The sequence below is a fragment of the Bradysia coprophila genome (assembly GCF_014529535.1).
Source record: "Bradysia coprophila strain Holo2 chromosome IV unlocalized genomic scaffold, BU_Bcop_v1 contig_5, whole genome shotgun sequence".
NCBI lineage: Eukaryota > Metazoa > Arthropoda > Insecta > Diptera > Sciaridae > Bradysia > Bradysia coprophila.
The window spans coordinates 6,742,574-6,886,752 of NW_023503374.1; the positions used below are offsets into that span (position 1 = coordinate 6,742,574).

The window sequence follows — 144,179 nt, forward strand, 5'->3', positions numbered from 1 at the left end:
CGAGGGTCGTAATTCACACGAGTTCTCGCACGAGTTTCATGTACTTAAGAGGTAGGCAAGAAATGCCAAAATACGCGGTTTTTAGTAGACAATATAAGAAACTCATATTCAGAGGCGCCGACTTGTGTTTTCACCATGGGGGGCAAAATTATTATTTATTATTTAACTTAGACCAAGTCAATTAGGACCTTGTTTTGCTAAATTTGAACGACCTGAAGTCAAGTCCAACTACTCGGTAAGAAATCATCGACTCTAGACATCAAACTAATATGGGTAGTTGCAAGATCTAATAAGAAACAAAAAAAATTTCAGAAAAAGTTTTTAATTTAGAAAACTTAAAAAAAAAACGTTTACAAGTTAAGTTCTGCCTTCATGGCAAAAACATTGCTTCTAGTAGTTCCTTCACAACTAATAAACTTATCGATTATCAGGTCCATATCAATTTTTGCTGCTATGTCTCGATGAATATGTAAAATTGCCAAATCATCTAACTTCTTCTGTCCTAAATTTGCACGCAAAAAGTTTTTTAAACGTTTTAATGTTGAAAACGATCTTTCCGCAATACAAACGGTTTGTGGATAAGTTAAAAGTAAACGGATAAATTTCGTGTACTCTGAACAAAATTCGCGGATAGCCACATGATTTTGTAAGAAAATGTGGATATCAGACAAGTTTTTAAACTCTTTCTTTTTAACTAAATCGATATCAAAAAACATTCGGCGGTGTAAACAAAGACGGTCTATATCAAAATCACATTCTGCATTATGAAACAAATAGTTTCGGATGTCGTCGAGCTCACAATCATTTTTAGCAAAATCTTCCATCTTTGACAATTTTTCATACGTTTCGGAGTCGAAACGTGTAGCAAGACTGGTTAAGATTTGGTCTATGACAGCATAGTATATCCTCCTGTATTTGTCATTCGGTGTATCGGGAAAGTAGGCAGTTGATGTATTTGAGTCGAGTCGTTTTGGTGGAACGCGTCTTCGTGGAAGAACTGGAGGATCCATGCCACATGTTTGCGCGAGAATTTCCGATTCGTTGTAGATTTCACCAAATTTCTCAACTGAATTCAAGCTGGACCTTAGAATTTCCACACGTCGTAAGATGCTTTTGAAATTGATAGATGTTGCTTGTATAGTTTCATTCAAGGCTTCTACTCGCTCCAATGCCGTTATTGAAATATTCAAGAGAATCAGACATTCAAATTGACTGAGATATTTCGAAAAGCCCCTTGCTTTGATACCACTATCACCAGATTCCAGTCCTACGCGTTCACAAAACTCCAAGATAACCTGGTAGTTTTGCTTGATTGATCTGAGCGAGTTAACTCGCGCACACCATCTCGTAGGGCAAAACGACTTTAATGAGGTCTTCGTTTGTGTAACCTTAACGGTTTCAACAGAATCATCATCCTCGTCCTCGTCATCTTCATTGCCGAAATTGACCTGGATATCTTTGAAAATGTTTAATCTCTTAGCCGATGCTCTAATGAACGTTACTAATTCTCTCATAACTGATAGAAAGTCTGCTATTTCTGGGATTAGGCTCATTGCATCCTGTGACACCAGACTGAAATTGTGGCCAGCACAATGTGTATACCATGCTCTTGGTTCGAGCTCCCTGAAACGAGTCTGTAATCCTGTTATTGATCCACTGACAACTGACACTACTTGCTCCATCATAGCATTGTCCTCGGCACTTATTTACTGGCAACTCAAATCGCAATAATACGTCCTTCATAACAGTAAACAACGTCTCAGAATCCGTTGAAGGAGTGTCGTAAAAGCCAAGGAATGTTTCGTGAATTCTTAAAGATTCATCTACGTGACGAAAATTCACCGACATCTGTTCCTTTCGGGAAATATCGGTTGTTTCATCCGACATAATTGCGTAAAAAGGTTGTTTCGATATTTCTGACAATATCTGTCGCTGAACATGCTGTGACATTAATGCCAACATTTCATTTATGATGTCGTGGCTAGTCCATTTGTATTTCTTTGAACTATCCAACCAGAATTTCAACTTTGGACAATCAGTTGCACGTAGATGTAGTAGCTGAATGAAATTCGAATAAATTTCTGAGTGTCCTCTTAATGGAAGACCTTGCATAGCTAAAAATTTGATTGTGTCGAAAATTTTATCCAGACAAAATCTAGCATCGATCCTGGCCTGTGTCATCTGCTTAGACATCATAACGGAAACGTTTTTCGTTTGATGGAACTCGACTGAAGAGCAAGCGTGTCGATGTACACTTGATTGTTCATGAGATTTAAAGCGCTCAGTCGCTTTTTTCCAATTTGAAAATCCTTCTGTAACGAAGGCAGTGTAGGCATTTTGATCTGTTACGCCTGCAGTTGGGAGTTTCACTTTCAAATCTTTGTAGCATTTTGAACATATCGAACAAAAAGCCTTTTCCAAGCGCTCACTATATTGTAGCCACGGAAATGTAGTGGTCCATCGAGAGAGAAATTTTCTCCCAGAAGATGAAGACGCAGAAACTGAAAAAAAACGATTAATTAGAAGTTTTTTCCTCGTCACTTCGACGATTGATTGTAGGGTAATTTTGACTACAATCAATTTTTCAAAAACACGGCCGTAGTTTCGGTTATTTATTTAACAAAACGGCACACACACACCATACACACCTTCAGTACGTGAAGTTTTCTCGTTCGAATGCATCTCCAAAACGTCATTATTTTGAATCATGGCAACGCTATCGATGGAAGCGCTTGGTGAAATTTTCGACGGAGGATTGTTGGTTTCGGCGATGACTAATGAAATCGTATATTCCTCATCCAAAACTGCATATTGTAGTAAAAGAATTACAAAATACCTTCCGAAGACGTATGTGGATCTGTAGCTGTTTCAGTTGCCTTGCGCCACTGTTTCACAAACTTATCCATTTCGGCAAAAGCTTATTATCGAGCCCAATAAACTTTACTATTATGACCTCTGGTCACCCAAAATAACAAACTTTTGATCGTATATTATTTTATACAGACAATTACACGGTTACGATAAATATATACGAACTGTTACTAAGTAAACAGCCTCGCTTCATCGAGGCTGTTTATTACTAAGTGATTCGATCACAACACAAATTACTTTGATTGATGTTGCTTACACTCTTTCGTATTGTTTTACTGGTCTATTGTGGTGCGGGTCACATTGTAACAGTCAACACAAGCGCTATCTGTTTTCAATTTTCTGTTAAACAATATTCTTGAAGCGCGGTTTAAATTTTAAATTTATCAAACAGAAACTACGCGAATTCAGTAAAATGAGATATTTTATCTACAGTTCTTTAATATCAACATATATCTATGCTCCAGAAATTAATGTTTTAAAATAATCTTCAAATATTCCATCGGGGGCGGTGCCCCCCACAAACCTTCCCATGAGGGACAAGCGCCCCCCTCGCCCCCGTATACTCGGCGCCACTGCTCATATTAAGCTTCCTAAATTTTAGGAGTAAAACATCGCTCGCTGAACATTCAACTCTTTGTTTGTTAAGAAAATTAAATTGAATTTTAGTAAAATAAAGCATTGAACGGCTGGGGTGTTTTATAAACACCGCTTCCCAGTAAAATCTTGTACATAATAGAGCGTACCGTGCTGTCCATTGGATCATATATGAACAACGGTTATTATATCGGAGTCTTTGTTAACAAAATTCGTAGAAAGTTCTGTTTATCAAAATTCTCTTTTCTTTTCTTGCATTTATAAAGATAACACTGCTTATATTGCACTTTTGTACGAAGGGCACATTTGTTGCTATGTGAAGATTACCGATGGAAGTAAAAGAAATGCATAATTAATGATTAGATGAAATTAATAGATATCGGTTTTTTGTCTGACTATAATATGGTGATCTTAAACTCACCAGCTCATTTAAAACTAGTGAGAAAACGAAGACTGGAATTATTGAAAAATTAGGTCATTCAAGAGACCTGACCCACCCACGTGGGGCCTAGTTTTCCTAACGCATGTTAAAATGCTTTTTTAGTGAAAAAGAGGTTTCCAGTTCGAGGCGGAGGCGGAGGTTGTTTTCTTAATACCGTCAGAACACACGACGAAGTCGCGGTATTTCAACACTAGTTAGGAAAAGTAATGGCACCACTATAGAATTATGTAAAAGATTGCGCATCAATTTGCTGAAAATGCGTTAATTTTGGTCAAAAGAAATAACGGATTTGGTAACTATACTTGCTTTCTTTGATAGTTTAACGAAGTGATTGAACATTTTTGACCACTTTGACCCATTGATGCTCCATTATATATCCATCATTCCCAATGTCCGTCATTTCATTATTACATGTCGCTATCCATTTTTATCTGAATTTCCTTCAATCCCATTACCCTACGAGAAAAATATCTCAAATCGTTGCACACCTTTAAAACGAACCGCTTAAATCGAGAAATTGACCATGAATTTCTCGTTCAAGTCAATTGAATAAAGGCAAACAACGACCACTTACCGAAATACTTCAATCAAAAGTAGAGAGAGAGGAGAAGTGTTGAAAAAATCACTTGAAAACGGAAAATAACATACATTTGCACTTAGACCGAACCAGATCCCGAACATGTGTATCCAACCAGCAATGTCAAGTGTTTTCTTTACCTAATTATATCGATAATAGAAAGAAATGAGTATCTAAAGCGATATCCATCGTATCAGGAAAATGGATTTCTTTTTCGTTTCATTTTTATTCGATAGCGGTTGTGTATCGAACATTCACTTCAGTCGATTATTGCCTAATTGAATCGAAATTTTTTTCCGACAAATTACATTTCGCCAATTTAAGTGTCGGTAGGTGTAAGTGTATGAAATCGAATTGATCGAGGGTTTCTTCAATATCATATGTTAGCGCGATGAGGTTAGAGAGCATCGGAAAAATCGGTTTTCTCTCAATTTTCTCGCATTTCTTTTTTTTAAACAAAAAACCACTGAATTGCGCCTATAATCGAAATATATAAGAAAGAAAAGAAAAATTTGTTCTATTCCAATTTTGAGATGATGAACATTCACATCGAGTTTATATGCTCACTGATGGTTTGCGTGGATTCGCAATTATGATTTTCGGATGTGTGGTCTTGACACTTTGAATACAACTTCAATTTCGTTCAATTAAATTGATGTTATTCGTTGACGTTGTTGTTGATGATTCCGTATACACATTCAGTCGTATGTAAATTTAGCACAATCATGGTGAAAATGTTATTGGATGATGAATTTTTATGAAGTGTCTTGTTGTGTAATAATCGTATGTCAATTTTTTCGTGTCCTGATTATTATTAGAGACAAATTTTCAGAAAATTGAATAGAAATTATGATTCGGGGAGAATGAAAATTTTCGGCTTATAACTGAGATAAATTCATTTAACATAGAAATTTCGGATAATGATTCTTTGCAGCTTCCACAGTTGATAATTTGAGCCATTTAATTTTTCAATAGATATCTCGCTTGTATCCATACTTCGACAAATGAGTACTTCTAACCGAGCTCGACGTTTGGATTTCTGTAAATTTTTCTGAACGAACACACCAATTTCTCTACCTTGGTAGATAAATAACTATTCTGCAACTGCGCTGCGAAAAGTGAACTTTTTCATGCCTACTTTGAATAGCATAATGGGGTGTCTTTTTTTCAATTTGCACACAAAATATCCGACTTCTTTGAAACATGTCCAATGTTTTTACGTTTCAAAAATTTATGTAGAGTCGCGTACTTGCTGATATCTACATTCCGATATAAGAATATCGTCGCCTTCAGTTTCAAATACAAGCTCCACAATGTTGAGGGCTTCATGGCTTTACTTTTCTCGTTAAATAGTACATTGAATGACAAGGGGCGAAAGTAAAAAAATTCAACCGTGTGCGAGAGTTGGAGCGCGCGCCGAAGGCAAGGGCTCTAATCGCACAGGTTGAATTTTTTTACTTTTGCCCCGAGTCGTTCATACTATTTTTTTTGATACCAACATTGAAAATTGATACGTATCGCAAACATCGCAACAAAATGTTGAAATAAAAAGGCATTTAGCCAGAAAATGCGGTGGTCCGGTGGGCGGCAGCCCCCTGGTATATGAAAAATTTAATAATTTAGCCATCACAACAATAACACACACAAAAATTAAGATATAACTAACAAATCATTCAGTAACAAAAAGTATCAACTTTGTATGCTAATTTCAATAAGAACACTGGCGCACAGTGTTTTACAATTTTGATCAAAGAATTCTGCATAATATGAGCGGATTTTGTTGACAACTCGACTCATTTCTCTCATTTTCTGTGACGTCAGTCACTTTCGCTGTTCGTTCAGTTGCGTTCGCTCTTCGTTAAGTACTTTCTCCCCGTGGGATGCATTTTTTTACTTTCGCCCCTCATATGCGGGGCGAAAGTATCATTTTTCAATGTTGGTATCAAAAAAATAACATTGGAAAACCTTCTCGCACACTGAGTCTGTTTTCTAACTCTCGCACCATTCAAAAAAAAAATTGTACGCGGTCCGCAGCACCGTTTTCAATATCGGAACAAAATTCGTCACTGGAAACACTCATTTTTCTTTTACCAACACGACGCGTACAACTTGACTTCTAAGACTTATTTAAACGAAATGTCTTGAAGTAGTTTTATTATCATAGCCCTCTTTGATTGAATGATTGAAAAAGTTGCAAGTGTTTTTTGTTGCAGAAATATTTTCTTGTGGAGTTGTTGCTGTGTTTTCATTGCAGAGACGCGCATTAAGTGCAAATTTAGCTTATATTATCTAAAATTAGTATACGCGAATATATCTTAAGATCATTTGGAGACTCAAGCGGTTTATATGGATAGGAACAATTTGTCTGTAGAATTTGCATTTCAGAAGTTCACTTTTCGCGCTTGTTGCAGAAAACGTTGTATGCAACACGTTGCGAAAACTGGTTGTTTTCGTCACACAATGTGATTGTCAGACTCACATCTAGTGACGAAAACAACCACTTTTCGCAACTTGTTGCATAAATAACTATTTTCGGAAATAGCTTGCCAGTATATCAATTTTTTTGTAACATTAAATTCTATTTCAGGATTTGAGGACTGTTTGATGGTGGCAGCAGTTTGCCGTCTTTGAAAGGTTAACTTTAACGAATTTTCGGAAAGAAGTTTTTTTTTTTGAATAATTCATACATTTTATCCACGTAACTTACAACTCTCAACTAAATGAAATAAGTGAACCAAAGTATTTCTACATCGTTTACTCCGGACGGTACTGTAAAATCTAATCATTTTTCTCGAATGCTATAGTAATTCGAACCAGAACAAAAATTTTAGATTCGGTCAAGACGATTTGAATTATAATATTTCACCCGAAGTTATCTGAAGTTATTGTGGCAACATTATTGTTACTCCATTCTCACATATATGATATACTCTACACATAATGGTCTCTAGCTATTTTTGATAGCATAATAACCACACAGTTCTTCGACATGTATTGCAGTCCCTTTTAAGACTTTTAAGACTTTCCAAAAAAATAAAAATAAAAATATAAACCAAAATGAAATATTTTCGCACCATTAACTTTCTACTGTTATACAATATCACATACGCAGCATATAAATGAAGTGATAAGACGTGATACGACGTCGATCTGAAAAGTAGAAGAAAATATTAAGAAGTGACATGAGAACACATATACGACCCTCGCAATGTAAATTAATAGAAACATGTAACATTAAGCGTAACAATCATTGATGTAATTATCAAATCAGTGACTTGAGTTCTTGTATGCCTGTGCCATTCAAATATTTGGATTGGAACCCGGACACCAAATCCGCAAAATTCTCAACTCCTAACTTTTGTTTTGAAGAAATCACTCGAAATTGCAAGAAGATTGGCAAAATCGATGGCTTCAGAAATATTGCCAAGAAAGTTCTGTTTTTGAGGGTTCTTTCGCACATGTCTTAGGAGTAGTATCACCTATAGGGATACATTTCGCACTGGTAAGAGTTTAATGCTTGGAATGCGGTTGGCACTGGGTATTCGCATTACGATAACGCACGTACTCGGTATACGGTCTTATTAATCGTGATAACCCGATGTTCAGGGATGTTATTCAATTTTCTGGTCACAAGTAAAAAACACGTTTGTTTAAATTGTCGACGTTTCGCCAAAATTTATTGGCATCTTCAGGACTAACGATACCGCAAAAAACAAAATTTGCAGTTCGTAACTTAAATCAAGACAATTCAATCTTTCTATCGTTATTAAACTTACACAAAATTGTAATAAAAGCAAGCGATGAAAATTATATCGCGTATCTATTAATCTTATTTTAATAGTCTTATTAATTATTAAAACCCCCACCAAGTTTTTGGGTTCAAGTCAGTGTGATTAGTGCAGTAATGCTTCAGTCACTAACTTTTTTTAATCAGGCTTATAAAACAACCATACGATGATTCTGTTGTACGACATTTTTACTGATATACTGTGTATCCATGTTATCTATAGCACAACTCACAAAAACTTATATATAACCCAGTGAAAGGATAATAATATAAAGCTACCGCGTGCCAAGAATTTCAAGAATGTTTCCTTCAACAAGTTGTCGGTCGACGTATTAAGTTCTCTTTCTCTTGCTGAACATTTTATTGGGATTGGTACAATGGGTAAGATGAATAGGTGGTTAGATGATTCATCATGATTACTTTCCTATACCCTTCAACATACCGAGCAATTCACCGCTGTATACACATGTACACAAGACATTCGTCTTGGGGAAAGAATAGAGGTCGATTATTAATGATTATCGCTGGAGTTTATGACAAATATCATTTAATCATTCTGTCCATCATTCGGCCGATTTGATGGTGAAAATTAATTTACCATTACGGATTTTAAGGTCAATTAAATATTCCGATGAAATTCTTCAGCACAAAAAAAAGAAAACCATTTACGTTTTTAACATAACTTAAGTGTGTAAAACTTGGGAGATAATAAAAGGCATTTCCTTTGTCGAGTTTAAACACATCATTTCATTTCATTTCGTTTTCTTTTCCCTATGCTCTTCTCGTCTTGGATGAATTGAAAGTACATATATATACACACGGTCATTCGAATGAATATATAAGAATAAAAAGATGTTTTATGGCAATAAAGAATTTCTAAAAGCACTTTGTGTTGAAAGCTTAATCGATCATAAAATAGGGTGCAAATGTGACATTTTTTTCCATTTTTTTTTCATGCTTATTCGTATTCTTTCTGAATTCTTATGTTATTAAGTATGGTGGTTGATGTAATGTATGTGGAAAGATCTTTGCAGAGAGAAGGAATTTCTTTCTTTTTTTTTGGTAAAATTTTATTGTAACATTAGCATTAAGTGTTCGAAATTTTCCTCTTTTTTCATTTCTTATGGAATTTTCCCTAATCATCAAACTTGGAGTTTGAGAATCGAGTTACATGTCGCTTTGGGTTTTAGGTAGATTTTGAAGCTCAAAGATGTTCGAAGATAATTCGCTAAATAAAGCACTTTTTACATCGAAAATGAACCTTAACCGACAAGCTAGTGAAAATTATGAGTAGTAGTAAAGAGTAGTTCGTTTGTATTTAAATTCCAGATTTATCAGTCTCATTGAGTTAAAATTAATTTCGTTATTCGATGACTCGAATAAGAGGATTTTTTTAGTCATTCAAACAGCCCTTTCTGGCTTGCCTAGCCGCTGATGTTTCCTAAAATAAATGACTAGGTATCATGCTCCTCGGATGTTCTTCGATCATAGTACTTTCTAAGGCTCGGAATCGGTCCACCGAGGTTAAAAAATGACTCTGAAACTTTAGGTCAGGTCAGGTCAGGTTTTCATTTTCAAAGAAACCTGACCTGAGCTTGAGTTTCTGAAACCTGTCAGGTCAGGTTTCAGGTTGACCCTCAATTTTTATACAAATTTTTAGACATAATTGTCAGGTTTCAGGTCAGGTCAAAACAGGTTGGGGTATTCTCAGGCTTCAGTTAAACCTGGTTCAATCGTACCTTCATGTGATATATTTTACAAAAATCGACAAAGATACCAACTTTTAGAAACCACAATGAGTAGCAATAAGTATCTTGCCCACCCAGTTACCAAAAGATTTTTTAGAGATGGTAAATGTTTCGATTTTGAAACGGCCAAAATATTCTAAGGGTTTATTACGGACATTCGCAATTCAATAAATGAGCTGTTATAGCTGTTTTTAGGTCGCAAAAAACATTCCTACCTAAAGACAACTAAACCTGAAAGAAAGAACCCTACCTAGAGACAAGCTAAGCTGAAAGAGAGAGAGAAAGCATATCATTTCATACCTGAAAGAGAAAGCATACATGTCATATCATACCTGAAAGAGAGAGCATATCATATTATATCTGAAAGAGAAAGCATACATGTCATATCATAGCTGAAAGCAGGGGCTATTTAGTTGAATTATTAGCGAATTTTGGCGAATTTGACGAATTTCGGCGAATTTTGACGAATTTTGGCGAACTTTGACGAATTTTTGCGAATTTTTGTGAATTTATACATGATTTTAAGAAATTTCAAAGAATCGTAGAACTTAGTTACATATTTTTGGCCAAGACATTCTAAAAATCTATTTTTAACCGGGAAGCAATGAAGGTTTTTTTTTGGCCAAACGATGAAAAATGTCCTAATTTTGTGAATTTTACATATATTTGTGAATTTGGTAGATTCTTGCATATTTTTGTTATGCTATATCACAAAACTAGCAAAATATTCCAAAAAACATAAATTTGGAAGAAAATTGTCAAAATTTGAATTTTTTAATTTGGGAGAATTTTGGCGAATTTCGACGAATTTCGGCGAATTTTGGCGAATTTCGGCAAATTAATTCGACTAAATAGCCCCTGGCTGAAAGAGATAATGATCAGTAAATTGGAACTTCTATTTAAACAAATCTCGGGTAAAATTGGTCCTAGCGAATTATATAAAAATGTAACAAAGCGACATCAGTGAGGTAAAGAGAAAACAATTTTCTGTGTCGAATGTGTCACAGGTGCCTAACACAACAGGTGCCCAAGATAAACGAAATCGTCGGTGCCCGAGATAATTTTGACCGGCTTGTTTTCATTTCAAATACATGAAAGTTCACTAAAATGTTGAAATTCTTTATTCATTCTTTTAGAGAAACCGTACTTTTGCAATTTTGAAGTCCTAATAAAGCATTGAACGACATTATTTACTTCTCTACAAAGCAAAGGGGATGGATTGTCTCAATTATTGACTCACGATCACAGATGTTACCACAGCACTGCTACTAGCACGAACATAGAAAATATTCGAAGGCTGATGAAATCACAGTAGGCACTGCGTTTCTGTTATACAGATAGATGACTTGTTTTCGTTGTATGAGTTAAAACATACAATACAAACAATCCTAAGCGGTAGCTCGTATCACTAAAGCCTCCAAATTTGACACTTGTCAATTCAGTGTTCATGCTAGTAGCAGTACTGTGATGTTACAGATTTTAAAAGTCCTATACGACGTATTAGGATATTTTATGAGATTTTAATTTATTGCGAAGTTTTTCTCTTAGGATTAAAAGAAGTGGGTGAGACTTAAATCTCAGCACCTCGGCCTGTTATGCAACTCACGACGTTTTAGTACCTTTTTGTGCTGTTTATGTATTTGAGGACATACTTCGGGTGGATGCTCCATATTCAATTGTAAAATTACACAAGAATCTATTACGACTGGGCACTGACAGAGATAGTGGCCTGTTAAGATATTTGTTAATATTTTTTGTTCTTCCTACTAAGAAAATCTCTGTAGAATCTTGGACATATGGTAATGCAATTTCTTGCTTGCCTCGTTTAAGGCTCGGAACAGGTCAGGTTTACCTGAAACTGAACTGAAATTACCTGAAACCTGTTTGGACCTGTTCCTGATTCTAAAAAGTTTGACCTGACCTGCATTGACCTGAAACTGAAAGTGCTAGTCAGGTCAGGTAAATCAGGTCAGGTTTCAGGTCGACCAGTGCAAGTTATCAGGGATAACTGAAACCTGACCTGACAGGTTTCAGAAATTCAGGTTCAGGTCAGGTCAGGTAATCTTGAAAAAAATTACCTGACCTGACCTGACCTGAATTTTCAGATGGCTACAATTTTTTACTGCGGTCGACCTCGGTCAACCTATTCCGAACCTTAATTTCGTTCCAGCCATTCTGGAAAACCCTAGCCTTCCACTGATTTACGAAGGAGTAGAGAGTTGAAAGCGACACAGGAATACCTGGTTCGTGTCCATACAGCGGAGTGCTCGATGCTGTTCTCGCAAACTCATCTGCTTCTTCGTTATCTTCGAGCTCACTGTGGCCGGGAACCGGGAACTCAAGTAAGGCAAACTTGACATGTTTTTACCACGGACTCACGTGTGGAACGTCTCTACATTCCAAAGCCAACCAGAAAGTTTTTCTCTTACTGTACACTCAATGTTCTTCAAATAAAAAAAAAACGAATCTAGCTGTTGCGGGATTTGAACTCTGTACCTAATGTTCACCAGCCGAAAATTACGGAACTAAACAAAATTGTTTGCAACAATACGTCACTACATGAATTCTTTTGCAAAGTTTTAAATTACCTTCAAAAGAAAGGAGATTGAAACTTGAAAACTTTGTTTGAATTTATTGTGATGTTTTCGTCTTACTTCACTTTCAATTAAAAAAAAACGAAACTGACTCTAGCTGGATTCGAACTCGGGACCTCCTGTTCTCCAGCCAAAGAAATGCACAATTAAACACGAATGTTGCGAACATGCCAGTTGTTCGTGTTACACCGTTTATTCTACACCACTAGACTAGTATTGTTAATCAAAGAAAATTGTTGAATGATCTCTAAAAGGTTACATACAAAGTCCTAAACGTGATTTTTGAACAAGAGAAGGGAAATTTAAATGGAAAGAGAGTGTTTGAATTTAATGTTTTCGTTATACTACACTTTCAATTTGAAAAATAAAAAAAGTGAATCTGGCCGGCACGGGATTTGAACTCGGGACCTCCTGTTCTCCGAGCGACGATTACATAATACCATCAAATTTGCGCGCCATCTTTAGTAAATGTAAAAAAGGACTACATGAGGTAATTGGATCTGATAACATCTGTGCTTGTGTTTCGATTAGGACAAATGTCATTTTGAGACAATGATTTTTATCATATCCTCAATCATAATCTGCATAGCCTTCCATACCAAATAAACGATTGCATTGTTGTAAAAAAATCATCAACACCCTTTCATTCGATCTAATCCAGTGCCTATATTAGCGAAAATATTTTCAGATTTTCGTGAATTTTCGCAAAAAGTTTTTTTTGTGAAAATTTGAGAAATTTACGAAAATTTGAGAAAATTCGTGAAAATATTTTCGCGAATGTATCTAATCTGTTGAAGATTCTCAACTTTATCTTGTATTATCTTGAAGGTTATGATGGTGTGTATTGTGTAATGCTGAGAAAGTGTTCATATTCTGTGGAACATAAGACATTTTTCAACATTAAAGGCCATCAGAACTACGTGAATAAGTCAGAGAGAAACCAGTGAATTCTGAAATGTGACTTTGTGTCTTTATCCGAAAATATCAGTGCATGCCATTATTCTGTCTAAATAACAAAAGCTCATCGTTCTATTTTTATCACTTCTGTCTATTTCTGCAGTCAAGTTCACTAAATTTATAAACGTTCCTAAATCATTAACATGAATACTTACTAACAAAGCCATTTTCAAAGAATTGCATAGAAGACATTTAGTACAGAAACCTACGAAATGATTCTCATTAAGTAGGAAGAGTGCTAGTGGACCCCCTAAACTGTATAGAAGAAAGTGTCGAAAAATGTTAGGTATCACTCAAGGACGTACAAAATTGTATGGAATTGAAAATGATATTGTAGGCCCCATTCCCATAGACACTTTTTATCAGGAAGCTACGTACACTAGTTTTCCGCATTTTTACACATTTTGTGGACCCTCATGATGATTACTATGAACGATGGATAGGTACTAGCTTGAACGAATACCAATAGAACGAATGCCAGCATGATCGAATACCAGAGTGAGCGAATACCAGAAGGAGCGAATACCAACTTGAGCGAATACCAGCATGAGTGAATACAATAAGCGAATACCAGCATCAGGGGTCGTACTACTCCTTATTTTCCTGATTTTCCTTATTTTTGAAAAAACCACCTTATTCCTCCTTATTTTTGAAAAAGTTCCTTTTTTTTCCTTATTTTTCAATAATTTTGACGAGAAAACTACATTTTTGGATAACAGATAATAAAAAAAAATCGCTGCGCGGCAGAATACTGAGCAATAGGGTCATCGTAAATCTTCACCCGATCTCCTACTGCTAGTAAACAAACCATAGAAATGTAGTTCCTTGTTGTCGATTTTACCGAAGAAAAATATCCACGTGGATTACAGTAATTTTGCTACCTTCCCACTCAATGGGAAGAGCGGTGTTGAAGAAGGGGAGGGAGGGTAGAATTGAAGGTAACGGACGAATGTTTGGAAAGAATTGCATCTGTCTCACGCTAAAAAGGGCGGTCATACTAAGTCAGTTAAAACATCGACTTTACAAAAAGTCAGTCTAAGAAACAATCTAACGACAATAGAGCACAGTGGGGGAGGGGGTCCCAAAGTTTCAAAGTGTGCGACCTGTTGGAGGCTTGAAAAGGTCAATGGAATCTACCTGTTCCAAGTCATCTATGGGAAGAATCATTATTTTATTATTTCACTGATGTACTAAGAGGGAAACTTTCCCAACAAACTATTTGGTTGTAGATCACACTAAAAAACAAGACCTACATAAACTTAAATTCATTTGATCAAATTATTGTGTTGTTTACAAATTTGATATAATTCTGACCTCAAATCTCTACTTCACCTAAAAGAAAATTAAGGAATGTAGCATATTGAGAAATGTACAGTTTTATCCTGAGGTTCAAAACACGACCTACAACCAATGGAATGTTGTAAAGAGCCATAGTCTTATTTTGTGGGTTGTGTGGATTATTTGTATTAATATTTACACGTAAATATTCACAGTCCACAAAAAAAAAACAATTGACATGGTATAAGAAAGTAGCTGTAAGCTAAGGTTAATAATTTCAAATTAACTTTTACTATTAAACCATGGTAATTCATAGGCCGCGTTCAGGAACGAAAAATTCTTCACTGAGTGAACATTCGTTTCGTTGAGTTAACGCTGTCAAGTTTAACTTTGAGGTTAGATTTCTCACGATGTACTTTGGTCGTGAAAGTTTACCCAGATGTCATGAACGTTTCGTTTCTGAACGTGGCCCATTGCGTTTAAGTGGATTTAAGTGGATTAAATTAGTGTAAAATCGTTGAATATGGGTATGGGAATTTTTTAAAAACTTCGTAATTTTTGATTATGAGCCTAAAAAAGCGTGCAAGGGGTTGTGCGTATAAAAAATCATCAAGATTTTTACCCAAAAATTTACTTCCAAGCTCCTTATTTTCTCCTTAATTTCAACCGAAAAATTCCTTATTTTCTCCTTATTTTTTTAAAAAACCTCCTTATTTCCTTAATAAGACACGTCATTTTTGAGTGCGAGGTCTGCAGCATGAGTGAATACCAGCATGAATGAATACCAGCATGAGTGAATACCAAAATGAACGAATACCAGCATGAGCTAATAGTAGCATGAGCTTAATACCAGCATGAGCTAATACCAGCACGAGCTATGAACGAATAACAGCACCAAAGAAGACAGAAGAGATTGAGTTAAAAGAAAATCCGATTAGGCTCTTGGAAAAGTGCAATTTTATTTTGAAATAATCGTTTCCGTTTATTTTCCATATTTTTGTTTTTTGTTTACTTTTTATAATAATTAGCAATTGTTTTTGTTTAAATGAATTGAATTTATTTTTTCACAAAAAAGATGGCAGTTTGTCTCTTGTTTTCCATTTATACTTTAAATATAACTTTGTTGTTTCTTTTATTTATTTAATTTAACGTGATTTTCTAGAGAATATTTTTTTTTTGTTTAGCTCATTTATTAGAAATAGAGGACACTATTTTTTAGATATAAATTTTTCAATCGGATTGTATGGGTTCTTCTTTTTATAATTTTTTTTGTTTTGTTTTTTAAATGTATAATAAGTCTAACCAACAGATAATTTTATTCTTAAAAATTACATTTATAAATAATTTTTTTTTTGTTTTTGTTCGATGAAAATAAATGTGTACACCGAGCGTTAATTTTAATTTTTTAATTAAAAAAAAAAATGAAGGAAAAATTGCAACAATTATATTGGTTTCGTTTTGTTTGTGTATTTTCTTTTAGTTGTATTCGTCATAAATACGCAATAGAATAATTTAAAAACTAAAAAGGAAGTAAAACAATAAAACAAATAAAATTTTAAAATATTTTTTCTTTTCTTTTCTTCTTCTTTTTTTAAAAAAAATGTGTTGTGTTGTACGTACAAAAAGCGATTTTTTTTCATTTTTTTTCTTCTTTTTTTTATTTTTAATAAAAAAGCAAACATTCATTCTTATAGCTTTGGAGAGAGATAGAGAGAGAGGATTGCATATCGTTCTAGGTGTAATATAATAAGGATGTTGATTTTTGTAATGTGAAAAAAATTATTCACAGAGTTTTTCCACTCGAGAGGTGAATAGATGTCACTATTCTCTATGGTGAATCTACAATATTGAATTTTATCTCAAATTCAAACTGATCAAACTGGTTGGAATAAAGGTAGAGGTAGAGGCCAGATCAGGTTCTTTTTCCAAAATTACCTGACCCGAACTTTCTAGTCGACCTAGCTTTGCTATGAACAAACAAGAAAAGATTTTCAAAAGACATCAGTGCCATCTGTTCACGTCTCGAATGTATCTCTCCAGATTTAATCGTTTTTTTTTGTGTTAAAAAAATAGTTTGGGTTTGTCATCAAAAATATTTGATTTATGGGCGGTAAAAAACTGAATTTTCTTCACTTTTGCTACACATCAAACCTTTAGTGTGCTTATTATTTTAGACAAAATAGACAAGGATTCCCTCAAAATTTCTTAACGAAAAAGAATTGTAGCTGCATAACGTTCTAATTTTATCCGAAAATTAAATTAAATCAAAAATTCGTGACGTTTTAAAGAACCGGGATCGTTTTTGTGGTTGTCCATCATTTTATCACTGACTTTAAAAGAAACAAATTCTACAAAATATTCGACTCTGCAATTATATCTACAAAATATTTTTTTTTCTTTTAGTCCTAAGCAATGGGTCAAGGCTATTACCGAATACGAATAGTTATAGAATTCAAATTTAGTTTTCTTCTTAAAAAAATACGAATCCAAATACAAAATGTGTGAGAAGATTTTCTTGTTTTCTTTTAATTTTAATAAATGCAAATAATGTATGCAAAGTAAACGCGATAGCAGAGCCAGAAACAAACTTAGTGTTCGACATTTTTTTAAATGTTATTCTTTAAACAAACTTGAGAATTTTCTTTTTACCTTCATTTAACCTTTACACAATGCACCTTGCCTTTGTTTCTCTAACATTTCTTTCTTTAATTTACTTTATAAGAGTTTATATATTGTATCATTTAGATAATTATATTTTGAATTTTTTTTTTTTACTTTAGTTACAAAAAATACAATAAAAGAAAACGGAGAATTACGAAAACAAACTATTAAATTCTTTCGATTTTACAAAAGACAAAAAATATCCCCAGTGAGTTGCATCTTACATATCCCAAAAATAAACATTTCTCTTTCATTTTTTAATAAAAATATTTCACCCGCCAATAAGCATTAAAAAAAACACATTCGCATGACTTGCAAGTTCTAACTTTTCACTTTTCACTTTTTTTACGGCAAAATATTTAAATTTGTTTCGATTTTAGTTAATTTTTATTTTTAAAATTTCTTCCTTTTTTGTATCTTAGATGAAAATCAAACTTTTTTTCTTCATTAAATTCACATTCTCTACTGCTCATGAGCTGTGAAATTAAGCTTCGACCTTCTTCTTTTCCTTCTTTTTCTTTAAGAATGACGGCGTTCGGAGACCCTTCTTCTTTTTCTTATCCTTTTTGGGCGATCCTTCGGTCGAAACATCCTGAAAAAATTGTACAAATTTGATTAAAGACTTATTGCAACTAAACAAATAAAAGTGGGGGAGGGGTAAGCTATTGGATGAGGAACTTTATTCTGAAATCATCTAGCTAAAGACTAATGGCAAAACATTCAGACGAAGGAATTTTATCTGTGGACACGAAATCACCAATAAACTAAAACCACAGTTACTAAGGAATGACAAAGCAAGGGGGCATCTAGAAGTCTTAGAGGTTCGCATTTAAGATTCGAGACATTGCACAATTAGCGGGAAATGCATTGAGTCTCAAAACCGTGTAGTTTTATAAACTAAAAATTTCATTGGATCTTATATGACTCTTGATTTGTAACCTTTTTGAGATCATCAGAGGGTATATCAGAAAAGTATATCAGACTCAGAAAGATCTAGTGGCAAACATTCTGCGAACGAGGCTGCGGTAAAATCTGTTACTTCATCTGTTTAAAGCATCGTCTAGTGTTTACCACAATACTAGATTACGTCCTTGTTTGCAATGTTTCATTTTGCCAATTAAAACAACATTTACAACAATTACGTAAGTTATTTTACTCACAAAGCCCCCATTCAATGAAGTAACGACTCAATGAAGTAACGTGGGTGCAGTGAGCAAAATGTTTTACTTCATTTGCAATATGAAATTTCTCTTACCTCTTTACTGCTATGAGAAAATGTGCTCACATGTGCATCTGAATGATCACCATTTTGTACATGTTCACCTGTAAATACATTGATAAAACGATTTAGTAATTTATAGTTGTGTAACCTTTGAAATAAATAAAACAAGTGGAGGCTTTCGGCCTATATGGACATTCAAATATGTACAAATTTTAGTATGGAACTTTCGACGATACAAAATTGTTACCGAAAATCTACGCAACATGATTAACTGGACGGATGAGACGGACGAAAGAGTTAGAGTGAAGATTGTGTTATATTGATGAATTGAATGGAAAAGTGGAATATGCACCCCATGTCGAACGACTTTATAACTAATGGGGAAAAAAAATCGAAAAAACTTTTTCCTGTTTGAACAAAAAAGAATGTTTGAAGAACATAAAAATAAAACGAAACAATGTAAATAAAAAATATCGAGGGCAACATCACTAAAGGGCATATCCCCGACATCTCAAGAATTACTGAACCGATTTTGATAAACCTGAAAAGTAGTAAAAAGTTATGAATTTTGAGGGGAAAAAAGGTTATCAAAATCGACCCTTTAGGGATGTTGCTCTCGGCATAATAAACGCAGTGTGGTCTTATCTTACATTTAGCACTTCGTTAGGGATTCCAATTCTTACGCCAATCACCTGAAAAATTCCAACTGAACCATTCACGGAGTGCTAAATGGAGTGACACAATCAACTGCCATTCATGCTTTACGTTTATTTAATTTTAGTATTTATACCCGTTTCGTCAACATAATGACCATACACTTCAAGTCTGAAGATAGGTGTGCAAAAATGAGTACATTACAGTGACTATTCATTACAACTATTAATGAAGCACCTTACACATTTGCTACAAACATTACAAACACAAAACAAAAACTATTTAATGTGCAAGCTATAAGTTAAAATCATATTTACCTCGGTGTTAAGTTATCGTCTAGACAATTGCTTGTGCTTACGCTTCTCAACGTTCACGCTTTCATTCTTAACATTCATTCATACACCTACTCTAACTAGGATAAAGGTTTCATGGAACAAGGAGTTGTAAAATTGGAATATCTAAATGAGCGACAACTACTGAAGACTAGGAAACGTTACAACGAGATATTCGAAATATTGAAGTTGCAGTACTACCAGGTGAAATGGTTGAAATGAGCTATTAAGTAGGAAATCTATCTAATTTTCAAAGTTGAAACATTGTCTTTCTGTGGAACTGTGTGCAAAGAAAAGAACACCTTTGCTAGCCTCACTACCGCTGTACACTGATAAAAAAAATTTCGTCAACATACGTCCAGTATGTATGAAATGGCTGGCAGACAGCTTAATTTCTGCCTTACTTCGGATATATATATTCCAACGTCTGACATGTATATCGTACATGTTCGACGCATAAACATACGAGTGACACGAATAGTCACGAGCAGTATGTATGATTCTACGTCGGGCATGTACGATAATATCGTACTACGATATACATGTCAGACGTTGGAATATACGTATCCGAAGTAAGACAAAAATGAAGCTGTCTGCCAACCATTTCATACATACTGGACGTATGTTGACGAAATTGGTTTCATCATGTAGATTTTCATGGCATGTAATGGCCCTGGAAGGCCGTATGAGTAATTTAACGCCGGGTGGATAATGGATTTAACAATCTCGTCACTAAGAAGCTCGGATCAGGTCTTGTCAAATTAGCGTAGTATAGAAATTTAGGTAATAGATTGAAGTTGGTCATTGATTTTGGTCGCAGTCAGCGGTTTCCCATTGGCATCCGTAAAACCAGTAGTGAAAGTATTCAAGGTATTTAGATTGGACACGAAGTTGACCTATTTAGAGATTTAGGCTTAAATACGTTCCTTACTGTTTTACCGCTATGTGCAACGGAAAGCCACTAAAGTCGGCTACAAATGATACCAATTTTGATCTATTTCCTACAGGGACTATTTTGAGAAATCGAATTTCTCAAAATTTCTCAATTATTTCTCAATTATTTCTCAAAGAATTTCTCAAAAATTTCTCAAATTTCTCAAATTTCTCAAAATTCTCAATTTCTCAAAAATATAAAAAATTTCTCAAAAATTTCTCAAAGATTTCTCAAAGAATTTCTCAAGAATTTCTCAAATTTCTCAAAATTTCTCAAAGAAATTCTCAAAAATAGTCCCTGATTTCCTAGGTTTCTGTAAGATAACTGAGGTAATTTTGCAAGACCTGATCCGCGCCTTGTATCAGACTGTAGAGTTTACTCTTGAGTGACAGCAATCCGCATAAACTTACCTCTCTTTTTAAGAAATATTTGATGACTAAAATGACTTACTAAAATACATACCAAAACCAATAGAAAATGGTCGTTGTAAATAATGAATTGATGTGTAGGCAATAGAATAATGAGCGTTAAGGCAGGGGATTGCGTATGAATATGAGTTAATGTTTTATTTACTTGTTCCGTTTTTTTAAATACATTTTTAGTCAATAAAAATGCCAATTTGGACTAAATTTAGAAAATGGTGAAGTGAATACAATTCTACCACAAAATGTTCTTCGTGAATCCGAAAAACAAATTATTATTTTTTTGACAAGGAACAATAGAGATTAAATTACAACGAAAAATATATATAAATGGAGCCCTCCATTATGGAGGTGTGTAAAAACAAAAATATTTTGTTCTTCGAGAGGAATATTAAAATGCCAAAAAAAAATCTTTTTTTTCCTTTTGCAACAAATTAAAAGCGACATTAGTCAAGGTAAACGAAATGGAATGCGGACGGCTGATCGATCATTCAGTGCCACTCAGATCAAGATCCAATTGCTTCAATCGTTCCGTATCTTCAACGATTTTCTTTTCAAATTTTTCTTTATGCTCAGCATTGTCGTTGTACATATCGTTGTGCAAGTTGAAAATCTCATCTATTTCCTTTTCCATTTTCTCCAAAAACATACAATCCATTTCACCACCGCATCGATCGACGACATTCTTCAGTTCTGTCACACTTTCGCTCAGTTCGACCATTTTCTCGCTTTCCTTCACATTCGATGCCGAATCGACAATATTTTGCAGGACTTTTTCCAAATCAACAGCAACCGATTCACCGTCGCTAGATTCGTTTGATGTGGACGAAGTAGCGACTCCAAGTTCAATTTCGCTGGCAAATGGACGCGCATCGAAAATGGCATGGTGGCGTTGCGAACGCAAATCATCGATATGAAGTCTCGGTGCAGACTGTGACCGGTTGGCGGTTGTAGTCCATTTTCTGTTAATTCTGGGCGTTCCTTTCCGTAGTGACGCGTTTCGAATATTTTCTGCGATGAAATTCCGTTTCCCTTTGCGACCAAGATTCGGTACCGATTGGCTAGGATTGGCTCGGTTTACACGAATCGTTATCGCAGAAACCAGTTTTGCTTTTGATGGATGTTGTGGCGACTTAATTTCAGTGTGTTCAAGAGATGCACCTTCCGTTAAAAATGTATTGTTTGAGGGTAGAGAATTTGAGGTATCGGTAGAACTAGGACGTGACATATCTCCGAATTGAAGGCTTCTACAAGATTTGGGCGTCGAAGTCAAATAGCTGGACGACTTATCGAGATTGTTCAATTCGTCATTCGAATTAATTTTCTTTTTGTTGATGCTGCGTTCGATGATTACGGTTTTGATTTTCGTAAAAATTGACTCATCGTCTTTGTCCAACTGATAATCATCAATTTTCGATATAATTTCCTCTTCCATCGGGTCGAATTCCATGTCCGCGTATGGCGATGCTCGATCATTACTTAGATCGTCATTTTCAGTTTGTGCTTTGCGCGCGCTTAAATGACTCATCCACAGCTCGGTGAATTCTTTCTTCCGTTCATTTCGGACGCTTCTTGACAGTAGTTTCTTTTCTCGTTCCAAGGGTAGACTCGTCGATAGTCTGGGTTTATTGGTTACATCTTCCAGGACGTTGTTACATACATCTTGCGAGGGTAAATCGTTAACTTGATTGTCACGTTGATACTGAGTATTTGGCTTGCTCTTATTAATATTGAGCGTAATATTGCAATGACTGACTTTCCGTTCAGAGTGGCAGCGCTTCAATGTGTGCAATCGCTGATCGAGCAAAGTTGAAACATGACGCTGGGCGTCTCTTTGAAATAGTCGCTCGTTTTCACTCTGGGTTCCGTAGTCGGAATATTCTGAATGAGTCGGTGGTGGGAACATTTCTTTGGCACAGCCATCAGTATCAGTGTTCTCATTGTCGACTATGTACTCAGCGTTACCCAACATACGAGCTGGTAAATCAGGACAGCTACGATAACCAGCTGGATAATCTAGTGGAACGGCGTAGCCGATATCATTACATCCTTCAGCAAAGAACTTTTTGAATGGATTTTCTGCATTCATTTCTTGACCTTCGACTAACGTCGAAAATTTCATTTTCTTCTGCATGGATTGCTTGAAGTCTTTGAACGATGCGATCTTTTTCTTGAAAATTATTCGAATGCCATCTTCGGACAGGGCAACGTATTTGTTACTGGAGAATAATTCCTCAATCGACATCTCACGCGACAACGGTTGGTAATAACTTTTGTACGACGGCAGATGATAGTCGACCGGTTTTCTGATGTCTTTCGGACTCAAGAAACCGAAATGGGATGAGGTGCGGAATACTTCGTGTGTTGGCAATTGAATGGTGTGCGACCAACTTTTCGATTTCGATTGTTGTAAATCGTCCAGCACATAATTACTCTCACTGGTGGTTTGTCTTCTTGCGTAATTATAAATTTGATCGCGAATGAATTTCGAGTCAATTTCTTGATACAAATCTTCGGAATCATTGCTGGACGACTGCAGTAGCTCGTAGAAGTAGTCTGCAGTGTTTGCTGTTTCATTCAGGTTCGTATAAGTGTCTTCGTTGTGACAGAAACGTTGAAGTGAATTCTTCGTAGTATTTAGATAGGCTTTGCATAACAAACGGAAATAGTCGATCTTATTGACTTGAATGTATTCTTGATCATCAGTTCGATTGTGCAATGGATGGGAGTATTGGGATGAATTGCTTTCAATTTCTTGATCGGACACCGATCGGGTTAATAAAGCTATAATGTGAAATGGAATATACGGGGAAGGTGTTAGGAAAAAGCGTTTTTTTTCTAATGCAAAATGAGGTTAATGCAAAACAAGCGTAGATTCTCTACTTCGAGTAATTAGTAAAAGAGCAACAAACAAAAATTAAATTTACCTCTACCAGTTGGTGGCTTGCCTGAATGCACTCTTTCCATGCTGATAAAATCGGTATTGGCTAAAAGTAAACAAAACAAAACGAAACGAAAATAACAAAATGGAAAACAAAAATAATCAAAATTGGTCGCATGCAACGGGCAAATGATTTTTCGAAAGAAGAAACGAAAGAAGGAGGAGGAACAATACCAGTTGGAGAAAAACGTTTTACTAGGACTGCAGGGAGATTTCTTTTCAACGTAGAAAAGCGTATCTATGCGGAACCCACAATCATTATGGTGTCAAGGTGCGAATTTCAATGACACGAAATCGATAGAGAGAAAGAAAGGAGTTTCAGGTCGGCTGTCAGGGCGAATAGTCAGTGTATTGTTGAGGATGCTATTGACATCATCCCTCGGACAGCAGAGTGGTACTCAGCGAGTGCTATGAGTATTACTCATTGAGTTATTTGCAGGAAACAACAGTTTCATAGTTTGTGCCATAGTCGACCTCAAGAGGTAGTCGAAAATATTATTAGGAATTTGGTTAACGAATGCAGCTGTTCAGCTTAAGTCCGGGAAAAACTTTTCTTGTAACAATTTTGAGGCAATTAGACATGAACCGGTTCATAAAGGCATGAAGTCGGTTTTGCTTTTGGAATACTAAGCTCAATCGCTACGTTGAAAGCTCTACAATAAATCGTAGGTTCGATGGTAGCCATCTTGGTTCAAGAAAAGTGAACGTCTTGAAGGTTAGATATCCAATCAGTGCCTGAAGTTGATCTGTTTGGTCATTTAAGTTCGTATTACATTCCCTACTGTGGACATTATGCAGAAAGCCAGTGATAAATCATCTTCGATTTATTGCCGAACTTTCAATGAGGTGATTGAGTTTGCATGATTTGAGTTCAATCTGTTCTCTCCCCCGTTCCTTGCATTTGGTTTCACATGAAGTAACAGCACCGAGAACGGCTCCCATTAATTTGACTATTCCCAGGTCGGAAATCATCTACAATACTCTGGAAAACCCAGAGATGAACGGGATATCGACCATTTCATCTGTTGCAAAGGTCATAGCGATGGTGGAAAATTCTCGCGGGAAATTTGGGTTCACCTATGACGTTCAACATTCTTTTTATCAAGTGGGAAATCTCTATGATTTTCCCACCAGCGGGTCGTAGCATTAAACTAAAGGAAGACCGTTTTGAGTCTAAGCTATCAAAAACGTAAATCTGTAAGAACATTGCAAGCTATTCATAATCAAGATCTAGCAAAATAGAGCTAAAAACTAACGTCAAAATATCAATCAATCGGAAGCTTTACTTCAAATTGTAGCTACGAATGAGCCTCACGATGCCAAAAACTAAGACAAGAAGATTTTGTGTTAAAAATTTGTAAGACGTTAAATCGGCGGAGACTAAGATTCTACTAATAACGCGAAGTGCTGTACAGAATGTCTTATCGTTGTAATGGCAAATTCTTTTTGTTTAAGCTGCAGCAAACAAATTTGTTCATCCAGCGATAAAATCTAACGATCAAGACATTCTGTGCAAACCACTTCTTCATCAAATATTCTTCTTCTCCTTTTCACAAATCTCTAGCACGAAATAGTCTAGCCTCTAGCGTAATTCAAAACATGCACAAAAAAATATGGTTCAATCAAATTCAAAGGAAGAAAGGGAAGAAAAAACAAAAGAAATTGTAACTTAAATTCTGTTCGATTGGTGGGTGATTGAATGGCGATTTCATCCTTAAAAATAATCAAAAAAAAAATTGTTGACGCCGCACTTTGTGGTCGAAAGTTATGTGGCGGATGTGTCGATGACAAAATGGAACTAGTCTAAGTTCGCTATAAAGTCTCTAATCTAAAACGTTCTCCAACACACTCACCATTTGCAAAGTTAGTTTTGTTTGAACAATAGAAAAGTTTAAAGTTTTTTTTTTTAATTACACTGTGTGGAAGACAGAATTAGTTTCACTTTCGTTTGGATTTAAACGAGCCATCTGGTGTGGCGAATCGATACATAATATAGATGAGACGTAAATGAAGAAGAAAACATATTTATTATCATCAACGATCGCTTCAAATGGTGAAAAGTTTTAACGATGCATTTAGTGACAATGTAACAATTAAAGCCGATAAATACGAAAACAAAATCATTTTTAGCCAAAAAATTTTGAAGAAAAAATAAAAATAAGAAAAAATGAAAAAATGACACAACTCACCATCACTAAGAACAACTTCGGGTTGGCTGGGCTTAGGCGCTTGTTTGGTTTCTATTCGGTGAACTTGGTGTTCTAAAAATGTTTACAATCAATTTAGCACAATGAAAGCTCGTTTTTTTGTACGGATAAGGATTGCATACTAACCAGATTGTTCTGTCTGTCTAATTCCTAGCTTAGCTGGTGCTGAAATTTGCAGCGAACTCAATCCTTCGGATTCTGAAAAATCTGTGTCGGTATCTGCAACGGGAAAAATGATTTTAATTACAAAATCGCCCTAGCCACCGATCCCCATCACTTACAGTCTCCATGTCGTTTTCTTTCGATCGTCTTTTTGTAGTCGTTTAATTCATCATCAGTCACCGAATCAAATGGATTCTTTGCATATGGTGCTTTGTAGACGGTTGCGTTGTGTTGATAGCCACGTTGAATGATACCTTTCGATGCAGCCCCCATCAGGACAACATGATCACTGGCACCGGATACATTGGCATCTTTGATGCGACTTGCCTCGTCCCATGTAACACCTTCGAGAATGTGTGATTGTGGCCCAGCTGATATTTTATCAGCACGTCGGTTGTCTTTGATCTGAATTGATGGAAAAAATAAGGTAAATTCCGCACCAATCCACCAAAATTGACACAGACAGAAATCAGAAAATCGATCTCTGACGAACATGCACACTTACAAGTTGTTGCAATTTTTTAAACTCCTTGGGATTGGTTCCGGCAGGCACAAATTGTAGTGGATTTTCGATACGCACAGCGGTTGAATGTGTCGGTGAACCATCGGCGACCCACTGCCAACATAAAATAAAATAAGAACAACCATTAGCGACAAAGGAGGTAACAAAGCGATTTTGATTTGGCTGATTTTTTACTTAAAAAAATTCGAAATGACAGCCACTGCTGCTCAATGACTTTAGCAATTAATTATTTTTTTTTGTTGTTTAGTTGGATAAGCAAATTACAAAACAAATTTTACGGTTGTGCCCAAGATAATTCTTTTGTTTTAAATCAATTCAAGTATTATAATGTCGCTAATGCTTCTTTTTATTTTAGTTATTTGGCCTACGACACAAATAATCACATCCGAGACATTTCACAGAATTTGGTTAATATTTCCCAGGCACAAACCAATCTACTTTTACTTTATCAAGAAGTTGTGGTTATGGTTAGTTCGTTTTTGACTACGGCTCGGAAATGGTTAAGGTCCCGGTCATACAAACTAGCTAAATCGCTTCATGGAGATTCATGCAATAGATCAAAGTTACAGTCAAAGGCAGCGAAATTTCAACATGAATTTGCTCCAGCGGTTTTTCAGCTGATCCACACAAACTATCAAAATTATTTGTACTCGCTTATACGGTTGAAGCTGCTATACGCACGTGCGCAGTAGTGGTAAAACCGTATATATAAATACGTATACGCAGTTCTGATTGTTTGTGTGGATCAGCTGAAAAAACAGCTCAAGCAAATTCATGCTGAAATTTCACTGCCTCTAACTGTAGTATGCTTTGTAGTCGACATCAGTGACTCTCTTAACACTGATTATGTGCAATACTGCCGTAATTCGCATGTCGGACTTAGTGCAAAATTTAAACAAAAGAATTCTTTGTTTAAATTTTGCACTATTTATTTATTTATCGTATGGACTTAGATAACAAGAAAGAATGATTTTAAACAATTTAGCAGACACTGTAGAATTTAGTATTTTAGCTTAACATTGACCACTTAGAAGACAGTTAATGAATTCCCTCATTCGCAGTCCGGGATGCCCTTTCGGGGTTCAGCAACTGGTCACAGGTAAACATTAGCCATCACAGGTCCGGTCAAAATTCGCTTTAGTCTTCACATCAACTTCGACCCATTGAAATTTCAATCTGCGTCTCACAATCCGGGATGTCCTTTCGGAGTTCGGGCGCAAGTGATTTTCCGTTCCTTATCAATCGAAGTTCAGTGCAGATATTTTGTGTGTCCGGTTCGACATTGCCAATGATATTGATGTTGTCATACAGCACCACAATGACGTTGCGTGTTGGTAAGATTTCCTGTTAAATCTACCGGGATGTCTTTACGTTTCGGGGTCCGGTAACCAAGTGATGTCTATTGACTGAACATTTATTTCATGTTCAACGGTGGGCTCATTGAGCTGACATCAACCATCCGTGTTTGCAGTATCTTATCAGTTCATTCGTTTGTTGATCACTTTTGAGGTTATGTTGAACCTCACAGCTCTTCCGTATTAATTTAATCGATGTAACTGGTCGTAATCCCAAAACCTCCATGTAATTCCAGCAGTAACAACGTTAATGCACGTTTTGACGACACAGTTTACAAATCAAACATTTAATTTACTAAGTTATTCACATTTTTCTACGGAGACAAACTATTTTCCTGACAACCAAACAGTGTTGCCAGTGTGGCCGGACTAAGTCCGACATGTGAATTACGGCAGAATAGAAAACCACTAGAACCAGCTTTGAATTGTACTACTTTCGTATTATTGTCGAGTTCCCTACAAAATAATTGAGCTAGTTTTTCATGACGTGAATTTAACCTGTTCCGAGCCTTAGTTTTGATCCCGAGGTTAACAAAAAATTCATCATGCTTGGGAGTGAGATATTCTCTTCTAATCGATGGTGAAAGATTTCGTTACGAGAGTAAAAATCCAGTTTTCTCACCCCAAACATGAGCAAATTATTTGTCTTATAACCCGTTCGATTGGAACAAAATGAAAAACAACAAAATCTGAATAAAAATCCTCGTGTTTGATTAATTGTAAGAGTATATTTGCAGCAAAACTACTACAAGCTAAGAATTTTTAAATATTATTTTTTGTTTCAATTATCTAGTAACGTTAGTAGCTACATCCGAGTTACAATATTTTTTTCTTCTGCAATTTACTTAGTTATGATAACGAGAGGCTCAGGTAGAAATGTTACACAATTTTTGGAGACTAGCAGCCACTACTCCATTCACAATTAATTCAACTAAGTTCTAGGTATTTGAACTTTGAACGCGAAAATGATTTCGTAAATTATTCAGAGACGGCCAGACATCTGTTATCGATACGAAGACGAGAACAATCTCTGATTAGTGTATAGATCCAGGGTTATCAGGAGAAAAACAACAATCAACATATTTCGTTCACGATCAAGAAAACTACCAAAAGCATTGCTGCTGGTTAACACCAATTATCAGGAGACTATGAATATAAAGACAGACACAGTACGTATGGTGAAAAAAGAAAAAGACAAGGGAAACAAGGGATGTCTGTCGGTGGAAATAATTGAAAAAGTAAAGGAAACGCCGATACATGGAAATAGAAATGTGGCTGCAGCTCCAAAGATTGCTAATTTTGTACGTCTAACTTGTTACTGTAATTGCACAGATTATTTTGGAATGTATCCGGTAACGTAATTTCTGCCATTCTGTTTCTTTACTTTCTTAAATTATTTCCTTCGTTATGCGCAACAATGTACATGGATTAGTCTAACGATAACATGCAGATTATAAATTTATTTAAAAAAAGATTTTTTGTTTAGTAGAACTGAGGTAAATTTAATTAAAATAACAAAATCAAGCAATCGCAATTATCAAAATTGATTGACTGACTTTGAAGCATTGAGTCTTCGATAAGGGCGATCTCCTTAATTTAAAAAAATGTTGAATGGCACTCACAAACTCATCAAAATTAAACGTTCTATGTAGTTGCATTAGTGGTTCGCAGTTCGCACTTAGATTTGAGTAAAATTTTGCTATTGGATGACCCTTCTAGACAGAAGGCATTTGGTTAAAATGTCAAAGAAGCCCTTTTTCGCGCAAGAGAATATTATTTTAGGAAAAGTTCTGATGGAGATTTTCTAGCAGCATCATAAGGTGAACAAAGATCTAAATTGACCAGTTCTCCACGACATTTTGTTTGAACATTTGTTCTATGACTTTTCGCTTTAAGCGCTAAGAGGGCTAACGAGGCCAGTGTATATCTTAGCCGTCCCACAAATCGGGTTACAAAAGGAGTGAAATGGGGACTTCAACTTGAGGAATTATTTTTTGTTAAGAGTTTTGCACCCTGGCGCCTAAACCTCCAGTGATCCTATTGTGCGTGCTGAGCAAGTGAATAGATCAAAAGTACTATTGTCTTGAAAGCTAGTATATGCATAGATCAGAGATGGAGCTGCTAGTCATGATTTGCGACGTAATGATGTAATCGTGTGTTGTGTGCGTTGTATAGTTAATTAGTTTTTTTTTGTAATATGAAGAGTATTTCGAACTTATTTTGATGATGTTTCAACTATTAAACGTCTTAGAAGGGATGCTTAATCACGTAGTGATTAGAAAAAGCCAGGTAGTAGTGCTCTCACGCTCACCGGAGAGCAAACTCGGGATCACTGAGCATATGTATCCAACGCGTATCGTTGACAATGCTCTGCCGGTTGAGATACCTGACTCATATGTACATCGTGCGACATTGAATGTGGAATGAATTGAATTGAAATTGTCTTTTCCTCATAAGCACTTCAGCTAAAATATTCTCCAGCAAGCGAAATATCAAATGCCCCCTTTTTATGTAGGGCGAGACTTTGCACTACGCTTTCATACATTAGATTAGAGCTGAACGAATAGAAACTTGGAATTTAAAATATTAAAATCTTTAAAAGCTGCATTTTGAAGCTGGAAAGCATATAATTATACGGTTTGTTTGACGCGACAACACTTTAAAACAGAAACATTTATCTGACTAGGTATATTCATCAATGAGTGAAACACGACCATTTTAAAAAGAATCGAACGTTTCCCCAGTTCAAATAAAATATTTTTCTTTTACCAACACCTTAACTAAAATTTACTCTGTGTTACGGAGACACCAGCGTCAAATAAAACTATAAATCCACCACAATTTAATCAAATTTTATAATCTCTACCTTTGTGATCTTCTTTGGATCTTGGGTGCCAGTTTCGAGTACTTCGACTTTCTGGTAGACGTTCGGTGAGTTTAACCATCTGGAACGATCGCCACCTTTACCCAATAATGATTTCTTCCATATGCTGAAATGAATGAGACGAGAGAATTATTTTCAAGTGTCGATTGAACGGGATTCACTTCAAAATAGAACTGTGAATGGTGCTCGGGATACTCTAATCAGATGTGGTGGAAATGTTTTGAGGGAACGATTGGAAAATGTTTTCAAAATTTACATCGTTCACTGTGTTGGCCCGACCTTGGTAATTTCAAAAGTAACAAAAGTTCAATGTGAATACGGTCCAGGGCATTCGACTGATTCAGTACAGAAGCCCGACTCTAGTACCCCAACTACAGCTTGAACAATCACAAATCCTTCCCATTTGTAACTTTCAAACTTGATTCAGATTCCAATATTAAACGGCAAGACAAATTGTCAGCACTCACCCCTGTCGATACAATTCTTCCTCTTCTAACAAGTAGCCCAGTGACGATACAGCTGGTGGCACTTCCACATCGTTACGCGGTTTCGGTAATTCAGATTTAACAAGAGGATTACGATAGATGTAACCAGTTCGGAAGCCAGCATTGTCCAACATACGCATGAGCGCTTCGAATTCAGCGCCACCGACACGCCATTTGTTTGACTAAAAACGGTAAATGGAGAGAAAATGAAAATCATGATTTTTAGGTTGATAAGTCCGAAAGGATCTGTACCTGCGTGCGCACACTATTATCCTTGTTATTGTCAGTAATTTGATTGGCTTTCGTTTCATAGCCTTCTGGTGCTTTTCGTGATGCGTCGTAGATGATTTTTCGTGCTTCTTCCGGAATTAAATTGAGGTTGTCCAAACCAACTGGGAGCATTTTTAGTTGAGTTTCACAGGCCTGGCGTGACAGAATTTTTCGTTAAAATCGTTTCATCTCGTCGACAACTCATGTGTGTAGGTTCAACATACCTGAACGATGTGATAAGCTGCATAAAATGCTTCCTCAACGGTTTCACCGCAGCATAAAGCTCCGTGATTCGTAAGCAAAAGTACTTTAGACAGTGGTCCCAAACTGTGAATCAGTTTTTCACGTTCTTCTGGCTCTTGGAGTGCTAAAATGTTCATTTTGTTATTCCGGTCGTAATTTTCTACCAAAAATCTTTGGACTCACCGCCAGTGTATCGATGTGAAGCAACCTCACCGAGAACAGCTGCATCATGAGTTAACGGCAATAGACCGGCTTTGAGTGAAGATACAGCAACGACGGAATTACATCCGACATAAATAGCACAACGAATATCAGGACGTGCTGCATGGACAGCCGAATGTAACATGTAATCTGAGGTGATTCGAAAAAGTCCACCGTTAACAAAGTCAATATCTTGGAACAATAGGGCTTGAATACTTACGACGAGTGTTGATGCCAAAGTTGGTTGTTCCATGCTGAACAACATTACCCTGCATATCAACCTTATTTAAGGAAGACGCTGTCACTTCATGTGACAATATGCCCGACGGATTGACCAAAAACAATTCTTGATCTTCATTCAAACGGGCTGTCACTTGAGCGCCCAAACACTGCGTCCAACCGTATAAATCTAGCAATCGAAATGTAGCTGCCATTTTGCATCGTAGAATTTTCTCTCCCTTAGCGTATCCCATTGCTTCAACGCCACGAATGTCATTGATTGGCAAGACACAATTTGAGCTTTTGAATACACTACCAACGCGTGCGGCTGGTACGCCAACCATGTCAGACAATTGTTGAAGTAATCCGGATGCTCCTTCACGGCCATGACTATCGACAATCCGTTCTAATTCTTCACGGAATAGTCGCGATTGTAGCATTTCTTCGACACGTTTACGTCGCTCCATTTCGCGCATGTCCTGTTGATTGAGAAGGAAAATTAAGGTTTTACGAGTTTAAGGAACAGAAGTTGGTACATACCGCTTCTATGTCAGCTGGTCGGGATTTGTTTTCATCGTCGGCAGTGTCAATACCGTTTGTTTGTATTTGCTCAACTTCAGTCATGTTTGAATCGTTTTATTTGCCTGCAATAAAAAGACAAAAGAAATGTTTTATCATCGTGGCGTGGCATTCGGTTAGAAAACTTAATTAGTAAGCTTAAACGTTGGTGGCAATCGGTAATCCACCTCTGAAACGCTCTAGTATAAATAGCAGTGATCTATATACAAAATTTCCACAACCGACTAAGCAACGTTCCACCATAGGCAACAAGAATTATTCAATTTAATCAACGAAAATTGTCCATTTCAACGAAACATTCAAAACTCTGACATCATTTTATAGCACCATCGTATAGTAACGTGCATCAGAAATTTAATTTCTAATAATATAAATTAATAGGAGCGGCCGAACAGACGTGTCATACTTAAAAAATTGTTCATAGAATTTTTGTAAAAGCTTCGCGCATTATAACACCGCCGACTGAACGATGAATGAGCATCTAACAACACCGAATCCATTGAGAACATTATCTTTACTTGCATTTTCTTTCTTTTCTACCTTTAAATCAATATTTGTCAGGTGTGTGTTTTGACTGATAGCCATACTGAACTAACAATACACAAAAGGTATTAAATACACAAAAAGGTGTTTAAGAACAGTGTGTTACTTCATGGGTACGATTACATTGTTTGTATGTTTACGTTCTACATTTCCTTAGGAAACACATAGCTTTAATGTTGTTAAAGTTGAATGAACCGTTTACTACAACAATTTGTTATTTGCTATAATGGAACCATATGTTGTGCATATCTGAATTGAAAGAGTAAAAAATTACGATTATTATCGTCTACCGTTTAAATTTTCGACAGAAATTGGGTTAATATTCCAAACGAAATGTCTTCGAAAGTCCGTATAACAAATATGTTAATCGATTAGCGCATCTAAAAATATTCACCAGTCTCGGAACTGATGGTGTGTTACAAGTTAATATCGCTTTAGCGAATGAAAGCAACGAACCGAAAACTATATTGCGGTGCAGATTTTGAAGTGTGTAAATTTAGATCAGTTTTGAATAGAGAGAAGAAAAAAACAAAACAAGAAATGTAAACTATGTAGCTCCACAGATGAAAAATTCGATTTAATTTGAGAATTTTTACTGCATTTTTGTTGTAAACGGACTGTGTGTTATGTGATTGCATTTATGATGTCATTAGGATAAATGTGTTATTTCGTTTATGGCTAACGAAAGTCATCAAGGAAACGAGTGGTTTTCTCCACATTCTAGGTTGCATAAATACTTTCGTACTTAGACTAGGTACACATGCACTTAGTGTGAAATCTTACAAGGAACCAGACGATGGAATTCTTCTAAAAAGAATACAAGACTTGGTACAGTTCTTCAAAAATTAGTTCAAGGGGGAGGGGATTTAATGCTAAATCTCTAAACATCCGATCTCCAAAATGCCACATAAGTGCCTTCTACAATGCGAATGATATAAATTCACAATATTTGACTTTGATCTGTACCGACGTACCGAGCCTGGCCTTATAGCATTAAACAAAAAAAAGGAATTTCATCGACAGGTTCCTTCATTGCAAAAGTAGAAGTGTACACTAAGTGCATGTGTACCTAAGCCTATGATCGATAAATGGTATCAAGATTGTCAGGGCCTTGTCTATTTTCACAAAGTCTAGGTAAGCTTCCAGTAGAGAGAATGATATCAGAAAGCCCACTCAGCATTCCTCCAATAAGATAATGTAATGTAGGAGAACGTACAACATAACCACCATTTATAGTGGTTGAAATAATAGAGCGCTTGTTTTAACAAGTCCATAATTAGGATCGAACTATTATGGCCCCAATTCAGTAAAGTGCAAAAATCCAGTTGAGTACACTAACATTTAATCACCAACTCAATCTAAATTTAATTACTGAAAGTGCTTATCTTCCAGATAATTATACGATTTTTTATGACTAATTGTATTACGGGCTCAAGAGATTTTTCGCCGGATTGCATGAGCGTTATCTTTCGTACTTGATAATTGGTGGTAATTTCTTAAATACACACTTCAATAATTGTAGCTCAGGCTGTTAAGTAACAGATTCAGTTGTTTTAATTGACACAACACGCCCATTTTTACCCATATAATTTTCTATTTTAATGAGATTTCATGCACTCGATTTGATGTGGTTACCGGTACATGGTTCTCGGTTCTGTGCCGTAAGTGACAACGTTTCCATCACCCAAAATCGTAAATTAATCTTCAAACTGCAATGGTGACAACAGAACATCGTTTCCCGTTCGCATAATATTTATTTTTCTATTTTATCTAGTCGAGTATCAGACGCCGTAATTTGTTTGATGATATTTAGCGCAGAAATGACATAAGGTCAATTAAATTAAGATCATAAGAACATCGCCTCATAAACACTCTTTCATTTATGAATGCACCCAATGAAATGATATGTTGTTTACGGTATGGTAAAATTCGAATTGCTCGTGAATGGAATTCTAAAGTTAATGATTTCAATTTGTATGAAATTAATTTATCGTACAGAACTTAAAAAATGCGGTGCAATTGAGCCGTTCAGTTAGTTGTATGTGCGATTCATATCAGTACAGTACCTACTGTTTCAAAATATGTATTTTTGTTGCTCGCACAATACAAATTGAAATATTTTTTTTATTTGAATTAGTTTAATAGGCAAATATGAGTTCAATTATTTAATGTATGTGACAGTGACTGTCTCCGTGGACATAGTTAGGCCGGTGAATACGGTTTTTAGTACGCAATTTTAAACTTCCATGTCAGAAAAAGAAACGTCCATCCATCTCATTTTCTTATTATAGCTCATTGTTAGCTTATTACAACATACTACTTATCGCATCAAGAAGTCTAACCATATATAAACACAAATGCAGCAATTTTTTCTTTACAATTTTCTTATTTAGTGCTCGAATCTCGTCTTCCATTGAATGCGAGAAAAAAAAAGTTTTCACGTAATATCAACCTTCCTTTCGCATTTATACGACTCTCAGTGTGGTGAGGTAACATAGCAGTAGCAGAACACGTAAAGAGAATTAGTTAGGTGACGTAATCATGAAAGTAAAAAGATAAAAAAAAAACTGAACCGATGCTCAAAGTGTATGAGATTTGTATGAATATTGAATAATACATGTTACCAACAAATGGTCGATTAGTTGTTGCTTTCAAAGTCGACTTTGGGGTATTTTCGTTCAATTTCGTTCATAAATGGTCAATTTACTTAATTAACACATTCAATTCGCCATCAAATGCTAATGAATTAAGTGCTAAAATGTAAACATTACTTTACTGAGAGCATTGTTCCCATGTTTTTACAAAAGTTGAGTATGGTTTCCACTCAACAAAAAGTACTACGTGAGAGAGCCGTGAGATATTCAAATATTCATTTCATTTTTGTCTCTCACGCGGAGAACTTTTTTGGTAAGTTGAAATCAAGCCTTATTACCATTTTATCCGTCAAATACGACTTCGGATTTTTTCTAAAGCTTTTTTTGCACATTTCTGACAGTTCCGTCAATTCATTGCGGGTCAGAATCGATAAGAATTTCGTGATACTTCGGGTAAAATTTATGTTTTCATGAGTCGTCTGAGTTTACAATCATTTTCTTGGTGTTAATAGTTGATTAGTTAAGCAACTCGACCAAGGATCAGTCAAGTGTCAACATTGTTCCACATTGTTTATTGTTTATGGTGAAAACTTCCGATAAAAAGAGGTCCCACTAAAAAATTACTATTCTGTTGTAAATCACGAAGGCATTGAGTGCAAGATGATGAAATTTTTCTCTCTATTCTATTCATTGAAATTCAACGAATGTAATAGAAACTGTAAGAACAGAATATAGTTAAAGTTCGGTTACTGCAATGAAGAAAATTGTGGATAGCAATGTGATGGTTATGCTATAAACATTTAACGACCCATTTTGTTAATATAGTACTTACGAAATAAGAATTTTAAAATTAAGAAGAAAAGAGCCGTTAAGTTGGTATTTCGACAATGAGTCTCACTACCAAAACATTCGTATGGCAACAAGTTAAACAGCAACGAGACCAAGCCAATCACATATTTTTATTCAAACATCAAATTGGCAATGGAAATCGTGTTTTTTCTACTCTCCGCGTAAACACCATTTCTATAACATTCAATGTATTACACTGCTGTACATCACGACGACGCCGAACCAAAAAAATTCGCAGTAAAAAAACGCCGTACGTATGTGTACGAGTGTATATGTTTTGTAACGAAATAGAAATTCTAAGAATAAATTCAGTTTTTAAACCGGTGTAGATATTTATGTAATTTACAAATAAAAACAAGGCATCAGAACAGTCGGAGCGTTTGCTGCGACTTAGCCCCGTACAACCCGTAATCCTATTTCGTCCGCAACCATAATACGTCCGTAGCCCTAATAAGCCCGGAACCCTAATACGGCTACAACCCTCTAATGCGTCTGTTACCAAAATGCAAGTCAAGTTGGGCATTGTCAAATTTGCTGAAACTGTTCATTTTTTAAATTGCGCATAGCGCAATTACGAAAGCCCGTACGAAGTACCTTTCAAATAAAACCAACAATTTACGACATTATTTTAGAAACCCAAAATTTTTTGCCAACTTTCCATTGGGTATTCAATTACCTCTCAAATGAAACAAAAACTAGCAAAATCGGTCGAGATTTACTCGAATTATGTGCAAAGAGCACTTAGGGCCGAGTAGCGGCCCTAGTCCAAGGGCCCAAATTTGAAACTTTTTTTGCCATCATTCTATTCGGTATTCAATTATCTCTCAAATGAAACAAAAACTAGCAAAATCGGATGAGATTTACTCGATTTATGTGCAAAAAACACTTAGGGCCGAGTAGCGGCCCTAGTCTAAGGGCCCAAATTTGAAACTTTTTTCGCCACGTTCTTTTCGGTATTCAATTACCTTCCATAAAAAACTAAATCTAGCAAAATCGGATGAAATTTACTCGATTTATGTGCAAAAAACACTTAGGGCCGAGTAGCGGCCTTAGTCCAAGTGCCCAAATTTGAAACTTTTTTCGCCACGTTCTTTTCGGTATTCAATTACCTTCCATAAAAACCTAAATCTAGCAAAATCGGATGAGATTTACTCGATTTATGTGCAAAAAACACTTAGGGCCGAGTAGCGGCCTTAGTCCAAGGGCCCAAATTTGAAACTTTTTTCGACACGTTCTTTTCGGTATTCAATTACCTTCCATAAAAAACTAAATCTAGCAAAATCGGATGAGATTTACTCGATTTATGTGCAAAAAACACTTAGGGCCGAGTAACGACCTTTGAGCCCTCCCAACAAGCCCACGTTGCATCTTACCCAAAAACAATGTTCAACTTTGTTCTACTCGTCAATACCTTTCATTTGATATATCACAAGTAGCTATTGCGTGCGTATTTCGGTAGATATCGTCGAAAGACTGAAAAACACCTATAGGGCCCTAGCTCTGGAGGGGCCGACCCTACCATGCCCATTTTCGAACTTGACCTTACTTTTGTCGATACCAATCGGGGAAAAAAAGAATTTTGAAAAAAGGTTGTGATTTACTCAAGCTAGAGGGGTCACGGACGGACGGACGGACGGACGGACGGACGGACGGACGGACGGATGGACGGACGGACGGACGGACGGACATTTTTTTTATTGCGGATTCGTCATCTATGAACATAACCAAATGCTTTGCCCTTACTGTCTGCTTCCAATTCGACGTGTTACAAACGGCATATTAATCTTATAAGCCCCCAGTACTTCGTACGGGGCTAAAAATTAACAAAAAAAACCAACATTTCTCCTTGAATTTTATGCCATATAATTATGTTGACTGGTATTGTATAGCCACAACGGCGCCCATATTTCTCTATTCATTTGACACGATTGAAACCAATTTATATGGCCGGCTGTGGAACTTCAGGTCATAAAATATTATTGCAGTAGAGAATTCCATACTGTACGTATGCCATTATGCCATACATACATACAGGTAAAATGCTACGCCTCTGATTATGATATTATGTTGGTTTTAATTAGGTGAAACAAACAATACCGGTGACGACGGTGTTCGAAAAGAAGAATCACAAATTCAGTCATTAAAAAGGGGAAGCTAGAAAATGTATTAAACGACTGGATGCATTCAATTAATATCTTAACTGAATTGACCTCGAAATTTAAGAACATGAATACAATGTTGAGTAACAGCCGCAGTGTGTGGATATGATTTAAAACAATGGAAAGCGACACTAATTGCTCATACACACAAACGAACTGTTGGTGAGATCGTTAACGTTCAAATTTATTTATTTTTTATTTTAGAAAGTTTCAGCGTTTTAAGCACTCAATTAGTTTATGTATCCTTCTATTAATATTATTTAGAGAAGACAATACACACAAATAGGGAACATTAATAGCTAAGTTGTAGTAGTAATTCGTTGACCGTTCACTGTACGCAGAACTATTTACAATCCTTGCAAGACCAAGGCTAAGATACTGAAAGTGAACAATTTTTGGTACATAAAATCGTGACTCAATATTTTGGCAAAGTAGAAATGCAGCGATTTGTGATCTGTCGGTCTATTGACCATTAACGTTGAGAAATGTACAACAAATCTCTCTTGGATTTGTGTTACACTAAGAAGTAAGAATGTTGCGGATTATAATGCTTTTGTGACTCACTTATTCGTTGCAAGATTGCTCAGGGCATTTCACTGTGATTTGGGCAATAAATCGACAATCGCTTGATGTGTTTCATGCACAAACCGTAGCATTCCTTCCAAATTCATGCAGTCTATTTATTTATATGTTTCACAACAGACAACAATCGAAACTGACATATTTTCTAGTTTCCTGTTTTTAATGACTGAAATAATGATTTCTATTTCAAACAACCCATTGCAGCATTTCGTATATTTGACAAACTTGTTAGAAACGGTTTATTATCTGGTCAGCTTAAGAAGTTATTGCTGCCGGTTCGGTGGTCGATAAGGTACCATTCTTTTTCCCTTGCCTATACTTTCACCATACGAAAAATATGGTTTGTCACAATTGACCAGACTCCCTTGCCCTTTCGTGTGGACGTCGTTTGTATAGATTGACATTGGTTCGTGTTTGGTGATTGATAGTTTTTGAACAAATTTCCAACAAACTAGACAAAGCATTTCCAAAAGATTTTTAACCGAAAATTTTCGGTGAAACTATGTTACTCTTCAGACACCAATTACTCAACGCAGCATTTTAGATTAATGACTGTTCACCAATGTATCAAGGCTCTATATATATACCAAGAAAATACTTGTACATTGAACTTGAAAGTTACAATAGCAATTACGAATATATCAAAATCTTAGCCGAGAGATAATCGAATAAGAATTCGCTGCGGATAAATTAAATATCACAGAGGAACAAAAAATGTTCACAAAAGAAGCTATGCCTATGAAATGTATATGTGCTGTACGTATGGTATATATATATACCTACAACAGAGTTAATTTGAATGAACTGCTCTGTATAAATCGCTGTAATAAATTAACTTGAAAAATAAGAACAACGAAAAAAATAACAATAATTTTAAGTTGATTGAACTCTGTGAATAGAAAAGGGTTATTACTAGCGTCATAGACGAAAAAAACAGAGTCGATCGAGACTTTCGTGTTTCTCATTCGTATTGAATGGTTTTCTTATTGCTGACAGAGGTTATAATGTTGTACAACTCACAACGAGAAATGAAATAAAATATTCATTCCATGCGACCAAAAACAAAAATGGAAAAACTTGAAACGTTTACAATAAAAATAAACAAACGTAAGAATTGATAACGGTTGTCAAGAGTAATTTAAGAAACACACCTCTTCAGTTTTACCATTTTTGGACGATTTCTGTTATGTGGAACACGAGATTGATGGATTTTATAGCCGACAATCAATCGAGAGACGAGGAGAAACAGAGGAATATCAGACAGCATGAAAATTAATTGAAATGATGAACTTAAGATTATATGCGGTGCGGTGTCCTATCAGAAACAATTATTATAATGATAACTGATCGGTCTTATAAGGCAGTGTTTATAAAAGACACCCGCAATCTCAACAGTTTTTTTTAACACAAAAATGGTTATCTTCCACGTTCTCAAAATTCATTCGATTGAGCTTTAAAAGAAATTAAAATGTTCATTTGTGCAAGTGGTTTTTGATTGTCAATACATACACTATACCCACCAATGGTGCTCCAGAGAAAATGAATTCTGTGCAGCAGAAACATTTAAACATATTTTATGGAATTGTTGGCAGATGCAGATACGTCCTTGTTTGGAAAGGCCCTATGGGATGTTTTATAAACAAAAAGTGAGATTTTCTTAACTTCTAGGAGCGATCACGTCAGGTCCGTCCTCTTTTGATATTCGAGCTGTAGTTCGAACGTATCTCAATCGATCTACCTTACGAGCTTTGCTTAAATGATTATCTTCGACATTAACATGCAACGTCTTTTTTCATAATTCATTTTTAATTTTGAGTTTTTTTGTGATGTAACATTTACAACTCAACGCAACACAATACCGTTGGCATACATTTCACAAATATTTTAGCATTTTCTGCTGTGACCTATTGACTTTTTATTTGCAATAATATTCGCTAAACAATTCCAATTTAGCATCAACACAAAGACCGGTTATGTGTATGAAACAGAATTATATTGACCATAACCGAGGTGACGGAAATCTTTTCAAGCTTTTCATAGCATTGAACTAATTTGACTCGTTTCCATCAGTTTCCATTGATCGCATCGATTGCATAGATTGACAAACAAACAACATTCAATCAGTGGACATGAAAGTGTGCTCGTTCGAACAAAATGCAGCATTGTATTTCAGGATGTTTGTTTATGAATAAATATTGAGAAAAAAAAATTCAAACATTTTCATATTGATGATCGGTACATGTATTATGCATGCATACATGCAGACGGGGCAATACTAAATTATTATCTTCATTATACATTCAGTAAATCTATTTATTTTAAAGATTCTCCGTAACAACAAAATATATTATATCGAATATTCATGAGAACGTGATCATGCAATAAACAAAAACGTTTTCATTTTTCGTTTATTACAACTTCTAACACATAAATGGTTTAAATATTACAAAATCGGTAACCGAAAACTACTTAATGAATAAATAAACAATACAATGCATTGAGCAATGATGTCAGTTATATTTATCAGACTACAATGTACAGTTATTCGTTAATCAAGAGCCGAACATTGGCATTGTGGTCGTCTATCGAAATTGTAGACGGAAATATTACTTTGAATGTGAGCCGAATCCTTTCAAATCAAACTGGAGGCAGTTGCTCACTTCATACGTATCTGCTGTGAAGCAAAAGTGCCTAAGATCTACCGCCCACAACATGTACGTACTCAACTTTTCATGCAAAGGGTAAAAAAACAGAAAATATTTATATTCCTACTGCTTCCTTGGTGTCTATATATCTAGGAAGGAAGAGGGTATAGCCTAAAATCACAAATCTTTTTATTTCAAATAAAATTAGATACGTTCTGCATTCTCAGCTCTATAGAAGTCATCGAAGTGCCAAGTATTTTGAATGGAAGTATTCCCTCTACATACTGAATCCATCGAGAAAAGACTGTCAATGAATTACATTGGTGTACTAGCTTGAAAGACACAAGTCTTACACAAAGAATTTATGATTTTTCTTCTGAGTTACACTTATCAATGAGTTTCTGAACTTTAAACGGTAGATAAAAGATCGTTCTGTGAAGTCAATACAGCTATCGTTAACTGTGATTTTTATAGCAAAACAAACTGGCAAAAAGGTAATCTAATTCACGTATCACAGCTGTACTTTTTGTATGAGAAGCTGAAGAGAGATTCTTTTGAAAATCCATCTATCATAATCGGACCCGTTTCGTCTGGGATGGATATATGCATGGTTTGAAAGGTCTTCTTCATCCGTGTGAGCTTCTGACAGATCTGGGCTGGTACTGATGACGGTTTTTATGAACCTAACATGCTAGTTATAACGTATATTATCTAAGCTTTCAATTGATTCCTCATTTGCAGTGCTGGTGAATTTTACGAGTAGCGGGTGTATTAACATAAAAATTGGTTATGTGGGCAATCACCATCACTGCAAATGAGGTATCAGTGGAAAGCTTAGATAATGGACGTTACAACTAGCATGTTAGGTTTACAATGACCGTCATCAGTACCAGCCCAGACCAGTCTGAAGCTCACACGGATTTCGGAATTTTTTTTTGCACATCTTTTGTAACATATATCAATGGATGTTCTCAAACCTGCAATGACCTGAAAGTATTTGACCTCAGCTTTCAAACGAGCCCACTATCACCTGCATCGCTCACATTTATGGGCCAGAAAATGAGATTAAAAAATACACTTTTTACACATTCGGAGATCTTTTACCAGGAACCAGGTGTAGCGCGAGACTAATTGAGGCCTATTTTGAGGTCTACTGGCAAAGACCTTTCAAACTCGAAGCTTTAGCAGATATTGCAGGTTACATGTACACAAAGTTACCTGTTACAGGTAGAATGTTGAAATGTTTTGTTAGTTCGATTTGAGTCAAAATGACAAAATGATTAGTCTCACGTCTCAAGCCTCAAATTCTATTGTGTTTTAAGGCGAAAGACTGTTAATTTTGACATAAAGTCGTTAATTTTTACTCGATGACGACACTTCTATTCTAAATTTTGTTCTCTAGTTTCATCAAGTAGATCCAATTTATAGATAATTCTACAAAGCTACAGTACCTCTGCTCTTGACCTTTTTGGCAAAAAATAAATTTCATTCTTTTCGTGGTACTCAGCCATGCGTAAAACATTTGAAATGTGAATGGGCACATACACAAAAAATATGTTTAAAAAATTGAACAAATTAATGCACAAAAGTGTTTTAAACGACATCAATATTAACACATACACACACCAAACGCGACAAATTGATGAGGAAGTTGACATAGACATATTTACGTGTCATATCATATGTAGATATTAATCGAGTGATGAATGTTAGAGTACTCACATGAAGCAGAGAGGTAAAATGGTTCGGGTTTGGTAGATCATATTTACGTAGGTGCACTCAAGTGTGCGGTGTGTGTGGTGTGTACATATATCAGATGATGTAGCACAGACAGACGCACATAAATAATTGTTTTAAATTAAAAGAATTTTTTTTTTAATTTTATTTTTAGATTGAAGAGAAAATATTTTTTAGTTTTTTTAGTGGTAGGTTTTTGTGCTGGGTCGATATGTTTCATCTCACATCGTATTCCAAACCGAAAACAAAACTAATAAATTTCATTTTATAAATAAAGCTAACCATTTAAAACCAAATACAAATAGAGCTGCACTGCTACTTATTATGTTCAAAAGGAATCATTCTGTGTCGTTGCTTAAGCCGAATACCTGGGTAGTGTCAATGACGAGAAAAAACAAATGCGACAAAATTCACTTCTCAGACCATTAAGATGTGAACTAAAAACCGATGAAAATCACGTTCACGTTATATGTATTCTACGTTGGTTATAACAACAACAACAATGCAACAATGCTAAAACGATATCGAGAAGATTATGTTGATTTTCTTAACTATAAAGATAAAAATCGTACACATTGTGATTTGAAAACGAGCGCTGACTGGTGGTGTGAGGAAGTGAAGTCAGCACATTTTAAATGATTATTGCAACATAACATCAAAATCTATACACAATAAAAACCTCATACTGCGTGCGCGACAGAATGAAACGGAAACAATTTGAATGTGTGATCGCACTTTTATTATTCACTTCAGTTATTATTATTATTATGGATGAATATTATATGTTTGTGTGGAAGCGGTGATGATGATGTCATGCCATGTCTATATACATACGAATTAAAAATGCCTCACGTTTTAATATTAATTCATGTAATTAAATCTGGAGAGCCAGAGTATCAGTCGAACAAAACGAAGAACAGAAGAGATAGCAACAGCAACAACTTCTCTATTCCGACTTGATATGCGTGGATGTGAAAAGTGAAGACTTAATCGCTGAACAGCATATTGTCCGCATAAATATGAATTTTTCTATTTATTTATTTGTTTTGATTTAAATGGCAGACATTTGATTCACGATTAACTGTGCGTTCGGTTCAATATATATATTTTCAATTAACGCAACATTATACCGAGCGGCATGCCGTTTAGTATTGTAATTGTTACACTTGTTTGGATTTGCTTACTTTACATATTAATTATTATGGCCGGTCGTAGCATTAATTTCTTGTTTAGTTTACGATTTTTTAATTGAATTCAATTGCTTCACACTTTGTCACGTAATTTGAGAATGTTGCTTAACTACTGGCTACCGCTACATATTATCAATGTCAGATGACTCAATTTTATGAATTAAATTTTAATAAAGAAATTTGTTGTCAATAGAGCGATTGAGAGGATTTCTTGAGAGTGAGATAATCCGTAAAGGATTTCACATTGCTGTACAGATGACCTGTGACGATAATTTAATCTTTTGATCCTTTTATATCCCTTGGATCTCTACCCAATGTGTCTTAAAATGGAAACGACTATGAATCGTGTTTGCATATTTTTTCCTTATTTACGAGTGATTGGATCTACTATTACCTACTAAATAGGCAGCTTGCTACTTATTAGTTCCAGTATTTATCTAAGAAAAGTATGGTGTTGAAAGGACCTATCGACAAGGCTTGTTATAAGACGAATATATTTATGCGGGTTTTTATTTAACGCCACATCCATTAAACACATCAAAAAACACCATGCTATCAAATTCAATTAGAATCTGATTGGTTGCGTAACTGCTGACATAAATTTTAAAACTAATTGTTTGACCAGAACAACACTCAATCATATTAATAGCGCACAACCATCCCATAATAACGATCTGTCTAAGTTCATCAAATTAAATTAATTTGACAAAAATTCTCCAAAATCAAATTATTCAAATGTCTGATCAGATTGAACACATTTTTCATATGTTCGCTGGTTGTGTTCATGTTCAAAACGCATACCACCAGTACCATCAGATTCAATTGCTTAACATTCCTATTGATTTATTTATAAAATAAAAGGAAAACATTGGTGTGGCTCTTATATCAATGAAAATTAATGTTTGCTGTAACCATTAGCTCGTGGTTGCGCTAGCAATTATTCGGTGTAATATCCGAGTATTTAATAATTTACTGTTGTTGCGATATTACGATATGAAGGGCAGGGTTATGACTTGGCTTAATATGTATTGCCATTGGACATGGTAAAACGATAAAATAAACTTTCTCAAAATTATAGAAAGAAAAAGACGGATTATTCTCGGAATTATCGGTTTGGTCGAAGACTTGATAAGGCCGTCACTGCAGGTGAATTTTATCATTTTAAGTAAATAGATTGGATTTAAAGTCAACTTGGACGATAAGATAAGGAATGTTCTTTTTCCAATCAAAGTTGGTCGTGTTCTGCACTTTGATTAAACTCTGAGAAACGGTTACTCATTTGTTATTGACAACAAAGACACCGATGAACGTAGAGGTATGGCAAAGATGAAGGAAAATTAATTGTTTTCCGGTAAAATTTAAAAAAATCGCGAAAACGTTACAGGGTTCAGATGATTACGATATCCCATCTTTGCATTAATATGGAAAAAGTTCTGTGCATTTGCTGAGCTGTCGGGGAGTTCCATAAATTATGAAGATTGATGAATGCATTTTTCATTGAAAAAACCATTTTTCAATTTACTATAACCTACAGCATCTTACACAATAATGATCTCACATCCAATGTCCGAGCATCATTTTAAATGCATTAAACATTTGCATTTTCATATACGATCTTCACAACTACACGTGAACGAACCTATTATCTAATCCACACCAAGTCAAGTGTACATATCGTAAAATTATGCAAATAGCAATCATCCATCAGCACAAGTTTAAACTGTTATGGAATAATAACTTGGTTTTTTGTTGTTTATTTATTTTTCTACGTTAAAAAAAATTATTATTGTGTCGCTCTCCACGCCGACGACGACGACGGTTAATTTATAAATGTGCCTCTGAAATGTGTGCACTGTATGTTATAGGAAAAAAGTCAAGTTGATGTGGCATCATATTTATTTTTAGCCAGCAAAAACTATAGAAGATATTACAGAGAGAATATAAACCGTGTCGGAAAGGAAAACACACACTTAAGAAAAGAAGAAGAAAAAAAAATGCAAAGATAACAAAGCACAGCGCACGGTGTGTTTATCAGTTTTATATATTTTTTCAATCAAGATTTTTGAGATTTGTTTGGATCGCTACGAATTCCGTACGTGTTTTTTGTTTGAAAATTTGAGGTTTTTTCGGGTAATTAGTGTTTTTAATGAGCTCTAACCGAGGCAACATGATCGATTCGAATTAAATGGAGGTGTGTAATCGCACATTATGTATAGCTACGTGCACTATTCGAATGGTTTTAATATAAAATCGTTACGTGCGCTTGTGGTGCTTCATTGAACTGAATTTTAGCTCGACAGGGACTATGTCGACTGTAAACTGTATACAGAAACTTTCGACTCTTTTTTTTGTTTTAATTAACTGAACTGCAGTAAAACCAACTACCTTAGTGGTTAGCGGTTGGAATACCACACAATAATGGAAATTAAGCAATTCCTTAATCGAACGATTTTCGCTTCAAAACCATGCCGTAATCTCTTCTTAATTTGGTATTCAATGCTCGAAGGCGTAGTTTTTTGTTCATCCGGTAATTCACTGTTGTGTGTATGTATTCGACACATATTAAAACTGAACTGATAAACCAACATAATCCGATGAAATGTCATTTTAAATGATCTCAATTTGTTTAAATCATCACAATTTAATGCGATTTCATGTTTACTTGAAGCAAACCAAAAAGTGCTCAACACTCCGGGTACTGACAATATCTTCTTTTGGATGGTGTCTTTAACCGGTTTGTGTTTTCGAAATATATTTTTTTTCCTTAACTTATTTATTGACTAACCAATCCTGTTTGCGCTGCATTCATCGGGGCTTTTTTTCGTTCATAGTGAAGCCGAGTCAAACATTAAAAGATCATAAAATATTCGATAAAAATACAATCTTCTCTCGTTACTTATGACCGAGGAAAAAAATTGGTTTTTTTGTGATATGAGAATGGGTTGATTGTTTGTTCTTTTTAAATATTTTTTCGTTTCGAAATGAAAAGAAGACCAAGAACTATATAAGAAATTGAATTTATTTATATTTCCATGATTTGTTGTTGTTATGTTCGCTGGTTCAGAATGATAATCGAAATCTCTCGCTATTCATAATTTTGCAAATTAATTTTTTTTCTTTTTGAATGAGATTAGAAATGATTGATTGGTTCTGGATCGGATTAAAGTGGTTAGCTTAGTCTCGTTGTGTTTGACGTTGAACGTTTGATATTTTTTATTCATTAAAATATTTTTGATTGAATACTTGTAGGTCTGTGACATTTAGATTTCCCTAAAACAAATTATATGACCATCCGATCGGGTTTGACCGTTTGGTGGAAAAGGAGCTTCAAACACTAGATACCGATAGAAAATCAAATTCATGTGGAACGAAAATAAGGACCAATCTGAAACGTCGGCTAGGCCAGGAAAAGTTACAAAGAAAAAAAGGAGAAACTGAGTGAGGAAAATTCAGTAACGAATTGTTGAAAATCGGGTGTACGTCTACGTTAGCAACGAAATTAATCCTAAAGAAAATCGCATTTAGACTTTGACAGGAGACCAGGACAGTTTGGAAGCTTAACAGCTGGGAGATAAATTGCAGCTGAATGAAAGCGTTGGAACTGCGAACTGGAAATCGTTTACCATCGAGTTGATTAATAAATGTATAAATGATTAAACGTCTCATACGACTCATATGTAAAATGTACGTTTAATGAGTACACTTTCACGTTAAACTCGTAAATTTTAAAAAATGAGTCAAACATTGGTCTTGTCGTCGCCTAACTAACAATGTGAGGACCAATTGTTGACTTATTGAATATACGAGTAACACGCCTCAGATGTACATATTGCACGCACGCATTTGTGCCTCATACAGTCTTACTTTCCGCTCATGTCCTACATCACTATAGCAATCATAGCAGAGGACTCTATTTCCTGGACTGAAGCGATAAATCGAAAATTTTCGCTGTGATTGTTCACTGAAATAAAATTTCCATTCAACTGAACTAATGAATCAATACCAGTAGAAAAACGTGAATTTTCTGTTTCCACAAACAAAGGAAGTCCTGCAAACATTCGTATCAATCACCCTTTCTACCGACTACACACAATAAAAAATAACAGATCGATCAATAAGCACACGCAGAAAAATTTTACCAGAGTTCTTGGATAGTAGACATTCGTAATTTGGCTTCGACGCCAAACTGAAAAAACCAACGATCGAAATAAAAACCCGTGTCAGATACACTACAAGTTCATAATAATTCAGCCACTATGTATTTGTCTATGTAAACAAAATATTGCTCTGGCCAAGTTATGTAAATAACTTTCATTGAACAGAAATTCGTGGATAATGTCTGGTCTACTCTATCCCGTAATTTTGTTTTGTTATAGACATTGATTTCAGGGGTAAAAGTTTTTTGTAAGAAAATTACATGTATTGTATGATGTCACGCCATTCCGAACGTGTGTAACGAAACAATTAAATCGAACATGACGTCATGCAGTAGAGATCCCTTTCGCATATACGAAAAATATAAAATTGAATGCGTTTTCATACCTCACCTTTAATTGGATATGGTTGTCGTTATAAGAGATTTTTTTAACGATAAATATTTTTAGGTGTGTGAATGGTGTTGGTATAAGGTCGAAAATGAGGTGACAAAATTGGAGTGAATATCCTTTCCAGTTACACTATTACACTACGATTGCACAGAAGTCATGAACAATATTTGGACAAAGAAAATTCCCTGACACATTTGATATCGATTTTTCACGAAAATGAAAATAGAACCAGAAGGTCATATCAAATATACCTAACCAACAACCAAAAAACATGTAAAATTTAAGATGAGAGCAACAAAAAAATTTTGTAACGAACGGTTCATCAATTAAAGTTAATTGCAAACATTATTTTTATATTATTTATTCCTGGCGATGACGTAGCGGTCAAACTCTCAGTGGTGTAATACACACTGAAGTGCCCAGATTTATTGAACACAGTCAATGCAGTAGATTTGTATTTTTCAAATGTAAAAACATTTCGATTAACAGAAAATCAGTTTACACTTCTCTACCACACCCAAAAAAAATTATAATCGCAGTCACCGATTACATATTAAATTCGATTGCGTAAAATGCCGGGCCGGTTATAGAAATTTTTATTTTAAATGATTGTGGGTTTTTTCATTGCTTCGCTCAGGATGGTTGAAAGAGTGTGAAAATTTCACATGTCGAATGGTCAGAAAAACATAACGAAAAAATAAACTCACCAACAAATAAAAAATATCCAAAGTTATCACATAAATGCACGGTCACACTTAAAGCACACAATTGTTTGGTTGAAACAAAATTTCCAATTTTTGTTCTTAGTTCAAATTTACAAAATTCAATGGCAAAACGAGATGATACAAAACGCGAAGCAAGCAACGCCCATACGTACTATTTTTCCTGCACAGCGACAAAACCGATTTTTATCTCTTTGAATTCGAACGCGATGATTGAAATTACGGCGAATTTTCACTTGCGACGATCACATCAACCACTTAGAACGATCGATTTGCCAAGTTTACACTTATTACGATGAATTTCCGATTGAAATTCTGATAATTATAATCCATTTAAATCCTTAATGTGTGATTTCATGAATCTCGACACTTCGTTCGTTGGTTCTCGACACTTGGTTCTGTATAAAAAATGTCGGACTATCGTTGTCGGTTTTTCTGTTGCTTGTGATTGCGATTGCGCCTCTTTGGGATATTTTTCATCTATGCGTTTTTTTCGGTTTCTGAAAGGTGGTACCACCTGCCGTCACTTGTTTGAATTAGTAATTTTTCGGTAAATTTTGAAAAAAGCGCGGGCGATTTTTTTTAGATTTTTTTTTAATTCCGATTAAGTGTAATGAGGTTGTGATCCAGCTATTGACTATCGAGGCCGGATCTCCACCCCATTTTCAGTTGTGTTACTTGTAGCTTTTTACTGATTTATCCAATGGACGCCATAAAATTAAGATTTTTTATGATACATAAAACTTTCAAGAAATTATAGAGAAGAATATTGCCATCATAGGGTGAAAGATGAAAGGTTCTGAAAGATTAAGACACTTACGAAGGCGGTTTAAACACAAATTTTGACATTATGGATTGTGTGAAAAGTAAACTTTAAAAAAAAAAAAAACAACTTGTCGTTTCACACAATATGTAATGAGTGTGTTAGCAAAACATGTTTGAACTGTCAAAATTTGTGTTCCACCGCCTTTGTGATCAACTCAGAAGTGACCAAGGTAAATATATGGTCGGAGGCAATGCCATTCAGAAGTGCACAATAGTTCGATGACACCTTTTTTTAAATAGTCGACTATGATTTACTTGTGTTTCACAAAATGTTGTGCCGATCACAAAACAGAGGACCCAGGTTTCTAAGCAAAAGCAGGTGATTTTAAAGAAAGGGAGAGATGGCGTTTATAGAGATCGTTCGTGCCACTGGTGATGAACATATGATTCAGTTATATATGGCATTACCTCCGCTCATATATTTACCTTGGTCTTAACCTGTTCTTTCAGAACCTTGTTAAATACTTCTTTCGATCTAATTATTTACAACAGAATGACAGTCTTATTATTCCCTTGACTGTAAGTCATGGGTTTTACGAAAACAAATACACCGTACGTAACACGTTCACTATGATGATTAAAAATGTATGAAAATGTGATGAAAAAACGTTAAATATAAAATTTTGTGCCCTTTGTTAACACGATAACTTGAGTAAATCTCAACCGATTTTCAAAAACTTTTTTTTAATCGACGAAGTATTGAAATCCTCAGGTCAAGTTCGAAAATGGGCGGTATTGGTTCAACCATCTGGTGGTAGGTCTCGAAAGAAGCCTTTTCTGCTCTTTGTTAACACTATAACTGGAGCAAAGTTCAACCGATTTTCAAAAACTTTTTTTTATTCGACGAAGTAGTGAAATCCTCAGGTCAAATTCGAAAATGGGCGGTATCGGTTCAACCATCTGGGAGTAGTTCTCGAAGAAGCCTTTTCTGCTTTTTGTTAACACGACAACTGGAGTAATTCTCAACCGATTTAAAAACAAAATGTTTGGTGGAGAATGGAATCAATTCCTGAGGTTAGGTCTTAAGATAGATTATGTTTTTCTAACGAACAAGCTGATGTTGCTAACAGAATTTTTGTATCTATTTCAATAGTATTTTTCTTGTTACGTGACTTTGCCTTGTAAACAAAACCGAATAAATAGAACAAAAGTTAACGAGTGTGAAGTTTGCGGCCAGAGCGAAGCGAGGGCCGCAATTGACACGAGTTTAAATGTTATTGAAAACATACGTCGTCATTTTTTACCGAGGCATTTTATATACATAGTTTCGAAGATTTTCAGTGAAACTAAACAGAATTAAATCATCAATGAGAGATTTATTAGACCGTTCTAGTAGTTCTTCTTCTAAATGCGTTTTTGTGGCAATCAACATACAAAATCACATTTCATTGAAATAAATCAATAAATCATTGTCAATAAAAATACTATTGAGAAGCTCAGACAAACAGTCAAGGGATCTGACCCACCCAACAGGTGGGGCCTAGTACATTTTGCAACGTAAGACCAGATTAAGGCTCTTCGTTTATTTGTGTCGTCACTGCCTGTAACAGCTGCTTTATAGTATTATTTTTCTAAATATTACTAATTTTGAGTGAAAATTACATCGACAAACGAAACACTGCGTGTTTCGTGTTTACTGGGATCGCGGTGTATTTTTTCGAATCAGGCAATACCAAAATCTTGTCGCATTCTCCACATTCTCCTCCTGTCTCCGATCTGAAAGAGACAACAACAGTCACTGAACGTTGATGTCAAAAACTTCCGTAATGTCACATCAAAATTAAAAAGGTAGCGGTGGTGATCGGTTGCTTGGCGTTTAATGCCAGACAAAAATAATAAAATTTCATGGCATAAAAGGGAAACGTAAGTGGTTTGATTTGTAATCGGACGAGTTCTGTTGTGGACTGAAATAACTTTTCCAACAGTTTTTCATCGATAATCCGAAATTTTGTAACAAAATCGATTTGGCAACGCGAAACAAACAAATTCCGATAAACAATGGGACGATCGCCTTCACCAGTTCGTCGACGACGAGATAAAGATAGAGAACGAGAGAAACGTGCCAGGAAACGATCACGAGATCGTGGTGGAGAAAGGTAAGCTAACAATCATAAAAGACATAACGACACTTTCAGACAAAAAGAAACACACCTCACCGACTATAATGACTTTACGTACTTCTGGTCGGTAAATGCAATTTCTTGAGTACATTTTTCGCATTTACCGACCAGAAGCACGTAAAGCACTGTACGTGCGAGGTTCCAAATTTTTATTTTGACGAGTGGGAATACACATAACGTCCCTACTCGTCAAAATAAAAATTTGGAACCTCGGACGTAATGTACTAATAATGCACATATCGGGGTGGTGTAAACGTTTGGATGACGTTCGGTGTGTCGCTTTGCTTACGACTGTCATTGGACATCGACGATTGTCTGATCAAAATTCGTTTGTTGTTTACAGAGATCGTGACCGTTCCAGAGACAACAGAGATCGCAGAGACCGTGACCGCGACAACAGAGATCGCAGCAGGGATAGAACTAGACGATCGAGGTGAATTGGGTGGATAAGGATGATAAGTGTAGTGTATACCCGAATTTTGCCATTTTTCATTAAGTTTTTAATTTTTGTCACACTCTCCGCATAACGCGAATAGTTTTGTTCACCGAAATCAGAGCACTCTTCTCTTCGACGGTGTCCTTGAAAAACATTTCCATAAACATTAGTCAATGCATCGGAAACCAGTTCGACGGGTTTGCGATGGGGTTGCATCTTTTCGCGCATTCGTCGCGTATTCAATTGCATTCTTATACAATGTGGACAAGGGATTATGTCTGTTTTGCATTTAAAATTCATAACAGCTTCTTAATTAAGTTCCATTTTATTTGCAATATTATGCTGCAAGACCGCTGAAGTGGTTTTCGTTTTTTTTTTTCTAAATTCACTAATCGAGTTGGTTTTGCCCAAGGGTACGGTTATGTAAGCATTTTGTATTCTACATTCAAATACGAAATAGTCATTCTTTGTGTTGCACTGCGTAACGTTCGACTTGAGTCGATTTATGTTACAGCCCCTAGTCTAAGTCTGAAAAATGACTCCGCAATGACAGTTGCAATGTCATCATACGCAGATGACAATTACAACAGCTCATACAGCTAAAGGAGCTGCTTGTTCTTAATGCAATCGATGCAGAGTAATTTAGAGCAGTCAAAACTTTAAAAAAAAATCCTATTCGAGGCTGTGATAAGGAAACCCTTCGATAATGCCCTGAATGTTAATATTGGTTGAACTCCGGAAGTGTCAAAATTCTGACTTGATCGAGTATCATAAAATTACTCGATTTGCCCTAATGAATTGTCTGAACTGTCACCTTCAATTAAAATGATAACACTCCCGAAGATGTCCTGTTTCATCAAAATTTTAGTTCTTAGGGTAGGGTAGTTACCTAGCGTCTGGGCTACAATGATCAATACAGAGAGCGAACCCACAGACTTATTCGTTGTCTGATCTGACTTTAAGAAAATCAAGTAAAATAATCAAACGTCTCTTAACCCTTACACGAAACATTTGGAGGGTTCCGTATTTGCGGTCAATTTATCAAGCCATATTGATTGAAATGCATTTAAATCTGAAATTCTTTAGCAGAATTTAAGACTTTGTCCTGATAGCACCGTACTGGATATCATCATTGTTGGATGAGTCATCATCTAAGCTTATGTTGAGTAATATGTACCTACTACACCTTCTTAGAACCTTACCCTTGTCATTTTATTGTTAATTTGAACTCTATAGCATGGTTGTATGTTGTATTACAAGTACAATTGCATTGATGCCAGTCCTAATTGAGCCAAATGATTACCTGACTTTTCGGTTATTTCCACAATTACCTTTCGGTTTATTACATGTACGTGACTCACACCTATCTGTGCATTTTTCGTTTACGTGATTATCCTTTTGCGTTTAAAGGAATCCGAATGTCTAAATGACGAACAACCTTAATGGAACTACTGCCATCGGTTGAGTATTAATTGTAGTACAACACAAGAATGATCTCCATTTCCGATAAGAAAGGCGATAAAACTATCTTGTTCGTTCTTACCATTTTGTGTCTTGGAAATAAGTCATTACAACAGTCATTGGAAGTATGTCTAGTGGGATTATAACTGTAGCCTTCGGCTTGTCACAGTCAACGAAATTTTTTTCTATTCACAGCTTCGGAACAGGTCAGATTCAGATCATGCGAAGTTAACTTAATCGTCTTTCCAAAGATGTAGCCGAGTACGATTTTTTAGTCAGCCACAGTAGTTTTTCTTTACGTGCTGCGTTGTCACAGTAGGGAATGTGAGTATGCTTCAATCTCTAAAGTAAACCTTCGAGTTCGACATGCCAATATGATGTTGACTCAACCCCAGGGGTCGTAGCCAAAATTGAGTGATCCTTATAAGGACATAAGGACAAAATTCATTGAGAAAGTAAGGACCTATAAGGACAAATTTGGTAGTACAGTTACGAGATTTCTGGAGTTTACACATTTGTTTTTTCTTCTATTTCTCTATTTCTCTATGTAAAATCGATGAGAATCGGTGAGAAATAGAGAAACAGACAGAACATTGAAATGTGTAAACTCCAGAAATCTCGTAACTGTAGGAAAATTTTCAATTAATGCGATTTTAATTGGTACATTTTGTTGATATTCCAACAGACACGTGGACTTTCGTTTTCTCGTTGAGTGCAGTGCAGAATCTTATTTGAAAAACGCTTTTACATCACATACTGTTTAAATGGTTTAAATCTATAGATACTGCTCTACTCTATCTACACAGCCTTGACGCTAACACTGAGCAGTCAGTGAGAAGTCAAAAAAAATCGCAGGATCTTTTGAAAAGTAGCACCGATGGTCACGAGGTGAATCAGTGGTACTCTAAAAGAAAAGACAGTGGAGGCCAGCGTGTGTGACCCCAAAAAAAGAAGTTCTACAAAGGTTTTCGTCAATTAGGGGAAGTGAATTTATTACATTTCGGAAAGTTTTTTTAAACTTGAACTGTAAAGATTTGAAAGTGTCATATGTGCCAGATTACTCTTGACCTATAATGCGGAACGTTATTTTGCTAATTTAATTTTTATTAGGCGAAAGACGCCGCAGGCGAAATTTTTACTACCATACGTTCGTTCAAAATATTAGGAACATCAGCTTTATTCGAATAAAGAAACTTTGTTAGTATCTGATTTCTGGTTGGGAACATTTACTACAGTTACCGTTCGAAGTCGGCGTGTCTGCTTTCCAAAAAAGATTGATTCTGATTTAAAATATGACTTACTGTAGTTTTTCCCGACTAAATTCGGACGCTCTTAGAAAGCAATATTTCTTCTTAGTTTTGACTTCCATCTGCTAAGAACTTGCGGCTATACCTCGCGTATCTTTAAAGGCTCGGCCGAGCAGAGAAAATTTAGAAACAACCCCCGAACCGCTAAATGACACAAAGAGGAACTTGACGCTACAATATTTTGACGTAATATTACGAATTAATAATGTTGGTTGCAGTGGATTTACCCAGGAATTTGTTAGGGAAAACTCTTCTTTTTACATTTTTACAATTTCTTCACAGCAGGTGAACTTCACGTTGTTTTTAGCCCCGTACGAAGTACAAAGGGGCTTATAGGATTACGATGCCGTGTGTAATTGATGGAATTCGAAGCAGACGGTAAGGGCAAAGTGTTTGCCTATGTTCATAGATGACGAATCTGCAATAAAAATTTTGTCTGTCCGTCTGTCCGTCTGTCACGTCGATATCTTGAGTAAATCAAATCCGATCTCAATCCGATTTTTTTTTTCCTGAAAGATAGTCGAAATAGTGAGGCTAAGTTCGAAGATGGGCATATTCGGGTCGGCCCTTCGTGAGTTAGGGCCACCTAAGTGATTTAAGGTCTTTTGGTGATATTTATGGCAAAATAAACGATGGAAATGTAAATGACACGGCAAATGATAGGTATTGTCAATACCAATCCAAGTTTTTTTAAATCGGGTGAGTGGACCGTGAGTTAGGGCCTTAGAAGTGAAATGCTACTAGGGCCCTATGTGTATTTTACATAGAACTCGAGTAAATTTCATTCGTTTTTCGTAATTTTTGTTTGATTTGGAAGGTAATCGAATACCAAATAGAATGTTGTTGAAAAAAAATTAAATTTGGGTCCTTGGCCTAAGGCTGCTACTAGGGCCCTATGTGTATTTCCCATATAACTCGAGTAAATTTCATCCGTTTTTCGTAATTTTTGCTTCATTTGGAAGGTAATCAAAGGCCGAATAGAATGTTGTTGAAAAAAAATTAAATTTGGGTCCTTGGACTAAGGCCACTACTAGGGCCCTATGTGTATTTTACATATAACTCGAGCAAATTTCATCCGTTTTTCGTAATTTTTGTTTCATTTGGGAGGTAATCAAAGGCCGAATAGAATGTAGTTGAAAAAAAATTTAAATTTGGGTCCTCGGACTGAAGCCGATACTAGGCCCTTCAAAAAAATAAAATTTTAGGGCGATTTGAAATTTTTGTTTCATTTGAAAGGAACGTCGTACGGGGCTTCGTAATTGCGCTATGCGCAATTTGTAAGATGTACATATTACATAATAATTTTAGTTTAACTACATTAACCGGTGCAATAGGCTTACGGTCAAAGTAGGGTGACAGACGCACTAGGGTCACGTACGCAATAGATATACGGGTTTGTACGGGGCTCAGTCGCAGCAAACGCTCTGACTGTTCTGATGGCTCGTTTAGTATCAATTATAAACTAGCCAAGAGCGGGCTAGCGGAAGATTACACAAACCCCAGACAATTTTAATGCTTCTTATTGAACTGTGCTTATCAGTTTTTCATTTTATTTTTCACATTTTGTCTTGATGGGTACTACCCACTCCTTATTTATTTATACGGAAGAGCTGATAAACTTCTGTAGCTGATAGTGATTCTCTTAATAGTGATCAAATGACGAGAAAAGCCTTTTATAATACAAAATTGTTACCTAATTCTAATAATTTCGCTATTTTTAAATTACACACTGAGAAACTGGAATTTCTGTTGGGTGAAAGTTCGAAACAAAATAAGGACAAATTTGAAAAAGTAGGACAAATAAGGAAATAAGGACAACTACGACCCCTGCAACCCTGAATACTGCTGCAATTACCGATATGTGCAGCGGAAAGCTGGTGATGTTGAGTCAACAGTGTTGATTATAAATCATTCAAAATTCTATTTTTTTCCTACGTTTCTGTAAGACGATTTAGTTTATCTTGCGTCACCTCATTATGGCCTGTTAAGAGCCTTAAATATTCACGCAGAAAATTATTCAGAAATATCGGTTCAGTTCGCTGTAGTTCTTCGTATATTACCGTATGTTACCGGCAAAGACGACGGAGTTTTGGCTGACCTCTGTTCCATACATCATAAAAAATGAAGTAATGAAGTAATAGATTTCGCACTGAACCCCAGGCTATATTTTAAGTCAAAGACTTACTATCTAAGCGACAAGACGCCTGTAAAAGGTTATTGTAAGTTCCTCTTGAAGAGGACCTCTTCAACTGTCCAAACTATCGTCTCAAATTTGTGTTGTTGTAGTTGTCATATTTGTCTTGTTGCCCATATTTAGGATTCTACCTATTTCGTCTTGCTGTCCAGTATATTGCTTCACTAACGAAAACAAATCAATGAATTTATTGCCATACAGATCAGCATCATATGAACGTGACCGCAGCCAGCATGCATCGACGTCATCGCGCAGTAAGCCACAAGAACGGCCAACCGTTACCGAAGCCGATCTCGAGGGTAAATCGCCCGAAGAGCAAGAAATGATGAAAACGATGGGTTTCTGTGGCTTCGACACGACGAAAAATAAGAAAGTCGAAGGAAACAATGCAGGTGAAGTGCACGTCATTTTGAAGCGGAAATACCGACAGTACATGAACCGTAAGGGTGGCTTTAATCGTCCATTGGACTTTGTTGCCTGATGGTTGGACAATGAATTGTTTTGTCAGCCGTTGTCACAGTCTTTACGGTGTATCGGTCTGATTTATTTCCGGCACTTTTTTTCGTCTAATTTAATTTTACGGAATAGTTTTTAACAGAAATTATTTTCTTTGTTTTGTTTACACAAATAACGGGCATATTTACACTGTTTTTTCATAAAATAATTAACAGAAAAATTTTACAGTTAAATTATTTACAATGCAATAGAACAGGTTTTACACACACTCACACACACACACACACATTTTTATATACAATGCAATAGCCAAGTTAATCAACCCCCCAACACACACACACACTCAAACACACAAATATATAATCAATAGTTAAATGCAATAGCCAGGGATTTTTTATATAAACAGTTTCATAGTCTATATTGGAATTTAAAAAATTGTTATCATCATTTTCAGTTTTTTTTTTCTACCAAAATATACCTCACATAACCAAAACACCCCACAAACCACTCACACTCATACAAATCAAACACCATTCATCAACACGTTATTAACTTAAAAGTTTTATGAAAAATACCTCAGTGAATATGAATTCAAAGTACACAATAAAAAGATGAGAAAGAAGTACCGTTGTTAACAAAAATATTGAAGATAGTGAAGAAAAGAAGAAAAAATATTTTTTATTGAATGAGATTGTAATTAAGTGAATGAAAAATAACCAAAAAAGAAAATAAAACAAAAAATTTGTAAAATTAATTTGAAACAATAAAAAGGCAAAACTTTTTACCTTTTAAAAGTTTAAGTAAAATACGAATCCAGATCTCTTCAGGTCCTTAAAACTTTTAACCCACTTTTGATCACACAACTTTGGCAGTTAATTTTAGTTTCTAATAATCATTTAATAACCATGTGTCTTAAACAATAACTTATAATTATTAATTATAAACCTTACAACTTTGTTTTTTAATCGTAATTAAGTTCTGCGAATCCCATTCATTAAGTCAGAGGACATTTTGACCTGTTTATTTTTGAGTAAGTTTCGATGGAAAATGTAACCAAAAACAAGTCTTAGTATAGCTAAATGTACAACGTTAGAATGTACGCGTACTCGAAGAAACCGAAATTTTTGTTTGTTCAAATTGAATGTAAAAAACCGTAATTCCCAAATCAAATAAAATGTTGAAAATCTTTTAAAAATTTTTTTTGTTATTCCTACAGTGTGAGAAAATTGAGAAGTAACATTTTCAACGATTTTACAATACAATTGACGTTGGTCTTACCGCATACAACATGCGATATCCACGGTAATATGTCGTAACGTTTATAATGCATGTGGATTCCACATTGTGGAAAGAATAAATAATTAAAACTGAGACTTCTTATTCCCCTGGGTCTGTATCATCAGCTCCGCCCTTTACTTTATTGGGTGCCATGGGCACTTTGGAAAATAATTAAAAAAAAGTTTCTCGTCAACTCAGTCTTTAGTCTCTTTTTCGGGTGCCACTGGTTCTTGCTCATATGTACAGGACGACACTTTGACTCATTAATCCAATTCAAAAATATTAAAATTCGAATTTATTCTGTTAAATGTATCCATGTCAACCATCTCCGAAGTCTGAGCAAGAGAACATCTTAAAAACCTGAATTTTTTCTTACAATTGCAGAGTGGCCTAAGTGGCTTGTAGAGTGGTCGAAGATGGAAATAGCGTGTCGCGTAATGTTTTGCCCCGTTTTGGGTGATACTGTCGGCTCACTATTATATTACATGCGTCGAAAACCGTGTTTTTCATATTTCTACTTTCGTTTTCGTGTGTCTTTACCTTGCCTTCGACTCGGATCAACAAAATTCACACGAAAACTGCACTTTTCATCTCTGTATACCTAGATAGTATTTTACATGACTAGAGATGAAAAGTAGAGTTTTCTTGTGAATTTTGTTGATCGGGTAGCCGAGGTCTATAAACACAAGAAAAAAACGTTTCATGAAACTTGAAAAGTACGGTTTTCAACGCTTGTAGCATTTTAGCACGCAAAAGACGATTGTACCACCGCACTGATAACTCGACAAACAATATAAATATGACGGAATGTGACGTTCCTTTTGATCGAATATGCTGTGTAGTCGATAACGCAATGAGCGTTTACCGAGCGAGTTACGGGAAACGAGTGATTGGAGGTTGTTGGGGACATCGAAGAAATATTTTTCTGAAGAAGAGACAAAAAATTCCACCTCAACCTTTCCCTCCTCACCCCTTCAAAGTTTAAGTGCAGAGGTGTCTTTGTCGAATTATTGACAGGTCTGTGTGAAACGGAGAGATACGTGTGATAGCTCATTTCAAAGGTCAAGGTTCAAAGGTTTTTTTTGCGTAGTTAGATTTTCCGACTTTTCTTCAAATTGATGTTTTAAATTTGAGGTTAATAGTACATTACGTCCGAGGTTCCTTTATTTTGACGAGTGGGCCTGTAATTGCGAAAAATGTACTTAAACAAGGCATCAGAACAGTCGGAGCGTTTGCTGCGACTTAGCCCCGTACGACCCGTAATCCTATTTCGTCCGTAACCATAATACGTCCGTAGCCGTAATTCGCCCGGAACCCTAATACGTCTACAACCCTCCAATGCGTCTGTTACCAAAATGCAAGTCAAGTTGGGCATGGTCAAATTTACTGAAAGTGTTCATTTTTAAAATTGCGCATAGCGCAATTACGAAAGCCCGTACGAAGTACCACTCAAATAAAACCAACAATTTACGACATTATTTTAGAAACCCAAATTGTTTTGCCAATTTTCCATTGGGTATTCAATTACCTCTCAAATGTAACAAAAACTAGCAAAATCGGTTGAGATTTACTCGATTTATGTGCAAAAAGCACTTAGGGCCAAGTAGCGGCCTTAGTCCAAGAGCCCAAATTTGAAACTGTTTTTGCCATCATACTATTCGGCATTCAATTATCTCTCAAATGAAACAAAAACTAGCAAAATCGGATGAGATTTACTCGATTTATGTGCAAAAAGCACTTAGGGCCAAGTAGCGGCCTTAGTCCAAGAGCCCAAATTTGAAACTGTTTTTGCCATCATTCTATTCGGCATTCAATTATCTCTCAAATGAAACAAAAACTAGCAAAATCGGATGAGATTTACTCGATTTATGTGCAAAAAACACTTAGGGCCGAGTAGCGGCCTTAGTCCAAGGGTCGAAATTTGAAACTTTTTTTGCCATAATTCTATTCGGCATACAATTGTCTCTCAAATGAAACAAAAACTAGCAAAATTGGATGAGATTTATTCGATTTATGTGCAAAAAATACTTAGGGCCGAGTAGTGGCCTTAGTCCAAGGGCCCAAATTTGAAACTTTTTAGCCCCGTACGAAGTACTGGGGGCTTATAAGATTAATATGCCGTTTGTAACACGTCGAATTGGAAGCAGACAGTAAGGGCAAAGCATTTAGTTATGTTCATAGATGACGAATCCGCAATAAAAACAAGGCATCAGAACAGTCGGAGCGTTTGCTGCGACTTAGCCCCGTACGACCCGTAATCCTATTTCGTCCGTAACCTTAATACGCCCGGAACCCTAATACGTCTACAACCCTCTAATGCGTCTGTTACCAAAATGCAAGTCAAGTTGGGCACGGTCAAATTTACTGAAAGTGTTCATTTTTAAAATTGCGCATAGCGCAATTACTAAAGCCCGTACGAAGTACCTCTCAAACAAAACCAACAATTTACGACATTATTTTAGAAACCCAATATTTTTTGCCAACTTTCCATTGGGTATTCAATTACCTCTCAAATGAAACAAAAACTAGCAAAATCGGTTGAGATTTACTCGATTTATGTGCAAAAAGCACTAGGGCCGAGTAGCGGCCCTAGTCCAAGGACCCAAATTTGAAACTTTTTTGCCATCATTCTATTCGGCATTCAATTGTCTCTCAAATGAAACAAAAACTAGCAAAATCGGATGAGATTTACTCGATTTATGTGCAAAAAACACTTAGGGCCGAGTAGCGGCCTTAGTCCAAGGGCCCAAATTTGAAACTTTTTTTGCCATCATTCTATTCGGCATTCAATTATCTCTCAAATGAAACAAAAACTAGCAAAATCGGATGAGATTTACTCGATTTATGTGCAAAAAACACTTAGGGCCGAGTAGCGGCCTTAGTCCAAGGGCCCAAATTTGAAACTTTTTTTGCCATCATTCTATTCGGCATTCAATTATCTCTCAAATGAAACAAAAACTAGCAAAATCGGATGAGATTTACTCGATTTATGTGCAAAAAACACTTAGGGCCGAGTAACGACCTTTGAGCCCTCCCAACAAGCCCACGTTGCATCTTACCCAAAAACAATGTTCAGCAACTTTGTTCTACTCGTCAATACCTTTCATTTGATATATCACAAGCAGCCCTTGCGCGCGTATTTCGGTAGTTATCGTCGAAAGACTGAAAAACACCTATAGGGCCCTAGCTCTGGAAGGGCCGACCCTACCATGCCCATTTTCGAACTTGACCTTACTTTTGTCGATACCAATCGGGGAAAAAAAGAATTTTGAAAAAAGGTTGTGATTTACTCTAGCTAGAGGGGTCACGGACGGACGGACGGACGGACGGACGGACGGACGGACGGACATTTTTTAGCCCCGTACGAAGTACTGGGGGCTTATAAGATTAATATGCCGTTTGTAACACGTCGAATTGGAAGCAGACAGTAAGGGCAAAGCATTTGGTTATGTTCATAGATGACGAATCCGCAATAAAAAAAATGTCCGTCCGTCCGTCCGTCCGTCCGTCCGTCCGTCCGTGACCCCTATAACTTGAGTAAAAAGTGTCCGATCTTAAAAATTTTTTTTTTCCCTGATTGGTATGGACAAAAGTAAGGTCAAGTTCGAAAATGGGCATGGTAGGGCCGGCCCTTCCAGGGCTAGGGCCTTATAGGTGTTTTTCAGTCTTTTGACGATATCTACAGAAATACGCACGCAGTAGCTGCTTGTGATATATCAAATGAAAGGTATTGACGAGTAGAACAAAGTTGCTGAACATTGTTTTTGGGTAGGATGCAACGTGGGCTTTCTGGGAGGGCTCAAAGGGCGTTACTCGGCCCTAAGTGATTCACTATAAATTATCTCATGACATATGACAGATGGAATATTGGTTTCTTCGGCAAAGTCTTAGAGTTTTGAGAGTAGAGGACGGCTGTATTCATGAAAATGTCGAAAAGTTGGACCTTGGTGTTTCAATCAGGTTTTTAGAATTATCTCATGACATATGACAGATGGAATATTGGTTTCTTCGGCAAAGTCTTAGAGTTTTGAGAGTAGAAGACGGCTGTATTCATGAAAATGTCGAAAAGTTGGACATTGGTGTTTCAATCAGGTTTTTAGAATTATCTCATGACATATGACAGATGGAATATTGGTTTCTTCGGCAAAGTCTTAGAGTTTTGAGAGTAGAAGACGGCTGTATTCATGAAAATGTCGAAAAGTTGGACATTGGTGTTTCAATCAGGTTTTTAGAATTATCTCATGACATATGACAGATGGAATATTGGTTTCTTCGGCAAAGTCTTAGAGTTTTGAGAGTAGAAGACGGCTGCATTCATGAAAAAGTCGGGAATTTGGAATTGGCTGTTTCAATTATGTTTTTGGGGTTATCTCTGAACCTACAGGAGTTATATTGCTACTTTTTATTTCGTTTGTCAGATTATTCAATACCGAAAGAAAGTTGATAAAAAAAGTTGCAAATACGGGTTCCTAAAATTACATCGTAAACTTTTGTTTTACTTGAGAAGTACTTCGTACGGGCTTTTGTAATTGCGCTATGCGCAATTTTAAAGATGAACACTTTCAAAAATGGGCAATAATGTCAAGTACGCAATAAGGTTACAGAAGCATTTTGGTAACGGACGAATATGGGTTACGGGCTTATTAGGGGCTACGGACGTATTATGGTTACGGGTCGTACGGGGCTAAGTCGCAGCAAACGCTCCGACTGTTCTGATGCCTTGTTTTATTGCGGATTCGTCATCTATTAACATAACCAAATGCTTTGCCCTTACTGTCTGCTTCCAATTCGACGTGTTACAAACGGCATATTAATCTTATAAGCCCCCAGTACTTCGTACGGGGCTAAAAATGTCCGTCCGTCCGTCCGTCCATCCGTCCGTCCGTCCGTCCGTCCGTCCGTCCGTCCGTCCGTCCGTCCGTGACCCCTCTAGCTTGAGCAAATCACAACCTTTTTTCAAAATTCTTTTTTTCCCCGATTGGTATCGACAAAAGTAAGGCCAAGTTCGAAAATGGGCATGGTAGGGGCGGCCCTTCCACAGCTAGGGCCCTATAGGTGTTTTTTAGTCTTTCGACTATATCTACCGAAATACGCACGCAATAGCTGCTTGTGATATATCAAATGAAAGGTATTGACGAGTAGAACAAAGTTGCTGAACATTGTTTTTGGGTAAGATGCAATGTGGGCTTGTTGGGAGGGCTCAAAGGTCGTTCCTAGGTCCTAAGTGTTTTTTGCACATAAATCGAGTAAATCTCATCCGATTTTGCTAGATTTAGTTTTTTATGGAAGGTAATTGAATACCGAAAAGAACGTAGCGAAAAAAGTTTCAAATTTGGGCCCTTGGACTAAGACCGCTACTCGGCCCTAAGTGTTTTTTGCACATAAATCTAATAAATCTCATCCGATTTTGCTAGTTTTTGTTTGATTTGAGAGATAATTGAATGCCGAGTAGAATTATGGCAAAAAAAGTTTCAAATTTGGGCCCTTGGACTAAGGCCGCTACTCTGCCATAAGTGTTTTTTGCACATAAATCGAGTAAATCTCATCCGATTTTGCTAGATTTAGTTTTTTATGGAAGGTAACTGAATACCGAAAAGAAGGAAAAGAACGTGTCGAAAAATGTTTCAAATTTGGGCCCTTGGACTAAGGCCGCTACTCGGCTCTAAGTGTTTTTTGCACATAAATCGAGTAAATCTGATCCGATTTTGCTAGATTTAGTTTTTTGTGGAAGGTAATTGAATACCGAAAATAACGTGGCAAAAAAGTTTCAAATTTGGGCCCTTGGACTAAGGCCGCCACTCAGCCCTAAGTGTTTTTTGCACATAAATCGAGTAAATCTCATCCGATTTTGCTAGTTTTTGATTCATTTGAGAGATAATTGAATACCCAATAGAAAGTTGGCAAACAATTTTGGGTTTCTAAAATAATGTCGTAAATTGTTGGTTTTATTTGAGAGGTACTTCGTACGGGCTTTCGTAATTGCGCTATGCGCAATTTTAAAAATGAACACTTTCAGTAAATTTGACCATGCCCAACTTGACTTGCATTTTGGTAACAGACGCATTAGAGGGTTGTAGACGTATTAGGGTTCCGGGCGTATTACGGCTACGGACGTATTATGGTTACGGACGAAATAGGATTACGGGTCGTACGGGGCTAAGTCGCAGCAAACGCTCCGACTGTTCTGATGCCTTGTTTTGCCATCATTCTATTCGGCATTCAATTATCTCTCAAATGAAACAAAAACTAGCAAAATCGGATGAGATTTACTCGATTTATGTGCAAAAAACACTTAGGGCCGAGTAGCGGCCTTAGTCCAAGGGCACAAATTTGAAACTTTTTTTGCCATAATTCTATTCGGCATACAATTGTCTCTCAAATGAAACAAAAACTAGCAAAATTGGATGAGATTTATTCGATTTATGTGCAAAAAACACTTAGGACCGAGTAGCGGCCTTAGTCCAAGGGTCCAAATTTGAAACTTTTTTTGTCATCATTCTATTCGGCATTCAATTATCTCTCAAATAAAACAAAATCTAGCAAAATCGGATGAGATTTACTCGATTTATGTGGAAAAAACACTTAGGGCCGAGTAACGACCTTTGAGCCCTCCCAACAAGCTCGCGTTGCATCCTACACAAAAACAATATTCAGCAACTTTGTTCTACTCGTCAATACCTTTCATTTAATATATCACAAGCAGCTATTGCGTGCGTATTTCGGTAGATATCGTCGAAAGACTGAAAAACACCTATAGGGCCCTAGCTCTGGAAGGGCCGACCCCACCATGCCCATTTTCAAACTTGACCTTACTTTTGTCGATACCAATCGGGGAAAAAAAGAATTTTGAAAAAAGGTTGTGATTTGCTCAAGCTAGAGGGGTCACAGACGGACGGACTGTTTTTTGCAGATAAATCGAGTAAATCTCATCCGATTTTGCTAGTTTTAGTTTTTATGGAAGGTAATTGAATACCGAAAAGAACGTGACGGAAAAAGTTTCAAATTAGGGCCCTTGGACTAAGGCCGCTACTCGGCCCTAAGTGTTTTTTGCACATAAATCGAGTAAATCTCATTCGATTTTGCTAGTTTTTGTTTTATTTGAGAGATAATTGAATGCCGAATAGAATGATGGCAAAAAAAGTTTCAAATTTGGGCCCTTGGACTAAGGCCGCTACTCGGCCCTAAGTGTTTTTTGCACATAAATCGAGTAAATCTCATTCGATTTTGCTAGTTTTTGTTTTATTTGAGAGATAATTGAATGCCGAATAGAATGGTGGCAAAAAAAGTTTTAAATTTGGGCCCTTGGACTTAGGCCGCTACTCGGCCCTAAGTGTTTTTTGCACATAAATCGAGTAAATCTCATCCGATTTTGCTAGATTTAGTTTTTTATGGAAGGTAATTGAATACCGAAAACAACGTGGCGAAAAAAGTTTCGAATTTGGGCCCTTGGACTAAGGCCGCTACTCGGCCCTAAGTGTTTTTTGCACATAAATCGAGTAAATCTCATCCGATTTTGCTAGATTTAGTTTTTTATGGAAGGTAATTGAATACCGAAAACAACGTGGCGAAAAAAGTTTCAAATTTGGGCCCTTGGACTAAGGCCGCTACTCGGCCCTAAGTGTTTTTTGCACATAAATCGAGTAAATCTCATTCGATTTTGCTAGTTTTTGTTTTATTTGAGAGATAATTGAATGCCGAATAGAATCATGGCAAAAAAAGTTTCAAATTTGGGCCCTTGCACTAAGGCCGCTACTCGGCCCTAAATGCTCTTTGCACATAAATCGAGTAAATCTCAACCGATTTTGCTAGTTTTTGTTTCATTTGAGAGGTAATTGAATACCCAATGGAAAGTTGGCAAAAAATTTTGGGTTTCTAAAATAATGTCGTAAATTGTTGGTTTTATTTGAAAGGTACTTCGTACGGGCTTTCGTAATTGCGCTATGCGCAATTTTAAAAATGAACAGTTTCAGTAAATTTGACAATGCCCAACCTGACTTGCATTTTGGTAACAGACGCATTAGAGGGTTGTAGACGTATTAGGGTTCCGGGCTTATTAGAGCTACGGACGTATTATGGTTGCGGACGAAATAGGATTACGGGTTGTACGGGGCTAAGTCGCAGCAAACGCTCCGACTGTTCTGATGCCTTGTTTTTATTGCGGATTCGTCATCTATGAACATAACCAAATGCTTTGCCCTTACTGTCTGCTTCCAATTCGACGTGTTACAAACGGCATATTAATCTTATAAGCCCCCAGTACTTCGTACGGGGCTAAAAATTGCATTTACCGACCGACGTAAAGTTAAATAATTTCTTAAATATGTTCCTAAGTAAAAATTTTTTTGGTAGTCTTGTTCTCTATACATTTGCTAATATTTTGCCGAAGAAAGTATAATTGTTTGTATTTTACAAAGTGTAGGCGCCACATTAATTTTTCATTTTTAAACCGACTTTTTGGTCAAAATTTTTTTCTTTCATTTTCTTGTTTATATTGCTTTGCTAGAAACACAAAATTTACGTCTTTAAACATTTTTGAAATGTCATTTTTGTCCATTTTTCAATAACAAATTTCGATTACTTCACCTTCAGGGAAATTTGAACCTCGCTAACATGCTTGTGATGTGGAATATGGAAAATTCGGAAAATCTAACGCCAAAACACTTTAAACCGTTAACTTTAAAACAGCTCATTTCACGTGTCTCTCCGTTTCACACAGCTCTGTCAATAATTCGACACATCTGCACTTAAACTTTGAAGAGGTGGGGGAGGAAACAGTGAGGTGGAATTTTTTGTCTCTTCTTCAGAAAACTATTTCTTCGATGTCCACAACAACCTCCAATTGAGTTCCAAATAGAGGTGTGCACCGCCGATTTTACGCCGGCGCGCCGCCGATTTTTTGCTAAATTTTCGGCGCGCCGCCGCCGAAAAATAATAGCTCACGCCGCCGCCGCCGCCGCCGATTGTATTTTCGTCGCGCCGAAATTTTATACGTTTAGTGCTTTCAGAAATTTTAATGGGCGACAATAAATATAAACTTAAATTGAAAAATCTATACAAAAGTGTGTGCCTGAGTACATGTACAAGGTTTTAGCAAATGTTTATCGCTCTTAATTTATAAGTCAGGTTTCTATATGCTGCTATGTTTCTATATGCGTAGAAAGCATAGCCTATTTTAGGTAATTTCTTAAAGAATTTTCGGGAATTTTAGAGAATTTCGAGAATTTTCGGGAATTTCGAGAATTTTCGGGAATTTTAGAGAATTTTCGGGAATTTCGAGAATTTCATTGCAAGTAAAATATACCTTCGCTCAACAATTCGTTGATTTTAATTTCCGGTTTAAGTATACTGATAACAATTCTAGAATAAGCAACTAAAAAAGATATCGACATTAGGAAGTGAAAAAAATTAAAATTGATTTTCGGAATTTGTTTCATAGTTTTCTTTGCCGGTGCTTCTTCGAAGACACCTTTAAACCACTCAGAGGCGTATTACCCTATGGGAAATTCGGTACCGTGCCCATTGCGCTGGAAAAAATATGCGCTGAGCTCGGTCACTGAATGGACAATTATTGTCTGAAGAGAAATTTTAATCTATCATAAAAACTATGTAGAGTTTGCGAATTAACTTTACATTGCCTAATCTCGTAAAAAATACGTACCAAATTTTTTAGTTTGATGAGTGCAAGAGTCCATGAGTTAAAAGGGAAAATTTCAATTCGCGCGTCAGGGTATTAAAACCGAATATTTACAAAAAGAAATTGTTTTGATAGGAAACATGAATGGTGAAGTCTAAAATGAAACATTTAGAACTACAGACCTTACTTTGAGGGCTGAGCTGATCTTCATTTGTTTGCGCTATCCTATTACTTTCAATAACGTAAATCATATAGAAAAAGAAAGCTGATCACTTGAAAATAATGCCACAGCGCAGCAAGAAGTGAAAAATAAAAAGCTCGAATATTGAATTAGAGGGATTCTTTTTAAAAACAGCCTACCGAAATCGGACGCATTTTCCAGTGGACTTTGAAAACGGTTTTGGCTTCTAGGGTCGAATACCTTTCTAGGCACATATAAAAAAGTCGACTGGAAAATGCGTCCGATTTCGGTAGGCTGTTTTTCAAAAGAATCCCTCTTAGCGTAAAAACCAATGCAGGATAAATCACCCAGGTACGGTCTAATGTCACCTCGGAGGAAATAACGATTTTCAAAACGGATTTTAACGCTTATTTTTATCTTGACAAAAATAATGAGTGCGTTCAGTATAAATCGACAGATTTTGAAGAATCTGCCATAACTAGTATGTACATTCATTGGTAAAAACTACGAACTGTGAACTAAAATTTTTACTTTTACCTCATACATGTCAGTTCTATTAAGGTTCTGAAATAACAGGTAAGACACCTCTGAGTTGATCACGAAGGCGGTGACACCAATATCGGAAAATCGAAAAATCTTAAAAATAGCTCTTTGTCCCTTGAAATATGTAAAGCCACACCATAGAGGTCGACTACCACACTTTGAAGAACAATAAAATCGAAACGCAGCGAGTTTCTAGTGTTTTAATAATTTTTAAGAATTTCGGGAATTTTCAAGAATTTTCGAGAATTTCAGAGAATTTTCGGGAATTTCGAGAATTTTCGGGAATTTCTAGAATTTTCGAGAATTTCAAGAATTTTCGGGAATTTAATTCCTAAAATAGGCTATGGTAGAAAGGAGTTTTTTGTTTAAAAAAATTTGTTGAAACTTTGGGTTTTTCTTCTTACTTGCACTGTACGACGGTGATTTTGTTTCTGATGCTACGATAGGGTTATCTTCGAAGTAGCTTTCTATAACGTATCCTATTTCCATCAGTAGATGGCAAGTGTTTTATGCATATTTTTAAATACTTCTTCTTCTTCTTTTTCAGCCTGTTTCTATCCACTGCTGGATGTAGGCCTCTCCAACTTCTTTCCATTTCGTACGATCCATTGCCATTTGCTGCCAGTTTGTACCTGCAATATTCTTAATTCCGTTTGTCCATCTCTCTGGTGGTCTACCTATAGCTCGTCTTTTATATGGTCGCCATATAAATACTAGTCCAAAGAAAAAGTTGGCTGCTGTCTTGGGAAGGGTATCGATGGATACTACTGAGGATGGTCAGATCACGCTGGCCCGAGACCGCCATCGATACCCGAGGTCGAAACAGCATTTGTCTTTTCTGTATCCTCACTTAACGTGAACTCTTGGGTACGTTACTCTATTTTCTGTGCATATAAGAGGAAGAAGAAGGAGAAAAAAATTCAGTGAATCAGTCAAAACTACTGTAAGAGGGGCAAACTTAAGACCTTATGTGGAATTTGGGTGGAAAATGGCGCAAATCATGTGTTTTAGGAATTTATAAAGTGGAAAATCTTTCCGGTTTCAAGTTTTTTCGTCAAAAAGACGAGACACGGGTATCTTTATTTTCAATTTTTAGCTGCTTTATTTAAAAAATTTGGGGAAAAAATCATTTTGGCGTAGTCTATGCACTTATTACTTATAAATTTAAGTTTATCTAAATCTCTTATTTGCGAAAACCTTCTACTACGATCTCACTCCTTCATCGAAGATGGACTAAAGGCAACGGGAACGGTTATTGCATAAATCGAAAGATAATAGTAGTGAGTTTGCGTAAATGACATAAATTATAAGTTGGAAATAAGAAGCCTGCAGAACATCTGGTATGAAGATGTGACTTAAAATTTCCAACTTATAAGTTGACTTATAGCTTATGTGTCATTTACGCAAACGCACTAATCATTCTTGGATTCATTAAATTAGATGTTTTCAAAATAATAGGTGATTGTACATTGTACACAATATAAAAGGTGAGATACGCCTCAGTTGATTCCCCTTGTATAAGTGGTTGATACTTCAGATTGCAAGATAGTAAGATTTCAGTGTTCGGAAAAATGATTGCGCACGCTTTTTCAAATGTTTTTGCATTATTTTCGAAAGTTTAGATTTTTTGTAAATTTATCGGCGCGCCGATCGGCGCACCGCCGCCGACTATAAATTTCTTCCGGCGCGCCGCCGCCGATCCCTTACCAGTCGGCGCACCGCCGCCGACTATTTTAAGATCGGCGCACACCTCTAGTTCCAAACAATTTTTTATTTTTATTTTTTATCGATGGAGAACCTTATTACAAGACACTTTGTCTCGTATAATATACCAAAAAAAGTTAAAACTTTTTTTATAAATCATTTTGAAAGTCACTGAAAACACGAAAATTCGAACAGAAATACAAAAATTTTTGATGACATACTGTATTTCTATTCGAATTTTCGTGTTTTCAGTGACTTTCAAAATGATTTATAAAAAAAGCTTTAACTTTTTTTGGTATATTATACGAGACAAAGTGTCTTGTAATAAGGTTCTCCATCGATAAAAAATTTTAAAAAAAATTGTTTGGAACTTAATTACTCGTTTGCCGGAACTCGCTCGGTAAACGTTCCTTAACAAAAATTTGCGTTATCTACTACACTGGTGGGTGTGTTGACTAAGGACGCACCGTTTTGATCTACACAGGATGACACATTCAGAATTTGGTTTCTAAATAAACATTCTTTCAGTGATTCCAAACGTCCTGTATAAGGACGCACCGTTTTGATCTACACAGGATGGCACATTCAGAATTTGGTTTCTAAATAAACATTCTTTCAGTGATTCCAAACGTCCTGTATAAGGACGCACCGTTTTGATCTACACAGAATTTTAATCAAGTAATGTGATTGGTCATTCAGCTGAAAGTCAATTTAACGTCATTCGAAAAGAAAAAACTAAATTTGGTGCTTGGTGTACGAAAAGAATTAAGAAATTTGTTCCAATGGTTGGGAAATTGAATGAAATGTGACTTGGCCTCAATGCATAGAAAGGACGATCCGAAATTTGGTGTGAGTCTATTTTAGTTGGGTTCGTTTATTGCGTTTGTTTGTTGAAATTGTTTGTTGATTCTGTTTGAATGAATTTTTTCTGTTTTTTGCTGCGCTTGGGTGTTTTCACAGCAGTTTTCCACTTTATTTCCCGATTTTCCATCAGAAAATGAACTTGCTCTTGTAAACTTTCGAAACTCGTTCAACTGAAAGTGGGCGTGGGGTAATCTGGCACACCATACGAATTGATGGTGTGCCAGATTCACCTCTAAGGGGCGAATCTGGCACCGTCATGACTTTTCGTTACATGTAGTAAAAGAACGCATACTATGATCGCGTGTGCCAGATTCCCCGATGCCCTGAAAGTGTACTGCTGTCTCGTGTAACGGACCAGTGAAAACGACTGAAGATGGTAAGACCACGCTAACCTCTGACCGCCACTGGTTCCCGAGGTCGAAACAGCATTTTATCTCCACTTTCGCTTCACGCGACCCATGGGAAAGGGAAGAGTAATTATGCTCTGTTTGTTTGTTTGTTTTGGTGATTGCATATTAGATAACGCCACCCCTGGAGTTAGTCTGGCTTCCAGGTAAAATAAAGTCTTGTGCCATTGGTCGATTACAACCATAATTTTAACAAATTTTCTTTTATTCATTTTTCAGCATAAAATACAATTTTTCTATTTGAGAATTCATATGGACGGATTGAAATTACTTACATTTCTAAGAATTGTAATAAGTTTTCAAATCGAATAGTGAAAGCACGTCGTGGAACTATATTAAAAAATTCTTTTTCAAATTAAGATTGATTGTAAAAAGGTTTAAGGAAATTCTAGTCCAACCAAAATGAATCCTTTATTCCGAAAAATCAAATCGAAATATTTGTACCTCTAGTGCACAGCAAATGCCTTAACGTGGTATTTTCTTCGCGTAACGAAACCACTTGTGCTCGTAATATCGCATTCTCCTGTTCCAAAACGGCTGCTTGGAAAGCTATCTAATCATCGAAAAACAAATTCATTCTTTAGCCCCTTCGTCTTCTTCTTTTAAATCTTTTTATCCTCAAACTTACTCGATCTTCTCGAATTTTCCGTGCATCTCTAGATTTTTTGGCTGCTTCATTGTTCCTCTTTCTTCGCTCGAAATATTTCTCATCTTTTTGTTCATTTGGAATGGGACGTTTCTCGCCCCTTTGTCGTCGACTCATCATTGACTGGTATGATTCGATCTTGTCGGTTTCTCTGAGCAGAAAATTCGGTTCGAATGTTTCATCAACAATTGTAGATGATGGTGAAACGGCACATGTAGTGGATGATACTGTACGACTCGGACCTTTAAATATTACAGTTTAGTCATACTTATGGTATTCACATATTAATCTAGTTTTCAACGAATTGAAGCCGAAAACATGCGAACAATTTTCCATTGATGGAATCGACAATTATTTTCCATTGTTTCCATTGATGGGTTACAACAAGAAATTGCTCGTGCGTTTTCGGCCTAAGGTAGCGCTTTGATTAAAGCCCTGGATATTTTAGGATCTTTAATAGGTAATTCTTGTCTGCGAACCGATTTGCACACGCGGAATTTTGAAAACCGACACATTTTCTGTTTCTGTGTTTTACTTGAGTTTCTGATTTCTCCATGTAAAAATACATGCAAAATTCACACAAAGAACAGTAAAACACGATACAGAAAATGTGTCGGTTTTCAAAATTCCGCGAGTGTATTCGTTGAGAAATTTTAACAAATCCAGTTATCTGATTGCGAAACGTACTATGATTTGCGTATGTTGGAGTATTCAACGACTCGACATCTGTGGAATATGTTGGACTGAGCAAGTGTGACATTGTGGATGGGGTTGATTTGAGAAGAATGTCAGATGGTTTCGATTGCAATGAAAATTTCCGATCTTTGGGGTCCTTCATCACAGCCATGTTGTAGTATCGGCCCAAATCTAAAATTGAAGTTAGATTAATTAGGTTTTCAGACTTTTTGTTAAATTAATCTCTGTTGCCTACTTATTTTTAAGACATTTTCGGAATTAAAAGGCGACTCTATACGAATACACGATCTTCTATCTTATATAGAAAAAGTAAAAGTTAGAGCGAATCACCCAGGAAAGTAAATAAAATCGTGCGGAAAAGTTTTTTTTTTGTTTCTGAAACTAGCTGTAGAAATAGGGTAATTTGGTCCTCATTGTCATTTTGTTAACACTTTGGAGAAGAAGGTCATTTCACGACAACGACTATAGACTCAACGTTTGTCTTTGCTAAGAGGTACCGAATACAAAGAATAATTCTTGTCTGTATGTCGAGAAAGCAAGTTATGATATTAAAAGTTCGAGGATACGTAAGACTGGTCGAACGGTTTGTGAGATTTTGCCAGAAAAGAACACTGAGAAAAAAGTTGACGGTTGCGTCCCCAAGTAATGTGATTTTTCATACAAAAATCACATTATCTGTGACAGGTAATGCTGTTTTTGTATGAGAAATGACATTACCTGGGGAAAGATTATCTGTCACAGATAATAATCTGAAAACGTTTTTGTCAGTGAACCATGAAGAGGTTCTTTGGCATAATATACCTACGAAAGCATAAAAAAGGTTTTTAAAACATCAAAGCAAGTTGACTACAGGCCCGGACTTGCCATACTGGGCGTTCGGGCGATTCCCGAAGGGCCTTTTGCCTTAGTCAGGCGAAGTCCCGACGAGGCCTTTTTTGAATTTCGACCATTTATTGTTTTAAAAAAATGAAGCCCTTTGTAGTGAACATAGACAAAATCTTTGATTTCCAATAGAAAATTTTCTGCTGAGGCCTTTCCGTTAATTCTTTCTTCAATTTCCAATCAAAATTTTCTTACTCTCAATTTTTTTGTTTGTTTCCCAATCGTAATTTTTCCACTGAGACATTTCTGTTTGTTTTCCAGAAATGCCTCAGTAGGAAATTTTCGATTGTAAATCAAAGAAAAATTAACAGAAAGGCCTCAGTAGGAAATCGAAGAAAAAATTGAGCGAAAGGCCTCATTACGAAAATTTGAATAATTTAGAATAATTTTGATTGGAAATCGAAGAAAAATTTACAGAAAGGCCTCTCCTAATAAAAGTTTATATACTTTCACTAGCGAATGAGGTGAGCGAAATTTAAAAAAAAAAATTCAAAAATTGTTCTTTGAGCTATTTTCACAATCTTATTTTTTCTTTTAAAATTTTGCACCGCAAATGTACCAATTGTCCGTGTGATGTGGCGGAACTGTGTGATTCACTTACACTGTGGAAGTTACACAATATTAATCAGTCATACGAATCGAGAATCGAGAGCCTAATTGTAAAAAGTCGCCCGAACAGAATGGCCTTTTGACTTTTTCCGCGAAGGGCCTTTTTGAGCCAGTCCGGGCCTGGTTGACTAATTATTGGAATCGTTCTATGCATGCATGTGAACCGATTTTTTTAGGTTAGGTTAGGTTAGGTTTTTAGGTTTAGCTAATGTTACAGGTGTCTATAGCGTACTTCCGTTGTACGGAGCTTTGCAATCAAAATTAATTAAAAAACAAATCTGTGTACTTTCGAGGCGTTTGCTTGAAATAATGTTGCGTGCCGAAGTTGTTGAAATTCCGATAGTCTATTGTATCGAAATAATCCAGATTTACATATCGTAGCGATTTGATATTCATATGATACATTTTATGACTGAAAAGCATTTTTAAATGGAACCTAGGTTTATGAAGTGATGGAACTTGTTCTAGCAAGTCAGCTCTCGATAGCTGCCATGGTTGTAACTTTGCGGCTGTTGTTTTATTTTTACGGTTAACCAACGCACTTCAAGCATGAGTGGTACTCTAATTTTATAGAAAATAGTACTCTGTTTGAGACTATAAACACTTTTGCTTTATGGTTACTAACGGTAAACCAAAAGTGTTGCATTGTTGTATTATGTTGTATTTTAGTACAAAATTTTTTGAAATTGTTGTATTAAGACAACAAGTTTCCAAATGGTTAAAGAGCGAAGTGCAATAATCGACAATATTTCTTTTAAGAGAATCAGGCTTATTGTTTGAGAATTAATAAAAATTCTCTATACTGATCCACTTAAAGACAATTTTGATTTTTTTTTTCCTAAATAAATTCCAGTTTATTAAAGTATTTTCGACACGGTCGGTGAGAAACTAGAATGTTTGAATGAATGAATGAAGTAATGAGTGACATTTTAAATTTTCGTTCTGCATTGCCAATACCCTCTCTAGCAAACAAACTTTGTTTTGACGCTGTGTCAAACTTTCTTGTGAGGCCGACGCTATTCGCAGATTCTGCGAATAGTCTTTCTTGATGACTAATCACAGAATCTGCGAATAGTGTTGCGTGGTGACTAATCGCAGAATCTGCGAATATTGTTTCCTGGTGACTAATCGCAGAATCTGCGAATAGTCCCCAAGATACACTATTCGCAGATGGAAAGAGTGGCGTAAGATAAATGTTGTATGTTTTCGCGCGGCGCAAAAACATACAACATTTATCTTACGCCACTCTTTCACTATTCGAATTTTAATTCTCTCATAGACCGACATGAAATTGCGACCAAACGATATGGCCAAATGTGGTACACTGTTATTGTTTGTGTCCACATGGATTGTAGCGTTATATGGTCACTAGTTCGCGGAATTCGGTCACTAGTTTATCCTAGTGGTGACCAAAGAACATTTGTAAAAATGCAACGTAAAGGCGGTTTGGTCGATACTACATGCTAGGGGATTTAACCATCTATGAAGCATAACGTAACGGCATAGACCAAAATCTATTCATTTTACATTTCATAAAAGGATTGATTCGCTAGAATCCAACAAATCGCTTCCACATTACTTTTCGTAAATTTGTAAATTTGCCCCTACCTTGCATTTCGGAAAAACATGTATTCGATGTATTCTCTAGGATCGAACCAAATGCCTTACGGTAGCCTTCAAATGAGGAAAAATTTTTCGAAAGGGTACCCAAAAAATGAGTATTCCTGCGAGTAATGGGACCTCGGTAGACACTAAAAAACCGTTACACCATATCTGAGCAGATCCTTCCGCATAGAATGTTTTTAATTGTTTCCGAATTTTGTATGGATTTTCACAATATGGTCATCAAGCAAAAAAGATGTTTTTTTGAAAGGGTACCCAAAACAGAGTATTGTTAGGGTTATGTGACCTCAGAGGATTCAGAAAAACCGTTCCGTTGCGTAGAAATTATTCCCAAGAATCGAACAAAAGTCACCATAACCATTTATTTTCGTATCATACTATTCTGATATGGATGATTTGACTCTTCACCACCTTGGAAGAAAGAAATTGACAGAATGCAGGGATTGAATGTTAACAAATAAATGTCAGTCACCCGAAATGAAAAATATTATGAATTCACACATTTCAGTTGGGAAGTTTCCTTTGCGGAATTTGGTCACTACTTCAAAGCTTAGTGCTTATTTTATTGGTTTAGTGGTTTATTTTTGGAGTTCGTGGTCGCATATAAGGAACGGTTAGTTCTTTGGTCACCCCTTCAGCATTAAGGTTGAACTATTGAAGTAACGAAAAAATAAATTTTTGTCCAATTTCTGTATTTTCAATGAAAACGTTCCTTCGAATAGTCATCACGAAACACTATTAGAAGATTCTGCGATTAGTCACCAGGAAACACTATTCGCAGATTCTGCGATTAGTCACCAAGAAACACTATTCGCAGAATCTGCGAATAGCATTGGCGAATTTTCAACTTTATTTCATTTTTTTTACACCAAAATAACTAAGGAAAACACACAAAAAGACATCATAATCACAAATTATTCACTTTCGAACGCAGAGATGGTGACAAGAGACATAGAGGATTCTTTTGAAAAACAGCCTACCGAAATCGGACGCATTTTCTATTGGAATTTTTATATGTGCTTAGAAAGGACTTCGACCCTAGAAGGCAAAACCACTTTCAAAAAAATTCTTCGAAGCTTGTGTGGCTGGTGAAAGATGAGCAAAAACCGAAAAATTGCAATTTTCTTACAAAAATTTCTTCAGTTACACGTCCCGTACAGGGTCGTGTGGGGTGTCATTAGAAAGGTAATCACATGTACTATTGAGCCGAATAGGGGCTTGATGGTTTTAAAATTCATCCACACTGAAATATGTGTAGTTGAAGTTTTCAACCGAAGACTTACACTGTTCTTACAGAAATTTCTCGAGGTACACAAAACATGTATGGTCGTGTGGGGTATCATTTGAAAGGTATGTGAATTGAATTGTATGTGCTTTTGGGCCAAATAGGTTTTTATGTGGTTTGGATGCATATGCGATGAAATAGAAGTTGAAATGTTTAAGTGCCCATTTTTCTTATGGAAATATGGTCTTAGACCTGGTGAGGGGTGACGCACTTCTGAGATTTATTAGAAAAAATACAACGTATCTCATGTTTTTCCCATTTATTTCAATCCCAGAATTACGTCACCGCTCGGTCTCACAGATTTTGAGAACTTTTAGTTTTATGAAGGAAAAACAGATTTTTTAGAAGAACTCAACTTTACAATTATATGTAACGAAATTAAATTTTTTTGGCTGTGATTGAGGTTTACTGGTTTACAGAAAATTTATAAATTTGACGCACATTCGTAGTATTTCAATTATTCTAACCAAAAAAAAAGTGTTTCATGCGACTCGAAAAAAAAAGTTTAAAATGCAAATGGAAAATCCGTTTGTCATTTAATAGAATTCGTGAGTATTCACAGGCTTGCACGTCAGTGACTTTATTTCAATCTTTCACATTTAACTATATTCTTGAAAACTAATTTCATTTTGCTAATTTCCTAACGAATCTAACCTGCTGGTCCCAAAAGACGATTGTACGTCCTTAAAAAATGAAAAGTTGAAAAAGGGTCGGCTAATCCATTAGGTCTGTGAAGTGGTCCGTTACACATTATTTCTATTCTCTTGCTAAAACTGTTACGAATCACTATAATATTATCGCAATGTCTTGTCTGAAACAACCCTCGCACGTAAATATTCAATTCTAAATCCTATATCAAACTGATCCAATCCATGCAGTGTAGCCGCATTTTATTTACAATTTTTCCTCTATTTATGTTATTCCGAACACACGGGCATTGGGGTATATTAAATTGTGTGTCAATTTTATATAACATCACATGCGCAATTCAAATATAATATCCTTTAACAATCAAATTAAAAATCATCGAAGGCGTTCTTTTGTCACGATAGTTGCGCAATGGTTGGCTTTCGACTACCGTAGCTTTTTATTGGTGCTTCACCTGCTATAAAACTCATTTCATTCATTTATTCATTGATGTAATGAGTTGCCAGATATATATGGAAAATGTATGTTGAATGTTATAACGTTGAACATGCGACTTATTTCGGTGTGTGACTGTGAATTGGTTCACTTATACGTACATTGTTGATTTATCGCTTCCAATGAAATCAAAATTTGATTTATTGTCACAGCAACGAATGGTTTAGGGAAAATAAACTTGAACTGACGTTGTCTATCATCTAGAATTAAATCGTTCATTTAATTTGAACGGGATAAAATTGGGCACTACAACACCTTGAAGTGTTGAGGAGTATACTTGATGAGTCTGCTCGATATTCTGATAATAATCCAAAAATTCTCTTCCTTTCCCCCAAAAAAACGTTAGACTGCCATCCGAAGTTTGCAAATGACATGGACTTTTCTGATAACATGTGTAACACTGCTTTGTGCCAACAGAGAAATGATATAGACGAATTAAATTTTATTGTAAACAAGTGACTGAAAAAATCAGTATTAAAATACTTGTAACACAACATACTATTATCATTGAGTCGCATGTAATGAAGGCAACGAAAGCTTTGATTTTCGCCACTGAGTTGAAGAGAAACTGGATATATGTGTATCATACGCGAAAAGCAACTTTCTATCATTGCTCATGTTAAAATGCATTGCCCTGCAAGCTCGAGTGGTCCAAAAATAGCTGCCAAATAGAGTTCAATTTCGTATGAGTTTTTCTTTACAAATTTGCTTAAGGCCAACACACACTAGCATCTAGTGTCAGTTGGGAATATGATATTTCTATTGTTAAAACCGGTTTCAACCAATTTTAGGTAATTTAAACTAATAAAAGTGTAAAACAGGTATGGTCTATTGTCCGCCCGGAGGACATAAAAATTTGATTTTCGTACTTAAACACACTCATTTTCATATTATTTTGACATAAAATGTGAGTGCGTTTAAGACGAATGCGCCGATCGACCATACCTGTTCTAGACTTTCATTGATTTAAACAGTAGAAATATGGTATTCCCAATGACATTAGATGCTAGTGTGTGTTGGCCTTTACAGTGCCATAATTTGTACGACAAACTGTCCAGTTTCAGAACTCTATTTAGAGTATCACTCATGCTTGAAGTGTATTGGTTAATGACCTAGGCTGAATCGACAACTACTACTTCTGCTTGGGTTACTTTACTCTGCTTTGGTTGTACTGTTGTATTCAACTTAAATTTGCTCTCACTCCTTCTTTCTTTATTATTATTCTATAAAAGAAGTCTCGGAATGTTTCTTGTAACCAGTTAAAAGTTCTCTACTCTTCATCCAAGAAATGGAAACACTGAAAATTTAAATTTCGATATTTTCAGCTAGGTTTTGTCTTTACAGTCCCGAACGCAGAGAGCTTTCAGAAATAAAATAAATTTTATTGTAAACAAGTGGCTGAAAAATCAGTATTAAAATACTTGTAACACAACATACTATTATCACCATAAATAAAAACTGGCGATAGTGGGAGGCGACATGTCCAGTTGTATTGAAACGTATTCCTTAACTTTCTTCTAATCTTTAGTTGTACGAATATGCTATTAGCACCGGGTGCCAATAGTCTCTTTATAATACTGTGGCTAATGGCACCAGGTGCCAATAGTCTATTTATTACACTGTGGCTAATGGCACCAGGTGTCAATAGTCTCTTTATTATACTAATGCTAATCGCACCCGGTGCCATTAGCCACAGTATTATAAAGAGACTATTGGCACCTGGTGCCATTAGCCACAGTATTACAAAGAGACTATTGGCACCCGGAAAAATTTAAATTTGAATAAAAAATCCGAATACGGTCATTCCACTGTAACTGTATCCACGTTCATGCTCTCTGGGAGTGTGCACAAGCACCAGCTCGTATTTTGCAATGTCAAGGTCATTGAGATTTCATACAAGCATTTTCAAATCATTAGTACTAACGCTAGTCAACCTGTTTCAGCCTGCAAGCATATGATCAGTATTATTATCGGGTCTATTACTTCCATCGATCAAAGTATTTTTAATCGATTGATTTAAAATCTTGTACTTCAATTTTTTTAACATGCATTTTACTATATAAAGGACTATATTATCTACAGCTTGTCATTATTTTTGTCGTCGTTATCGAAAGCAGATGAATAGCCGTATGTGACAGGCTAATCATGTGCTACACAGTACATTATTTCACCTTATTCATCTTTTGTTGCATCGTTACCAGAACCACTATATTCGTAAACGGCACACGCTTCAATTCAAAAAATTTTTGCTTCATTTCAAAAAAGCGCCTGTCGGGAGGATAGATTGTCGAATGAAGAACGGAACAAGACGATTTTAGTTAAATATTTTTAATTAAACAAAAATTTGAATCACTCATACGAATGGAGTGTTATACAGTTCAGAACGCGAACATTTCTAATGTTCACCAATCAACAAAGAATAAGATTATTTCGGCACGATTGACTGTAGTTTTTGTAAATGTGCGATGGAAAAGGATCGCTTCTCTGCTTCATCTGAACCACTTTGAGAGGTCTTTCGGATGACAAGAACACCAATGTGTCCACCACGATCCGTTTCGTGCGAAATATTTTTGATTCCATTTAGATGTTGATGGAGATGCTTTCGTCGATCTTTGCCCATTTTGAAACTGATCGTCACTTGGTCGCTCGCCAAGAACGCATTTAGAGGGGAGCAATCGCTACATGAACAATTCGTTTTGTCTTTTCGACGCCAATTAAGAACCACAGTGGGCTTGGAAGCTTCCTTTTCCATTTCGCGAACGAAATGCAATGCAACGTCCTTCCAAAATGGCGTTAGTTTTTTCGATTCTTTAGAAACCAGTCGTAATAAAACTGGAACAATCAAAAGCATTGGCTTGGCCGTTGAAAAATCGAACATTTTGAAATCCATTTTTTCAGCTAAACGACAGGCAGATAATAAAAAATCTTGTTTGTCCAGACGTTTTTTCATATTTTCTTCCATCGTTGGTGGACTCGCATACCACGAGAAATATGATGGTCTTGTGGATGAACTACCATTTTCTGTCTTATCCAAAATTACTTGCATCGAATTGTGAACGATAATTTTCTTGTCTTCGTCCATGTCCGCAGTACCGATCCGGCCGATCAGTTCAATTCCATCTTCCTTTGTCAGCTTTTTAAACATTTCAGGTACTTGGCCAGCGAAAGTTTTCCAACCGTACTTTTCACAGACGTCGACCACTAACGACATTGATACTTCATTCAACATTACGCAATTGGAGAACAACGACTGAATCAACGGAATGTCCTTCATATCCACTATAGCCTTGATAACATCGATCGACTTATTGCCTCGGAGCGATATGATTTCTTCCGCCCAATTCTTCAACTTCTTTTCAACGGTGTTGTCTGTGACTTTACCACGATATGTGTCGATCTCCTTCAAGAAGATCTTATCTAAATCGGCTGAACTGGCACCGCCTTTCTTTAGAACTTCGAGAAGGAAGCGTTTCGGCCAGAATACAATCGCTGCGCTACGATAAAAACGAGTAACATCTACTCCAGCATTTCCAGTCGGTTCAGCCGTTTTGCGGTATGGATCAATGTTCTCGAAACAATCTTCAGGAATCACTTCGGCATCGAATTTTACAGTCAGCGATTTAGATAAAATATTTGCACCGTCAATGGCTATCAATTTACTTAAACTGTAAGTTTTCCCGTAAGAAAAATCCTGATCATCCGAATCAAAATCGGCATCCACGTCGCTATATTTACCACCATAACGATTATTGCGTCGACCAAAGTCAATGTGGTCGGTACTTTGTCCGGAACTTTCTTTATTGAAGATGGCCAAATAGACGTTCAAATCGTTTTCTTTTGCGATGTAGACCAAAAAATTAGCGACCGATCTGTCCGTTGTCTTCAGGTTATCAAAGGAAAGATTCGACTCCGAATACTTATGCTTCAGGGCGTACACCAATTTTCCGCGATATTCCCAATTCTTAATCAGATTCACCAGTTCCAGCTCAAATGCATGTCGACGTGGGGCTGTAGCGATTATCGATCTGGTACTTATCAAATTATACACAAGACAAACTCGATATCCTTCGGTCACTTTCAAGACTTCGTGTTCGCAGTCACAGTAAAACGCCGTAAAGAACGTGCTGAATGTGTTGCTCATGTCGGTAGAGCTGAAATCTGACGTTACGGTTTTGCCATCATGACGAACGATTAACTGTCCTCCCTTGTAGATTGATGGTAATTGAACCACTAGTGTGGCAAACATTCCATCGACTTTTTCGGAATCACGGTGAGGCTGGAAAAACGATCCAGTTTTGTAGAGCAACAGCTTGTACAGCGATGGCGTGAATGAGAAGTCGATGAACATTTCTTCTTTGATTTTAGCTACGAGTTCGTTGTTAATGAAATCATTCCAGGCTGGATTTAAAATCTGTAAGTAGAAATATGGTCTGACATAAACAAACGATCGATCAGTAGTGTTTGATGAATGAATTTCTTGGACAATCATTTACTGGAAAAAATTTGGTCCCGCCGAAAGCTCAGACAAAATAATAGTATTCGGAAAGATGAATCAGATCGGTGTGGTGTACCTGTTTTGGACGATTGAAATAATTTTTCATGCTTCCGGGCCGAAAAAGAGGGCAATTTTTCGGATTTTCTCGGGTTTCCGGCCCTCTGCATGAAAACTTACATGTGCACCTGTTTGGGACGGTTGATTTTAGGCACTTTTGCTTGTAAGCCTCACTTCGTTCGGCCTACAATCCGCGAAATTGCCTAAAATCAATCGTCCAAAACAGGTACACAAATAACCATTGAATGGTTCTGCAATAAAAGAACTTACCTCAAATCCATCGGAATTTAACTCCCAAGAATTTCTTACTGCCGTGTCTACAACAGTTTTTCGACCTTTGCCATAAGGTGATTGCTCCATCAATTTAATAACACTGGAAGCCTCGCCCTCATACAGCGGAAAGTGAACCACATTCTTCGAGTTCTGCAATGGCACACATTTTTACTGTCAAAAATTGTATCCGTCGAAGCGCAACGAAATATTCAGTTTTACCTTCAGAGCAATGGTGGTTATTGGGGCATTTAGTCTTCCGGAAACAGCGAATGGACCGGGGGCATCATCTGACAGCTTTTCGAGAATGTTTTGCACTTTCTCTTTGAAAGAAAGTTCTGCATCGACTTTATCTACTCTACGCCTTTTTGCTGGCGTTGCCCCTTCTTCGTCGGACTCATATTCAGTATCGCTACTACTCACTTCAGTAGATTCGCTACTGCTCACTTCAATAGTTTCGCTCATCTTCAGCTTTTATAAAAAATTGTTCACGAACAAAAACAAAATATCTTTAAGAGTACAACACGTCACATGTATCGAAAAATTGAACAAAAACACGTTTCGACACCAGCACACTTATTATTTCAATGATTTGCAATCTTCTTTTTTAATATCAAATTTCTGGCTGGGAGTTTCATGACATCTAACCGCGAGTTGAATAGCAGACCACATTAGGTACTTGATTCAAAATTTGTTGTTTTGACTAGGGGGAGGTTTGTGTTTACCAAGCCGAATGGAAGGGATATGATCACGTAAAGCAAAGTATGTACTAGCTTCCAAATTTTCATATTGACGAGTGTGAATACCACTTTAACTGACAAAAAAATGTTGAAAATCTCACCTGTAGCCGGTAACTTTGCCTCCACATAATCCGCAAGACACCAATGAAAGTGTCAATGTTTTTACTTTGTGTGTTTTTGTGGTTTCTGGTTTTTATTTTGTGTGAAATTTGAGTGGTTTTTGTGTGAAGGCGAGTGAATTTTGTGAAGGCGAGTGAGATGATCCGTGCGTGAGCTGGTGGGGTGAGTGAGTTTTAGTTTGTTTTTCCGTAGGTTTTTGAAATGATTGAAATGAATTTTCTCTTTGTTGTGCTACGTTTTGTGGGTACATTTTCATAGTAGCTTCTCACTAAGTTTCGAAATTTCCATCGAAAGGTGGCAGAACTTTTATTGTAAATCTTCAAATTACTAGTTCAATCAGAAAATTTACTGCTGTCTCGTGTAACGGACCAGTGGAAACGACTGAAGATGGTTAGACCACGCTAACCTCTGACCGCCACTGTATCCGGAGGTCGAAACAGCATCTCATCTCAACTTTCGCTTGACGCGATCCATGGGAAAGGGAAGAGCAATTATGCTCTGTTTGCTTGTTTTGGTGTATTCGTTTGAACTTGATTATTTCTGCGTAACAGGCTGAAAACGATGATAACACCCTATCCCTTCCCTTCCTGGAATTAGTGTGTTTCTCAGGTAAAACAAAGTTTTGTACCTTCGGAATATTCAAAGCTTTGTGCTCGTTTGTATGAACGACCCGAGATATCTGGTAAGGAATCTATTTTAAGAAATCTAGAAAAACAACCTACCATCGGGTGCTTTAACTATTTCAAGTTTTTAAGCTTTCTAATACGTCAGGTTATCCTCTTAGATTTTTTTGCACTTAAAAAAAAAACAAATTTAACTGCAGGTCAGGACAAGCTTAGAAAATAACTGATTCTAACCTGAATCCAGCAGATGTAATTTTGGAAAACTGTCCTGTGGTGTCTTAAAGATAGCTAAAAGAAATCTTAAAAGTATTTAAGTTAACTATACATGCTTCGTTGGTCGAAAACTATACTGTCCGTAATTTAAATAGTCCCTAAAAGATTCTGTAGTTATAGTGGTGATAGCTTGCCATCTATGAAGGGTTAAGATTGAAGTAGGTGTAGTCTCATTTTTTTTGCATTCAATCTTTTCAAAACTTCAGAATAAAGCTCGGAGTAGGTCGACCGCCTTAAAAGAGAACTCGACATGAGAGGTCAGGTAAGTTCAAAAAGGTTAATTGAGGCCAGAGGTAAGAATTTTTCGCATCATGTTTGGTTCAAATCACGTAAGCCTGACCTGTTCCGAGCTTATTTTGTAAGGCGTAAAGAATAACACCAATTTATTTTTTTAGAGTTCTATTGCGGTTGCAAAAATTTACAAAATTGTTCACGGTTCAAGTAGATAAATGGATTAATTCATTTCAGTTCTCTCCACAGCTCCAAAAACTCTAAGCGCATACCAAAATTTCGAAATCGTAGCACACATACTCTCTACCACCAAAAACAACAAACATGCCATCTGAAGCACTACGATGGATTTTTCCCGGAATCGTAGTCGGTCTTCCATCAAAGACAAGTGAGCATCTTCCAATGTACAGTGGTTCCCTTTCTGCAGTTCTGCCGCCTCGAACAGCATTTTCCGGGAACGATCCATCTGCCGGACGTCTTATCCAAAACAGATTAGCTCTTTCCGGGTTGGTGATAATTTCAAAGTTTTCTTGAATCACATGTTCGAGTCCACCATAGCCCACGTAGCAGACGCGTGATCTAGGATTTCCTTTTCCAACGATAATATCACCATTGTGATATCCTCGGCAAGGATACAAGGTTTCGCCAGTTATATCAACTCCGCCGAAAAGTAAACGATCGCTACCTGTAATAAGGTTCATGGGGCGGAACCGGTAAGAGTAACAACCCTCACAACCATAGAAAGCATTTATTTTTTCAATATCGATGACTGAGAGATCGTCGCCACCTCCACATTTCGTAACACCTGGCACTTTTGGAATGATACATCCGTTGTAGCATTCTCCCTCGTAATGCTGCAGACTGACATAATCGTAAAACAAGTCAAGTGTCGTAAAATCGTCTGGATTATCTTTGCCATGTGGGTTGCAAATATCTGTATTCCACGATATCCAATCATCTCTGTCTGGCCGAGTTTGCTCATGACCAAAACACAGAGTATGTCCGAGTTCATGACTCATAACTGCGGCGCTAATGCATCCACCTCCAAATTTAGCGAACTGAGGTCCTCCGATTCTACAGACATGAGCAAGTCCACAAGTCGTATCGTCACGCAAAATTTCAACAAAATCGTTGTCCTCTGGTTGTTTCGGGTCGAATCGCACACATGTCTTCGATTGATAATTTTCGATTGCACGAGCAACTTGAACTCTTTGATTTTCGTCAAAGTCAGGATCTAGTGTGTAGGGAACACGTGCATTCGGCCATGTCCTGTGTCGATAGGCGTTCTTTGGAGTTATATCAGGTTGATCCTTTCTGTAGTTGGGAGGAGTGAACATTGTTCCATTTATGGCTGCCGATTGTATTAGTCGTGCCTTTGCAAAATCTTCGTCAGTCAAGTAATTTGGTCGTTGGTTAGCAGCACTCGAACAAACGTAAATTACAAATAGAATAGTCACACAACACGTTTTAGTGTAAACCATTTTGGGTCTTTCGTAATTCAAAATTAAACTTTTCCGAATGCGATTTGATTATCAACTGAGCTTTTTTGTTCATGTAACACAGTGATTTATAGCAAGTCACAACCTTAATCTTGAAAACATTTACATTTAATCAGCTTTAGACGCTGAATATTTAAGAGATATGCGTTATCACGCCAATACACCACACTGGAACTGAACCGATAAAGCGCTTGAGTGTGAAAAAATTGGAAAGTTACACACAATCTAACCAAATAATGGTAAAAATAGATCTAAATCTATTGTTATTAGTTGAGAGCATCCTTTGAATAAGAAAGGTGAAACCATAATAAGGGATCGAATGTACCAAAAGTAATTTGGTTTTCTGTTACGTGATGTCCTTATTTCCATAAAAAAAACAAATACTCAATTCAATCCTCAAGAAACATAACGTAATGCATTAGAATTATTGCAACGTCAAAGTTTGAGAGATACGTAACTCGCTGCAATTAACAAGTATCCATAATCTGGGTTAATTGAGATAAGCCTAATTTTGATAAATAGAACAAAGCAAAAAATTTCACGTCTCCCGTATTTCTGTAGATTACAGGTATTATAATAAGACGACACTTTCAATAAATGGCGCCCAAAAAATTATATTCTACAACATTGGAAGTAAGTTGTTAATTGCTGTTAATTGTACAGAAAAAACATAGCTAACGCCGACCCGTACGAAACACCTATTCGTATCAAAAGCCTGTAATGTGAAACTCTTCATTTCTCTTACTAAATTTTCTTCTCTACTGAAAAGCTATTCGCCCTTTAAAATCACTTACATTATCCACTCTTTGCCTTGTTATCACATACATAAAATAAATTGCCGTAGGCAATATAGACAGCCCCGTACGAAGTCAACTTTCATAAATTCCTATTTAAACAGCTATATACCACTATATTTACCTATATTTTCCTATAAATAAACATTTCACAGATGATATTATATAGCTATATATGCCTGTATATAGCTCAATATAGCTGTATATAGATGTCCATATATGGAATGTGTGAATCATCCTTCACACATAACCTTCTATGTTAACAGAAACTCTATAAGTATCATTTTTACCTAGATATTTCAATTTTACTAAAATCCAATATGGCCAACGGCAGCCATTTTGTTAGGAGACCGGAAATAGCACTGACGCTTTACATTCGTTAACACCTTTCAAACAAAAAAAAATTAATGAAATTCGGTCAAAATTTACTCGAGATATTGACAAAATACTCCACGTTCACTGTACAGCCGAGTAGCCGTATAAGAGCTCACTCCAAGAGACCTAGCTCACGCTCCGGTGAACCTAATTTCATAAACTGTTTTCTCCTGGTACAGTCAATACCTATCTAACAAAGACGAAATTAGACGAAATATGTTCAAATTTGGGCGCCCTACAAGCCTAGGTCCTGATTGGTTAACATGTTTTACATTAAACACGGTAAACAAATCAATTGGAGTTTCATTGCCCTAACCAAGCAACACAACGCTGCAACAATGTTTTACATAATTTTTAAAACCGACACATTTTCTGTTTTGTTACTGGTTTTACTGGTTTGTTGTCAATTTTTATTTGGAGCAGGGGCGGATCCACCTATGTGCGGTCAAGGCGGTCGCCAGGGGTCAGAAGATGATTTTTACATTGAAAATTTGTTTAAAAATAAAAACCGCCTGGGTCAGAGTCTTTTTCTCTTCTATCCGCCTGGGTCAGAGCAAAAGCTGGATCCGCCCCTGATTTGGAGAAATCAAAAACTCAAGTAAAACACAGAAACGTCCAGGTTGCGTGTGATTTTTTTTCATCCGAGGCGAAGACGAGGTCAATAATTACTCACATGTGTGATTTTTTATTTTCGAATTATGTATTGCATTTTACATGCGAGGACTGTCGAAATTTCATGGAATTTCATTCAATTTCATGTAATTAAAAATTTCCAAATCCGCACGCATGTTAATAAACTTTTTTTTGACGAAGAATTTTTTCTCAGTTCTCAGTTTTTACATGGGCAGTATCAAACTGATGGTTCGTTGGTAATACTCAAAAGAAGTTTTATCTTGGGTGTTTTTGTAGCCCGGTAACTTGAGTCATTCATATTGTTTTGCATAAAGTTTGTTATATTCGACGTAGAATTAAATTCTACGGACTTACTTCAAAAATGGAAAGTATCTTACCAAATGAACCACTTGTTGACTGTACACTGAAAACTTTTTTCGTACCACGTACCAATTTTACCGTTGATTTGGAATAAACATTCCAAAATGGTACAATGTACCAATTTATTTGGTGAGTTGTACCAATCGTTGGTATGCTGATTCCAAATCAACGGTAAAATTGGTAGATTTTATTTTCAGTGTATGTCAGGGACTTGCACCGGAAAATCTATTTTCAAATTGATCAGGTAAAAAAAGTCGCATCATAGATGGGTAAAGTGTTGTGTTATGAATAAAGTAACTACTACTTCCCAACTACTACTAAATTCAGGCATACAAAATGTTTCCCTTGTTTTTCGGAGGATATATTTAGACTTTAGGAACTAATGTAAATACAAATGTGTTCTTACTCTGCCTTAAATAACAATACATTTAGTCCGTAAATGACGATGATGCTTCCTCACACACAGTAGACAAACTTAATGCTCACTTTTTGCATAGTTTTATGTTTGTTTCTTTTTTAAAATAAAATAAAAACAAACAAAAAAAATTCATTTAGGGTCAAAAAATTAAATTACACACGCAACCTATTCACCCCTCAATTCATCAAACGGCAACAATATCGCATTTAAGGGTATAATATAAGGAAGTACATTGTACACTTACCAAACAATTCGGTAATGGTGATATGATGACAATTGTTCACATATTAAAAATGGTAATACAAATTGACCTAAAACAATACAATGCATTTGCATGCATTATTTATCACAGTAAATTAGACGTGAATGCAAGGGTTGATGTGATTCTATCGTAAGAGGGTTCACCAGGTCATCAAATCTTCACTCTGTCTATTGTATTTTAATAGAAAATTAGGTAATAATTTATCGTGAGTTTATGGATTCCGGAAATGATCGTGTGAACTGGACATGTGCTGCGAGTCGTTAGGTGAAAAGTTATGGAAAATCTATTGAACATTTTTCGAGTAATCACTACACTTAAACTGTAATGTTATTCAAGTTTACTTCGCAGACGTGTTTTTCGATAGTTTTCAGTTTATTTATATATTCTCAAAAAAAATCAATAGAAATTTAGAATTATTCAACGATTAAATAGTAGGACACTATAACCTGTCCTACATGTCTTTGCATTGCACTCTTGTAAAAATATTCAAGCTGCGGAATATATGAGGCATTATAGATATGGAATGATACTAAGATAGTGGTTGTCTCAATCACACAATCCAGACCATAAAGCCGACAAACTTATGTCGGCAAGAAATTTGAGCAACAACTAATTATCACGTTGGACTTTGAAATATTTCCTTCAACTCAATTTTCGAAAACTTCTAACAAATTGTATGAAAGACTAGGCATGGGCGATAATGAAAATGATTATCGATAATTATCAATTATCGATAATCGATAATTATCGACTTTTTTTATCGAAAATTATCAAAAAAATATCGATAATCGATAATCGATAATTATTGATATTTTGATAATTATCAAGATATCGATATATGATATCATGAATTTTCAGATAAATATCAAAATATCGATATTTTGATAATTATCGAATTTCGATATTTTGATAATTATCGATAATTATTAAATTATCGATAACGATATGATTAATCGATTATCGATAATTTCTTTCGATTGATATTATCGATAATTTTGAACGCCTCCCATCCCTATGAAAGACATTAAATGATTCAGGGGAATTCTCTGATTAATTTACAGGACAAATTTTGTATTGTGATAATTTCGTTATCATGCTGGAACTGGTCGAAAATTGGACTTGGGGTGGTCTAAGTTGTTTTTGATTTATATCTCTGGCAGTAAGAAACGGGTTTATCCTAAATTCTAGTAGTTGGTAGTCGCACACGTTAGGCTTTAAAAATTTCGAAAATCTTTGTGAGAGCGGTGTGGAATACCTTTGAAGAAGACAAAATGACAAACTTTTTCTTCTAGAAGTGTTTACAAAAAAAAAAAACTACAATAGATGCCTGAGAAGATGTTGATGCCGTTGGACGGGCAATGACCTCTACTATTCGTTTTTAACATTTTCATCGCATCTTTGTATTTTTTTATATATATGATACAACAACTTCGGTAGATGTAAGGAAATAAAGAGAATTTGCCACATTTTCATCAAACTGTTTGAATGATTTTCCATAGCTTCGGACTTAGATCCACAATTCATAATCCACAATTTTTATTGATAATTGAAAAGTATCTAAATTAGACGTGTTTGCTTTATGGTGGCATTGGCACTAAATCTTTTATTTCTTATGTTTGATGCAAAATCTGTCTCTTCATTAGTTTTAACATACATGATAACGGATGAAAAATGTGGAAGGTGTGCCACCACAGTGGTGGTTTTATATGGGCTGACCTGTTGATCAATTAATTTATATTTTTAGAGTATAACAATTTTTGATAAAAAATGTGACTTATTTTCTTACACCAACCAATAAATCTGTTGGTATGGTGTTTAATAACATAACTAATAATTTATTTGTTTGTGGGTGATTACATACTATACCGCTTTGATAAATATCAAAGGAACATGCATAGAAATTCCTCTTTGAATCAAACGACGTTGTTTGAACACACACCGAACTTCTAATTATTTTACTAAAATTAGGAAAGTGTGTCATAAATAGTGTGAAAAAAAAGAAGTTATCCGCTGGCCAATGATATCCCTATCTATGCTATCTCAAATAAATCATCGGAAACACGTTGTTTAATTCGGACAGGCAAATAGTAGGTTGTAACAAGTAGCACGTGTGCCGCTATTTACTCAGCAATTGACACCCTTTCTACCCTTCGTACATGTAATAAAATGCTGTTGTTATGAAATTATGGTGAAAAGAATTACGACAGAGATAGCCGCTATAATGTACTGTGTATGTGGATGGTAGTCTGGATCCAATATTACGTGAATTGAAAGAGAAAAGTTTTCAATCACCCAACTATTTGGAGTGTTGTTACACACATCACAGCGAGTTAGACCAAATAGGAACCATAAATTCAAAAACACACATCACTTTACTAAATTATGATGATTTCTTAATATTTTTATTGTACAGTGAGTAATTTCATTACAAACATAATGTTTGGCTTCAACTGTTTCAACTCGTAATATATTTTCGGTTTTCCTAACAATATTTTGAATATTTGATGGGTGTAGTAATACAAGTTTCGGTGTAGGATTTCGAATAATATCCAGATATTGATACACAAAGTGAAATTAACGTGTGGCATATATCCATACCACTTTTCCGTAATATGAAAGTCGCGTGCAGAAGAAAATCAAAAAAAATATTTTTTTTTCTTTCAATTTTTTACTTTCTCTCATATCACCATTAAATTGTTATATTCTGTTTGGTGGATATAAATATAGGTATTGTCGTTCTCATACCGGAATTCTACAGGCGAACGGAACCCATGGTGTGTTAAAGCCATTACAAAAGGATGATGTGGAATGGTTGATTATGACATGATTACCCTTTTTTTCCAGTATTTTTATAGTTTTGATTTTTATGTGTTTGTTATTATTTAAGGACAAGTTGTGGGAATTTATTCAGAAGACGACATGTGCACTACAATATTTGACACTACCATTTGCTAATAGCTCATTCGTGGCATAAGACCTTTTATTTTATTTTTTTTTGTTTTTCCTTGGTTCTTTATTTTCGATTGTGAACCATCAAATCAGGCAATATTTACCGCAAGTCGGTCCCATGTTATTTTTATTTTTATTATGATTTTGATTGATATGATAATACTACAGAAAATATGTATATTTTCTTTGTTATATTGATATGATGAGCCTAAAACGGTGTATATGTAGCCTACATTCAGCACGAAAACACAATCGCTGGAAAATGTTGTCGATCGAATTTATTTCGATTATTCCCTTGACTGAAAGTCAGGGTCTTACACCAGAAAATACCGAAATATGTGGGTGACAAAAAAGTTCACTATGATTGAAAATGTATGAAATGGTATGAAAAACGTTAAATGTGGGTGACAAAAAATCGTTGAAGGCACGATAACTTGAGTAATTCTCAAGCTATTTGGATGAATCTTTTTTTTAAATATGTGGAATTAAAATCTCGAGGCTAAGTTCGAAGATGGGCAATGTGGGACGAAGGATCTGGAAGCTATCCAGGAAAAACAGGATTTTACACTGTTGATTATAGCCTCTATCGAAAAAGATTACTTTGATGAAATTTGATTTGGTTGCGTAGTGTGTGTAAATCGTATAAGTATGTTTTCGATAATGTGCATGAAACAAGTAAAAAGAAAAATTTCGTCAGTACATGCCCAGCCTCTAACCGGTAAACATCTCTTGTTAGTGAACTGCTAACAAATCTGATGTTGACTATCAAATTTGATAGTTGACTAACAACTTGATAGTTGAGTAACAATTTGATAGTTGACTATCAAATTTGATAGTTGACTATCAAATTTGATAGTTGACTAACAACTTGATAGTTGACTATCAAATTTGATAGTTGACTAACAACTTGATAGTTGACTATCAAATTTGATAGTTGACTAACAACTTGATAGTTGACTATCAAATTTGATAGTTGACTAACAACTTGATAGTTGACTAACAACTTGATAGTTGACTATCAAATTTGATAGTTGACTAACAACTTGATAGTTGACTATCAAATTTGATAGTTGACTAACAACTTGATAGTTGACTATCAAATTTGATAGTTGACTAACAACTTGATAGTTGACTATCAAATTTGATAGTTGACTATCAAAATTGATAGTTGACTATCAAATTTGATAGTTGACTATCAAAATTGATAGTTGATTGTTGACTATCAAATTTGATAGTTGACTAACAACTTGATAGTTGAGTAACAATTTGATAGTTGACTATCAAATTTGATAGTTGACTAACAACTTGATAGTTGACTATCAAATTTGATAGTTGACTAACAACTTGATAGTTGACTATCAAATTTGATAGTTGACTAACAACTTGATAGTTGACTATCAAATTTGATAGTTGACTAACAACTTGATAGTTGACTAACAACTTGATAGTTGACTATCAAATTTTGATAGTTGACTATCAAATTTTGATAGTTGACTATCAAATTTGATAGTTGACTATCAAATTTGATAGTTGACTATCAAAATTGATAGTTGACTATCAAATTTGATAGTTGACTATCAAAATTGATAGTTGACTATCAAAATTGATAGTTGACTATCAAAATTGATAGTTGACTATCAAATTTGATAGTTGACTAACAAATTTAATGCGTCTACTATACCAAAGAAAGATGTTTTTTACTCAATGTCTTACGGCAGAAAAATGCCTGCTATCAAATGAGCACACTATGATTGAAAAGTGTAGGAAATTTTTATGTTAAATGTAACCATCTTTCTTTGTAGGCAATGTAACTTAAGTCATTCTCAACTAATTTCTAAAAATTATTTTTTTTAAATTCATTATTCCAACAATCAAACAAAATATTTTACAACTCATTCAATTTTACCGATAAAAAATAATAAATTACCGATAGAAATGTGGTACATGTCGCTGGCACCTCTTCAGTAAATCAGTAAAAAAAGGCTTTCCTTCACACTTTGTCGATTTTGGAAATATAAAGCAATGGCGGTTCGTTCCTAGGGACTCCATCCTTCAACGAAATGTAATGAGAAGGCGTTCTGTTCGCTCCTAGGGAATTCATCCTTCTACGAAATGTAATGCAAAGGCGTTCTGTTCGTTCCTAGGGACTCCATCCTTCAACGAAATGTAATGAGAAGGCGTTTTGTTCGTTCCTAGGGAATTCATCCTTCTACGAAATGTAACTTAGAGACGTTTCGTCAATTCTTCACTTTTGTCGCTTTCTGAATCGACGAAAAAAATCGACAAAAGTGAAGAAACGACAAAAAAAAATAAATTAATTTATCGGTCGTTTATTACCATCCAAATTTTATTCACGATTGAAGGTTTTGTAAATTTAGTAAGTACCGGGGGACTTCCTTTTTTGTACAAAACTGTAAGAGAAGAACATCTATCGCGTTTTTTATTTTTTACCAAAGTGAAAGAGTCCTCTCATCGTTCCACATTCGTAAAACTTCGCATCTACTCTGATTAAATTTGACAAAATGGCAATCAAACAGAATAATAGATAGCTCATACGAGTGGGAAGTTTGCGGCCAGAGCGGAGCGAGGGCCGTAATTCACACGAGTCTCATTTTTTTTACGATTTGTGGTTGATTGAAAATCTTGCTGCAAATTTATAAGAAAAATGAGAACTCAAAGATCATTCGGTCTTACGTTCGAAGGTTTATTTGAAGAACTTTTTCTGTCAAATTTTGTTGTCATGTATAGAGTAATCGATACATTAAATGTAGGTATTTGTATCAGTGATGTTTCGGAAGTTCAACAATGAAATTGATCAAAAATATATTGAAAAAATGGTCAGTCAAGGGACCTGACCCGCCCAAAAGGTGGGACCTAGTACGTTAGAAATTAAATTTTATTTTGGTTATCTCCTTGCGTTGTCTGCGCTAATTTAATCTTTCTATAATTAAAAAAAAATCAGAGATCTCAAAATTACCCAGTCGATTTTCTTATGTTTGTTTTTATCATAATTACCATTTTTTACTGGTTTTACTGCGCTGCTAATATTTCGAAAAATAAATCTTTTTTAACACTTTTTTAATTGAGCCTGATACTTCTTTTCTAGTTTTTGTTTGGTTGCAAAATCTCTGATTTCATTAGTTTTATCATACTAAGAAACGCCAGCCATAGCTCACGGCTTATTTATTTTCATCGTTAACAAATGATTAAGAGTGATATCGCGAAATCATCGAACAGCTTTGTAGTGGGGGTCCATGTCTTTGTAAAGACATAAAAATAGTGCAAATTATAGTAGAATGGTGTGCTTTGGACCAGTGAAATGTAGATTTTAAAAACAATTACTAGCCCTTAACAAACCCACCCTTAACCCCTCCACCCCTTTTCAAAGTTTTCTGTGCATAGGCAACTTTAATGAATTATTGTGAACCGATTTCTTCACCTATCGTCACTACCCATATAGCCCAAATGAAAAAGGAAAGTCAAGGCTTTTTTTCAGGATCCTAAAATTTTCCGATACACATATTTTCCAATTTTTCTTCAGGAGTGGTTTTTAATTTGAAGGTTAAATTTAAATATCTTCAAAAGTTTGTTCCGAAAATGAAAATTTCTTTTTGGAGTATTGTTTAGTATTTAATTCGCCACCACTTTCCCAAAGAAACCACTCTTAGATTTTTCCAAACGTAGCGGCCAGCTGTGATTTTCGTGTTAAAGAATCATTAAGCTTAGTGACATATTTCTGGCCAAGACATTCTTTAAATCGATTTTTTACCATGAAGCCATGATGGCTCATTTTTGGTCAAATGGAGAAAAATGTCTAATATAACCAGATCTACATTTTTCTCCATTTGGCCAAAAATGAGCCATCATGTCTAACATAACCAGATCTACATTTTTCTCCATTTGGCCAAAAATGAGCCATCATGGCTTTATGGTAAAAAAATCGATTTAAAGAATATCTTGGCCAGAAATATGTCACTAAGCTTTATGATTCAAGCCATTTTGAATGAAATTTTTTTGGTCAAAAAAAGTTTTTTTAATTTTTTTAAGCGGAGTTTTTGTTAAAACTGCTACAAATAACTAAAACGTAATAAACGAGCCATCAGAACAGTCGAAGCGTTTGCTGCGACTGAGCCCCGTACAGACCCGTATATCTATTGCGTACGTGACCCTAGTGCGTCTGTCACCCTACTTTGACCGTAAGCCTATGCGCCGGTTAAAGTAGTTAAAGTAAAATTATTATGAAATGTGTACATCTTAGAAATTGCGCATAGCGCAATTACGAAGCCCCGTACGACGTTCCTTTCAAATAAAACAAAAATTTCAAATAGCCCTAAAATTTTAATTTATTGAGTATAAATATACATAGGGCCTAGTATCGGCCTCAGTCCGATGATCCAAATTTAATTATTTTTTTTCAACTACATTCTATTCGGCCTTTGATTACCTTCCAAATGAAACAAAAAATACGAAAAACGGATGAAATTTGCTCGAGTTATATGTAAAATACACATAGGGCCCTAGTAGCGGTCTTAGTTCAAGGACCCAAATTTAATTTTTTTTTCAACAACATTCTATTCGGTCTTTGATTACCTTCCAAATGAAACAAAAATTACGAAAAACGGATGAAATTTGCTCGAGTTATATGTAAAATACACATAGGGCCCTAGTAACGGCCTTAGTCCAAGGACCCAATTTTTTTTTCAACAACATTCTATTCGGTGTTCGATTATCTTTCAAATAAAACAAAAATTACGAAAAACGGATGAAATTTACTCGAGTTGTATGTAAAATACGCATAGGGCCCTAGTAGTGGCCTTAGTCCAAGGACCCAAATTTAATTTTTTTTCAACAACTTTCTATTCTGCGTTCGATTACCTTCCAAATGAAACAAAAATTACGAAAAACGGATTAAATTTACTTGAGTTCTATGTAAAATACACATAGGGCCCTAGTAGCTTTTCACTTCTAAGGCCCTAACTCACGGTCCACTCACCCGATTTTAAAAAACTTTTTTTTCCTGGATTGGTATTGACAATACCTATCATTTGCCGTCATTTACATTTCCATCGTTTATTTTGCCATAAATATCACCAAAAGACCTTAAATCACTTAGGTGGCCCTAACTCACGAAGGGCCGACCCGAATATGCCCATCTTCGAACTTAGCCTCACTATTTTGACTATCTTTCAGGGAAAAAAAAAATTTTGAAATCGGATTTGATTTACTCAAGATATCGACGTGACAGACAGACGGCCCAAATTTTTATTGCAGATTCGTCATCTATGAACATAGGCAAACACTTTGTCCTTACCGTCTGCTTCGAATTCCATCAATTAAACACGGCATCGTAATCCTATAAGCCCCTTCGTACTTCGTACGAGGCTAAAAAGATGGTTTTTCAATTTTGGAACAGGTTTATGGTAGCCCATTTGTGTTTATTATGCAAATTTGTCACCCTTTGTGAACATTGACCAACCCTGTAACTCTGGCAATCGGAATTAACAGAAAATAGTTAACATTATCAAAAAGAAATCGGTTCACAATAATTCATTAAAGTTGCTTATGCACAGAAAACTTTGAAAAGGGGTGGAGGGGTTAAGGGTGGGTTTTTTAAGGGCTAGTAATTGTTTTTAAAATCTACATTTCAACATTAATCAGTGGTCCAAAGCACATCATTCTACTATAATTTGCACTATTTTTATGCTATGTACCCGCACTATTGGGACAAGGGTTCACGGATATAATTGAGTTATATCTCATTCGATTCGTTGAACTATTGCGAGTAAAACGTAGTACTACGTTTGGTGAAATTTGGCCCCAAAATCATTTTCTTGCGATTAATTGAGGGAAACAATTTTGAGAAAACACTTTTTTAGCTAGCCTTGTAGGCCTTGAAGAGACGCATATTTTGAGTATACACACCACCAGGTCCATGTTGACCTGTTGATGATATCAATGATTTTAGGTGAAAAAATAGGTGATTTTCCCAAGTCCCTAACCGCCTGCAGTGACACAAGTCCATGAAATGGTATGTATGGCAAGATAGCAAAATGTGCGTCTCTTCAAGGCCTACTAGCTAAAAACGTTTTTTCTCAAAAATTTTTCCCTCGATTAATCGCAAGAAAATGATTTTGGGGCTCTTTTGGCAGACCCTTACTTCATGACCTCGATCATCTGCAACAAAATAAATTTCACCAAATGTAGTACTACGTTTTAGTCGCAATAGTTCAACGAATCGATTGAGATATAACTCAATAATATCCGTGACCCCTTGTCCCAAAATGTCTGCTTTTGTTCGATGTTTTGGCGATATCACTCTTAAACCATTTTACAAAAAAAAATATTTACACCAACGCACTTTTAAGCATGAGGAATCATAATGGTCAGCTGCAGAAAGTACTATATTTTACATGAAAATATTTTTACAGTGTTTTACGTTTGTATGATACACACACAGTCTAGACTAAGTACTCTATTTCTAAGCACTCATGCTTGAAGTGCGTTGTTCACACGCTTTTTATTTCACTGAGAGCTGTGGTTATTTGTGGCATTTTTAATTCTGAACAATCTAAGAATTCCGGGATTAGAATTTAATTAAATGCGTTGGAAATATTTTAAACTCATTGCACAACAAAATAAAGTGTAGTATGGTAACATTAGGCGCTATTCTTAAGCTGGCATTAAATAAGAAAGCTTCGTTAATTCGCCAATCCTAATTTGAGTTTATGGAATATTTGGAGAAGCTTTCAAGCTCCACGTTAGTGAGCTAAAATTTGAACGATACGGAAAATTAGTTCTTATCCTCTACAAGAATTATATCCTGATAATTTTTGAATGTAAGAATTGTTTCATATAACTTACAACACTTATTTATGAAGAATGGATAACAATTCCACTCATCCTACAGAAACGGGGACTTGAAGATTGATAATAAATTTAAAATTTTGTCGTAGATTGACCTTGCTGCAAACAAAATGTCGTAACAGACACTTGTTGTGAGGCTGGTATGGCAAGTGTGGTATTACTGTGTGACATGAAAACATTTTAAAATCACATTAGTCCGATCTCATCGCTTCCGCTTGTTGCTTATTTTTGAAATTGTTGTCGATGACAAATAACTGACCGTTGTTTCAGGAAGAAATCTATTTGAAAACTTTATCGCTAGAGAAGAAAATGTGACTTTGAATGGTTACCTGTTTAGTTATTAACTTCACTATCCCAAATTCAATTAATGGTAATTTCCGATGACTGTATCTCCATTTAATATCAGCAACAAAACAGTACATTCATTTTGAACTTTTAAATATACTGAGATGTAGCCAAGATGTATTGAAGATAATGTGTAAATGTATATTAGCTCAAACCAATTTCAATTTGTACGTTTGTTCATGTGTTTCCAGAAAATGAGTTTCCCTTCGGGTAAAACGATAAATTAGAATCGACTTCTGTTCACAAAATATTAACAAAATGTGAAAAATTCACAGTTCGTGCTCAAAATAGTTCACATCTGTACTCGAACTGTGTATCATTTGTTCACATGTTCTTGGTTTCTGTGCACATTTTGAGTTGTGTACACAGAATGTGAACACTCTGTACGCCTGACTTTTTCCGTGTACAGAATGTGAACACTCTGTACACCTGAATTTCCTTTGTAAACAGAATGTGAACACTCTGTGCTCTGGAATTTAAGTGGACAGAATCTTCATTTTTTGGCCAGGTGGTTTGAGTGTTCAATCGTTATTAACAGAATCATAAGGAATGTTTCATGTTATCACCAGTTTTCAACGTATCTTTTCAATTTATAATTCTCACGGTTTTATTACACCACTGTTACATTTTCAGTTGGAAGACACTTTCACTTTCGTTAAACTTCTCACATAACTTTGTGCTGAATATTCTCAAGATGTATTCTGTGGCAGACCCTCTCGCTCAAATCTTTCTCTCCGACTTTGTTCAACAATCTTGGACCTTATATTCGTGGGTGTATAACATATAAAACGATGATCGATTTTTTTTACCGAATTTAGCTGATCAATCAAAATTCAGTTGAATAATCACATCGTGTCTTATGATAAAGAGTACAAAATGGCACATATGCGTTGTGATAGTGTTTGTTTTCAACTGGAACAACCCAGACTGTTGCTTCTAATTTCTTCGATTCGATAAGTAACCGAAATTCTAAGTGAAAAAAAGATCGCACTCATACTCGGTATTATCATCTTGTGTATCATTCGAACCGAGTATAATTCATTCGATCAGCGATTTAGTTAATGGTCTTCAGATAAAACCAATACGCGCCATTCTGAAAGTCATTTGTTCCATATTTTTTTGCTGTTCAAATAAACAGAACACTGCTGAGTGTGAACTAATGAATAATTCGGCATTGAAATGTTATTGGTTCAGTCAGTGTCATGTATCAAGATAATGATATGCAAGAACTTAAGAGTGTCGCCTCGACAGGCACATTTTTAGTTGTTGTTCTTACTGAAACTCATTGTCGACAAAAAATCTACAAAAGGAAAATTATGGCGCTAGAGATATAACGGTCTTGAACGTACAAACTTTATCTTTCCTTCAAGAACTTAGTTTTTGGTAAGGTCACACAATTGAACGCTGGAGTAATGTAGGTTTGAGAGCTTCATTAGCCGCTGAACATATCGAGTCAATTACTTCTTTTGATAAAGCAATTTTCTACTTAATTAAATGGACATTGTGTTGCTAGGGCTGTGCTAGCCATTCCATATTTTATCCCTTATTTTATCCTTCCTCGAACCAATTACCATTTCTCGCACATTATCACCAATTTCAACAACAGTTCCCTGTTTGCCATTAACAGGAAAGTCTAATTATACCCGTTACAGTAGCTTCCGTTGACACAAAAACTTTCAGGAAGATTTGTTGGCTATTGAAAATTTTGAATTTTAATTTATTTTCTTCATTAGCCAGCCACTTCACTAACGATAGCTCGAGGACATTACATTTTATCAGAACCTTTTTTTGGTGACTAGATTCCCTAAAAAAAAACCCGAAATAGTTATTTATGACATAGAGTGCGAACTACTTTATTAGGCTCTAGTCTAGAGCCTCTAGATGTGTAAAGAGGCCGCAGGCCGTGTGTCACAATACACATCGTGAACGTGACCCTAATCAAGTACTTCGCACCGAGATTCATACAACATTTTATGCAATATAGAGATCTAAAGTTCACAGTTTTCGAATATTATGATCTCGAGTTGCATAAAAATATTTTCTGCAACCGAGTGTCTCAATTCGACATATTTTGTAATTTTTTGAATGTGAAAATGTTAGTTCATTTGTTATCGATAACGACGTTGAAATGATAACTAGCTCTGGGTAATGTATATAGTATATATATAGTAAAATGCCTGTTGAGAAAAATGAAGTAAAAGATTTGAAATCAACTGATTGAAAATGCTTTGATCGATGGAAGTAGTAGACCCGATTATGATACTTGTCATATGCTTGCCGTCTGTAAAAGGTAATGTTAGCCATTTTGATAGCAATTCGATTATTTGTGATATCTTGAGAACCCTGAGAGTTGAGAGTAACCACCTCACCTAGAAAAAATCGAAAATTGTGAAAAAAATTATCGAGGACAAGAACTTACCGATATTCTTAAAATGTCCTAAATATGGTTTTTTTGCCTATTGAGTGGGACCAGATGGGTTCTAAATCCCGGTATGTTGTTTTGGAAAAATTTAATCGCCCAACTGACCAAGGACCAAGTTAAAATGGCAGTAATTTGTACAATGACTAAAGCGAAAAATTCTCAATAATATGACATGATAAAGTTATTAAAACATATGTGCTGATAGGGCTACACTATAGGTTCCGTGAAAATGTTATATTGCACTGTGATAATAGTCAACAACACAACAGTTCAACCATTAAAATGTTCAATATTATCCATAAAACAATGTATTCGATCCGATTGATAGACCTTGCTATTTAATTTCCTAGCAGCATGCAAATCATATTATAAGCGGACACACGATTGACATAAAATAACCTAATCTTCCACATGATCGACGCATTGAATAATAAAACGTATTGTTTTCTATCGTCCATTACCCAGCTAAAACTAAAATTCCGGTAAAATGTAAATGTGAAAATATATAAAAATAAATTATAAACGAGCAATTCGAGCAATCCTTTCGCTGCATTAATGAGTAATGAGTGGACAATCATAAATTATTGTGGTCACATTTTGTAACCTATTGTTCAACCATGTTATGGGAACTCGGTCAGATGTTTGAAGGGACATTTTTTAACGCCCCGAGTAATAATTATCGACTTGAATATTAAATCGAATAAATGTGGTGGGTTGTCTTTAATTATCTAGGTCCCGTTTCCAGCCGAATGGGATGGGAGCGAAAATTTCACGTGAAACACCAATGAAACACAATGTATGGAAGATATTGTCATATGTGTAATGACAATAGATTTTCAAACCAAACACGAACTTTGGTTGCGGCTATTATGAATACGCTAATGATACCATGAATTAATGTGTATGAGCGGTCGACAAACGTATGATTTATAGGTAATATTACTCGAAATCATTATGCTGGAAGTTATTACAAGGATCATGTAGGTTATAGGTTAACGTTGCTTTGTGATTGATAATTATTTTTCATAAAAATTAGTGTTATACGACTGCGGTAGCAACTGGTTATCAAAAAATAATTAGTATGGACTCTAACATTAACGTTTGAATTTGTATATCAAACACGATTCAGGGCACAATTTTCATGTCTCATTTTTGTAGCTTGATGATGATGGTGAAATACGATTCATAGTTTCCCAGTTATGATAATTACATCAACGAAGAGTTTTATCAGGAGTCGTTGAAATATGCAAATTATTTAATCTTTCTCTTTCACCATGCTTGACATGGACTCTTTTTTTTTCATCTGTTACAGATGGCAATCATATGACCAGTATTATTATCGGCTCTATTACTTCCATTGATCAAAGTATTTTACATTCGCCTTCCATCGAAAATACGACTTTAAATCGAATTCGCACATTTAGAAAATGTCAAAATGTTCACCGCTAACACATAGACAAATTTGTAATCTCTAGGGATGAAATATTGGAATTTGTAATCTCTAGGGATGAAATATTGGAAATTGTTAACCTAGAGTTAACAAACTGGAAAGCGCCGTGTATATGATACAAATCGATCATAATTGTAGTAGACATAGCAAACTGAGAGACTTCTCTCTCTTCAAAAACGAATGCTGTCAAGAATCGTTGTCGTGTTGTTGCAATATTTTTGTGTGCTATTGAAGTGATCGACATATTTTGTGTTTGTTTGGTGCTTAGTTTTCGATTAAATTGATAATTTTTGGTGTTTTTCGTGATTTTCGATGAAAGGCGAATGTAAAAGCCATTAAATGACTCGGGTCGAAAAAGATTTTTAAAAATTCGAGGTTCACAATCGCATTCGAATGTTACAATACCCTCTCAGCTCACACATACACCTCGAATTTTTAAAAATCTTTTTTCGACCCATGTGATTTAAATAACTATTTAATCTGTTGATTTCAAATGTTGCACTTCAATTTTTCAACATGCATTTTACTATATATAAAGAACCATATTACCAAGAGCTTGTCATTATTTTTGTCGTCGTTATTGATAACAGATTCGGTCTCTCAAGAAAATTGTGATGGAAAATTGCAAAATCAACAGAATTCGGACAAATCACGGGAAATGTACAGATTCTTTTTACAAATGGGGTCTGACTGATTCACCGTCATGCTACTGTAATACTTTACCACAAACAATTCGACATATTACGTTCGATTGCCCTCAACGTGCCTGCGATGGAGACCGATTAAATTTCATAGACTTGTCACAAGATGCCATTGACTGGATGGAACGATTGGATGTCGACATATAAAATTTAATATGAAATTGTAAAACTTTGTATAAATCCATACGCTAATAATAACAATAACAGATGAATAGATGATTACCTTATCTAGTGACTCACAAAGAGATGTTTTGTACACTTAACAAAATTACTGAAGTATCACCTTTTCGTTTTCAACAGATTCTAGATAATTTCTAGATCCACAAATTTGACAGTCTTGATATTGAATGGTTTTTTGGTTTTTATCCCAGTAAACTGGTCGTTATACGTGTGCCACAAAAATTTCGACAGGAAAAAATGCAAATTTTTTTTTCAATATAACAGCTGTCAGAGTCTGTGGGACTAGAAATTTCAGATCCTACATAAAACAAAAATGTGATAATTTGAAATTTTTCATAATTGTACTCGTAAATTTGTTTCTCATAATAAAGTGAGAGCATTTTTTGCATATCGACGAAACATGCATCAAAAGTCAACCATTCATTTAATATAATTAATTTAATTTTGTCATTTTACAGTGTAAAGTATATCTAGTCTATCTCAGAGATAGTATCTCTAGTGTGTTTTGTTTATTTTTTCATTTGTATGAAAATCGCGATTTTCAAATGACGATATAAAATCGCATGTACAATTATGAGGCATGTTGTTTGGGTATTTATTGTTAAGAATGATTATTCATCATTTAAAAATGACTTGAAAAGGGGCTCTCACTTTATTAAATTTCTCAAATGCTTTTCGGTTTTGTGTATGAAACCTTAACATTTGTTTCCACTCAGAACGCAAAAAAAGTAACTAGTAGATACGATCCAGCAGTAAATCTGATCTACCGTTGTTTTTGCTGCATAACAAATAATTTAATGTCAATCAGAGCCTTTAACCAGTTGCAAATCAAAATAATCTCTTTGAAGTCTATTATACTACATTACTTATCAATGGGGCAAAGTACCATTTCCATTATTTGCCCCATTGCCAAGTAAGGTATTTTTTATCGCATAGGGGCCGTTCATAAATTACGTAACGCAAAAATTGACATTTTCAAGACCCCCTCCCCCCCTCCTGTAACGCTAGTGTAACGCAAGGTCATACCCCCCCTCCCCCGGTTTGTTACGTAACACAACTCATGAAAAAATTGATATTTTTCTTACAGTAATTACAAAAAACCTACACGAATTGTATGTATACGATTGCTTCGGATCTTTTTTTACAATTTAGACAGACATGTCCATGGTGATAAGTTTCGGGCGTCACCTACTGAAAAATAATGTTGCAATGTGCAAGTTTTTAAGCACATTTTAATTTATTTTAAATGAAAATGTTTTAATTTGATTTTTTTATGTTACAAACCATGTATTTGAAACTCGATTCGCTGCACAGACTTTTTAGTACGAAATATGTTGCGTGACGTAACGTTACTGTCAGACCCCCCCCCCCCCCCCTCCCCCTGTAACGCTGTGTAACGCTAGACTGATACCCCCTCCCCCCCTCTTTTGCGTTACGTAATTTATGAACGGCCCCATACGCGGTGTGATTCCCCGAAAAAATTATTCACCTAGGATATGTAAACAAACATTATACTTCTGTAAATTGTCAAAGTGTCATTAGCATATCTTGTTGTCTCGTTTTCGCTTGTGCGATAAAAAAGAATATGCACGTATGACAAGCCGTCTCGGCAAGCCTCGACCGCCTTGTCATACGTGCATAATATTTATTATTGCAATGGGGAACAAGTATCTTTTGAAAAATTCCGAACGAAGTGAGGTCCACAAGCGAAAGTGTCCAAGACAGGTACGCATACAAATTTTTATGCAAAGGCCAAAAATCCGGTATTTCTCAATTTACAAAATGTAGTATTGAAGCTAAAACAATGATTCAACATCTTTGGATAACTCCAACAGACCTGACCCACACATAAGTTGAAATAAGATGAAATTTTTAATGTACTATAACTCACCTTCTTTACGAAATTAAATTTCATTTCAAATACACCCCTATTTCGACACTTTCTTAGATGGATCAAAAAATCGATTAAATTCTACGAATAAAACACCAAAACCACATTACTCTTACGTTTACTTGTATTTTCTCCATCGACTCCAATTCTTATTTACTAATATAATTTTGAACAATTGTATAAGGGGTAAGGTCCATTTAATTCTTAAGAGGTTCCGAGCCTACGCTGAAATTGTAGCCTACATTTCTGCGTTTCGAAATTTTTGATCGCTGATATTTTATTACGAGAGCCCTTTTTGAAAAATGTACGACCACATTTTCGAGTAAAAATATGTCAGCTTTGAATAAAAAATAAAGTTGTCTGTGAAAGTTCCATGTGCTTTGAGAAAACTGTACCGATGCCCCAAATTTGCATCAAAGGTACACTTTTCTCAAAGCACATGGAACTTTCACAGACAATTTTATTTTTTATTCAAAGCTGACATATTTTTACTCGAAAATATGGTCGTACATTTTTCAAAAAGGGCTCTCGTAAAAAGATATCAGCGATCAAAAATTTCGAAACGCAGAAATGTAGGCTACAATTTCAGCGTAGGCTCGGAACCTCTTAATAAAATTATTATTTTGAAGAAAGTTTCTTTCTTTCCATTATGGATTCATGTGTCAATGTGATAATAGAACAATTTACAATAAATTGTCCGCTATCTACGAAAAAAGCTTACACACATTTGATTGCTTATTTATTATGCTGTGCTGTACACATTTATTACGTCGTCGATGAGCTAAGTTTTGATGCTGTCTGTTCGGTTGCACTTTTTTGCCATTTGCGTTGCAATATTTCGATTTGTATTGGCAATAATTTGGTTAATTTTTCAATAAAATGTGTTTTAGTCAGGAGAGAGATCACACTACTGTTTAGTTTATTTGAACTGGGAACTTAATTAATCGAACAATGTCATACCCATAATCGCAATCGCTTTCTTCTCATGCCATCCTTGCTTGATGTAATCTTCTATTTCTATTCCCTATTCCCTACAATATTTTTCATGCTTGTGAATGAGTGAATGCATTCTTCTGAATTTTTGTTCATCCTTAGAACCTGCTGGTCATCACACAAAAATCTTAATGCAGGACTTATTTTGGGAAATAAAATTCAGAAATTTTTGAAAAAATTCCGAAAAATTCAAAATAAAATTACCAACAATAAGCCTTGGTCTTAGGACTGGTCTGCCGTAATTTGCATGAGGGTCTTAGTGGAAAATTTAAATGAAAGAATTTTTTTGTTTCCAATTTTCACTAAGTCTCTTATGCAAATTACGGCAGTGATGCACACTGGCTCTCCTCTATACGCAAAATTTCCAATTTTAAATATCAAGGAAAAACTAAATTTGCCACGCAACATACATATCATTTGTTACCACACCTCTTCTATTGCCATGAACATCTACATCGGGTGAAAAATTATGTATGAAAGTGCTTAAAGTGGGGACTATAATCTTTTCTTACTGCAAACGCGAGCACAAAATACTGATTTTCTCACCATAAAGCATGAAAAATGAAATGTTAATAAGTAAATTTCTAAATTTTAGCTTCAACTGCTGCAATATAATTTTCCTGTTACATCAACAAGGATCAACAAGTTTCCATTAGAATAAAGATAAATATAGTGAACGAAAATTAAGGCACCATGAGCCATGTACTGTATGAGTGTGCTTTAATACTGTGAGTTCTACAGTTTAGTTTAATTTTAGTATATAGATACTAGTCCAGTGTAAATTATGTCTTTGAGAAGAGTTTACTATAACATTTTCCATATATTTTATTTCGTATATGTAATTTGGATTCTGTTTTGTTAATTCAATCAGACCGTCATGCTAGTCTGCAAGTCTGCAATATTATAATAAATGTGAGTAGGTAAGTTGTAAGTCAATAGGTTCCTGACTACTCTAACTATTTTTTAATTTTAATATTTTCTATTTTGTTCCTTTAACTGAACGTAAGTTTTAAGAAATGTGTGTATAATTATAAAATAGATTAACTAGGAAATATATATTTTACGAACTAATGGCAGTACGTTTGGTTTATTCATTTATTTGTTTTGTTTTCTTCTTTTTTGTTATTGAATGATTCTATATGTCTATATCCTACGCTTTATCATTTTGATAGTATAAACGTTGTCATGCATATCAGATATTATATAAGTATATTAAGTTTGAAAGTTTCTTTTATGTTTGGTTTTAAATTAAGTGTTTTTTGAGTAATCCAACTTCTCTTCTGAGCTATGTATTTATTGACTGAGTTTATCTATTTAAAATATCGAACAAAAATATTTCTCTGTTTATTTGTTTTTCTTATTCTGGTGGCAATATCAATTCTAAATTTTGCTGAATCAGTGAAAGAGTGGAAATATTTTAGATGAATATCTTTAATGAACCGATTAAAACTGAGATATAAATCTGACTAGCCGTCTAAAGTACCAAAGTGATTTTGTGTGATTAGAATAAAATGATTTTTAATTTACAATCGACTCCAATCGACTTCACTTTTCCAGTAAAATAATTCATGAAGAAAGTCTTAGCTGTAAAATACGAAACCGGAAAAAAAAATTGGTCTTGTGCTATGAAATGTGTGAATAAAAATTGCCCAGGAATGCTTCGACTTGCTCTTCAATCAATGAGTTAATTGTTCCCTACAAATAATCGATTTCACATCGAATTATATAACATTTAGGGCAACAGTATCCAAAAGCTGTTATCAAACTCAATGGATTCTGCGGTCAATTCAATTAAATTCATCAAGATGGATCCGACAAAGCACAATCCGATAGGTGCAAAAAATACCGTATGTAGCGACTTTTAAAAATAAAATGAAAACAAAATAAAATGATCGAGTCTGGTTTTTGACAATTGAATTTCAATTGTCAAAAACCAGACTCGATCATTTTATTTTGCTTTTACCTTACTTTGAAAATGTAACAATTTGAAATTTTGTCAGAAAGATGGAAACAAAAAGTCACAAGTTAATTGGAGATATTCATTTTATCAGAAAATAACTTAGCCAGCCCAGTTTCATAGCAAAAGAAAAAGAGAGGAGTCATTGGTCTATTACTTTGTTTGACCTAATATATTTTCAAGTAATTAATGAATCTTGTACTTCATTGGCTTTAACATTCGATTATCTATGAAAGACCGTGTTAGGCAGAACTCATCGTGTTTGCGTCTTCGCTGTGTATAACAGATGACTCAGCTATCCGTCTAATCTTTTCAAAAAAATATCTTTAGACCATCGTAGGGTTTCGTGAGGACATTCTTGTGAATTAAATGAAAAAGTTCTGTTTGTGATGAGAGAGAATGTTAAATACACTAAAACTCCTACCATTTAAATGCAGTTCCTTTAAGATTTTATAGCAAATCGATTGTTATAAGCATTAAAGAGATTGCGAATGCATTGTATTTTGGTTCGTCGAAGCATTGTTTTTTGACGTTTGATCGCGATAGATTGTAATCTGTTTCTTTTACTACTGTTGAAAGTACTTTCTTTACTTTGCCTTCGGGTAAAACGATAAATTAGAATCGATGTCTGTTCACAAAATATTAACAAACTGTAAAAAATTCACAGTTCGTGCACATCCACAAAATAGTTCACATCTGTACTCGAACTGCATATTATTTGTTCACACGTTGTTGGTGTCTATGCCTGACTTTTTCCGTGTACAGATTGTGAACACTCTGTACACCTGAATTGCTTTTGTAAACAGAATGTGAACACTCTGTGCTCTGGAATTTTAGTGGACAGAATCTTCATTTTTTGGCCAGGTGGATTTATATTTGTTTTAACCCAAACATCATTTTTGTCGATAAGGGCAGGGTTATTTTATTAACTAAAATTACGTAAAGCTACCGAAATTTACCAAAAATTTACTGAATCTGTTTTTAAAAATTTTTAATTTTTCGGTAAATTTCAATAAATTTAGGTAAAACTCGGTTATTTTCAGTAAATAAAATTATCAACAATAGACCCTGTAAGAGACCGAGGGGGAAACCGCTCGGGTAATTGATAACACACCCTGCTCGGAATCGCCGGAAAAACCGGTAATTAAACGGAATTGACAGAAATTAATGTGAATTGAAAGAAATTGTCAGGAAGTAGAGTCAATCCGGCAATTAGATGAATTTATCCGGTAATTGAGGTAATTAAATGGAATTGACAAGAATTGAAAGAAATTGACAGAAAGTACCAATAGAAACTGAAAGGGAATTGAAAGAAATTGAAAGGAAATAGAGCGAACCCGGCAATTAGAAGAGTTGCTCCGGTAATTGAGGTAATTAAACGGAATTGAAAGGAATTAGAAATTGATTGGCTGCCTTTTTGGCCAGTGGTTTCCCCTTGTAAGAGACGAATGACTCATGAAATTATTATGAGATTATTCAACATAAAATGAGAAGACAAATAGAAAGAGAAATATTATAAAACAGTGAAAAAAAAAAATCCGATTTTCCCCTATGGAAGGAAGAATTAGGTTGAATTAGGCGCAAAAATTACAGGCTAACGTGAATTAAATAAATAAACAATCACAAACGTGTGTAAGCTAAAACAATTAAAATTGGAATGATGTTACACTAATAATTCGTTATCGTTTTAAATATTACAACAAATCAATTGAATTTGCTGTGTTGTCCTCGGTTTTTGATATTAGACTCGTGGCTCATAAAAATGATTCAAGAAATGATATTTGGGATATGTTGCTATAGGAATGCTCTACGAATAGTTTCAAATCATAAATTGGTTTTTCTTGAACGTTGTGTAAACATGAAATTTTGTCAAAATACTGAGTTTTCAATTATGTTTTTTGTTCTTTTTTTTACATTTTTTGCGATTTTTTCATTACAAAAATATTGACATTTATTAATATCTTGAATTTATTATCAATTTTATTATTATCCCGTCTAAAATGCGCTTCGATCAGATACTTAAATAAAATGGTTAAATTTTGTCCAAAAAGCCGAAATCCAGGGCCTTTGAAAGCTACAATAAATATCGACGACAGTGAACAGTGAAGTAAGTTGCAAGGGTTCATTTATCAATCAGTTGATTTTCCTTTAAATTCTCATCCTTTCGGACATGAAGATGTTAACTTTGGGAATATATAGTTTCACGATAACAGGCCTCGTCGTGAATCCATGAAAGTGTACATTTAGTGTGATCCATAGATGTCAAAAATTGCAAAAATGAAACTGATCCGATTCCGAAACGATAACAGTGGAACTGAGTTCTCTTAGGGTCATATTGACACCCGCCTTAATATGCTACTATTTGAGCCTTGCATGTAACAACATGTCCTGAATTAGATTCTTTCAGGCTCTTCATTATTTCTTTTTATTAACGCCGAATATGCACTTGGTTTCGATTATAGGCACAATTTTTAATGCCTTTCCCAGACGGTGAGCATACTACCAACACAATTAACGAATCTGGTACTTCCTTTGCTTTGTATTTTCAACAGATTGATGCAAAATCTGTTACTTCATCAGTTTTACATTTTGTTTTATAATTGATGAACATTCATCGCTTATTTATACAGATGAATACCCGTCTGAGGAAGGATAATATCTTCGAAGACGAAAAAAAGGTCAATTTTGGATTTTTCTATAGTTTTCGTTCTTTTTCGTGAAAACATTACATAAGTACTTGTCTTGGATGATTGATTGTTGGCACTTTCACTTGAAGCCTCACTTCGTCGGATTGCAACTCACGAAATAAAAATTAATCGTCCAAGACAGGTACGTAAATAACTATTGTCATTTTATGCTGGTACTGTGGTAAAATGTTTCACGTTACTACGAGAATTCAAAATGCTATACGACGTCCAACGTACGTATTGTATCAGTACTTCTTGTGAGACAAGTGTGCTTTTTGGCAAGATAGTAAACCCTCCAATTTGTTATTTCTTTTTGGCATCCTTTAACTTCTCATAAATTAAAGGCAATTAAGGATATTTCTTGGTCTTAGAAAACACTATTCACAACTTTGTCCGCGAAACCTAAAAGCCAACCTACCTAAAAATGACCAAACTTTAACTCAATTATAAATTACGAAACGGTTGATTCCTCATTTTCTTGAGTAGTTTCACTACTATCATGAAGAACTGAAGAGATTAATAGCGGTACACTACCGAGTACCATACACGTTCCCATACAGTAGAAACAAATCTCGTAGCCACCACTCAAATCGCGCAGAAAAACCCGCAAGCGGTGGCACCGATATAGCAACCGATGCTCTGGAATAATCGCACAAGTCCATAGCTAGAACTTATCCGTTCCGTTCCGAATAGATCAGGCTAGCAGAAACCGGCATCAATAAATACCAGCAAACCCAAGCACAGTCCATAAGCTGCTGATGCACAACCCATTAAATACCACGATTTAGCTGAAGGAATCAACAGTAACAGCAGTTCCAGCGGCCCAGTATACTGAAATTGAAGAGTTTGTTTTTAGGATGCAGGCGGAAAGTTACATTTGAATAGATTATACCAAACAATGTACGCCTTCTTTCGATCGAATATTTGTAAGTCAGATAGGTAGCCGAGTCCCAGACGACCAATAAGATCCAGTAGTGCACTGGTTGCCACAAAGAGACCTGCTTCGCTTTTAGTGAAGTCTGGAAAAGAATGTCAAAGAAAATTAGATACGAAAGTTGTTACTGTAGGAGCAAAATTGTAAAGAATTTTCTTGGTCGAGAGCTGCTGGAAACAATGAGCGTTTGTATTTCGGAAATTCTACATTCTGAATGAGTAAAAATGAATAATTTTCAAGTAGCACTTCTGAGAGCTGATTGTAATTCCCAGAGTTCCCACGGCTTAGGAAGGCTCCTAAAATTAGGAATTTTAGGAAATTTTAAAGGCAATTTTAGGAGTATTTTAGGAGATTTGGAAGGTAATTTTAGGAGAATTTTTTAAAATGTGGGAAAGGTTGTTACAAGTAATTTCCGGAGGAATTTTTGCTCTGTTTTCTCATACACTTCGTATAAATACTAAAAATGTTTAAGGAAAATTGACAAAAAGTTATTTTTTTTTGTCAAAACATATTTTTCCTTATATAGTTTAATAATTGAAACTTTTATGATTTCCTCTTTTCTGACGCCAGTCTCGACTAGCCAGCAATGAATCGTTTATCAGATTTTTCTTGTCGACTGCGCCTTTCGAATTAACAAGATTCACCATAATTTTGTTTCCATCATTTATCAGCTCTTGTGCACTAAAAAGTTTTTGTGCATCCCACAACTGAAATACGACCTATTTTGCAATGATTTTTCATTAAGAAATGTCAGTTTTTCCCGAACTATATATCGTGCGGGAAAAAACTTCATTTCTTTACTATTTATAGTGCGGAAAAGAATTACATGAATTTTTCTATGACTAAACGTTGTTCGTACACGTAAACGTTGTTTTTCGAGAAAGTAAAGTACTTGGAGCACATCTGGAAATACGTCGATTCATTATGCTCAAAACAACGAGGCATTGAAATAGTCATTTGTGTACCTGTTTTGGACGATTGATTTTAGGCAATTTCGCGGATTGTAGGCCGAACGAAGTGAGGTCTACAAGCGAAAGTGCCTTAAATCAACCGTCCCAAACAGGTGCACATGTGAGTTTTCATGCAGAGGACCGGAAACCCGAGAAAATTCGAAAAAATTGCCCTCATTTTCGGCCCCGAAGCATGAAAACGTGTTTTTTTGATACCAACATCGCAAGTTGATACTTTCGCCTCGAAATCCGGGGCGAAGTAAAAAAATGCAAGTTATGTGTTTGAGCGGGAGAAAGAAAGAATACATAAAGCGAAGTAATATACACAATGCGAAAGTCGACTACATAATGTAATAGTCGACTCTTGTCAACAAGTGTACTGCGATCAAATTGAAATAAAGCGTGCGCCAGTGCGCTTATTGAAATTAACATACGAAGTTGATACTTTTTGTTGCTGAATGATTTGTTAGTTATTTGTTAATTTTTGTGTGTGTTGTTGTTGTGATGGCTAAATAATTAAATTTTTTATACCAGGGCTGGCTGCCGCCCCTGGACCCCGCATTTTCTGGCTAAATGCCTTCATATTTCAACATTTTGTTCTGCTGTTTGCGATACGTATCAACTTTCGATGTGGTATCAAAAAAAATAGTATGAACGACTCGGGGCAAAAGTAAAAAAATTCAACCTGTGCGATTGGCCCTTGCCTTCGGCGCGGGCATCAACTCTCGAACACGGTTGAATTTTTTTACTTTGCCCTTGTCATTCAATGTACTATTTCATGCTTCGGGGCCGAAAATGAGGGCAATTTTTCGAATTTTCTTGCACATTTCCAAGACCCCTCCCCCCCCCTCCTGTAACGCTAGTGAACGCCAAGTCAGTACCCCCCTCCCCGGTTTGTTACGTGGAACACAATCACTGAAAAATTGATATTTTCTTAACAGTAATTACAACAAAACCTACCACGAATCTGTCATGTATACGCATGCCTTCGATTCTGTTTTACATTTAGACAGACATGTCCATGGTATAAGTTTCGGGCGTCACCTACTGAAACATAATGTTTGCAATGTGGAAGTTTACTTTAAGCACATTTCATTTATTTTTAAAGAAAATGTTTTAATTTTTTTTTATGTTACAAACCATGTATTTGCATTAACTCGAATTCCGCTGACAGGACTTTTTAGTACGGGAAATAATGTTGCGTGACGTTTACGTTACTGTCAACCCCCCCCCCCATCCTGTAACGCTGTGTAACGCTAGACTGATACCCCTCCCCCCTCTTTTGCGTACGGTAATTTATGAACGGCCCGATAACGCTGTGATTCCCGAAAAAATATATTCACTCTAGGATATGTAAACAAACAGTTATACTTCTGTAAATTGTCAAGGTCATTAGCATTATCTTGTTTCTCGTTTTCGGTTGTGCGATAAAAAAGAATATGCAGTATGACAAGCCGTCTCGGCAAGCCTCGACCGCCATGTTCATACGTGCATAATATTTATTATGACAATGGGAACAAGATCTTTGAAAATTCGAACGAAGGTACCGGTCAAATGCGAAAGTGTCCAAGACAGGTACGCATTACAATTTTTATGCAAAGGCCAAAAAATCCGGATATTTCTACAATTTACAAAAATGTAGTATTGAAGCTAAAAAACAATGATTCAACATCTTGGATACTCCACAGACCTAGACCCACAGGCATAAGTGTGAATAGATGAAATTATTTAATCGTTACTTAAACTCCTTCTTTACGACATTAAATTTCATTCAAATCACCCTAGTTTTCGACACTTTCTTGATGAGATCAAAAAAATCGATTAAATTCTACGAATAAAACACCAAAAACCACATTACTCTTACGTTTACTTGTATTTGCTCATCGAGCTCCAATTCTTTTATTTACCTGATATAAATTTGAACAATTGTTTACAGGGGTAAGGCTCCATTTAATTTCTTAAATTTCCGAGCCTACGCTGAAATTGTGCCTACATATCTGGTTTCGAAATTTGTTGATCGCTGATATTTTATTACGAAGCCTTTGAAAAATGTACGACCAATTGTTCGAGTAAAAATATTTCAGCTTTGAATAAAAATAAAGTTGCTGTGAAATTCCATGTGCTTTGGAAACACTGTACGATGCCCAAATTTGATCAAAGTACCTGTCGCCTGCAAAGCACATGGAACTTTCACAGACAATTTTATTTTTTATTCAACGTGACATATTTTTTACTCGAAATATAGGCGGTACTTTTTCAAAAAGGTGCTCTGTCAAAAAGATCATCAGCGATCAAAAATTTCGAAACGCAGAAATGTAGGCCTACAATTTCAGCGTAGGACTCCGGAAACCTCTTAATAAAATTATTATTTTTGAAGAAGTTTCTTTCTTTCCATTATGGATTCATTGTGTCAATGTGATAATAGAACAACTTTACCAATAATTGTACCGTCTATCTACGAAAAATAAGCTTACACACATTTGATTGCTTATTTATATGCTGTGCTGCTACACATTGATTACGTCGTCGATGAGCCAAGTTTGATGCTGTCTGTTCGTTGCACTGTTTTGCATTTGGCGTTGCAATATTTCGATATTGTATTGCGCAATAATTGGTTAATTTTTCAATAAAATGTGTTTTAGTACAGGAGAGAGCACACTACTGTTTAGTTTATTTGAACTGGGAATTATTAATCGAACAAGGTCATACCATAATCGCAATCGCTTTCTTCGCATGCCTCCTTGCTGGATGAATCTTCTATTTATTCCCTCATTCCCTACAATATTTTTCATGCTTGATGAATGAGGTGAATGCATTTCTTCTGAATTTTGTTCATCCTTTAGAACTGCTGGCATCACACAAAAATCTTAATGCAGGACTTATTTTGGAAATAAATCAGGGAAATTTTTGGAAAAATTCCGAAAATTCAAAAATAATTACCAACAATAGCCTTGGGTCTTAGGACTGGTCTGCCGTTAATTGGCTATGAGGTCATTAGTGGAAACATTTAAATGAAAGAATTTTTTTGTTTCCAATTTTCACAATAAGTTCTTATGCAAATTACGGCAGTGATGCAACACTGGCTCTCCTGATACGCAAAATTCCAACTTTTAAATCATCATAGGAAAAAACTAATTTGCACGCCAACATTACATATCATTTGTTACCACACCTCTTCTATTGCCAAATGAACATGCTACATCGGGTGAAATTATGTTATGAAAGTGCCTTAAAGTGGGGACGTATAATCTTATTTTTACTGCAAACGCCGAGCAAATACTGATTTTCTCACCATAAAGCATGAAAATGCAATTGTTAATAAGTAAATTTCTTAAACTTTTAGCTCAACTGCTGCCCCAATATAATTTTCCTTAACATCAACAAGGATCAACAAGTTTCCATTAGGAATAAAGATAAATAGTAGTGAACGAAAAATTTAAGGCACATGAGGCCATGTACTGTATGAGTGGTTTAATACTGTGAGTTCTACAGTTAGTTTAATTTTAGTATATAGATATGGTCCAGTTAAATTATGTCTATGAGATGAGTTTACTATAACATTTCCATATATTTTATTTGTATATGCTAATTTGGATTCTGTTTTGTTAATTTCAATTTCAGACCGTCATGCGTATGTCTGAAGTCTGGCAATATCTATATAATGAGTCGAAGTAGGTAAGTTGTAAGTCAATAGTTCCTACTTACTCTAACTATTTTTTAATTTTAATATTTTCTTATTTTGTTCCTTTAACTGAACGGAAGTTTAACGAAATGTGTTCTATAATTATAAAATGATTAAACCTAGGAGTATATTTTTACGAACTAATTGGCAGTCGTTTGGTTTATTTCATTTATTTGTTTTGTTTTCTCTTTTTTTTTATGATGATTCTATATGTCTGCTACTCCTACGCTTTTCATCTCTCTCGCTCTCTCTGTCATGATATTCAAGATTATTATAAAGTATAATAAGTTTGAAGTTTCTTTTATGTTTGGTTTTAAATTAAGTCGATTTCTGGAATCCAATTCTCTTCTGAGCTATGTATGTATTGACTGATTTATCTATTATAAAATATCGAACAAATATTTCTTGTTTATTTTATTTTCGTATTCTGGTGGCAATATCATATCTAAATTTTTGCTGATCAGTGAAAGAAGTGGAAATTATTTTTAGAGAATACTTTAACTGAACCGATTAAAACTGAGCATATAAGCTGATAGCCGTCTAAAGTACCAAAGTGTTTTGTGTGATTAGAATAAAATTATTTTTAATTTACAATCGACTCCAATCCGACATGTCACTTTCCAGTCTAAAATAATGTCATTGAAGAAATTCTTACTGTAAATACGAAACCGGAAAAAAAAAATTGTCTTGTGCTATGAATGTTGAATAAAAAATTGCCAGGAACTGCTGGCGGACTAGCTCTTCATCAATGAGTTATTGTTCCTACAAAAATCGATTTCACATCGAAATTATATAACATTTAGGGGCCAGTATCCAAAAGCTGTTATCAATCAATGGTTCTGCCGGTCAATTCCAATTAAATTCATCGAAGCATGGATCGACAAAGCACAATCCGATAGGTGCAAAAATACCGTATGTAGCGCTTTGAAAATAAAATTGAAAACAAAATAAATTGATCGAGTCTGCGTGTTTGACAATTGAATTTGCATGTCAAAACAGACGTCGATCAATTTTAGTTTGCTGTTACCTTACTTTGGAAAATTTAACAATTTGAAATTTTGTCAGAAAGATGAAACAAAAAGTCAGCTATAAGGGAATATTCTTTTTATCGAAATAACTTAGCCAGCCCAGTTTATAGCAAAAGAAAAAGAGAGTCATTGGTTATACTTTGTTTGACCTATATATTTTAAGTAATTATAGAATCTTGTACTTCATTGCTTTAACATTCGATTATCTCATGAAGACCGTGTTAGGCAGAACTCATCGTGTTATGCGTCTTCGCTGTGTATAAACAGATGACTCAGTATCCGTCTAATCTTTGCAAACAAACTATCTTTAGACCATCGTTAGGGTTTCGTCGAGAACATTCTTGTGCAATAAATGAAAAGTTCCTGTTTTGATGAGGAGAGATGTTAAATACACTAAACTCTAACCTTTAAATGCAGTTACCTTTAAGATTTATAGGGCAAATCGATTGTTATAAGCAGTTAAAAGATGTGCGAATCATCTGTATTTTGGCTTCGTTCGAAGCATTGTTTTGACGTCTTGAATCGCGATAGATTGTAACTCTGTTTCTTTTACTACTGTTGGAAAGTGACTTTCTTCTACTTGCTCGGGTTAAAACGATAAATTAGAATCGGATGTCTGTTCACAAAAATATTAACAAACTGCTAAAAAGTTACACAGGTTCGTGCACATCCACAAATAGATTCACATTGTACTCGGAACTGTATTATGTTTCAAACTTGATTCGTGTCTATATGCTGACTTTTTCCGTGTCAGATTGTGAACACTCGTTACACGCTTGAATTGCTTTTGTAACAGGAATGTGAACACTCTGTTCTCTGGAATTTTTAAGTGACAGAATCTTCATTTTTTGGCAGGTGGATTTATATTATGTTTTAACCCCAAACATATTTTTGTCGATAAGGCGGTTATTTTATTAACTAAAATTACGTTAAAGCTACCGAAATTTTACCAAAAATTTATGAATCTGGTTTTAAACAATTTTAATTTTTCCCGCGTAAATTTCCATAAATTTAGGTAAAACTCGGTTATTTCAGTAAATAATTATCAACAATAGACCCTGTAGAAGACGATGGGGGAAACGCGTTCGGGTTAATTGATTAAACACCCTGCTCGGAATCGCCGGAAAAACCGGTAATTAAACGAATTTGACGAAATATATGTGAATTGTGTGAAAGAAATTGTTCTTTTTTTTTTCTTTCTAGGAAGTAGAGTCAATCGCAATTAGTATGATTTATCCGGTAATTGATGGTAATTAAATGACAATTGACAAGAATGGAAAGAATTGACGAAGTACCAATAGAAACTGAAAGGAATTGAAAGAATTGAAGGCAATAGAGCGAACCCGGCAATTAGAAGGTTGCTCCGTAAATTGAGGTAATTTAAACGAATTGAAACGGGAATTAGAAATTGATTGGCCTGCTTTTTGGCCAGTGGTTTCATTGTAAGGCGAATGCTCATGAAATTATTATGAGATTATTCAATCATAAAATGAGAAGACAAATTAGCAAAGAGAAATATGATAAAAACAGTCTTGAAAAAAAAAATCCATTCCCCTATGGAAGAAGATTAGGTTGACATTAGTGCGCAAAAATTACAGCTAACGTGACATTAAATAACATAAACAATCACAAAGTTGTAAGCCTAAAACAATTGAAAATTGGAATGATGTACACTAATAATCGTTTCTTTTAAATATTACAACAAATCATTGAATTCTGTGATTGTCCTCGGTTTGATATTAGACTCGTGGCTCATAAAAATGATCTCAAGAAATGATATTTGGGATATGTTGCTATAGGGACATGCTCTAGCGAATAGTTTAAATCATAAATGTTTTTCTTGAACGTTGTTAAACATGAAATTTGTAAATACTGAGTTTTCAATTAGGTTTTTTGTTCTTTTTTTTACATTTTTGCGATTTTTGCGATTACAAAAATATTTGACATTTATTAATATCTTGAATTTATTATCAATTTATTATTATACCGTCTAAATGCGCTACGATCAGATAAATTAAATAAAATGTTCGTTAAATTTTGTCCAAAGCGAACCAGGGCCTTGAAAGCTACAATAATATATCGACGACAGTTGAAACAGTGAGTAAGTGCAAGGTTCATTTATCAATCAGTTGATTTTCCTTTAAATTCTCAGTCCTTTCGAGACATGAAGATTGTTAAACTTTGGGAATATATAGTTATCAACGATAACAGGCTTCGTGCGTGAATCCATGAAGCTGTACATTTAGTGCTGATCCATAGATGGTCAAAATTTGCAAAAATGAAACTATCCGATCCAAACGGATAACAGTTTGGACTGATTCCTTCTTAAGGTCATATTGACACCGCCTTATATGTTACTATTGAGCCTTGCAATGTAACAACATGCAGCTGAATTAGATTCTTTCAGCTTTCATTATTTCTTTTTATTCAACGACCGAATATGCACTTGGTTTCGATATAGCAACAATTTTAATGACCTTCCAGACGGTGAGCATAACTACCAACACACATTAACGAATCTCAGGTACTTCCTTTGCTTTGTATTTTCAACAGATTGATGCAAAATCTGTTACTTCCATCAGTTTTTACATTGTCTGTTTTATAATTGATGAACATTCATCGCATTATATACGAGAGAATTCCCGTCTGAGGAAGCGTAATAGCTTCGAAGTACGAAAAAAAGGGCAATTTGGATTTTCTATAGTTTTCGTTCTTTTTCGTGAAAACCATTACATAATACTTGTCTTGGAAATGATTTTTGATTGTTGGCCCTTTCACTTGAGCCTCACTTCGTCGGATTGCAAACTCACGAAATAAAATTAATCGTCCAAGACAGGTACGTAAATAATATGCATTTTATGCTGGTACGTGGGTAATGTTTCACGTTACTATGGAAGATATTGTCATATGTGTAATGACAATAGATTTTCAAACCAAACACGAACTTTGGTTGCGGCTATTATGAATACGCTAATGATACCATGAATTAATGTGTATGAGCGGTCGACAAACGTATGATTTATAGGTAATATTACTCGAAATCATTATGCTGGAAGTTATTACAAGGATCATGTAGGTTATAGGTTAACGTTGCTTTGTGATTGATAATTATTTTTCATAAAAATTAGTGTTATACGACTGCGGTAGCAACTGGTTATCAAAAAATAATTAGTATGGACTCTAACATTAACGTTTGAATTTGTATATCAAACACGATTCAGGGCACAATTTTCATGTCTCATTTTTGTAGCTTGATGATGATGGTGAAATACGATTCATAGTTTCCCAGTTATGATAATTACATCAACGAAGAGTTTTATCAGGAGTCGTTGAAATATGCAAATTATTTAATCTTTCTCTTTCACCATGCTTGACATGGACTCTTTTTTTTCATCTGTTACAGATGGCAATCATATGACCAGTATTATTATCGGCTCTATTACTTCCATTGATCAAAGTATTTTACATTCGCCTTCCATCGAAAATACGACTTTAAATCGAATTCGCACATTTAGAAAATGTCAAAATGTTCACCGCTAACACATAGACAAATTTGTAATCTCTAGGGATGAAATATTGGAATTTGTAATCTCTAGGGATGAAATATTGGAAATTGTTAACCTAGAGTTAACAAACTGGAAAGCGCCGTGTATATGATACAAATCGATCATAATTGTAGTAGACATAGCAAACTGAGAGACTTCTCTCTCTTCAAAAACGAATGCTGTCAAGAATCGTTGTCGTGTTGTTGCAATATTTTTGTGTGCTATTGAAGTGATCGACATATTTTGTGTTTGTTTGGTGCTTTAGTTTTCGATTAAATTGATAATTTTTGGTGTTTTTCGTGATTTTCGATGAAAGGCGAATGTAAAAGCCATTAAAATGACTCGGGTCGAAAAAGATTTTTAAAAATTCGAGGTTCACAATCGCATTCGAATGTTACAATACCCTCTCACTCACACATACACCTCGAATTTTTAAAATCTTTTTTCGACCCATGTGATTTAAATAACTATTTAATCTGTTGATTTCAAATGTTGCACTTCAATTTTTCAACATGCATTTTACTATATATAAAGAACCATATTACCAAGAGCTTGTCATTATTTTTGTCGTCCGTTATTGATAACAGATTCGGTCTCTCAAGAAAATTGTGATGGAAATTGCAAAAATCAACAGAATTCGGACAAATCACGGGAAATGTACAGATTCTTTTTACAAATGGGGTCTGACTGATTCACCGTCATGCTACTGTAATACTTTACCACAAACAATTCGACATATTACGTTCGATTGCCCTCAACGTGCCTGCGATGGAGACCGATTAAATTTCATAGACTTGTCACAAGATGCCATTGACTGGATGGAACGATTGGATGTCGACATATAAAATTTAATATGAAATTGTAAAACTTTGTATAAATCCATACGCTAATAATAACAATAACAGATGAATAGATGATTACCTTATCTAGTGACTCACAAAGAGATGTTTTGTACACTTAACAAAATTACTGAAGTATCACCTTTTCGTTTTCAACAGATTCTAGATAATTTCTAGATCCACAAATTTGACAGTCTTGATATTGAATGGTTTTTTGGTTTTTTATCCCAGTAAACTGGTCGTTATACGTGTGCCACAAAAATTTCGACCAGGAAAAAATGCAAATTTTTTTTTCAATATAACAGCTGTCAGAGTCTGTGGGACTAGAAATTTCAGATCCTACATAAAACAAAAATGTGATAATTTGAAATTTTTCATAATTGTACTCGTAAATTTGTTTCTCATAATAAAGTGAGAGCATTTTTTGCATATCGACGAAACATGCATCAAAGTCAACCATTCATTTAATATAATTAATTTAATTTTGTCATTTTACAGTGTAAAGTATATCTAGTCTATCTCAGAGATAGTATCTCTAGTGTGTTTTGTTTATTTTTTCATTTGTATGAAAATCGCGATTTTCAAATGACGATATAAAATCGCAATGTACAATTATGAGGCATGTTGTTTGGGTATTTATTGTTAAGAATGATTATTCATCATTTAAAAATGACTTGAAAAGGGGCTCTCACTTTATTAAATTTCTCAAATGCTTTTCGGTTTTGTGTATGAAACCTTAACATTTGTTTCCACTCAGAACGCAAAAAAAAGTAACTAGTAGATACGATCCAGCAGTAAATCTGATCTACCGTTGTTTTGCTGCATAACAAATAATTTAATGTCAATCAGAGCCTTTAACCAGTTGCAAATCAAAATAATCTCTTTGAAGTCTATTATACTACATTACTTATCAATGGGCAAAGTACCATTTCCATTATTTGCCCCATTGCCAAGTAAGGTATTTTTTATCGCATAGGGGCCGTTCATAAATTACGTAACGCAAAAATTGACATTTTCAAGACCCCTCCCCCCCTCCTGTAACGCTAGTGTAACGCAAGGTCATACCCCCCCTCCCCGGTTTGTTACGTAACACAACTCATGAAAAAATTGATATTTTTCTTACAGTAATTACAAAAAACCTACACGAATTGTATGTATACGATTGCTTCGGATCTTTTTTTACAATTTAGACAGACATGTCCATGGTGATAAGTTTCGGGCGTCACCTACTGAAAAATAATGTTGCAATGTGCAAGTTTTAAGCACATTTTAATTTATTTTAAATGAAAATGTTTTAATTTGATTTTTTATGTTACAAACCATGTATTTGAAACTCGATTCGCTGCACAGACTTTTTAGTACGAAATATGTTGCGTGACGTAACGTTACTGTCAGACCCCCCCCCCCCCCCCTCCCCCTGTAACGCTGTGTAACGCTAGACTGATACCCCTCCCCCCTCTTTTGCGTTACGTAATTTATGAACGGCCCCATACGCGGTGTGATTCCCCGAAAAAATTATTCACCTAGGATATGTAAACAAACATTATACTTCTGTAAATTGTCAAAGTGTCATTAGCATATCTTGTTGTCTCGTTTTCGCTTGTGCGATAAAAAAGAATATGCACGTATGACAAGCCGTCTCGGCAAGCCTCGACCGCCTTGTCATACGTGCATAATATTTATTATTGCAATGGGGAACAAGTATCTTTTGAAAAATTCCGAACGAAGTGAGGTCCACAAGCGAAAGTGTCCAAGACAGGTACGCATACAAATTTTTATGCAAAGGCCAAAAATCCGGTATTTCTCAATTTACAAAATGTAGTATTGAAGCTAAAACAATGATTCAACATCTTTGGATAACTCCAACAGACCTGACCCACACATAAGTTGAAATAAGATGAAATTTTTAATGTACTATAACTCACCTTCTTTACGAAATTAAATTTCATTTCAAATACACCCCTATTTCGACACTTTCTTAGATGGATCAAAAAATCGATTAAATTCTACGAATAAAACACCAAAACCACATTACTCTTACGTTTACTTGTATTTTCTCCATCGACTCCAATTCTTATTTACTAATATAATTTTGAACAATTGTATAAGGGGTAAGGTCCATTTAATTCTTAAGAGGTTCCGAGCCTACGCTGAAATTGTAGCCTACATTTCTGCGTTTCGAAATTTTTGATCGCTGATATTTTATTACGAGAGCCCTTTTTGAAAAATGTACGACCACATTTTCGAGTAAAAATATGTCAGCTTTGAATAAAAAATAAAGTTGTCTGTGAAAGTTCCATGTGCTTTGAGAAAACTGTACCGATGCCCCAAATTTGCATCAAAGGTACACTTTTCTCAAAGCACATGGAACTTTCACAGACAATTTTATTTTTTATTCAAAGCTGACATATTTTTACTCGAAAATATGGTCGTACATTTTTCAAAAAGGGCTCTCGTAAAAAGATATCAGCGATCAAAAATTTCGAAACGCAGAAATGTAGGCTACAATTTCAGCGTAGGCTCGGAACCTCTTAATAAAATTATTATTTTGAAGAAAGTTTCTTTCTTTCCATTATGGATTCATGTGTCAATGTGATAATAGAACAATTTACAATAAATTGTCCGCTATCTACGAAAAAAGCTTACACACATTTGATTGCTTATTTATTATGCTGTGCTGTACACATTTATTACGTCGTCGATGAGCTAAGTTTTGATGCTGTCTGTTCGGTTGCACTTTTTTGCCATTTGCGTTGCAATATTTCGATTTGTATTGGCAATAATTTGGTTAATTTTTCAATAAAATGTGTTTTAGTCAGGAGAGAGATCACACTACTGTTTAGTTTATTTGAACTGGGAACTTAATTAATCGAACAATGTCATACCCATAATCGCAATCGCTTTCTTCTCATGCCATCCTTGCTTGATGTAATCTTCTATTTCTATTCCCTATTCCCTACAATATTTTTCATGCTTGTGAATGAGTGAATGCATTCTTCTGAATTTTTGTTCATCCTTAGAACCTGCTGGTCATCACACAAAAATCTTAATGCAGGACTTATTTTGGGAAATAAAATTCAGAAATTTTTGAAAAAATTCCGAAAAATTCAAAATAAAATTACCAACAATAAGCCTTGGTCTTAGGACTGGTCTGCCGTAATTTGCATGAGGGTCTTAGTGGAAAATTTAAATGAAAGAATTTTTTTGTTTCCAATTTTCACTAAGTCTCTTATGCAAATTACGGCAGTGATGCACACTGGCTCTCCTCTATACGCAAAATTTCCAATTTTAAATATCAAGGAAAAACTAAATTTGCCACGCAACATACATATCATTTGTTACCACACCTCTTCTATTGCCATGAACATCTACATCGGGTGAAAAATTATGTATGAAAGTGCTTAAAGTGGGGACTATAATCTTTTCTTACTGCAAACGCGAGCACAAAATACTGATTTTCTCACCATAAAGCATGAAAAATGAAATGTTAATAAGTAAATTTCTAAATTTTAGCTTCAACTGCTGCAATATAATTTTCCTGTTACATCAACAAGGATCAACAAGTTTCCATTAGAATAAAGATAAATATAGTGAACGAAAATTAAGGCACCATGAGCCATGTACTGTATGAGTGTGCTTTAATACTGTGAGTTCTACAGTTTAGTTTAATTTTAGTATATAGATACTAGTCCAGTGTAAATTATGTCTTTGAGAAGAGTTTACTATAACATTTTCCATATATTTTATTTCGTATATGTAATTTGGATTCTGTTTTGTTAATTCAATCAGACCGTCATGCTAGTCTGCAAGTCTGCAATATTATAATAAATGTGAGTAGGTAAGTTGTAAGTCAATAGGTTCCTGACTACTCTAACTATTTTTTAATTTTAATATTTTCTATTTTGTTCCTTTAACTGAACGTAAGTTTTAAGAAATGTGTGTATAATTATAAAATAGATTAACTAGGAAATATATATTTTACGAACTAATGGCAGTACGTTTGGTTTATTCATTTATTTGTTTTGTTTTCTTCTTTTTTGTTATTGAATGATTCTATATGTCTATATCCTACGCTTTATCATTTTGATAGTATAAACGTTGTCATGCATATCAGATATTATATAAGTATATTAAGTTTGAAAGTTTCTTTTATGTTTGGTTTTAAATTAAGTGTTTTTTGAGTAATCCAACTTCTCTTCTGAGCTATGTATTTATTGACTGAGTTTATCTATTTAAAATATCGAACAAAAATATTTCTCTGTTTATTTGTTTTTCTTATTCTGGTGGCAATATCAATTCTAAATTTTGCTGAATCAGTGAAAGAGTGGAAATATTTTAGATGAATATCTTTAATGAACCGATTAAAACTGAGATATAAATCTGACTAGCCGTCTAAAGTACCAAAGTGATTTTGTGTGATTAGAATAAAATGATTTTTAATTTACAATCGACTCCAATCGACTTCACTTTTCCAGTAAAATAATTCATGAAGAAAGTCTTAGCTGTAAAATACGAAACCGGAAAAAAAAATTGGTCTTGTGCTATGAAATGTGTGAATAAAAATTGCCCAGGAATGCTTCGACTTGCTCTTCAATCAATGAGTTAATTGTTCCCTACAAATAATCGATTTCACATCGAATTATATAACATTTAGGGCAACAGTATCCAAAAGCTGTTATCAAACTCAATGGATTCTGCGGTCAATTCAATTAAATTCATCAAGATGGATCCGACAAAGCACAATCCGATAGGTGCAAAAAATACCGTATGTAGCGACTTTTAAAAATAAAATGAAAACAAAATAAAATGATCGAGTCTGGTTTTTGACAATTGAATTTCAATTGTCAAAAACCAGACTCGATCATTTTATTTTGCTTTTACCTTACTTTGAAAATGTAACAATTTGAAATTTTGTCAGAAAGATGGAAACAAAAAGTCACAAGTTAATTGGAGATATTCATTTTATCAGAAAATAACTTAGCCAGCCCAGTTTCATAGCAAAAGAAAAAGAGAGGAGTCATTGGTCTATTACTTTGTTTGACCTAATATATTTTCAAGTAATTAATGAATCTTGTACTTCATTGGCTTTAACATTCGATTATCTATGAAAGACCGTGTTAGGCAGAACTCATCGTGTTTGCGTCTTCGCTGTGTATAACAGATGACTCAGCTATCCGTCTAATCTTTTCAAAAAAATATCTTTAGACCATCGTAGGGTTTCGTGAGGACATTCTTGTGAATTAAATGAAAAAGTTCTGTTTGTGATGAGAGAGAATGTTAAATACACTAAAACTCCTACCATTTAAATGCAGTTCCTTTAAGATTTTATAGCAAATCGATTGTTATAAGCATTAAAGAGATTGCGAATGCATTGTATTTTGGTTCGTCGAAGCATTGTTTTTTGACGTTTGATCGCGATAGATTGTAATCTGTTTCTTTTACTACTGTTGAAAGTACTTTCTTTACTTTGCCTTCGGGTAAAACGATAAATTAGAATCGATGTCTGTTCACAAAATATTAACAAACTGTAAAAAATTCACAGTTCGTGCACATCCACAAAATAGTTCACATCTGTACTCGAACTGCATATTATTTGTTCACACGTTGTTGGTGTCTATGCCTGACTTTTTCCGTGTACAGATTGTGAACACTCTGTACACCTGAATTGCTTTTGTAAACAGAATGTGAACACTCTGTGCTCTGGAATTTTAGTGGACAGAATCTTCATTTTTTGGCCAGGTGGATTTATATTTGTTTTAACCCAAACATCATTTTTGTCGATAAGGGCAGGGTTATTTTATTAACTAAAATTACGTAAAGCTACCGAAATTTACCAAAAATTTACTGAATCTGTTTTTAAAAATTTTTAATTTTTCGGTAAATTTCAATAAATTTAGGTAAAACTCGGTTATTTTCAGTAAATAAAATTATCAACAATAGACCCTGTAAGAGACCGAGGGGGAAACCGCTCGGGTAATTGATAACACACCCTGCTCGGAATCGCCGGAAAAACCGGTAATTAAACGGAATTGACAGAAATTAATGTGAATTGAAAGAAATTGTCAGGAAGTAGAGTCAATCCGGCAATTAGATGAATTTATCCGGTAATTGAGGTAATTAAATGGAATTGACAAGAATTGAAAGAAATTGACAGAAAGTACCAATAGAAACTGAAAGGGAATTGAAAGAAATTGAAAGGAAATAGAGCGAACCCGGCAATTAGAAGAGTTGCTCCGGTAATTGAGGTAATTAAACGGAATTGAAAGGAATTAGAAATTGATTGGCTGCCTTTTTGGCCAGTGGTTTCCCCTTGTAAGAGACGAATGACTCATGAAATTATTATGAGATTATTCAACATAAAATGAGAAGACAAATAGAAAGAGAAATATTATAAAACAGTGAAAAAAAAAATCCGATTTTCCCCTATGGAAGGAAGAATTAGGTTGAATTAGGCGCAAAAATTACAGCTAACGTGAATTAAATAAATAAACAATCACAAACGTGTGTAAGCTAAAACAATTAAAATTGGAATGATGTTACACTAATAATTCGTTATCGTTTTAAATATTACAACAAATCAATTGAATTTGCTGTGTTGTCCTCGGTTTTTGATATTAGACTCGTGGCTCATAAAAATGATTCAAGAAATGATATTTGGGATATGTTGCTATAGGAATGCTCTACGAATAGTTTCAAATCATAAATTGGTTTTTCTTGAACGTTGTGTAAACATGAAATTTTGTCAAAATACTGAGTTTTCAATTATGTTTTTTGTTCTTTTTTTTACATTTTTTGCGATTTTTTCATTACAAAAATATTGACATTTATTAATATCTTGAATTTATTATCAATTTTATTATTATCCCGTCTAAAATGCGCTTCGATCAGATACTTAAATAAAATGGTTAAATTTTGTCCAAAAAGCCGAAATCCAGGGCCTTTGAAAGCTACAATAAATATCGACGACAGTGAACAGTGAAGTAAGTTGCAAGGGTTCATTTATCAATCAGTTGATTTTCCTTTAAATTCTCATCCTTTCGGACATGAAGATGTTAACTTTGGGAATATATAGTTTCACGATAACAGGCCTCGTCGTGAATCCATGAAAGTGTACATTTAGTGTGATCCATAGATGTCAAAAATTGCAAAAATGAAACTGATCCGATTCCGAAACGATAACAGTGGAACTGAGTTCTCTTAGGGTCATATTGACACCCGCCTTAATATGCTACTATTTGAGCCTTGCATGTAACAACATGTCCTGAATTAGATTCTTTCAGGCTCTTCATTATTTCTTTTTATTAACGCCGAATATGCACTTGGTTTCGATTATAGCACAATTTTTAATGCCTTTCCCAGACGGTGAGCATACTACCAACACAATTAACGAATCTGGTACTTCCTTTGCTTTGTATTTTCAACAGATTGATGCAAAATCTGTTACTTCATCAGTTTTACATTTTGTTTTATAATTGATGAACATTCATCGCTTATTTATACAGATGAATACCCGTCTGAGGAAGGATAATATCTTCGAAGACGAAAAAAAGGTCAATTTTGGATTTTTCTATAGTTTTCGTTCTTTTTCGTGAAACATTACATAAGTACTTGTCTTGGATGATTGATTGTTGGCACTTTCACTTGAAGCCTCACTTCGTCGGATTGCAACTCACGAAATAAAATTAATCGTCCAAGACAGGTACGTAAATAACTATTGTCATTTTATGCTGGTACTGTGGTAAAATGTTTCACGTTACTACGAGAATTCAAATGCTATACGACGTCCAACGTACGTATTGTATCAGTACTTCTTGTGAGACAAGTGTGCTTTTTGGCAAGATAGTAAACCCTCCAATTTGTTATTTCTTTTGGCATCCTTTAACTTCTCATAAATTAAAGGCAATTAAGGATATTTCTTGGTCTTAGAAAACACTATTCACAACTTTGTCCGCGAAACCTAAAGCCAACCTACCTAAAAATGACCAAACTTTAACTCAATTATAAATTACGAAACGGTTGATTCCTCATTTTCTTGAGTAGTTTCACTACTATCATGAAGAACTGAAGAGATTAATAGCGGTACACTACCGAGTACCATACACGTTCCCATACAGTAGAAACAAATCTCGTAGCCACCACTCAAATCGCGCAGAAAACCCGCAAGCGGTGGCACCGATATAGCACCGATGCTCTGGAATAATCGCACAAGTCCATAGCTAGAACTTATCCGTTCCGTTCCGAATAGATCAGCTAGCAGAACCGGCATCAATAAATACCAGCAACCCAAGCACAGTCCATAAGCTGCTGATGCACAACCCATTAAATACCACGATTTAGCTGAAGGAATCAACAGTACAGCAGTTCCAGCGCCCAGTATACTGAAATTGAAGAGTTTGTTTTTAGGATGCAGGCGGAAAGTTACATTTGAATAGATTATACCAAACAATGTACGCCTTCTTTCGATCGAATATTTGTAAGTCAGATAGGTAGCCGAGTCCCAGACGACCAATAAGATCCAGTAGTGCACTGGTTGCCACAAAGAGACCTGCTTCGCTTTTAGTGAAGTCTGGAAAAGAATGTCAAAGAAATTAGATACGAAAGTTGTTACTGTAGGAGCAAAATTGTAAAGAATTTTCTTGGTCGAGAGCTGCTGGAAACAATGAGCGTTTGTATTTCGAAATTCTACATTCTGATGAGTAAAAATGAATAATTTTCAAGTAGCACTTCTGAGAGCTGATTGTAATTCCCAGAGTTCCCACGGCTTAGGAAGGCTCCTAAAATTAGGAATTTTAGGAAATTTTAAAGGCAATTTTAGGAGTATTTTAGGAGATTTGGAAGGTAATTTTAGGAGAATTTTTTAAAATGTGGGAAAGGTTGTACAAGTAATTTCCGGAGGAATTTTTGCTCTGTTTCTCATACACTTCGTAAAATACTAAAAATGTTTAAGAAAATTGACAAAAAGTTATTTTTTTTTGTCAAAACATATTTTTCCTTATATAGTTTAATAATTGAAACTTTTATGATTTCCTCTTTTCTGACGCCAGTCTCGACTAGCCAGCAATGAATCGTTTATCAGATTTTTCTTGTCGACTGCGCCTTTCGAATTAACAAGATTCACCATAATTTTGTTTCCATCATTTATCAGCTCTTGTGCACTAAAAAGTTTTTGTGCATCCCACAACTGAAATACGACCTATTTTGCAATGATTTTTCATTAAGAAATGTCAGTTTTTCCCGAACTATATATCGTGCGGGAAAAAACTTCATTTCTTTACTATTTATAGTGCGGGAAAAGAATTACATGAATTTTTCTATGACTAAACGTTGTTCGTACACGTAAACGTTGTTTTTCGAGAAAAGTAAAGTACATTGGAGCACATCTGGAAAATACGTCGATTCATTATGCTCAAAACAAACGAGGCATTGAAATAGTCATTTGTGTACCTGTTTTGGACGATTGATTTTAGGCAATTTCGCGGATTGTAGGCCGAACGAAGTGAGGTCTACAAGCGAAAGTGCCTTAAATCAACCGTCCCAAACAGGTGCACATGTGAGTTTTCATGCAGAGGGCCGGAAACCCGAGAAAATTCGAAAAATTGCCCTCATTTTCGGCCCCGAAGCATGAAAACGTGTTTTTTTGATACCAACATCGCAAGTTGATACTTTCGCCCTCGAAATCCGGGGCGAAAGTAAAAAAATGCAAGTTATGTGTTTGAGCGGGGAGAAAGAAAGAATACATAAAGCGAAAGTCAATATACACAATGCGAAAGTCGACTACATAATGTAATAGTCGACTCTTGTCAACAAGTGTACTGCGATCAAAATTGAAATAAAGCGTGCGCCAGTGCGCTTATTGAAATTAACATACGAAGTTGATACTTTTTGTTGCTGAATGATTTGTTAGTTATTTGTTAATTTTTGTGTGTGTTGTTGTTGTGATGGCTAAATAATTAAAAAATTTTTATACCAGGGGGCTGCCGCCCCCTGGACCCCCGCATTTTCTGGCTAAATGCCTTCATATTTCAACATTTTGTTCTGCTGTTTGCGATACGTATCAACTTTCGATGTTGGTATCAAAAAAAATAGTATGAACGACTCGGGGCAAAAGTAAAAAAATTCAACCTGTGCGATTGAGGCCCTTGCCTTCGGCGCGGGCATCAACTCTCGAACACGGTTGAATTTTTTTACTTTCGCCCCTTGTCATTCAATGTACTATTTTCATGCTTCGGGGCCGAAAATGAGGGCAATTTTTCGAATTTTCTCGGGTTTCCGACCCTCTGCATGAAAACTTACATGTGCACCTGTTTGGGACGGTTGATTTAAGGCACTTTCGCTTGTAAGCCTCACTTCGTTCGGCCTACAATCCGCGAAATTGCCTAAAATCAATCGTCCAAAACAGGTACACAAATAACCATTGGTCCTAGTTTTCATTGACAGATGCAGCAATCGCGATTTTGAATAGAAAAAGTTCTAACTTCATTTGACAGTTTCGAAAATTTCGTCATGAAAAATAGGACCAAAACACGTTTTCAATGCCTCGTTTGTTTTGAGCATTAGGAAGTCAGTGACGTTTATATTATTCAATGTGTCCTTAAACGTTCGAAGTGACACGATAGTCGCATCTTCTAACAAACTGCGATCCTCGATAATGTATTTATTTTCGCTAAATCCACGTTCAGGATCGCATGTTGCATGACTCAAAGAAAGGAGTGTTTTCGCAAGTTGAGTCAGGTTCATACAGAAGTTCAAATTCATTGCCGCATAATTTTGCTGTTTTTACCGTTTTTAGTTTTTCAGTGTTATTAAAGAATTTCTTCGAGAGTGTGAGCTCACTTTAGGAATTTTAGGAGTTTTAGAAGATTTTAGGAGATTTTAGGGGGATTTGGTCCATTTTATGAATTTTAGGAGGAGTGGGAACTCTGAATTCCCATTACACCACCCTCAGACTCTCAACAATAATTACTTCTCTAGACTAAACGACAAAGTTTATTCCAAATTGAATTGAAAATTCAATATCGATTGTTTCCCGCAACTCTTGCAGGACACAGTGCTTTAGGCTAAGTAGTATCTTCTTGCTTCCAGTTTCAACGTATAAAATCTTACCTGCAGATAGAGCATAAGCTGGAAGGAAGTACAGCATATACGGACAACCAGTTGACATTAGTGTTACGGATAGACACATCGCAATAAATTTAGTGTCCTTCAATAGCGAAATATCTAGGTATCTGAGTGAAAGAGAGTGAAAGAATGTGTTAAATCGTAAGTGGATACAGAGCGAAAACAAGGTTAACGTACTGCTTGATCCAGTCGCAGAACGTTTTCCGGTTATTCTTTTTCACACATTCATCGTAGCCCGAAAAATCGCTAACCGGCGTCGGAATGATCATACTTTTACTGAGACCTCGGCATGCCGATGATTGAATGGCGGAATGAAAAGCATTCGCTGGCGGAATTTTCGCCAAAATTTCATCCGTACTGCATGTGTTTTTGTTACGACGTCTGCTGCCTCTATTCGAATCAAAACCAGACCGGGCCTTATACACGCATGTTGAATCTGTGCTCAAATCTTCGACCGAATGCAGCAAGCTCGAACTCCGAATGGACTTGATTGGCTTCGTGAATTTTGTTTCGCCAATAATATCTTTGTCCTCATCATCACTGTCGATTTGTATGGCCTTATCGTTGGCCCCGACAAACTTGTTCGTATTATAATAGTCATTGATGCGATTTTTCGATTCTTCCAAGAACAAGTGTTCAATGTACTTCTTATTGGTCGGCTCGTCAACAGATCCAATGTATGTTGTATTGGTCGTCAATCCACTGCTCGCAATTACACGTGACCCATTGTCAGGCGATTTTGATGAATTTGATGTTGTCGAACCATCACTAATGGTTTCTAATGGACGATATAAGGCAGCACAGGCACAAACGTGCAACATACATCCACCCAATATCAGAATTGTACCGTGAAATCCGAAATTGTGTACCAAATGTTCGATTAAGGTAGGAAATACGAATGAACCTGCTGCTGTTCCAGAAACACATATACCGTTAGCAAGGGCCCGATGCTTGTCAAAGTATAGCGAGACGATAATTATGCCTGGAGTTGTACTCAAACCACCTCCGATACCTGTGGATGTGCAGAAAGCGTATAGAAGTGATTGTGGCGCGACCGCCGTACACTTATCACTTACCAGTTAATATTCCAAATGTGAAAAGCAAATGATACAAGCTGGTTGCAAAATAACTTAAAGTCAGCCCAAACGTACAAAAAAGTCCTCCAACGAAGACGACTGATCTACAAGAGAATTTTTGGCATAGTGCGCTCGATAGCGGAGCTAACGCTAAGCACAAAGCGGATAGAATAGCTGGTATCCAAGATGCAACTGCTGTTGAACTCGTTGGAAACGTTTCCAAAATTTCCACAAATAAGACACCGTAGGACTTCACTAATCCGGCTACCCAGAATTGCACGAAGAATGCTCCCAGCACAACAAACCAGCCATATCCACCGTCCAAGGGATCGGCTGGAGTTCTCTTTTTGCGTTTAAATCGCTCGGCAAGCCTTTTAATAGAAATTGTGATTAATTCAAAAAAAGGTTTATTGAGAGGTCGTTGACGCACTTTGAACTTCGAAGTTCCCGAGACTTTGCAATTAAAGGACGAGCAGTCAAACTACTAACGGTTAACAGGTTTTCATTGTCGTCTTCTTCGATTTCACTATGTTGATGTTGGAATACAGCAATTGTTTTCGTCGAATGGCATTGCAATTGGCTATCAATGGCAAGCGATGCAGGACGTCTCGGTGAATCGGTTCCACTGACATCGAACTCCAGCAATGAATTGGTAATTTGTAGATTTGCGAGATCGGCCAACGGAACTGGTGGCGCTGAGTGAATGGAGAACATCGATCCGGCTGTGTTGCAGTCGACCAATGCTGTTTTGACCGTTTCTGCTTCATCGAATTGAATGGGACAGTCGGATTGATGTCGAGTCGGAGTGTCAAGTTCTTGGGTTGTGGTGGTCCCATATGAGCGGAACAACGACCCCCGCGAATCCTAAATGTAATTTTCAACTTCAAATATCTATGTAGATAGAAACGGAGAAAACTTTGTTGTCATTGGCACCACCATGAAGAAGTTTCTGAATAATGTGACAAAAATTTAGTCCTGCGCTAGGTATATTAGGTGCGATGTTCTTGGTAGCGCACAGACTGAAGTGATGACCAAATCGTTCAACTGAAAATAATATTGCGAAGATCACAGAAGATTCGGTCAGCACTTCAGTCCGGGAACCAAAAAAACGTCTCGCTTTTAAATACAATAGCGCGCAGTAATTTGGTTTTTGTAACAACTCAGCCACTACTTCAGAGATAGTGTCATCGGCTTGCTTTGCATTCCTGAAATTCCAAATAAGATTCAACGAAAAAGCTTCAACACGAAAGCTTTTGATTTTAAATTTTGTTGCTGCACAGCTTTCAATCAAAGTATTTTAGTGATTGGTCCCGTCAAGTAGTTTTTCAACCGAAGTTCTTGACCTAAATTCAAGGAACAACGCACTGGAAGAAAGTGCGTTGCAGCGAATCGAAAATGAACTATTAACCTTTTGCAAACGGCTCTGTGTCACGTGTTATCGACAAAAACAAAAAATAGCGTTAAGCTGTCGCTCAAAGAGAATTTGCATCAGTCTGTTGAAAATACTTAGTTCAAGAGAAGTAGTAAATTCGGTAATTTTACTACATATCACATACATGCTTACCGTTTGCAAGTATACTTTATCGCACCTTGTTAGATCAATAATTAAAATTAAATTGTGCTAGGCATGTGAATGATTGTATCGCACGAACCTAAATCGTAGGAAAAACAGCTGCGTCATCCGAACCAAATTCATTCACCATTCTCGAGGTTCAATGCCTAGTAAATTCTCTGGAAATATCGATTTCTCATCAATCTTTCGCACGATGAGTATAAGCAAAAATTTCCGTGAAACGAGACAGCACCATACACCCACACAGAGGGTATACAGCAGGTCCAAAGAAACAGCACACGAAAAGAAAATGAAATTCCATAAACGAATATTGTAGCGTTTGAAGTGTCATAGACCCGAATTCACACATGTAAATAGCAGCAAGCAGTCATATGTTTTCATTTTCACTAGCGCAGCATGTCCTGCTGATAACAACGATAACGTTTTAGCGCGGGCGCAATAAAATGACGAAACGAAAGGAAAAACGAATTTACATTGCAATTCGATATGCTACATGATGAGCAAACATTATACGACCGTTAACGACGTCCATCTTGAATTTTCCGGAATGACAATGAAGAAAACTGATGGAGGGGAAATTTTTTTTTGTTTGATTGACATAAATATGACCTACATGCCTATATTTTATTGTGGCAACATGACCTAGCTTCATCGGAAATTGTTTTTTTTTTTCTGAATATTTTGACAATATTATGCTGAGTCCACATTGAAGCAGTTCGTTTAATTTAACAGAAATGCGGAAATGCATATTCAATGACAAAAATATTTGTCTGTCCTTTTTTTAAATTGAACAACTGACCTGGACACTCCATTCTCGGGGTAAAGACATTTTTTTTGCAAAATGTGTTGTTTCCTTTGTTTTTCACGTTTAAAACCTAAATGCATTGGTTTGATTTTCGTGTTTTCTTTTATTTCTATAAGACAAAAAAATGGAAAACGCCTCTTCTGTGCTTCCTCCGTCGTTCGATTAAAATTGGTAAGAATTTTTTTTTTATATCCAAGTTGAATTTTGGTTATTCAACTTATTTCATTCAATGTGTGAAAATATTTCACGAAATTTTCTAACTCTATTTACGTGTTCGTATAAAAACTCTCCGTACGGGTTTCACTTGTTAAACTTATTTAACGTTTCGATTTAAATTGGATACAATTTTCCTTAATTATCGACTAAAAAAACTCCTCCAAAAAATTGTAACTTTTTTTTGTTAAGTCTCTAGATCATTTAGAAAAAAAATCCTTTGAAGATGTTTATTGAACGAGGATTGAATATGTACTGAATGATACTCCACCGTCTTGCTCGAATGTAGGGAGTGGAAAATTTTCGAATCAATACACGAAGCGGTGGCTTGTATTATACGCGTTGTGCAGTTTTTTTTTATTCTTTTTCTTCTCTATACATGAAATTATATGGAGTTGATGAGGTCTGGTGTATAAAGTTGTAATATCTCATAAAAAAACTCTTCTCTGCACGTAACTTCGAATATGCAAAATAAAATAGAAAAAAACGACAATTTGAAAACTTTGACAATGGTACAGAGTTGCTTTTTTGCAGTCATTTCGATAGAAATTAATTTTCGGAAAATATATTTGTTTTGCGTGATGTAATTTATCGAAAAATTACAAGCTGCAGAAATAACTCTTTTGTGTCTGTTTCCATCGCTCTATTGCCTATTATATGTTGCGTCGTGTGTATACAATTCGAAGAAACGCAAATGAATAATAAATTTTGTCAACATTTTTCGACTACAGTTTATGTTCAATTTATTTTTAGTATTGAGCAATTTAGCATATTGATGGTACCTATACCAAAGGTTTACGTTACTCTTTCTGAATGTAGATCAACTCAGGACTAGGTTTTATTTTATGATTTAACCTCTTTCAGATGGCAATGTCATCTGTTATCGGCTGCGACAACAAAATAAAACTGATGAGCTGTGACTAATTCTTTATTACGCGTTGAAACAAATGAAGTGACAGATTTTTGGTATCAATCTGTCGAAATCTGTTTTATTTAGTTCAAATTTCTTCACAAATGGGGTTAAGTGTAACTTACACTTATTGTAAAACTCGACATATACATGCGCGGATGGTGGAAGTCCGATGACAGCGCATCAATAAAGTGTAGGAAGATAATTTCTCGGCCTGACTAACGTTGCTGCAGAACGTTTAAAATAATCTTTTGCTTTCAAATTCTTTTAATTTTTTATTGAAAACAGGTCATAATGATCATTCTTAAACTAGAAGTAAAAATAGTTAAAGTAACAAGTGCCCGTTCCAACGTTTCCAGTCGTTTATAACTCTCTGTCTCTGGTAAATATGACTTTCTTCAAAATTTGAGCGATAGTTGAGCTTAACATACACTGAAATTTTATAGTAAAATGATAATCTGCCGGTGGAAATTTAAAATGAAATGTGAAACTTACCTCAATTCGACTTCCATAATAATGTTGTTGTTGTCGACGAACCCACTTCGCCAATCAAATAATGCATCCCATGATATGAGCTGTTCAATTTTCAATGTATTTTTATCCAAAGTATTTGTGTGGATTTTTTCAATTCCTGACCCATCCTTCGGTGCAAGCAGTTTTGCAGACATACGTAGTCTCAAAGGCTTATCACTCTTATTACCCCTTTTGTGCAAATAGACGCCAAGATGCGAACAGAAGCTTTTGTACACAACCAGATTGAATTGCATTTTTTGGAATATAAAAGGTGACGATCGGGCTGCCATTAGATTGTTAATGTTGGTGACCATCAACCGAAATTTTGTATTGTAGTGGCGAGCAAAGATTATCCGACTTATGTTACTGTCAGTCGGATCTGCAACATCTATTTTGAGTTCGAAATTTGCAGTGTCATCCATCGCATTTCTGTGCGAATTCAACACATCCCTCCAAGCAATCGCCGTTGTCCTACCAAAACCACGCTCCCTTTGATCAAAGACAAATGGGCCGATGTGTTCCTCGATTTCGGTTCGACTATTGTCCAATGTTAGCAACTTAAACGATCCTATGGCGGCACATGACCATACCGCTTCTTTATCATGTTCTTTCATGCATTGCAAATAGATGCTGAGCAAATGATTATTGTCGGAGTAGGTTTTCACAATTTTAAACTGCCATGGCAGTCCGCACACGGTGAATTCGGGAGAACAAATTTCTTTTACTTTGCTGATAGCAGGAATTTTCAATTTGAAACTGACACACGATACAACCGGTATATTTTTCATGTTTGTTTTAACGTTAATAGTTCCACTTGAGACAAACACCACTTGTCGGCTCTAAGGCAGATTACCAAATGATCAGAACTTAATGGACTGCAAAGACGAAAGTATTCTACCATACTGGAGGAAATTATTGGTATGAGCTGCGGGACATGTGAAAAAAAATCAACTTAAAAATGCATCAATTTTCTCAACTTTTGTCCAACTATATATCTGAGTAATGTTTCGATGAACATCGAAAACTGTATCGGATTTTAGAGGAACCCATTATGACGAATTAATTACAATTTTTTTTTATTCAACTTTTGTAAAATAATGCTTATTTGAAAAAGTCAAAAAGCCGTGTTTACGGCTTACAACTTAAGATATTACGTTGAATCGAAGAGATAAAATAATGCGCCATCATGTTCATCATCATGATCAATTTCCTTCATTTACTGCAGCTCACGTTATATTTTTTTTTGTTGATTCATAACGATGCAAAAGGAACTGCAAAATCGGAATTTTATTGTTGCCATTTTATGTATAGCTAGAGGGTGAGGTGTACACTTTTATTGCCTTTTTGAAAATGTGTGTAAAAGCAGTTCTGCAGACATGATGCCATAATTTTATTGCCATTCAATTTGGGGATTTTCCAAAATAGTTGTTTTTCTGTTAATTATTTGGTTTTCGTTTTATGTGACATTTGTCCAAATTGTATTCTTTTTCATTAACCGGATGCAGGTGTTTGTGTCAATCAAAGTTTATATCAGTATTGGTACGACCTCTTCAACAATTTTTCAATTCCAGATCCATTCTTTGGACCATGTGGAGTGCACGGCACATTGTGTTTTAGTCTCCATAGATTAAGATTGGCTTGCCTATTATGTGTTTTCTACGTAGGTGGAAGCACGGGGCTTCAGCGGGTTTTAAAGTTTAGTTTTTTCATGTTGCAGATATTGCTATTTCCTTGTATTTTTCTTTCTTCTTTGTATTTTTGTCAACTCAATAGTCTATATACCCATTTTTGCCATTTCCTTGTATTTTTGTGAATTCCAAAAAATCACATATATTCGCCGAATACTTCCAGAGTGTTTACGTTGAGCACCCGAATGATCCATCGATACTTGATTTCATCAATGCACGAAATGACAACAGCTGTCACGACATCGCGTCAACGCAAGAACTTGTGAAATTCGTACTTGGTGGACGAGTAGTTTTCATGCAGATGAAACTAGTAATTCCTCATGACATCGAATTATCTCAACACGCATTCATTCCTGGTCGAAGCATTGAATCAAATTTAATGGAACTTAGTGTCGCGTTGCCCACGATGCCTTCGATACATTTAACGTATTAGCCAAGCTTTCGACAAGGTCGCTGCGATGAAGCCTATCCGCAAAATGGCTATGTTTCCGATATCGAATTCGCTTTTGCTGTGGTTCGTTTCGTACCTGACCTCCAGAGTTCAATATGTGCTTATTGGGAAAGACAGATCAAAAACATTCATCGTCCTCTCTGGCGTTGGCCAAGGATCTATTTTGGGAGTTTTCTTGTTCCTGATGTTCTTCAACGACTCAGACGTGCGTATGACTGGTATTTTCTGCCTCAATTTCGCCGATGACAAAAAAATTGCTTC

The 144,179-nt window shown here is 35.5% G+C and overlaps 8 protein-coding genes and 2 long non-coding RNA genes across 14 annotated transcripts; 3 read left to right on the forward strand and 7 right to left on the reverse strand.

The window, feature by feature from the left end:
- Positions 1-374: 374 nt before the first annotated feature.
- Positions 375-3,041, reverse strand: LOC119071924 (zinc finger MYM-type protein 1-like). The gene is made up of 3 exons (XM_037177046.1): positions 2,837-3,041; positions 2,649-2,774; positions 375-2,501 (listed from the first exon to the last, which is right to left on the reverse strand). The coding sequence occupies exons 1-3, from the start codon at positions 2,904-2,906 to the stop codon at positions 1,489-1,491; spliced, it is 1,209 nt and encodes a 402-aa protein (XP_037032941.1). The 5' UTR covers positions 2,907-3,041; the 3' UTR covers positions 375-1,488.
- Positions 3,042-15,978: 12,937 nt separating this feature from the next.
- Positions 15,979-51,194, reverse strand: LOC119071876 (protein hu-li tai shao). 5 transcript variants are annotated; one of them, XM_037176953.1, is made up of 15 exons: positions 50,696-51,194; positions 33,104-33,207; positions 32,565-33,042; positions 32,327-32,494; positions 32,125-32,267; positions 31,883-32,053; positions 31,613-31,812; positions 31,128-31,251; positions 26,889-26,999; positions 26,503-26,788; positions 26,348-26,440; positions 26,204-26,275; positions 24,001-24,060; positions 18,765-18,832; positions 15,979-18,101 (listed from the first exon to the last, which is right to left on the reverse strand). In XM_037176953.1, the coding sequence occupies exons 2-15, from the start codon at positions 33,185-33,187 to the stop codon at positions 17,994-17,996; spliced, it is 2,166 nt and encodes a 721-aa protein (XP_037032848.1). In that variant the 5' UTR covers positions 33,188-33,207; positions 50,696-51,194; the 3' UTR covers positions 15,979-17,993. The 5 variants fall into 5 exon arrangements, with proteins under 5 accessions (XP_037032848.1, XP_037032850.1, XP_037032849.1 ...); XM_037176954.1 differs by lacking the exon at positions 24,001-24,060 and having other exon boundaries at positions 17,246-18,101; XM_037176951.1 differs by lacking the exons at positions 15,979-18,101; positions 18,765-18,832 and adding an exon at positions 21,196-23,857 and having other exon boundaries at positions 50,696-51,189.
- Positions 47,252-51,097, forward strand: LOC119071986. The gene is made up of 2 exons (XR_005086762.1): positions 47,252-47,632; positions 50,046-51,097. It is a non-coding gene; the product is annotated as an uncharacterized LOC119071986 (long non-coding RNA).
- A 2,044-nt stretch (positions 51,195-53,238) lies between the features above and the next one.
- On the forward strand, positions 53,239-60,704 carry LOC119071967 (U4/U6.U5 small nuclear ribonucleoprotein 27 kDa protein). The gene is made up of 4 exons (XM_037177098.1): positions 53,239-53,398; positions 53,461-53,631; positions 53,999-54,088; positions 59,255-60,704. Exons 2-4 carry the CDS (start codon positions 53,534-53,536, stop codon positions 59,532-59,534), a joined length of 468 nt encoding a protein of 155 aa, XP_037032993.1. The 5' UTR covers positions 53,239-53,398; positions 53,461-53,533; the 3' UTR covers positions 59,535-60,704.
- Positions 60,705-74,515: 13,811 nt separating this feature from the next.
- On the reverse strand, positions 74,516-80,728 carry LOC119071956 (D site-binding protein). Its single transcript, XM_037177088.1, has 4 exons — positions 80,516-80,728; positions 75,454-75,633; positions 74,749-75,008; positions 74,516-74,673 (listed from the first exon to the last, which is right to left on the reverse strand). Exons 1-4 carry the CDS (start codon positions 80,610-80,612, stop codon positions 74,545-74,547), a joined length of 666 nt encoding a protein of 221 aa, XP_037032983.1. The 5' UTR covers positions 80,613-80,728; the 3' UTR covers positions 74,516-74,544.
- A 2,594-nt stretch (positions 80,729-83,322) lies between these two features.
- On the reverse strand, positions 83,323-86,470 carry LOC119071887. Its single transcript, XM_037176987.1, has 3 exons — positions 86,049-86,470; positions 85,827-85,979; positions 83,323-85,415 (listed from the first exon to the last, which is right to left on the reverse strand). Exons 1-3 carry the CDS (start codon positions 86,289-86,291, stop codon positions 83,430-83,432), a joined length of 2,382 nt encoding a protein of 793 aa, XP_037032882.1. The 5' UTR covers positions 86,292-86,470; the 3' UTR covers positions 83,323-83,429.
- Positions 86,471-87,950: 1,480 nt separating this feature from the next.
- LOC119071923 (zinc metalloproteinase nas-8-like) lies at positions 87,951-89,363 on the reverse strand. Its single transcript, XM_037177045.1, has one exon. It carries the CDS (start codon positions 89,292-89,294, stop codon positions 88,074-88,076), a length of 1,221 nt encoding a protein of 406 aa, XP_037032940.1. The 5' UTR covers positions 89,295-89,363; the 3' UTR covers positions 87,951-88,073.
- A 39,662-nt stretch (positions 89,364-129,025) lies between these two features.
- LOC119071980 lies at positions 129,026-138,181 on the forward strand. The gene is made up of 4 exons (XR_005086756.1): positions 129,026-129,161; positions 131,136-131,144; positions 135,114-135,121; positions 138,171-138,181. It is a non-coding gene; the product is annotated as an uncharacterized LOC119071980 (long non-coding RNA).
- Positions 130,450-140,684, reverse strand: LOC119071889. Its single transcript, XM_037176988.1, has 7 exons — positions 140,138-140,684; positions 138,196-138,629; positions 137,766-138,136; positions 136,867-137,701; positions 136,675-136,796; positions 134,011-134,137; positions 130,450-133,949 (listed from the first exon to the last, which is right to left on the reverse strand). Exons 1-7 carry the CDS (start codon positions 140,165-140,167, stop codon positions 133,577-133,579), a joined length of 2,292 nt encoding a protein of 763 aa, XP_037032883.1. The 5' UTR covers positions 140,168-140,684; the 3' UTR covers positions 130,450-133,576.
- A 926-nt stretch (positions 140,685-141,610) lies between these two features.
- LOC119071946 lies at positions 141,611-142,770 on the reverse strand. Its single transcript, XM_037177071.1, has 2 exons — positions 141,762-142,770; positions 141,611-141,698 (listed from the first exon to the last, which is right to left on the reverse strand). Exons 1-2 carry the CDS (start codon positions 142,565-142,567, stop codon positions 141,689-141,691), a joined length of 816 nt encoding a protein of 271 aa, XP_037032966.1. The 5' UTR covers positions 142,568-142,770; the 3' UTR covers positions 141,611-141,688.
- Positions 142,771-144,179: the final 1,409 nt, after the last annotated feature.

Coding starts and splice junctions, on each gene's coding strand:
- LOC119071924 (XM_037177046.1), bottom strand. CDS start 2,906: ATGGATAAGTTTGTGAAACAGTGGCGCAAGGCAACTGAAACAGCTACA. Junction 2,775..2,836: donor TCCACATACGTCTTCGGAAG/GTATTTTGTAAT, acceptor CGATTTCATTAG/TCATCGCCGAAACCAACAAT. Junction 2,502..2,648: donor GAAAACTTCACGTACTGAAG/GTGTGTATGGTG, acceptor GTTTTTTTTCAG/TTTCTGCGTCTTCATCTTCT.
- LOC119071876 (XM_037176951.1), bottom strand. CDS start 33,187: ATGACTGAAGTTGAGCAAATACAAACAAACGGTATTGACACTGCCGAC. Junction 33,043..33,103: donor GACCAGCTGACATAGAAGCG/GTATGTACCAAC, acceptor CTCAATCAACAG/GACATGCGCGAAATGGAGCG. Junction 26,789..26,888: donor TTAAAAAATTGCAACAACTT/GTAAGTGTGCAT, acceptor CCATCAATTCAG/ATCAAAGACAACCGACGTGC.
- LOC119071967 (XM_037177098.1), top strand. CDS start 53,534: ATGGGACGATCGCCTTCACCAGTTCGTCGACGACGAGATAAAGATAGA. Junction 53,632..53,998: donor CGAGATCGTGGTGGAGAAAG/GTAAGCTAACAA, acceptor TGTTGTTTACAG/AGATCGTGACCGTTCCAGAG. Junction 54,089..59,254: donor GATAGAACTAGACGATCGAG/GTGAATTGGGTG, acceptor ATTGCCATACAG/ATCAGCATCATATGAACGTG.
- LOC119071956 (XM_037177088.1), bottom strand. CDS start 80,612: ATGTGTAACGGACCACTTCACAGACCTAATGGATTAGCCGACCCTTTT. Junction 75,634..80,515: donor TCGTCTTTTGGGACCAGCAG/GTTAGATTCGTT, acceptor CTTCAATTTTAG/ATTTGGGCCGATACTACAAC. Junction 75,009..75,453: donor TCCAACATACGCAAATCATA/GTACGTTTCGCA, acceptor TAATATTTAAAG/GTCCGAGTCGTACAGTATCA.
- LOC119071887 (XM_037176987.1), bottom strand. CDS start 86,291: ATGAGCGAAACTATTGAAGTGAGCAGTAGCGAATCTACTGAAGTGAGT. Junction 85,980..86,048: donor TAACCACCATTGCTCTGAAG/GTAAAACTGAAT, acceptor GTGCCATTGCAG/AACTCGAAGAATGTGGTTCA. Junction 85,416..85,826: donor TAAATTCCGATGGATTTGAG/GTAAGTTCTTTT, acceptor TTCTACTTACAG/ATTTTAAATCCAGCCTGGAA.
- LOC119071923 (XM_037177045.1), bottom strand. CDS start 89,294: ATGGTTTACACTAAAACGTGTTGTGTGACTATTCTATTTGTAATTTAC.
- LOC119071889 (XM_037176988.1), bottom strand. CDS start 140,167: ATGTCTTTACCCCGAGAATGGAGTGTCCAG. Junction 138,137..138,195: donor CGGGAACTTCGAAGTTCAAA/GTGCGTCAACGA, acceptor TTCTATTAAAAG/GCTTGCCGAGCGATTTAAAC. Junction 137,702..137,765: donor CACATTTGGAATATTAACTG/GTAAGTGATAAG, acceptor GCACATCCACAG/GTATCGGAGGTGGTTTGAGT.
- LOC119071946 (XM_037177071.1), bottom strand. CDS start 142,567: ATGAAAAATATACCGGTTGTATCGTGTGTCAGTTTCAAATTGAAAATT.